The sequence below is a fragment of the Dendropsophus ebraccatus genome, chromosome 3 (assembly GCF_027789765.1).
Source record: "Dendropsophus ebraccatus isolate aDenEbr1 chromosome 3, aDenEbr1.pat, whole genome shotgun sequence".
Lineage (NCBI taxonomy): Eukaryota > Metazoa > Chordata > Amphibia > Anura > Hylidae > Dendropsophus > Dendropsophus ebraccatus.
Window position 1 is genome coordinate 31,057,401 of NC_091456.1, and position 121,428 is coordinate 31,178,828.

General features: G+C 42.5%; 2 protein-coding genes and 1 non-coding gene across 17 annotated transcripts; 2 read left to right on the forward strand and 1 right to left on the reverse strand.

The window, feature by feature from the left end:
* Positions 1 to 10,020: 10,020 nt before the first annotated feature.
* CRYBB1 (crystallin beta B1) lies at positions 10,021 to 97,904 on the forward strand. 5 transcript variants are annotated; one of them, XM_069961302.1, is made up of 7 exons: positions 34,816 to 34,876; positions 42,660 to 42,745; positions 89,534 to 89,688; positions 91,369 to 91,487; positions 94,854 to 94,986; positions 96,782 to 96,924; positions 97,555 to 97,904. In XM_069961302.1, the coding sequence occupies exons 3-7, from the start codon at positions 89,557 to 89,559 to the stop codon at positions 97,736 to 97,738; spliced, it is 711 nt and encodes a 236-aa protein (XP_069817403.1). In that variant the 5' UTR covers positions 34,816 to 34,876; positions 42,660 to 42,745; positions 89,534 to 89,556; the 3' UTR covers positions 97,739 to 97,904. The 5 variants fall into 5 exon arrangements, with proteins under 5 accessions (XP_069817405.1, XP_069817406.1, XP_069817403.1 ...); XM_069961301.1 differs by lacking the exon at positions 34,816 to 34,876 and adding an exon at positions 37,143 to 37,447; XM_069961304.1 differs by lacking the exons at positions 34,816 to 34,876; positions 42,660 to 42,745 and adding an exon at positions 10,021 to 10,077.
* On the reverse strand, positions 20,855 to 80,697 carry CRYBA4 (crystallin beta A4). Of its 11 annotated transcripts, none has more exons than XM_069961308.1 (8): positions 72,742 to 72,916; positions 45,010 to 45,193; positions 36,464 to 36,625; positions 29,577 to 29,627; positions 26,213 to 26,331; positions 23,618 to 23,759; positions 22,864 to 23,006; positions 20,855 to 21,063 (listed from the first exon to the last, which is right to left on the reverse strand). In XM_069961308.1, the coding sequence occupies exons 3-8, from the start codon at positions 36,548 to 36,550 to the stop codon at positions 20,916 to 20,918; spliced, it is 690 nt and encodes a 229-aa protein (XP_069817409.1). In that variant the 5' UTR covers positions 36,551 to 36,625; positions 45,010 to 45,193; positions 72,742 to 72,916; the 3' UTR covers positions 20,855 to 20,915. The 11 variants fall into 11 exon arrangements, with proteins under 11 accessions (XP_069817409.1, XP_069817407.1, XP_069817410.1 ...); XM_069961306.1 differs by having other exon boundaries at positions 36,464 to 36,643; XM_069961309.1 differs by lacking the exons at positions 45,010 to 45,193; positions 72,742 to 72,916 and adding an exon at positions 73,169 to 73,269 and having other exon boundaries at positions 36,464 to 36,643.
* Positions 67,221 to 67,411, forward strand: LOC138787643 (U2 spliceosomal RNA). The gene has a single exon (XR_011362408.1). It is a non-coding gene; the product is annotated as a U2 spliceosomal RNA (small nuclear RNA).
* Positions 97,905 to 121,428: the final 23,524 nt, after the last annotated feature.

Below are 121,428 nucleotides of genomic sequence, written 5' to 3' on the forward strand. Positions count from 1 at the left end.
CTTGACACTGTCCACCGATTAAATGAAACGATTTTACCACTAGGTACATCGCTTTGGGGTTTTTACGTGAATAGACCGGCGTGGGGATGCTGGTGGTGTGGTCCTATTCTCGAGCAGCGGCTCCCAGTGTGATGAAGCCCCTCCCCTCTCTGACACGGCTCCATTAGTGAAACTGTACCCAGTGCTTCATGCCAGACCAGTGCTCGGGAATAGACTGGCAATGTGCACGGGAACCAGGTGGTTCAAAAAAAGTGATGTACAGGTGCTACATTCGCTTTAAGCACTACAAGCATTGGGGGGATTTACTAAGACCAGCATCTCACACACTGGTAATGAGTAATCCCTCACCAGCTCATAGGACCGCTGGACTTATGTAGAGCGGCACATCTGTACATAACTCCAGGCACACGCGAGGCTGCCTGTGTCATTGACGTCTATTCCTTCCTTAAGCTGGCATAGATTTGGGCTATGACTGATTGTAGGCCTGAATTGTACTAAATATGGTACTAGGGGAGGCCAAACCCCTTCATGTCAAGCCACGCCCCATATCATAGGCTGTATCCATGTTTTCCAGGACTCCCTAGGGCTTCATCCAACTTCTTCAGCCACCGGTAATCGAAAGCCGCATGCTTGGATTCAGACGAGCCCGAGCGTGCTTGAGTTTTGCTCAACTCTACTCCTTACTGTACACAAAACAGTCTGTTCTGTGCATTCACTTCATGTCATGTGACTTATAAAAGACTAAAGGTGGGAAGGGGGCACCGCATGGTGCGTGTCCTCACCCTGCACAATATTTATCATAATTTACTCTGCTTTTTAGTGTAAATTATAGCTGTGCGGCAGAATCACAGAGCTGGTGTAGATTTCTTAGTCTGTCACCCAGTAGCCTCAGACGCACAGTATGACATGTGCCATTTCATAAATCTAGCGGGGGATATGAAATTAGTGCAGTGTTAAAACAGGGCTACATGAAAGCTGAAGTGACGCTGAGCTGCAGCATGCTCACCCCTTCCTTCGCACACCCTCCCTATCTTGACTGAGTCAGGTACAGGGCTGAGCCTCCAGCCCTGTACGTCAGTTAGTCAAGACAGGGGGGAGGAGACGTGCATGCTGTGGCTCAGCATGACTTCTGTGGCGCTTCAGCTTCCGTGGCCACCAGCAAAGACAAAGGCCTCATTTGTCTTATCTCTCTATCACCTATCTGCCTACTCCTCTGAACCCTGCATGGACACCATAACTAGTACTTTCAAACCTCAAGACTCAAGATAGGTTAGGTGGATGTTGGGGTGTAATCAGAGCCAGTTAAAAAGGGAATCCAGTTGTTAATATTTTCAATTGATTATATTGAAAATGAATCAGTGCTTCCTGTCCCCTTCATTTCCACTGAATTTACCATCTACGCCTCACGTTCCTACATACTTTGTCCACTATTTGCGCTACTGTATTTACCAGATTAAATCAGTTTTCCATGACTTTGTGGTTGATGGACTGTACTCATGATCAACCATCAATATATGAACGATGGGGTGTCTCCCCCCCATCTGGGCTACTGCACAGGAATGTACAGAGTGAGTCGAAGCAGAAGCACACAGCGCCATTCATTGTGTAGTGGCAGTACAAGGGTACTGCACCACAGCTTTCATTTAGTTCAATAGGAGTTGAGCTTCAGTAACCCAGATTGGAAAACTAGATTGTTCTTCCCATGAGGCACAGAGACTGGGGTGAGTGAATCCATTCTGCAGAATCTATCACCTCTATAGCAATGGAAGGTAAATAATTAGGCCCGTGCTTCTACACAGTAACAAGTACAATACCTTATGTAAATCCTTCCATCTGGGACATACATTTATAGAGTGTCTCTTGCAATCTGCAGAACAGATCCACAGCCGATATCTAAGAAGCGCTTCATATAATGCTTAGTCCATAGATTCCACAGCACCCATGTCTCTTATCCATCCCAGCTTTTATCATTATGTTAAGTAATACAATACAAGGCTGCAGATGTGCGAATAAAAAATTCACTGTTCTCGATATTCAAACATATATTAGCATATATTAGGACACAGAGGAATATTTAGAACTAGATCTTTAGAACTATGTAAAAAAAAGAAAACATCCTGAGTTTTTGGTTCTATATTTTATGTACTGCAGCAACGATAGATAGCGGGGGAGAATCTGAGCAAATTATCTGTTCATTTCTTCATAGTGTTTCATATTTAAATTGGGCCCAGAGGTACGGCAAAGCTTTATGCCAAGCAGCCTGAAAGTAGAAGTAAGGCTGTATACAAAGCAGAGTGTACTGCACTGTATACTAACCAGAGACTCATATATATATATATATATATATCTATCTTACAGCCTTGAGAAAAAGGGTGGTGACGGAGTGGTGAGGGATTATGTGCTGGGCTGAACCTTTGTGTATTTAAACTCCTGCAGTCTGATCCCTGCACTCAACTAAGGCTGGGTTCACACTATCTTTTTGCAATCCGTTTTTTGCAAAAAAACGGGTAAAAAACATGGAATTGTGTGCATTTGTTTTGATCCGTTTTTTTCATTGACTTCCATTATAAAAGAAACGGATGCCTTTTTGTAGCGGACACAAAAACATAGTCGACCTAATTTTTGTGTCTGTTAAAAAAAAAATGGCTCCGTTTTGATCCGTTTTTTTTAGAATGGAAGTCAATGAAAAAAACGATCAAAATGGATGCAGTTTTTCATCCGTTTTTTTGCAAAAAATTGATCGCAAAAATGTAGTGTGAACCCAGCAAGCTCTTGGTGCTAGTGAGTAGCATAAAGTTGCAGCCAGTGTTAAACATGTTCACCAGCACAACATTCAGTTATAGTGCCATGCTGGTAGAACACTTAGTAATCGTAACGTCCCAGCACAACATGCCTGACATGGGCACAATACACAACTCAACGCACTTTGCATACAGCTGTATATTGTAGTTTCCCTGTGATGGGCACACTGCACCCATTGAATCCCTGGGAGGGTTAATCTGAGGTGAATTGCTGATAAACTCACGGTGAGTGACCCAGCATTACAACAAAGTTACAATGTTACAGATAAAGCCAGTCAGGGACTTGTTCACATTAGAGATGATTGAACATCGGGAATTTTCAGGTTCGAACCTTCGGCTTTGATTCCCGCTGCCGTCCCGTTCTGTGGGGAAGGTGAAGACAGCCCGAGTATCGCCAGGAATACAGGAATACAGCCTAGGTAATAGGCTGTATCCCTGTTTTCCAGGCGGTACTTAGGCTGTCTCCACCTTTCCCACAGAACGGGACGGCATCGGGAATCAAAAGCCGAAGGTTCCAGTTCAAACGAACCTGAAAATTCCCGATGTTCGATCATCTCTAGTTCACATCAGCCATCTCAGAAGGGAGGAGAGGGAGACAGAGAAAGGCTCGCACACAGATTTTTGTGTCTTCAGCAAAAAGCATCAGATGAGAACTGGGGGAAGGAGACATAATAGATAATAACAAGTATAGAAGGAATTGTTAGTCTCACCATGGACAGCAACATATCAAGAGTTATGTTTGAATGGAGTACCCTTTTAACAGGTTAGGAGCTCCCGGCATCATAACGATACATGATGCCAGGAACTCTGTTCTGTTGCACATTGTATATACGGATGTAGCTGTAGAGGATGTGGATCCACTGGACCGCGGCAAGCAATTATTTTGTACTTTTCAAAGATTCACAGGACTAAAGTACATGACAGGGAAACTTTTCCCTTTGCCTAGAATAACTTACAATTTTATTTGATGTTGTTGTATCTTTAGCTGCACAAGATGAAACCTTGTGAATTGGTGGTTCGTACAAGTATTCAGCATGTGAGATAAGTAAAATGTGTTTAATAGAAAATCAGCAATCTCCAGCATCCTGATAGTGGTACATAGAAGCATTCGTCATCTCTCCTATCTGCTCGCTACTAATCTTCTCTGGCTGAAATTTCATTACATGGCTGTATATTGAAATGCATGACCTGCTTAGATTCTATTAACCCCTTCCCCAATATTCAAGCAGCATGTACCATAGGTCAGGGTATAGCAATAGGGGTGCGGGGATAGCAGTCAGCTCTGGAGTGTAAGGGGCTCTGTTAAAGATTGAGTATTGGGACGAGCAGCTTCAATTTACGCTTTATGGTAAGCAGGACTTAATCCCACTATATGTAATATATGTATATGTAATGGGGTTATACAGTAAAAATCTTTTTCTTTCAAATCAACTGGAGTTAGACAGTTATATGGAGTTGTAATTTACTTCTATTTAAAAATCTCAAGCTGCTGTATGTCCTGCAGGAAATGTTTTCTTTTCAGTCTGACACAGTGCTCTCTGCTGCCACCTCTGTCTGAGACAGGAACTCTCTAGAGCAGTGGAAAATCCCCATAGAAAACCTCTCCTGCTCTGGACAGTTCCTGTCTCCAACAGAGGTGGCAGCAGAGAGCACGATGCCAGACTGGAAAGAAAACATTTCCTGCAGGACATACAGCAGTTGATAAGTATGCGAAGACTTGACATTTTTAAATAGAAGTTAATTACAAATCTATATAACTTTCTAAAACCAGTTGATTTGAAAGAAAAAGCTTTTTCCTTGATAACCCCTTTAATGTGTTATTTTAACCACTGGTTCAGTAGAACCAGAGAGAACCTCCCCCTCCTAGTCTGTGATGAAGAAATCCCTTTGAAACAAGTAAAGATTTAATAGAGCAGAACAGCTCATTCAACTGTTATTTCACATTGACACACCGTACCACCCCAGGGAGTAACCATAACAGTAGGTTATCTGAACTTTTATGACTTCTTAAGATCAAATAGTATGATGATTATGCTTTATTCATACACCATAAGCATCTTAGGGCACCAAGGGCCCTATTACACAGGACGATTATCGTGCAAAAAATCTTTATATCGTTCGAATTTAAAAAATGTAAGGTGGAATCTGATTGGTTGCTAGGGGCAACTGAGACAGTTTCACGTTACACCATGTTTGGTAAATCTCCCCCCACGCTGAAGTTGGATGCAGCTCAAGAGAGTCTGGGAAAACTTGGATACAGGCTACGTATAAATTTGTAAACTACTTCTATTTTGAAAATATCAAATCTTCTCATACTTATCAGCTGCTGTATGTCCTGCAGGAAGTGGTGTGTTCTTTCCAGTCTGACACAGTGCTCTCTGCTGCCACCTCTGTCCGTGACAGGAACTGTCCAAAGCAAGAAAGGTTTTCTACTGGGATTTGCTCCTGTGTTGGACAGTTCCTGCCAAATACAGAGGTGGCAGCAGAGAGCACTGTGTCAGACTGGAGAGAATACACCACTTCCTGCAGGACATACAGCAGCCGATAAGTACAGGAAGACTGGAGATTTTTTAGATAGAAGTTAATTACAGATACTATATTATATACTATTATAGTATATATACTATTACTATAAATCTTTCTGATTTGAAAGAAAAGCAAGTTGCCGGAGTACCCCTTTAACCCAAATAATTCAGTGGTTCAATTTTATGAAAGTATATCGGACCTTACCTATTTATCAAAGTTACATATTCTGTTATACATATTTATCTGATGAACGCTAGATCCTCTAGTCAGTCCAGACATACACTGTGAATACTTGTTCACGTTTGGATATCTTTCTTTTGTGTTTACTGGACAGAAAATGTTTTATTACAATAAAAAAAAATCCTCTCCCCATGTTTATGAGCAGAGTCCAGTGGCTAATAATGGCTGCTGGAAGCGCTAGATACCTGTACTACATCAACTTTATTAATCACATGAAACGGCTCCGACCACACATCAGAGAGACACTGGGAGAATTTCATTACCGTAATTATTCTAAACAACCATTGCCAGCACTTTTATGGCCAAATAGCTCCCTGTGATCATGATATATTGTAATGGGCCCATAATAAAAAAAACAATAAAAAAAAAAACTTTGTGCTCTAGATACACTTGTTGAATGCTCGCTATGGATAAGCACTCCGTATGCAGTCAAAGCTAAGGAAACAAACTGATAGAATGTATTACTATAAGATGAGATCCAATGACTACTATTGGCCAAAGCTCTGGGGTAGACTGCACAAAGCAGAAGGCAGGTAAGCTCTCTTGGTATCCAATACAGGGGTTTCAGAGTGTTTTATAGTCTGGAGAAACGAAGAGAAAGGGGGAACATGATCGAAACCTTTAAAATCACTGTCGTATTTATATTTATAAATATTATTTATTTATTTTGCAAAAATCAATAGTCCAGGCAATTTTAAGAAACCTTGTTATTGGGTTTATTAGGCAAATATGCCATTATCTGCATTTAAAAAGCCTTTCCCCAGGTCGCCCCCCCCCCCCTCCTCTCTCTCATCCACTGCTCATTATCAGGAAATCTCAACTCTTTTACATCAGTCGAGCCCTGTCTGTTCTATGGAGGGGGGAGGGGGAGGAGGGAGATTGGTCACCGGCACAGAACAGAGGATTACACAGTGGGAGCTGCATGAAAGCCGGTATTCAGAGGTCAGAGAGGTCAGTGCTGACTTCAGAGAAGACAGCCCGGTGATGTCGCTGTAAATTAACTCTTTGTTGTCCTGGTTTGGTGCCTCAGCCCTGTGACGTAGCTGTAAATTAACTCTTTGTTGTCCTGGTTTGGTACCTCATCTCCCTCAACCCCTCCCCTCTCCATAAGAAAACCATGAAGACGGGGGAGAGCTTCAAACTGCCTTTTCATGATAAAAATGCATTTTATGGCTAATAAACCCAATTCCAAAATTTCTTAAAATCGCCTGGACTATTGATTTAAACAACAGTGACACTTTAAGTGTATTAATAAACTAAATAAGAGTCAGGGAAAGTGTTTTTAGAAAAAAAAAACTGAATTTAAGAACAAGAGGACACAGTGAGAGGTTAGTTGGGGAAAGAATAAGAAGCAACATCAGAAAATATTACTTTACTTAACCCTTAGAGGACCCGGCCAATTTCAATTTTTGCGTTTTAGTTTTTTCCTCCTTGTGCTTAAAAGGACTTAAAAGCACTTGCATTTTTTCACCTAGAAATCCACATGAGCCCTTATTTTTTGTGCCACTAATTGTACTTTGCAATGACAGGCTGAATTTTTTCATAAAGTACACTGCGAAACCAGAAAAAATGTCAATGTGTGGTGAAAACTGAAAAAAAAAAAACGCATTTCTTTTATTTGGCTGTTTTTTGTTTTTACGCCGCTCGCCCTGGGGTAAAACTGACTTGTTATATATGTTCCTCAAGTCGTTACGATTACACCGATATGTAACATGTATAACTTTTATTGTATCTGATGGCTTGTAAAAAATTCAAACCATTGTTAACAAATATACGTTCCTTAAAATCCCTCCATTCCCAGGCTTACAGCGCTTTTATTCTTTGGTCTATGGGGCTGTGTGAGGTTTCATTTCTTTGTGCCATGATCTTTACTTTCTATCGGTACCTTGAATGCGCATATATGACTTTTTGATCACTTTTTATTACAATTTTTTGGGATTTGATGCGACCAAAAATGCACAATTTTGCACTCCACTAGACACCAGGAATCGGCTGCAGTAAGTAATCGGATGCAGCTGTCAACTGTCAAATCCGATTACTTAATTAGCGGGCAAGGAGATCGGACCGTGCCCGCTAGTAGCCGCGGTCCCAGGATACGAGCGGCACCTGGGACTGTGGCAGTTCAGAGCGGGGACGCCGCGTGGCACCGCTTTGAACATCCCTAAGCAGGCCTGGATGTAAAGGTACACCCAGGGTCGTCTAGGGGTTAAAGAGTAGTAGATGCTTGGAACAAACTTCCAGCAGATGTGGTTGGTAAATCTACAGTAATTAAATTTAAACCTGCCTGGGATAAACAGATAAGAAAGGAAATACTAAAAGGGCAGACTAGTCTAGTAATGGCTAACCTTGACACTCCAGCTGTGGCAAAACTACAATTCCCATCATGCCTAAACAACAAAATATATGGATTTGGCTACCCAGGTATGATGGGAATTGTAGTTTTGCAACAGCTGGAGTGTCAAGGTTAGCCATCACTGGACTAGGTGGACCTGGTTGTCTTTTTCTGTCGACAGTCTTCTATTCTATGTTTTCCATCATTCTAAGTCCCTGAGGTAAAATAATGGCTGCTGAATGGTCAATAGCTAATAGCTGATGGATGGCGATCTGTCATACTCTTACAGCACTGGTTCTTTGTAGCTACAGGGAAACTGTCAACACTCCTCCCCTGTCTGTTTTAGCAAATACTTAAATAAAAATTCTGATGGATAGTGTCATATAGTGTATGGACATGCCCAATTGGTAACACCTAGTTGGTTATGGAGAAACAGAATAACAGAATTTCACCGAGATATAAAAATAGGTGATCCAGAATTGTTTCTTAATGTGCATTGCATGTGCTAAAACAGACAAGGCCATAAGTCGGTTTAAAGAGAACCAGTCAGCCCAATTGGGCTTATTTGGTTCCCTGGAGCACAGTAGAAAGCTGCTGTGCAGCTCGTGGTACATACCGGCGGCAGCCGCAGCTTTATGCCGGAGACAATTAAGTTTAATCCCTGGGCGCGCAGCAGGGAGAGGGGCGGGAGACCAGGGGATTAAACTTAATCTTCTCCGGCATAAAGCTGCGGCTGCCGCCGGTATGTACCACAAGCTGCACAGCAGCTTTCTACTGTGCTCAAGGGAACCAAATAAGCCCAATTGGGATGATTGATTCCCTTTAAAGCCAGCACCATACACATATGACGTGGGGACTGCAGGAGATATGGCTGTTCCATCCACAAGTCATTTACTCCCTTAATGGTGATAATCAGTGCAACAAGAAAGTGACCCAAAGAACACAAGTGTAACAGGCAGCGAGTACAGACCCACTGTGCTACTCAACCAGTTTGGCTTTGGGCCACACCAGGGAGCAGAGTCTAAGTGCCCTCTAGGCCTTCATCTTTTATCCCGCTGAAGGTTGTGAAAGCTGGACTTTTGCGGTTAGAGGACACTAGTTGCTGGACGAGTGTGGTCCTGATGTGAGCAGCAGATGGTTACCAACCCAAAACCTAGTGCTAGGATCCAGGGATTGGGCCGAGAATAGGTGGTCAGTAAGCCGGGTTATCAGCAGTACCAGGAATGAGATGGCTTTTGTAGTCAGACAGGTAAAGGATCAGGGCAGGCAGCTTAAGACGCAGGTCAGACAATCCGAGTGAGCAACTGGAGAGGCACACGGTACAGACAGGGGTCAGGCAATAATGCGTCAGAATTCACAGAGAGTCAGTGGAATAACACACCTTCACTTAGAATGCAAGTCCAATAACGCTCAGGCAGAACGGAAAAGGCTGAGCTGGTTTAAAGAGTCACTGTCGTATTTTTTTTTTTTGCAGAAATCAATAGTCCAGGCGATTTTAAGAAACTTTGTAATTGGGTTTATTAGCCAAATCTGCCATTATCTGCATGTAAAAAGCCTTTTCCCAGGTCCCCCCCTCCATCCTCTTTTTCATCCACTCTGAAAAATCTGAAAATTGTGACTTGTTGCAGGAGACGTCCCCTGTCTGCTCTAGGGAGAGGGGAGGGGGGAGGAGGAAGGAGGGAGTTAGCCGGCAGCAGAAAGCAGATAACAGAGGATTACAGGCACGGAGCTGGGTGACAGCTGTAATCCGAGCTCAGACAGGTCACTGGTGATGGTCAGAACAGATAACGGGTGAGGGATTTGTAGATTAACTCTTTGTTGTCCTGTTTTGGTCTTTTCTTTAGCTCTCTCCATAGGAGAACAATGAAGACAGGGGGGAGAGCTTCAAACTGCTTTTTCATGATAAAAATGCATTTTTCGGATAATAAACCCAATTACAAAGTTTCTTAAAATCGCCTGTACTATTGATTTCTGCAAAAAAAAAATTCACGACAGTGACACTTTAAATAAGTGCAGGTGGCTCTGGATTGGCAGATGGATCTATAAATCTAGAGCAGTTGACTGCATGCGCACCCTAGTGGCCACAGATATCACTGCAGCCGAAGGTGAAAGGCTGGAAGACAAACAGCCCCAGGACAAGCATGGAGTAGAAGAGCAAACAGGACGTCTCTGCTGCTGGTGAGTCTCATCCGGTAGTGTAAATCAACTAAAGAATGGTTGACAAAGAAGATTTGAGTTTTGGATTGGCCATGTCAGAGACCTGACCTTAAAGTGAATGTATCATCAGGTACATCGCTTTATGTTTTCTATATGAATAGACCAGCAGTGAGGCACCCAGTAAAGCTATTTAGAGATACACAGCACTGGTAATAGCCGAGCACTGTGCGGGTGCAGCTCTGTCATTCCCTGCTACTGCCCGCACATAGCCGAGTACAGGCAATAGCAGACTGTTCCTGTTGCTGTTCATCTCTAAATGGCTTTACTGTAGGTGTTAAGAAGTATATAGTTCAGCCTCAAACTCCACTTTAATACAGTAAATCAGCAGCTTACAACATAATCATTTACACTATACATTGTTTCTTTTACATAAAAGTTACCAAATACACTCAATAATGTTAGTGGATGTAATACTGACAGTCTGTAATTACGGCAGCTAGAATCCTATATTTCCCGTCTGTCCTATCACTTCACAAGCCGTCTCCTTTGCCAGATGTTCGTCCATGGTTGTATACTATAACAAATGTTCACCACAATATATAATTACGTCTGAGTGAAGTCATTTTATGCTGGCCACAGTTTCTATGAGTAGATGATTCTGCATCCGTTGGCTTTGGCGTTGGTGTCTTTTTGTCTTCTTTTATAATGGGTGGAATATTCTTCCGAAACTTCTTTAAACTTTAAAGAGCACCTGTCATTATAGGCTAAAAATGATCAAACATGCCAGATAGTAGTCCTAACCCTCCTCTATGGTTTCTGCTAATTTTTGCTGGATCCCGCACCTCCATTCCTCTGATATCTGTCCTGCTGGTTGGCTTCCCAGGTTCTCTGTTTACTGAGAACCGGTAGGGCGGGTACTCCTTCAGATGACGTGACAAATATGCTCTCAGTGTTTTTTTGTTTTTTTTCCAGCAGAAGACTAAAAAGAGGCCATAGAAAGACTGACCAGGAAATCCACGGTAATTGGCATAAGTGCAAAAAAATGCCAAATTGTTAATTTTTGGCCAATTCACATTCTAGAAAAATAAAATAAAAAGTCAGATATACACAAGTATGGTACCAAATAAAACTACAGATCATGGCACAACAAATGACACCTCACACAGCCCTAGAGACTAAAAAATAAAAGCGTTATAAGAGTCAAAATTCAATAATTTTAAACACTTTTCTTAATGTTTGCATTTTGTTAAAGTAGTAAAATAAAATAAAAGTTACATAAATCCAAGATCCATAAATCCAACCACTGATCATGAGAATAGGAAAAAAATTGTCTCGCCAATAAATGGTGTGCATGGCCAGCGGTCCATTCTATGGGCCACCTAACATTTCTGAGTTTAGCATTATGGGCAGGGAAATTAATTTTGATATAGGAATACCCCATTAACACCCTTCGTGATGCAGCAATTTTTGACAACAGAATTTTATTATTTTTCCACTGACATTATAATATGGAAACATTGTTTTTTGGGTTTCATTTATACACAGTATGGTATAAGTGATATGATAATGTCATTCTGCAGGTCCTAAAACACCAACCACGAGTGGGCACCACAAATATACCAAACAATAGACAAATAGGTGCACTAAAGAACCACAAGGCACACTCTTTTACTAAAAAAAACAGAAAAAGATGTGTACCTTAACAGAGGCTACTCTCAAAATAGACATGATACAATAAATCAATGTATTATGCATACAAAGAAAAGACCACCAACCACAAACATTCTGCAGGTCAATATATCATTACAGCAAGTTATCAATAAAGCTAAGCAAGTCCGAGCCCATAACCAAACATTTTGTCGGCTGAACAACCCCTTTAATAGACTGGAATCCTACCCTTTTTTCCTGTTCAATATTTTAGGTGTAATTTGCGAGTGAAATTTAATTTATGATTCGCAAATAAGTATAGGAGGCATGTAAATATTCTCTAGGGAAATTTATTTTGACATTCAAAACAGGTGCCCAACAGAGTCCAACCGACACTACTGGCTTTAATGGGGTCCATCAGCATGCAGCATGGTGCGTTATGTTGTCTTGGACGAAGGTGTAAACCGGTTTATTTACAATCATAACGCCTCCCTCCCTTACAAGCTTCTTGCTATTGTTGTTTTTTTTTTGCTCCTAAAGCGTTACTGTCATTTGTAATAATTTTTGATGTAATCAGACATTTCAAGTTACTGATCACAGCGGGTCTTACTGCCGAGATCCTCTGCAATCCTGAGATATAGCCAGGGAGAGATGGTGGCAGTGCACTCCACTGCCTGGCCCGTCGAAGATCTGATCTGATTTATTTCCTAGACTATAATGAAGAGAAGAAGCTGATTGGCTACATTGGTTGTCTGCCATGTGTAACAGTAACCATGCCCTTTAAAGTGCAAGTACAAATTCGTAAGAAAAAAAATGGTATGCTCACCTGTCCATGCTCACTCGCTGGCCGTGGCGCTGTCCCATGTCAGCCAATGATTGGCTGAGCAGGATTATGGGGGCTGCTGGGAAAACCAGAGTTAAGAGAAGGAGGACACCTAGGTAGCATGGACAGGTAACAGTGACGGGCTAACTTGCTGAACCTCAATAAAACAGCTAATCGCCTGCAATCGTTTGCCCGTTTTAGTGCGGTTTGTTTAAAGGTTCGGTTCAGACAAATTCCAACTTTGCATCAAACCGAACAGCATTTTGCCAGCTTGGTATGAATTTGTAATTGGCTTTCAATCACACTGATAACTACAAAGGGTTGATCATCCAGGATTACAAAAAACACAGCTACCTCCTTAAAAAAAACAGCACCAACCCTGTCCTTAGGTTGTGTATAGTATTACAATCCAGCTCCGTATACTTCAATGGAACTGTGCTGCAAAACCCACACCTAACCTGAGGACAAGAGTTGTGCTGCTTCTGGAAGAAAGCATCCCTGTTTTCTCTAAGGATCCTATCAGATGAAGCAATTTTTAACTATTAACAATAAACGATTGCAAACGAGATTATCGTTAACCTGAAATCATTCCCTATATTACACAGAACGATAGTCGTTACAATCGTTACTACGATCGTTTATCTGATCCCAGCAAAAGAAGTAACATTGTGCAATTACACTAAACAATAAGTAAACGATTAACGACACACAAGCGATTTTTCGTTTGTTGCCTGCAATTACATAGGACGATTATCGTTTAAATTCGAACAATATAACGATTTTCTGCATGTTACTCATCCTGTGTAATAGGGCGCTAAGCCTGCATAACCCCTTTGAGATGTACATTTTAAGGCCGGGTTCACACTATGTAAAACAGCGTCCGTTCTGTGACCCGGCCGTGTCACAGGACGACCGCTGTCAGTGATATTCATCCTGGCCAGTACTGCATGTGTTTTGATTTAGAATGCGGGTGCATTCGGGTATGCCTTCACTCCAAATTACCGTAGCCAACAATGTAAAGTGCAAGTGGACAATGTAAAGTGCGGACATGTCAGTTTTCGGTGAGGCCGCAAGGGATCCTGGCCGGAGTGTTTACAGAGTGTATATACTCCGGCCGGGATTCCATAGAAGTAAATGCAACGGGGGAGATTTATTAAACATGGTGTAAGGTGGAACTGGCTCAGGTACCCCTAGCAACCAATCAGATTCCACCTTTCATTTTCCAAGGAGTGTGTGAGGAATGAAAGGTGAAGCCAGTTTCACTTTACACCATGTTTGATAAATCTCCCACAATGTTATTTATTCAATTAATAACGGCCGATGTTGCAATCTGCAACAACGGTCATTATTAATTAAATAAATAGGTTGTGTGAACATAGCCTAAGTGTGGCAAATGACGAACGCAGCTCTTACACATCTAACCAACGTACCTCTATTGTGCAATGTGATTCATATGTGATAGGCCATAGATTCTCTAGATAACTTGATGATATGCTCACCCCTGAATTCTTCAGTATTCTATGGAATACAGATTAAGGGGACAATATACTGGCAGATCAAATTATGTAAAGGAGTAATGGGATATATACTGTAGGTGTAAAACTATTTAGACAAAAATTTTCCCAAATAATACACCCTTGTATTTTCCACCGTCATCACCTAAAGGCTGGGTTCACACTATGTATATTTGAGGCTGTATTTGTGAGGCTGTATAGCAACCAAAACAAGGAGTGGATTGAAAACACAGAAAGGCTATGTTCACATAATGTTGTAATTGAGTGGATGGCCGTCATTTAATGGCAAATATTTGCTGTTATTTTAAAACAACGTCTGTTATATTGAAATAATGGCCGTTATTTACCGTTATATGGCGGCCATCCACTCAATTTCAACATTGTGTCAACAGAGCCTTTCTGTGTTTTCAATCCACTCCTGGTTTTGGTTGCTATGAGGACCTGACTTGAGGACCAAATACTGCCTGAAATATACGTAGTGTGAACCCAGCCTAAATGCGTAAGCCGTGAACACTAGGTGTGACTGTTCTGGAACACTGGCCGGGGCACTAATAGCTCTGATTATACATTCCAAAAGGAAGCGGTTGTAAAATGCATTATCCATAATCACTCAGGTTATGTGTTGGTTGACATCTTCGTAGTTTATGTTTGGTAACCTAATGAAAAAGCCGTGTTTGTCGTACAGGAGAACAGTTTGTTTCTTGAATGGTAGATAGCACTCTCATTCCTACCTGCCTTCGGTGTTATTTATTGCACAATAATCTTTCCTCCTACCCTTTCCACTTGTTTCTCAAAGTGGTTTGCTGAGCCAGAAGCAGTGGAGCATCAATCAACGGAAGGCTGAGAATTACAGGTTAAGAACTGTTAAAAGGGCATCTCAAAGTCAATTGGGCCAGCTGCCACTTCAAGCAGGGACATATTGAACTTTGTCTCAACGATCCATAGGCCTTGTTTTTAATTTTAGTGGTTTTGCAAAGGGCAGGTAACTTGGAATAGAAATGAGCCGAGGACCTTGCCGTGACATTCCTGTCTAATCATGCTGAATATAATAAAACTCTTTGAAGATAAAACCTACTATCCAGAACTTCCTACATTTGTCGAATGGATTCTTTTGTGATCGAAGAACTTTTAGTAGAGTCATGTAAACATGACGTCTGTCATTTGAAATTATGGACACCTCCAGAGAGAAGGAGATGTAAGGTTCCTATCACTCCATGTAATAAAGACAATGATCAGCCAAAGAGCCAATCATCAGCCAATCGTTCTTTTTCAGCAAGGTTAAAAATCATTGGCTGCCAGCCGCTCATCTCTGTGTATAATAGTGGCTGATGGCATATAAAGAAAATAATAATATTATACTTACCTGTCCAGGCTCCCCGGGTGTCCTGCTGCTTTTTCCTTGTGTTCCCCACAAACCGCAACCACCCCTGAAGCTTCTGAAGTCGTCTCAAAAGTGACAGGTTGCTCAGCCAGTGATAGGCTGCGCGGCCTGTTACTTCCGAGACAGCTTCAGAAGCTTTAGCAGTCCCTGCAGTTAACAGGTACAAAGGAAAAAGGCAGTAGAACACCAGGGGAGCCTGGACAGGTAAGTATAATGTTTATTATTTACTATTTAAAGCAAGAGCTGCATGGACATCTAACAATGCCCTGCTAAATTAAGGCAACTGAGCCGAGCATCAGGTGACCCAGGCCTATAAAGACCCAGGTCACGTGGCTATGGCATAAAAGGATGTGCCAGGCCTTCCCCACATGTCTCTTGGCTTGGTCGAGCATGGAGAAGTGCTGAGCAGCCCGATGTTCGACTGAGCGCTATGCTAAATAGACCATGCTTGCTCAACACTAATTACAATGCAATGAATGGCTTCTAGCATAAATTTGTGCTAAAACCCACAACGATATCTGCATATGGGACGTGTATATTTCATCGCTGTAGTTCATAGCATAATATTTTACTGTGTGTAGGAATCTAGCCTAAAGGAGCCACTTAGCAGTTATTTGATGTCAATGTCACCTTTGATATCTCTGCTTGTACAATCAACCATGAAGACTTCTTAGCGCTTCTGGTTAGATTTGCTGAAAGCAAACCAAGACAGTGGCGGAAATTATGTAACCTGTGAATTTTTCCTTAAAGAAGCAAACTCTTCACACCCGTGATGTTCTTCATCTTAACTCTTCTTTAAAGGGGTATTCCAGGGAAAATCAATAATTTAGCAAAGGAAAGGGTTAACCAAGGTTAACACTTTCCTAATATACTTACCTGTTGTTTTTTGGCCCCCCAAGGAGATCTCCGGTCCGGTCACGTGATCTTGCAGCTTGTGGCTCGGATCCTCTTCTCCTTCCGGTTCGGTGACGTCACCCGGCCGGCGTCGCTCTCCGTCTCATTAGCAGCAGAGCACTGAACCCTGACTGGCTTGGTAGCGTGCAGCCAATCAGGGTTCAGTGCTCTGCATCCCCACACGCTTCAGAGTGGGGGTCCCCTGAGGCTGCAGTAAATTATCAGGGGTCGTCGGGCTCAGTGCCGGTCACCAGTTACATGGGCCAGCACTGCACTACAGCAGGTAAATGCGGGGTCTGGCGTCAATCATCACTCCGCAGAACCCCCCCCCCCCCCCACCTTGTCAGCGATGCCGACCGAGTCCCGGGAGGGGATGCGGCGGGCGGCATTACTTCATTCATAGCTACCAGACACCCGGCTGCCCGCCGCATCCCTTCCCCCCAGGGACTCAGGGTCGGCATCGGTGGGGAAGTAATGTGTATCGGCTGCTGATCCCCCCGGCCCCCCCTCCCTGTGTCCCTGTCAGAGATCGCTCACCCCCGGAGCGGAGCGTGCTGCTGGCCCCGATCTCGGCACTGGTCTGAAGCACCTGTACTCAGCTAACAGGCTCTGTGTACGGGGCAAGAAATCTCTCCTGACTCACTCACACAGCGCCTGTCAGCTGAGTACAGGTGCCTGAGACCAGTGCAGAGATCGGGGCCAGCAGCACGCTCCGGGGGTGAGCGATCTCTGACAGGGACACAGGGAGGAGGGGGGGAAGTCCTGCAAAGTAATATGTATTTGCTGCTGATCCCCCCGGCCCCCCTCCCTGTGTCCCTGTCAGAGTTCACTCACCCCCACCCCCGGAGCGTGCTGCTGGCCCCGATCTCTGCACTGGTCTCAGGCACCTGTACTCAGCTGACAGGCGCTGTGTGAGTGAGTCAGGAGAGATTTCTTGCCCCGTACACAGAGCCTGTCAGCTGAGTACAGGTGCTTCAGACCAGTGCCGAGATCGGGGCCAGCAGCACGCTCCGCTCCGGGGGTGAGCGATCTCTGACAGGGACACAGGGAGGGGGGGCCGGGGGGGATCAGCAGCCGATACACATTACTTCCCCACCGATGCCGACCCTGAGTCCCTGGGGGGAAGGGATGCGGCGGGCAGCCGGGTGTCTGGTAGCTATGAATGAAGTAATGCCGCCCGCCGCATCCCCTCCCGGGACTCGGTCGGCATCGCTGACAAGGTGGGGGGGGGGGGTTCTGCGGAGTGATGATTGACGCCAGACCCCGTATTCACCTGCTGTAGTGCAGTGCTGGCCCATGTAACTGGTGACCGGCACTGAGCCCGACGACCCCTGATAAATTACTGCAGCCTCAGGGGACCCCCACTCTGAAGCGTGTGGGGATGCAGAGCACTGAACCCTGATTGGCTGCACGCTACCAAGCCAGTCAGGGTTCAGTGCTCTGCTGCTAATGAGACGGAGAGCGACGCCGGCCGGGTGACGTCACCGAACCGGAAGGAGAAGAGGATCCGAGCCACAAGCTGCAAGATCACGTGACCGGACCGGAGATCTCCTTGGGGGGCCAAAAAACAACAGGTAAGTATATTAGGAAAGGGTTAACCTTGGTTAACCCTTTCCTTTGCTAAATTATTGATTTTCCCTGGAATACCCCTTTAACTTAATAGATGTTTCTACATTATAAGGCTCTGTCCACACTGTTTAAGAATAACGGCCACTGTTCTACATGTTCACCTGGCCGATACTGCAGGATGAACAACATTTTATTTTAGTTGGAATGTGGGCAGGTTTGGGTGTGCCGGGAGCTGTACTTTACGCTGTGTGCACAGACTATTTTCTAGAAAATAATCAATTTTCTGCAGCCGTAGTGTATACAGTGTGTTGTCCTATTCACTGCCATTCCATGAAGAAGCACTTTTTTTGTGCCACACAAAAGCAAGGTAGACTACTCTTACTGCAAAAAAGTATATGTTTGGCAAATGGACTGAACATGCTCACTAACAGGCCACCACGTGTATGCCTTGTCATTCATGTATCCTGACAATGTAAAGAAAAAATTGGGAGTGATTGGGACCTTAGCTTGGCAATCTAAGCCACGGCTGTTTTTACGAATATTGGGGGAGATTTATCAAACATGCTGTAAAGTGAAACTGTCTCAGTTGCCCCTAGCAACCAATCAGATTTCACCTTTCATTTCTCACAGACTCTTTAGAAAATGAAAGGTGGAATCTGATTGGTTGCTAGGGGCAACTGGGCCAGTTTCACTTTACACCATGTTTGATAAATCTCCCTCATAGTGAAACCTTGGATTACAAGCATACTTCATTCCAGGAACGTGCTTGTTATCCCTATCACTTGCATATCAAAGCAAATTTTCCCATAGGAAATTATTGAAACACAGATGATTCGTTCCACAAGCCACAAATAAGACAGGTAAGGTGTTCGGTATTAAGAACACTGCATCAGTAAAGAAGGGGTTAATCAGTTATCTCTCCCTCCGCACACACAACTCCCCTGCTACTAGTTTCTCAAGCATCGGTAAAGCGGTTAATTCAGGGGTTAGAGGTAAGCAGCGGTCATACACCAATCAGCACCACATGTATGTAAGATGGCAGCGACATGTGTTTGGCAATAGCGGGAATGTCCGAATGAGGCCCTGGGGAGCTGAAGCCCTCACTGCTTTGGTTACATCTATGCATGCAAGATGTAGGCTGCCTGAACCCTGTAGTAGGATGGGACTGCAGCCTTACTCAAAGTCAGCCCTCTGGCAGCAGGGAGAGGGAATGGCTGCTTGCTTCCTCAGGAGGATCTCCGCAGTTTTACAGGGTCCCTAACCAGTGGCGTAGCTACCATAGAGGCAGGATAGGCAGTTGCTATGGGGCCTGTGCAGGAGGGGGGCCTGGGGGAGAAGGTAGGAGTGTGTTCTGCTTAAATCCTTATGTACTGCAGTGTGTAAGTGACCCAATGTTTACTTACATGCTGCAAAACAAAAAAGGATTAACAAGCAGAAGACAGAGATCTCTGCTTCACTGCTATGATAACCTCTGACCTCTGTTCTCCAGCTGGCAATCAAGTAGGAAAGGAAAATGTGCAGAGCTCCGTGCAGCGGTCAGGGGTTATCAGTGCACCAGCAGTAAAGCATATACAGTATATGCGCAGTGCTTTGTGTTGTCCGTAGGGGGGCCCTTACAAATTTTTGCTATGGGGCCCCGTGAATCCTAGCTACGCCCCTGTCCCTGACAAGGACAGGCACAGGAGAAGAGTTGGAAGGCATCTGATCACTGACAGAGTTCATCAGGTAGCAGTGGGTTAAAATGAGAGGGCTTTCTACCCAGTACAATATCGGGATGGGAACACTGGTGTGCTTGTCTGGCTCATTTACCGAGTTCCATTTTTAAAAATTGTTAGCTTGTCTTACAAAACGCTCTCAGAGTAAGTTACTTGTAATCCAAGGTCTCACTGATCTTGTTGTGTCCTATACTGTTTTGTTATACTTTGTATTCATGCATAGACATGGATCATCTCCATCGGGTTACACCCAATTGTCACAAACCATTCATTCTTAAGCCCCTATTACACGGGGCTCCCCTCTTTTGTTTGTTCGCTTGAGAGGAGCAAACGAGCGTTATCAGCGCTCACTTACTCCTCGTTCCCCTCCCGCCGCTGGTACTATTACACGCATCGGCAGCGAGCGGATGATTACAGAGGGGGCCGAGGGGAGCTGCGCGGGGGGGGGGGGGGGGCAGCAGCCCGGGTGATCGCTTGATCGTCCGGGCAACCCATAGCAGATAGTAGCGGTCTGCTGCTGCCACTCGTATTCCACGGAGAGACGGCAGCAGATTGTTGCTCTATTTGTCATGTTGGAAGACAAACAACAGTAACGATCAGCTGACATTGTTCATAATGGCTGATCGTAGTCTTCTAATACGGCCAATAATCATTTCTTGTAATAGGGCCTTTAGTCCTTATCTCATCACCCACATGCACACAAGGGCCCTGGTTCCATGTGAATTTCTGCACCACCTGCCCCTTATAGCTATCCCACCGCATTGCAGTCATTGGCAAGTTAAAAGTCTGACAACAATAGAACTTGTTTTTGCTGGAATTAACCAGAAGAATTGAAGAATTCCTGCTCATCAAGAACATTTTGGCCAGAGCTAAATCTCCATTTAAATTCCAATTTTATGTATTGTGTTAATTTGGAAAATGATCTGAAATGTTGCTGTTCTCGTCCATGGTGCCAAACAACTTCATTCCACTCAGGTTGGCCATTTTATCTGTAGCCAAATGACACTGTCAGACCATCAGGAGAGGAACGCGTCTGGCATCCGAATTATTTCTATTATTGTTACTTTGCTAATTGGAACGCTACTATAAGCCAAGTGCTCCTTCTAATGCACTTCACACATTCACTATACCCCCCCCCCCTTAGATGGACTCTTGACTTCCAATGTTCCCACGTTAGTTCCCTAAATATCCCACTATATATGAAGTCCCCAATGAAAAGCCATGAGTATGTCTAGTGATAAACAAAAATCTTTATTCTCTTTAAACCTCATTTCGTTAGTCTCAGGATAAAATACGTGGTTCCATGTAAAAGGTGTTTACTGCTGGATTCTGCGGATGGATTGGATCTGGAAGGTCTGTGCATGGGATCCCCACTCTCTCCAGTGTTTGTACTCTCCTGAGTGACGGTCACATTCCAGGATGTACTGGAAGCCACGATAACCGGGATACTGGTAGCACACCCAGCTGTTGATACAATAGACAAAAAGGTATATCCACTTGTAATTGCTACCTACCTAGAATTGTTTCGATAGGTATTTAAAGGGGTTGGCCACTTTATAGTAAAATTGTTTTGTGTGTAGTATAGGAAAGTGTACTCACTGTATATACTGACAGCAGCTCTCTGTACCTTACAAAGCTAAAATCAGACTCCCCTCCTCCAGGCTGTGCTGCCCTGCTCTGTGGTGAGTCTGTCCATAAGATGGCCAACATGGAGGAGCATGTGACCATGCCCCGCCTTCTGTGTCCTCTATAGACATATACAGGTTCAGTGGTGGACACTGGGGGTGGGGCATGGTCACATGCTCTTCTATGTCAGCCATCTTATGGACAGACTCACCACAGAGCAGGGTAGCACAGCTTGGAGGAGGGGAGTCTGATTTTAGCTCTGTGAGGTACACAGGGAGCTGCTGTCAGTATATACAATGAGTACACCTATTAATACTGTACACTGAACAATTTTACTATTAAGTGGCCAACCCCTTTAATATATGTCTGCAATAAATGTCACCTTAAAGGCTGGCTTGCAAAAAGCATACTGGTACATCAATACATTACATGAACTGGGCACAGGTTAGTCTTTCAGTTCTGCTGAGGAGGTGTTTGAGGGAGGTTGAACACTTGTTGCTAGGTTCAGCTAGGTTCGCACACAGTAAAAACTCGTCTCTTTCCAGCGGCCCCATAGAGAATGAATAGAGCCGCCGGAGATAGATAGGTCGCGAGCCCGCAGCTGTATTTAAAACAAAGGAGCTGAGGGTCAATCTGGAGATCACCAGGGGGCATAGAGTTTGGATCCCCTGTGATCTCTTACTTGTCCCCATCCACAGTAAGTTTTAATCGGAAAACCTTTTAAAATTCAAAATACGTCCATGTTTTATAACTATTTTACTGTCGTATTTTGCTTTTATTTTACTGTGTGTGAATATCAGGGATTCCAGCAGGAGGACATCATGCGTTCATTTTTTTTGTTTTGTTTTTTTAAGGGGTAGGGTGTGTCCTTTTGACTGTTCTTCATCCTTCTGTAGGATATAGACTGTTTTCTGTAGCTATGGCCTATGTCCAGTAAGCACTCAGGCAACCACAGAATGTTCATGGGTTGATGGGGTGATGTAAATAAGGCGGCATGCATACATCCGGGATATACTGTCCGCAAACTATATACCATGGACTGCACTCTTGACCTCTTCCAGGATTCTTAGTATCAAGATTTATTATAATGTCGGGAGTTCTGAAACAGCTAAAGCTCTGTGCTCCTGTACTGACACAGCCTTGTCAGTTAAGCAGCATAGAACTTTAGCTGTTTCGGAGCTCCCAGCATTAAAATAAATCATGATGCCGAGAGTTCCAGAAGAGGTCAAGAGTGCAGTCCATGGTATACAGTCAGCTCGTGGACAGTATATCACAGACGTGTGCATGCAGCCTAAGGCTTAATCACTGTATATTAAAATTGATTTGGAACTCAGATATAAATTCCTATTGTACATTTAATAATAATTGAGTGAAATAGAATAAAAAGATAGATAGATAGATAGATAGATAGATAGATAGATAGATAGATAGATAAATAATAGATACATAGATAGATAATGGATGGATAGATAGATAGATAGATAGATAGGAGATAGATAGATAGATAGATAGATAGATAGATAGATAATAGATAGATAGATAGATAGATAATAGATAGATAGATAGATAGATAGATAGGAGATAGATAGATAGATAGATAGATAGATAGATAGATAGATAGATAGATAGATCACTTACGCTCCAGATTGGACACGGAAAGAGCCAACTTCATTGTTACACCAGCCCATGGCCTGAAGAGAGGGGTAATCATCACTCAGCTCTCCTTTCCTTCCAAGGAAGTTTTCCCTCTCAAAGATGGTCATCTTACAGTCACGGTGGTTCTGTAGAAAGGACACTCAAATGTCAGCCATCTTGTTTTTAAGTTTTAGTTATTTAACCCCTTCCTATTCTCTGACATATCACTGCAACCATGGAAACTGTGCAGTTCCTGTACACTGACGTAGTAGCACATTATAGTAATGACACATGCACAGAAGACATAACCGGGCCATCACTTACGTATGTGTATCAGCTGTATTTTTTTTTTTAGTTTAGTCCTAGCTGCTGAATATATGGAGTATATATACTTATGCATAAGTATACACATTTGCTCAAAATTCTTTCTTGGCCAAAATTAAACCAGCCCCAGCCTGTCATCCTAAACTCTAAGGTAACATACAATTCATATACAGGTTCCTAGGGCTTTTCTGCATTAGTTTACATTTTATTGATTTTGTATGCCTGTGTTATCTATTACTTCGTTCCGTCTATATCTATAGGAAGAAAGCAATTAGATCCTAGAGTTCCTAAGGTTAAGGTCAACATTTCTATCAGTGTCCTTTAAATGTAATGTAATTCATAGCCCATTATAATGGGTGATCCGAACAGCAATCTTGTAAGTGAAAACAATTATCACTGTCTCCCTGCGGACGGCTGTGTAATGTATACTTACAGCACAGGCAATTGGTCGAAAGGAGGTCATCCTCTCCACGTGGTAAGCATTGCTGCCACTCCAGGCCTCCCAGCGGGGGTACTCTCCTCTCTCCAGTACAAACTGCTGACCTTGGAATCCTAAGTGCTCGTATCCAACCCAGCTGTGGGAATAGATCAAACACTTCAGCTTTACTGCTTAAAATTTAAAGGAAATTGAATGGCAGTGAAAAAGATGTGACATCCAAGAAACACCTTATTTTATCACTGCTCATAGTTTTATATATTGCTATGTCTTGATGGAACATGCATTCATTATTGCTTGTCTAGATTAAGGGTAATGTGGCATTTAAAGGGCTTTGAACATCCAATTTTTTTAAGAATTCTTAAAATGTGTGCAAATCGGTATTCCGGAGGGGGGGGGGTGTATTTCAATCAACTGGTTTGTAAATTACTTCTATTTAAAAATCTTCCAGTACTTATGAGCTGCTTTAAGTCCTGCAGGAAGTGGGGTATTCTTTCCAGTCTGACACAGTGTTCTCTGCTGCCACCTCTGTCCATGGCAGGAATTTTCCAGAGCAGGAGAGGTTTTCTATGGGGATTTGCTATTGCTCTGGACAGTTCCTGACATGGACAGAGGTGGCAGAAGAGAGCACTGTGTCAGGCTGGAAAGAATACACCACTTCCTGCAGGACAAACAGAAGCTGATAAGTACTGGAAGACTTGAGATTTTTAAACAGAAGTAAGTTACAAACATTTTAAGGGTTAAAATTTCCATTTTACAATAGACTTTTCTCCCATTGAATTACATTTTATGGCCTTTATTTTACCAGCCATAAAAATAAATATATAGGGGGAGATTTATCAAGACTTGTTAAAGTAGGAAGGTTCTTTTTTTATTGTACTATATCAAAGAACATTCTTACTGTAAGACCACATTCAGACATCTGATGTCTAGCCTATAGTTGCGGCCGATCACAGCCTATTTTCATTAAAGACCGGCTTGCCTGTATTTTTTGCAGCACGTATTCTGGTCCTACCACATATCCGCAATACATACAGATGTTTGTACGGGGACCCTAGAAATGAATGGGTCTGCATATGTCTGGGTTTATGGATCCACAAATGCAGACAGATTTAGCAGATGTGTGAAAGGGGAATAAGACTGCTTGATAAATCTCCATAGTTTTTGTTTCAGGACTTTTTATGTCAGAGAAACATCTGTTTTATTGCCCATAAATACTTCAAAATACTTAAAAATTGTAAGCAAAGACCCATAAAACACCTATAAAAGAGTAAGGAAAAAAGCTGCATAGAACATTTAATCATTCTAAAACACAACAAACAAAAAAACTAAAAAATTTAACACTTAAAGGGGTTATCCAGCGCTACAAAAATATGGCCACTTTCTTTCAGAAACAGCCCCACTCTTGTCTCCAGCTTGGGCGGGGTTTAGCTGCTCAGTTCCATTAAAGTGAATGGAGCTTAATTGCAAACCGCACCTGAACTGGAGACAAGAGTCGTGTTGTCTCTGAAAGAAAGTGGCCATGTTTTTGTAGCACTGGATAACCCCTTTAAGGCTTGTTATGCAATTCATTTGATGCTGAAATACAGCAGAACTGAAGCTGAAATTAGGCAGGTTTTGGAGTGGAATGACAAACTCCCATAGATTTCTAAGGATATTTGCAAGCAGATCCCATCCAAACAATTGGCCTTTTACTAGCTAGCCAACACCCTGCTCTGCACTGAAGAAGGGCAAAGACCCCGAAACGGCTGTCTGAGGATAAGAAGGCTTTCCTTTTGGAGAGATTGTTTGGCTTGGCATAGATCCTCAGTCAATGTTCTAAGTCTCCTAGATCGAGTGAGACACTGACTTGAAGGATCTCCACTTTGCCAAGAGGTGTGAGAGCTATTTTGCATATCACGTCTTTACAAAATTTCCAATGAAGTAGGTATTGCCTTCAAGTCTCCACACATCTGGAAGCTGCTATAGAAATCACTGATGTTCTCTGGGATCACATTTTCTTTGGAGCCTGGATCTATTAATGGCTGGATGGATGCCCCCCCCCCCTTCCTTATAGAACTTTTTCATTTTATGCAAATCTACAGTACTAACTAAGCGAACGGCTTTGTTAGCTTGGCCATCTGCTCATCAGCCTTCTGCCTTTGAAATCCATGCCGCTCTGACCCAGGTGCCTGAAAAAGCTGGATCCAGTCCTGGGAGAAGTTTTCCAGGACTGAATCCAACTTTTTCAGGCACCTGGAGTAGAGCAGCATGGAGCGTCACGGACTTCAAAAGCAGCAGGCTGATAAGCAGATTGCCGAGCTACAGTAAGTAACAAATCCGCTTAGTTAGTACTATAAATATGCTCATCTCTACTTCTGAAATACACATGAAATCATGCAATAATTTTTTCTTTCTAGACCTCCAACTTTATGGGCTAATACATATCTGTTTCTTTAAAGAGGCAATGCTACCAATAAACATGCTTACTTCCGGCTCTGTTTAACATTTGATGCTTTTTGTTATAAGACTTTTCTATAAAGACAGTAACATGGTGGCTCCTTACAATGGCTGAGGTCATGGCCATGTACCCCCATCATTGTTGATACTTACGCCCCACTCTCTATTTTAAAGGAGCGGACAGTTTCAAATCCATATTCCATGATATTATAACACTCAGATGTATACTCGTGTCTGCGACCCTGGAAACATTCTTCGTCCCAGACAATAATCTGAAAGTAAAGGAAAGTTAAGGACTTGATAAAGCAAGGACATGGATACAAGCGTTAATACAGCCAGATAAATGACATTGAGGAAGGTACAGAAGATTTCCCCATGGATTCTCTAAATGGCAGAAGAGAAAACATATCTGTCCGGCTGATGACACCAGTCACTACTTTACAGTGTCCATGTCCAATTACGCCTCATGTCTTCATAGGTCCGGAGGGTAATTTGGGCTATCATCTCCTTTCTATGGATCGCAGGACATTTATTGAGCAGAACATGATGCTTTTAGAGGTATAAATCTGACGCCAACCTCTGGGAATAGATGTCCGCATAAAAGGATGGTTTACAGCCGGCTACTTATCACCATCTTGGTGAGTATGAATTATGGATTATGCTTGTTGACCTACTTTATAGTCTATGAAATTTCATGGTCATATCAGAAAGACAATCAGGAGGGATGCTGGATACATATTCATCTGCAATCAGGACGGTCGTACTCTCTGTTATTTCTATTAGAAATATGTATTAAATAATATACCGTACTTGTCTGCCGCCTCAAGTCTATGTAGTCATTGTACATATATATATATATATATATATATATATATATATATATGTATGTATAGATAGATAGATAGATATAGATATATACACTGTATATATCTTTGTAAATACATGATTTGTCTCAGTATATTGTATATTTCCAGAGATGACTTTTCTATTCTGGTTTCTTCTACTCATGTCATTCTCCATTTTAGTAAGAGACATAGGGGGGGAGATTTATCAAACTTGGTGTAAAGTGAAACTGGCTCAGTTGCCCCTAGCAACCAATCAGATTCCACCTTTCATTCCTCACAGACTCTTTGGAAAATGAAAGGTGGAATCTGATTGGTTGCTAGGGGCGACTGAGCCAGTTTCACTTTACACCATGTTTGATAAATCTCCCCGTGCCTATGCAATGCATCCAGGGAGAGTTATTGTATTTCTCATAATATTACAGCACAGTGCCTATCCACTGTAGATACAAATCCAGACCAGGGTCTATAGAGACAGTAAAGGTCCTATTACACGAAAGCATTACCATTCAATAGGAGCGGCGACAGCATACCGCCACTGACTTCAATGGGCAGCCCAAACAATCCTCCCCGCTTGCTGGCTGTGCGTGTTATAGCACAGGCAGTGAGTGGGGAACATGGAGGAAAAGAGCAGTTAGTTAGCTGACAAGTCGGCGCTCTCTTCCCCTAGAAGAGTGGGCTGTGTAATACGGCCTTAAAAAGAACCTATCATCTAAATCTAACTGTCCCTATTATTAAAGTGCACCTTTCCCTAAGTCTATTTATAAAGATACAGACTGCCTTTGTAGTCACTATCTAATACTTTATCTAATTCTCTGTACCGGTGCTGTAAAGCCAGATGCCGCCATCTTGATGACATCACTTGCATTCCAGCAGTGCGTTCCAGTGCTGATATGCAGTGACGACACCAAGATGGCAGATCCCGATCTTATAGCACCGCTCATGGGAGCCCATCCCGTCGCTCTGCATGCTGGGAGGTTCTGGCCTCACGCCAACACCTTGGAAAAGAGTGCTAGATAAAATGTTATAGAAAGAGTGAAAGTGTAAATAATATAATTAGTAATTAAATAAAATTATATATATATATATATATATATATATATATATCCATTCCCCTTGATTGGTTTTCCTTAGCTTTGAGTTAGAGGCAAATAAATGTAACATACTGTATGCTACCCACTTGGATCCTGCATAATCTATATACTCCTTAAAAGCTGGGTTCACTTCTGGATTATTTATTCCATTGTTCTGCTCTGTCTCTGGAGAAGAATATAAAAACAAAACAGAGCCAGCTGGTCCGTTGCACAATGGACCCCAATGGCACCCAATGGAACCCATTGTCTTTAATAGGGTCTATTGAGTCACTGGCATGGCATACAGAATTTCACTAGATAAAATAGCTCAGCATTCTGTGCCAGTTTTCCGATGTTTTGGACAGAACCGGAGGCACTGAGTGGAGGTGCAAATCCAACCTTAGTATTTAATGTGTGCTGTCCGCACATTACACAGGGTCTTGCATTGCATACTATATATATCATAAAGTCTTGAGGGTGGTCTATGGGTGCATGCAGCACTGTCACTCTATCCAAGTTAAAGGAGAAGTCCGGCAAAATTAAGAAATCTGGTACAGGCAGAGGCAGGGGGAATATAATAAAGAACGTACAGTATACTTACCTGTCCTAGTGCCTTTGGAGTGCTGCATCACTACTCCTGGATCCACCACCGGGAGTCATTTTCCTCCAGCTTCCTGATATATCACAACTCAGGTGAAAGTACCTAAGCAAGCTGATGGATTGCTGATGGAGTCCTGTCCCAGTGACTGACTGAGCAGGCAATCTAACAGCCAGGTTGTGACATTGCAGGAGGGATAGCTGGTGGGGGTCTGGGAGCTGTAATATGGCACTGCAGGAGCACAGAGATGGGTAGGTATATTTTCTTTATTATGCCCCTCTGCCCCTGCCAGGACCAGACTTTTATTTTCACCAGACTTCTTCTTTAATATAGGTGAATCCATGGGCAGATTATGGAGAGGGCAATCTGGGCTACCAGCCGGGGCCCTTGGCTGCAGGGGGGCCCAGGGACATTGTCTACATTATAACCCCACCTGTCCCGCTGCATAAGTCCTGGGTTCAAATATGACCAAGGACAACATCTGCACCTCTAAAAGTTTGTACGTTCCCTCCATGTTTGCATGGGGGCAGGGCTAGAAGGAGCATGGTTAGCAGGGGGCCCAAAATTTCTGAAAAGCCCGGGGCCCATGGTACCCTTAATCCGCCCCTGGGTGAATTACTAGTCAAAGTCCTGCAGTCTTAGATACTTAGGGGGAGATTTATTAAACTGGTGTAAAGTAGAATTGTCTTAGTTGCCCCTAGCAACCAATCAGATTCCACCTTTCATTCCTCACAGATTCTGGTTGGTTGCCGGGGGCAACTGAGCCAATTCTACTTTACACCAGTTTGATAAATCTCCCTTTAAGTTTTTTTCAGAGTATTTATTCCAAAAGTAATAAGTAATTTATATACCTTGAGTATTTAAGTAGTGATAGTGATCCTATATTGCAACACCCATGTATGGTATCTGTATATTCCATTTACAGGGCACCCCTTTAAGTTCAGCCTTTACCATTGGATAGGGCACACAGGTTTGGACACAGCGATTATAGAAAAACTCATTACCTTCCAATGTCCGGCAAATTTAGTACAGTGTTGAGTCATGTTGGCTCTGTCCTGTTGGGATAGATAGAGAACATTTAGAGTTTGATCATGTTTATGATCCAGGGTCATCTAAAACATGTTCCACAGAAGGCTATGATGACAGATGGCGCTATCGTATGATAGAACTAACGGATTGTATCCCACAAATAATGATGTTCTCTCTTGGTTCTAAATCAGTTCTACAAATTAATGAATAAGAGGCTTTTGTTTGCTTATTGTCTTTGGAGAGTGTTCAGTTAATGTTGCTTGTATTGGACAGCGTTCAGAGGGTATCCCGGATGGCTGCACTTAGAAGCTTGCTTGGTATGCCAGCCATTGCATTAAATAATCAATCTGGCATCACTCTTCCTTCTTGTATCTCTGGAGACATTTATTCTCAACATAAGAATTTTACAGGGACAGGAGGTTCACACTCGTTTTACAGCGTATTAGCGGATAGATAGCTGTACTTTGTGTCCACTAAGTAGTTAAAGAACCACAAAAAACAATTTTGCAAGGGTTTTCTATTTTTTGTACTGTATATAAAGCATAGTCACTATATAATAATTAAAAAAAAACATGAAGGAAAATAAAATTGAAAAACATATATAAATTGTTACACTACATTTTCTAAAACACATTGAAAGTAAGGGCTTAAAGGGGTACTCCAGAGGAAAAAAAAAGTTTTTAAATCAACTGGTGTCAGAAAGTTATACAGATTTGTAAATCACTTTTATAAAAAAAAATAAAAATCTCAAGCCTTCCAATACTTATCAGTTGCTATATGTCCTGCAGGAAGTGGTGTATTCTGTCCAGTCTGACACATTGCTCTCTACTGCCACCTCTGTCCTTGACAAGAACTGTTCAAAGCAGGAGAGGTTTTCTATGAGGACAGTTCCTGACATGGACAGAGGTGGCAGCAGAGAGCACTGTGTCAAACTGGAAAGAATACACCACTTCCTGCAGGACATACAGCAGCTGATAAGTGCTGGAAAAATTGAGATTTTTTTTTTTTTTATTAGAAGTAATTTTAAATCTGTATAACTTTCTGACATCAGTTTATTTAAACACAATTTTGTTTCTCCAGAATGCCCCTCTAATAGGAAGAATGATACAATGTGTTGTAAGTGTAGAGTATACTGTGATTTCCACTCTGTAAATAACTACATAATTTCACTTTTTTGTTCTTTTTGTGCATCAGGTGATTTATACAGGGGTTAAAATGTCATGTGAGTATGATAGCAGGACCGGTGTTCCTATGTAGGTTCTTTCCTCTCTAGGTAGAGATGGATAACCTTTACCATAAGCAGCCTGTCTGTGATATCCATTTGCTGTATGTTTTAGGAAATCTCAAAGCACATATAGAAAACCTAACCATAGACCCCGATCACCATAAAAGGAAAAAAGCCAGGAGTATGTTATTTTGACTTCTATTTGGGTGTTTTCTGGCAGGGTTGCCAAATGCAACAAGAAGAAAACCGGGGCAATCCCCGTTTGTTGTGACTTCTTTATTGTAAAAACACACTGCAGTATCCATGCGGACTAGCGTGCACTAGCAGATGGGAACGCCCTACACCTCACAGAACATGTGTCAGCTGTTTCACACGTCAGAGCGTGCTTCACTAGTCCAGGTGCATCCTGGTCTGGTGAAGCACGTTCTGATGTGCGAAACAGCTGTCATGTCTTCTGTGAGGTGTATGGCACCCCCACCTGCTAGTGCAAGTTAGTCCGGATGGATACTGCACTGTTTTATACAATAAAAATGGTGAGTGTCTGGTTTTCTTCCTGTTTTGGATGTTATATAGAACTATCTGCACGTTCCCCTGGTAGCACCCATACAGCGATTGTCTCGTCATACTCTCCGCACCTATCACTATCTGAGATTACCATATGCAATAGTGATGGTACTGTGTATTGGTGGAGGAAAATGCTAAGCATATTAATTTTAAAAAAAGGAAACATTTTATTTTGTGTCACTTTCATTTCTTCTTCTTTCTTTTTTTTCAAAAATCAATAGTACAGGTGATTTTAAGAAACTTTGTTATTGGGTTTATTAGGCAAATATGCCATTATCTGCATTCAAAAAGACTTTCCCCAGGCCCCCCCCCCCTCCCTCCTCTCTCTCATTCACTGCTCATTATCAGGAAATCTCGACTTTTACATCAGTCGAGCCCTGTCTGTTCTATGGAGAGGGGAGGGGGGAGGAGGGAGATTAGTTGGCAGCAGAGAGCAGAAAACAAAGGATTACACAGTGGGAGCTGTGTGAAAGCAGATATTCAGGGGTCAGTGCTGACTTCAGAGGAGATAGCCTTGTGATGTAGCTGTAAATTAACTCTTTGTTGTCCTGTTTTGGTGCCTCATCTCCTTCCACCCCTCCCCTCTCCATAAGAGAACAATGAAGACAGGGGGAGAGCTTCAAATTGCTTTTTCAAGATAAAAATGCATTTTTCGGCTATTAAACCCAATTACAAAGTTTTCTAAAATCGACTGTACTATTGATTTGTGCAAAAAGTTAAACGACAGTGACACTTTAAAGTAGTATACTGTATCATTAAAAATATAAACTACACAAATTGGGTGTTGTAATCGTACTAGATATTATTCTATGGAAAAATGAAAAACTTCATTACAAAGTAAAATTGGTCCCACGAAAAACAGAGTTTAAATAAGAAATATGGCTTTTAGAAGGTGAAGGGGAAAGAACAAAAACCCCCAAACTAAAATTAGCATTGTCCTTAAGGGGTTAAGATACTGCTTCTTATGACGCACCGCACATGTATCTAAACAAACAAGAGATCTGTGCGTATCGCCGAAGCTTTGTTTATGGGACGGATGGTGGAGCTTCTCACAGAAAATACAAAAGCTGATTGCTTTAGGAAATGAAGCGGCAATGTACCAGGGCTAAAGCTGCTTGTAAACCGTCATCATTTCCATCATTGTTTGGATTATATTGTGTATTCTGTTCAGGTCCCTGTTATAGAAACATAATGGGAATGGGGGGGGGACTCCTGTGCATTTTTCATTCTAGATTTCTTTACTTTTATACATTTTTACAATATTTATAATTAAAAAAATATATATTTACATTTTTAAATGACCAATAAATTTGACACCTTTTTTCTCACTAAAACAGCTGTAGTCTTTTTCAATAATTTATTAATCCTGTAGAGCAGGAGTGTCAAACCCAGGTCCGCCAGCTGTTACAAAACTATATATCCCATCATGCCTGGACAGCCAAAAATTTAGCTTTGGCTTTCCACACATGATGGGAATTGTAGTTTTGTATCAGCTGGAGGGCCTGAGTTTGACACCTGTGCTGTAGACTGTGTTCACATTGCAGTACGATATTGCAGTATCGTAGCAGTACTGCATATTTTCGGTGCAATAACGCAACAACACTACATTGAAACTGGAACGTGTGAACACAGCCTTAGGAAACTATTGCTTTTTGTATTCACTTTTATATCTAGATAATGTGCAATGTTAAATAACTCACAGAGGCAGACCAGGCAGCTACTATGGAACCCATAGAGAAGGATGCCTTAGCCCAGAATTACCACCGTATACTTTCCAATGGATGATGTGAAATTAAGCAAAGACTACCTCGCCATGGGAACTGCAATGCTAACAAAGATAATGAAAAGGACCAGCTAGAAGGGGACACGACCTTATGGAAGGTATAAAGTGGGGCCCCACTATTGAACACACACCTCCAAGGGTCAACTTTTTTTTTTTTATTTCTTTACATCCGTCTCTGGTGACAGATTGGAAAAACCATTTGAACCACTGACATAAAACATTTACTTATGTCCTTCTCCCTGCCATTATGACAATCTATGCTACATTTCTCCAGACTTTTATGGGTTGGGGTCCTGTGTTTAGAAGGCAAAGCATAGCCCATGACAGGCTGTAATAGGGACAACTGTAGGTCGCCCCAGCTATTTCCCTTGAGTTGCTCACCTCCTCAAACAGTATGTTCTTACATGCAGTATGACCCAATGTACTTGAAGAGTTAGGTTGTGTTCCCACTACGTTTTTGCAATCCATTTTTTTCATCCGTTTTTTCTTAACGGACACAAAAATGAGGTAGACTACGTTTTTGTGTACGTTAAAAAAAAAATCATCCTTTTATTATAATGGAAGTCAATAGAAAAATGGAGCAAATCGGATTGCATCTGTTTTTCCATCCCATTTTTGCAAAAACGGATAGCAAAAACGTAGTGTGAACCCAGCCTTATGTGACAACTATCGTATATTTCCCATTTTCCCACATGATTGAATCAAAGCTCTAATGGATTGTATAGAATAGGTTCCTGGGTGCCCTTATAATGATAGGTAAACAGAAGAAGTTCCCGGCACTCACTCGTCTTCTGCAAAAGTGATTTATTTCCAAATAATTATTTATATATATATATATATATATATATATATATATATAATTTTTTGGAAATCACTCGCCTTCTGCAAAGTGATTTATTTCCAAATATATATATATATATATATATATATATATATATATATATATATATAATAAATTGGAAATCACTCGCCTTCTGCAGAAGACGAGTGAGTGCCGGGAACTTCTGTTTACTATTGGGCCTATTCCCTGGCACCGCCATCAGCCGGAGTATTGACCATTTGTTCTTACTTATAATGATAGGTGTCCTGCATATGTTTGGCAGGGTGCAGTACTTGACAGGATGGAGTAAAAACAACTGCAGGTCTCCCAAATCTATTTCCTGGTTTCATGTGTTTGCCAATGTTGATAAATAAATGTTTTAGGAATTTTTAACGTCTTGCATCATTTTGCATCCGCGTATGGACTCGCTGTTCATTATCGGTATCTATTTGCACAGTTCGAGACCTAATCACAGTATTGCAAGTAAGAAACGTGTCTGTATAGTTACCACAAGGGGAAAAAGTTGCTATATAGTACATACATCCCATTTCTCAGTTAACCCTTTTGCTATGCCCTACTAGGAAGGTAAGGGGGTCAGGATAGTAGTTGCTATGATAGTAAATAACAACGTTTGGTTAGTACATAATATACACAAACTATAAATATTGGTGGCCTTGTTGTAGATCAAATCAATGTTTTTCCACCATAACGACTATCGCCTTATCATTCATCAGTGTCGATCATCGCAGATTAGATTCCAGATTACCCAGCACTTTGAAATGTTACGTGAGTCCTTGATGTCGAAGTGTCCCGTATATCCTGACCGAAGCTATAAAATCACAGAGAAACCCATATATTCCGAGCAGATGACAGATCCCTTGCCGTAAGTACATGCTGTCATCTGTACTTTAGGAAATTTGGCTATTCCTCACGTCAAAATGTTTGCCTGAGCTCGGTAATTTGACAACGTGATTGATCTACCGATGCATCTGCCTTAAAGAGCTGACTTCTAACGGAGACAACTGAAAACATTGCCCGACGACAGTTTCATCTGCTCTATGTCATTTTACCAAAACGCTTTGCGCATTTTTACCACTATAGATAATTTAGGGCGGTTTGTCAATGAAAGTCTTACAGGTTGAAGGGTACAGGTATGGATTATATAGACGGGAGCACAAAACTGGTATGTTTTTGTTTTAGCCATTACTCTTTCCAACTGATAATAGTATTTTTTTTTTTTTATTAAGTGTTTTGTACTATTGTTTCCTGTCTATAGACAGATTTAAACTCAGGCAGGTATTGTATGTAGCACTTTACATTTACTATTATTAAGCAATGTATATTTCTTATTGGATATTGCTATAGGACAACAGCTGGCACAAATGGAACAGTCCAGTATAGTGTGTTCTCTGTGGTGAATTTCTGGGTCTGATTATCCAGTTTTCTCACCATGATAGATAGATAGATAGATAGATAGATAGATAGATAGATAGATAGATAGATAGATAGATGATAGGAGATAGATAAATAGATAGATAGATAGATAGATAGATAGATAGATAGATAGATAGATAGATAGATAGGAGATAGATAGGAGATAGATAGGAGATAGATAGATAGATAGATAGATAGATAGATAGATAGATAGATAGATAGATAGATAGATAGGAGATAGATAGGAGATAGATAGGAGATAGATGATAGATAGGAGATAGATAGATAGATAGATAGATAGATAGATAGATAGATAGATAGGGGATAGATAGATAGATAGATAGATAGATAGATAGATAGATAGATAGCAGGAAATCCCACGGCACTCCGATACTTCAAGTAAACCAAAGTGAATTTATTGTGGTTATATATCACAGCTATCCATGTGCGCAACGTTTCGACAGCTTCTCGCCGTCACTTTCAAGCGTGAGAATGACGGCGAGAAGCTGTCGAAACGTCGCGCACATAGAATGCTGTGATCGGAGTGCCCTAGGATTTCCTGCTATATACTAACCAAGTCTCACCTGCTGTCACCCACCATTGTTTGGTGCTGCTCCTTTTCCTTGTATTAGATAGATAGATAGATAGATAGATAGATAGATAGATAGATAGATAGATAGATAGATAGAGGAGATAGATAGATAATAGATAGATAGATAATAGATAGATAGATAGATAGATAGATAGATAGATAGATAATAGATAGAGAGATAGATAGATAGATAGATAGATAGATAGATAGATAGATAGATAGATAGATATAGATAGAGATAGATAGATAGATAGATAGATAGATTTGACTATGTTATGCTAAATATTGTAAACCTAAGAATATTTGCATCAACTCTTGAAAAATTATATACATTATTTTTTTTATTAGACTGAATAAAAGAGATGATGAGCTACTGCCGGTCCAGGCAACAATAATCTTGGAGCGACTAAGTCTGTCTTATGATTATGAGTAGATAGGCCTTACCTTGCGCGATCGAGCAGCTGAGAGTCTGAAGGCAACGTGCCGGGTGGTATATCTGCTAGGGTTTATATAGCCTGCTGAGTGAGCCATAGACAGATAGAGGCAGCTTTGCTGGAATTCCTCCGTCAGCAGATGCAGGGAGGCCTAATTCAGGAGTTTTGTGGCCTGAACAATGAATATAATCTATAGAGGAGATGGTAATGTATAGAAATGCTAGCACATCAGGATTTACGTTAACAGCACCTATATACTTCTGAAACAACATAACTGGATATACTTCCCATATATGTAATATAAATAGGGCAATGAATAAAATATCTGACCAGGCACCTTAGTACAAACAAAGTATGGACAGTCATGTATTGTAGTCAAAGTTATATCAGCACTTCAACAAATGGAAACAACTTATTTTTTAGATGAAAGTCTATGGGGGAGATTTATCAAACATGGTGTAAAGTGAAACTGGCTCAGTTGCCCCTAGCAACCAATCAGATTCCACCTTTCATTTTCCAAAGAGTCTGTGAGGAATGAAAGGTGGAATCTGATTGGTTGCTAGGGGCAACTGAACCAGTTTCACTTGACACCATGTTTGATAAATCTCCCCCATATAAGTCTATGCTATACATGCTGATACCTTGATTGGTATTGGATGCCAACAAGCATGCACATGTACTCACCTGCTGCGAGTATGACCCTATGTGTAGCTCTCTACCTGCCGGAGATCCAACAGGGGTTCAGTCACTGTATCAGAATTAGGCGAGGTTCACACTATGTAAAAACAATGGCCGGTTTTGTGGAAACAACGGCCATTATTTGTGAAATAACGACCGTTGATTGCACAACACTGGCCATTGTTATGAAATACGGCCGTTATTTTTACATAGTGTGAACCTGGCCTAAAGAAGTTTTGTTATTTTTTATTCAAACAAGTGTAAGGTGACCGTCAGGACAGCGCAGACCGTGCGCTCTGAACCTCCAATTTTAAAGGTATCTTTTATGATAAATGTAATTTTTACATGCAGAAATGATGATGATTAGAGATGAGCGGACCTGCCGAGGTTCGGGTTTGTATGAACCTGAATTCTTGGCGTCTGATTCCCGCTGTCTGCCCGCTCTGTGGAGAGGGTGGATACAGCCTGAGGACCGCCTGGAAAACTGGGATACAGCCATAGCCATAGGCTGTATCCCAGTTTTCCAGGCGGTCCTCAGGCTGTATCCACCCGCTCCACGGAGTGGGCAGACAGCGGGAATCAGAAGCCGATAGTTCAGGTTCATACGAACCCGAACCTCAGCAGGTTCGCTCATCTCTAATGATGATCCACAGCATTTATGACTCCTGTGAAAGTACCCCTAATTGATATTGTATAGAAATACAGGTACCAAAGGCAAAGCTTAAAGGGGTTATCCAGCTAAAATCTTTTTCTTTCAAATCAACTAACTAATATTTACTGCACTATTTGACCACAGTATTTCTTTACAAAAAAAAAAAAAAATAAATACATTTGTTGGTTCCACTATCTCTACCACTTGGTCATATTCCAGGATTGTTGTATTGCAGTGGATTATGCCTGCCATTGTTCTGCTGATAGGCAGCATATTAAAGGGGTAAGCCAGTGAAAATCTTTTTCTTTCAAATCAACTGGTTTCAGAAAGTTATATAGATTTGTAATTTACTTCTATTAAAAAATCTCTAGTCTTCCAGTACTTATCAGCTGCTGTATGTCCTGCAGGAAATGGTGTTTTGACTCCAGTCTGACACAGTGCTCTCTGCTGACATCTCCGAGACAGGAACTGTCCAGAGCACAAAAGGTTTTCTATAGGGATTTGCTACTACAGCAGAGAGCTCAGTGTCAGACTGAAAAGAAAACACCATTTCCTGCAGGACATACAGCAGCTGATAAGTACTAAAAGACTTGATATTTTTAAATAGACGTAAATTACAAATCTGTATAAGTTTATGAAACCAGTTGATTTGAAAGAAAACGATTTTAGATGGCTAACCCCTTTAATATGCTGCCTATCAGCAGAAAAATGGCAGGCATAATCCACTGCAATACAACGGTGCTGCTATATGATCAAGTGTTAGAGGTAGTGGGACCAAAAAACATATTTTCTATTTTTTTTTTTGTGGTCAAATAGTACACTTGTCACAGTAACCGGGAGTGGTATGCATGCACCCCTGGGTATACCAACACACACCTTTGCAATACAACAGTCTGTAGGGCAGGTGGAGATGTAAGTAACCAGAGATTCCCAGGTAGACTTAAACGAGGTGTAAACTTTACTTAACATCTTCTTAAAGGAATAATACACGCTGTAACAGTTCTCTTTGGCAGCAGTGGAATACAGTAAATCACTTGGCTCCCTTTGGTGAGATGGGTTCTTGTTATAATCTCTGCTTAGCACAGGTATACTGTAGAATAGACTGATGATATGTTTGAGAATACAAGGACAAAGTCATTGGGTACTTTAGTTAACTTGACTTTAGTTGGCAGTGAGCTACTTGATGGAAAGGGACCTATTCCAGACCCTTGGGTTCTCAACTTTGGGCACTGACCACCTTTTTGTGTGTAGCTTTGATAACAGTACCTGCATCTATGGGTTTGACTGTCCGCCTTTTGCTGTCTGTGGGGACCGAGTGACATGAGCTCAGGAACTCAGGTTCCACTTCTAGGTAAGTTAGCCGTTGGGGTAACCCCTTAAGGAACCTAGCGCTTGCAGCAGAGTTCTTGGCTACATTTAGACTTATCTGAATGCTGACTCTTGTAGTACTTCTGCAGACTCCTGGCAGGGGTTAATAGAGAACAATCTGATAGCCCCTCAGTGTGGAATAGTTTTTCTCCTATCTCTTTTCTATGAGGATTCCCATAGAAAGCGCTCCTGCTCTGGACAGTTCCTGTCTCGGCCAGAGATGTCAGCAGAGAGCGCTGTGTCAGACTGAAAATACAACATTTCCTGCAGGACACATAGGAGCTAATAAGTATGGGAAGACTGGAGATTTTTTTAATATAAGTAAATCACAAATCTATATAACTTTCTGACACCAGCCGATTTGAAAGAAAAAGATTTTCGCTGGACAACCCCTTTAATTGTACTTTATCTACAAGCTATGATTTTACATAAAAATACATGATTTTTATTCCAGTTCTTTATTTAAAGGGGTTGTAAAATGATTTTTTTTTCTTTCAAATCAACTGGAGTCAGAAAGTTATATAGATTTGTAATTTACTTCTATTTAAAAGTCTTCCCATACTTATCAGCCGCTGTATGCCCTAAAGAAAATGTTTTATTAACATTCAGAAACAGTGCTCTCTACTGACATTTCTGGCTGAGTCTGGAACTGTCCAGAGCAGTAGCAAATCCCCACAGAAAACCTCTCCTGCTCAGGACAGTTCCTGACTCGGCCAGAGATGTCAGCAGAGAGCACTGTGTCTGAATGTAAATAAACAACACTTCCTGCAGGATATACAGCAGCTACGTAAGAGAAGACTTGAGATTTTTAAATTGAAGTAAATTACAAACCTATCTAACTTTCTGACACCAGTTGATGTGAAAGAATTTTTTTCCCGCTGGACAACCCCTTTAAGGATTTTTTTTTTTACACAATATACAACACAAAGATGGAAACCACTTCAAAGGGATGAAAGAATATATGGACTACCTTATGCAGGGGGGAGGATACACATTTATTACTATTCAGAGGGGAAAGAGCAAAGATACAACAAGCAACAAGTAAACACAGACATAGGCGTTTCTTCATTGAGGGGCAGAGAGGGGGTGGAGGTAGAGGTAGGCGAATTCCATACTGTGCCACAACTGATTTGTATTGAAAATTCAATGGAATCCTGAAAAATAGTCCAGTAAACCCACATGCATCGGTGATGAGAGTTATATTGGGTCTTCTATTGCTGCGTTTACACGAAACGATAATTGGCCCGATCGTACAATTAACGATGTCGGAGTAACGTTTTTTTTTTCATAACGATCAGCGTTTAGACGGTACGATATATCGTACGGAAAATTCGTTTTGCGATCGCTAAAGCCTATCTCACACATTGGTTAAATCGGCGAACGACTGTTTACACGGAACGATCTGAGAATTTTTTGCGAACAATCAACGACGATTTGAGAACATGTTTAAAGATCAAAATGAACGATTTCTCGCTCGTCGTTTGATCGCTCGCTGCGTTTACACGTACGATTATCGTTCGGATTCGCAGAATCTCTACAAAGGGCTGCTATGCAAGATTTGGCAGCGGTAACTAGATGTTGGATTAGGTCTTCAAAAGTGTTTCATTATGGTGTAATAGGAAAAATGGGGCAAGAGGCAGCTAGAATTGGACATGTTAATATGGATTTGTGCCAAGGCAGAGGAGTTTAAAATTATTCTTGGTAGAGAGGTAGAGAGGCTATGGAGGTGGTAGGAAGTAATGACACACACCAGACGCCTATTGAAGTACTGAGGATAAGGTGGGCAACTCGCCAATCATAATGAAAATCTGACTTTTCTGTTAGGTACCAACAATTAAATGTAGGATTGGACATGCCAGGTGGGAAGGAAGGGTTTCTGATAATCAGATAGAGAGTTGTGAGACATGAAGACAAATTGGGGTGAGTAAAAGTTGAGCCACAAATTCATGCGGCAGAAGTTAGGGGGTTAAGAAAGTGTCGATTCTATGGTTAACCACAGTTTAGTTAAATCATATGTATGTCAATCTATTACCCTGGCAAGATGAGCAGCTTCATAATTGGCATGGATTTTAGGATGACCTATACCTCCATAGCTTTAGTCCTGTATAGGATGGATTTCTAGGTGACATGTGGAACAAAATAAATCTGGTAAGAAGAGAATCTGTGAACAAAGGTAAATTCCCAGAAAGTTGTCAGGCCCATAAGACCAGAGAGATCAGGCAGGGAAGACACAACAGTGAGCCCTACAACTAGGCTTCCTAAAACTCTCCCTGCCTTGTTGCCTGCCTGACCTTTTTTTTTTAAATTTCAAAAAAATTATTATTATAAGCAACTTACAAACTAAAAAAACAAATAAGCGATTATGACTAAATACCTTATTGATACGTTATCACATATCCATTAGGTGGGGCGCATCCCCTCCATTCATTCCCCCCTTTCTGTAACATATTAATTCTTAGTAAACCTTTAACTTTACCTCATAATTCTTGTCAAATCGGACAGAGCTGAACCCAGGCCACTCAGCCAGGCCACTCAGGTCACCAAGTCCGCCAATCCGTGTACAGCACCGTCGGTTCCACAGACCATATGCCTTTATCTTATATAATGATTAGTGATGAGCGAATAGTAAAATATTCGAATATTCGATATTCGTATGAATATCCCGCGAATATTCGATCGAATATTCGATCCCATTAAAGTCTATGGGAACAAGTATTCGATTAGTGAAAAACATCTATTTGACCATTTGGAGGGTGAAACCGGAAGCTGGGGGATTTGAACGCTTATCGAATATTTGTCGCATCGAATATTTGTCGAATATCGAATATTCGAATATCTCACTATTCGAACAAATATCTATTCGATTGAACAGTATTCGCTCATCACTAATAATGATTCTACACTACATTCCACCTCCTACTTTTATTACGACGTTATATATAACCTGCAAAACCTGCAACACCATCTGTCACACTCATCCAGGTCCCCCCTCCAGGAGATGCTACCCCGCCGGGTCTCCACCTCCCACTTTGAGGGTCCCCAATCTTTCTTTCTAACGGCTCAGACTGCATATATTATGCCACCCTTTACCGTCTTACTGGAGCCCCTGCACCTGACCTAACCTCCCCGGTTAAAGGGAATCCCACCCAAATAGGAGGCCCAGTTTCTTTCAATGCAGGCTTTTCTACTCACTTTCCTCTTTATTCTACGCATCTCTATCTTTATCAATTGATTTTTTTTGTTTTTAATATATCACAAAAGAAAAAAAACAAACCTTTCTTTGTCTGTGTCTCCCACCACATCTGTACCAAGGCTGGAGTTGGACCCGCCTGACCCAGGGCAGCCTCCAAGCCCCCGGGTCCACTCACGACCACCTAACTTCCTCTCCATCCTTCCGTTAACAAAAGACATTGAATATAGCATCTAAAATAGTCTAACTTACATTCATAATATCTTTCTCCTTATTTTTCTTGATAGTAGGTAACTTTACCCCCTCGGTCTTTCTCAGGACTACCGTGACAAGAGCCCAAGGAACCCACTACAACCCGGCAGGTCACCGACCATTTGGGGAACACAGCCAGCCACATAAAGAAGGTACTAACATCAACCACCTACAACCTGTTAACTGCAAAAACATCATGCCAGTACACTGTGCTCTTTCTCCATGATGTGTCCTCTACCTTGGACATAGTAGATCATTCCCTCCTCCTACAAAAACTCTAATTTCTTGGCATCACAGTCTTGGCCCTCTCTTAGATCTTATCATACCTTAGATCTCATTATACCTAATAGCACATTCAGTGTCTTCCACTCTCACACCATCTCCTCACCTCACCCCATCACTGTTGGTGTCCTCCATCACTCCTTCCATAGACCTCTACTCTTCTTCATCTATGCGTTTGACCTGAGACAGAAGTTTCAGCTATATCTTCCTGTATTCGCCCCCCCCCCCATTTATTTTGTCAGTTATAGTCAATGGCTGCATTCTGCCTTGCGCAACAAGACTACTGCCTTTAGGTTACCTTTGAATATGCACATCAAGCCCCTTACTATCTCATGCTGTCTGCACCTTAAAGCGGCTCTGTGTCCACCAGCCCACCCCACCAAACAGCTAGTACCATCCATTAGATGAGAGTAAATCCTTACTGGTGGTGTATTTTACAATGTGGCCGGTGCCTTGGTTCCTAATTATGAGGAGGGAGGGGAGGAAGAATGAAGAGGCATTGCAGATCTGGGGCAAAGACATTCTAGGCCACGCCAGTATGACATAGTGCTGCAAGTTTAAAAGATAATTTTTTGCTTTAATCAGTGACAGTCCCTTAACCACTGCCCCCCCACCCCGCCAGGCAGAGCATACATTACCTGCTCCATGCTCTGGCTTGCTTAAGGGTCTACCGGACACTGATTGGCTGAGTAGGACGTCCAGATGCGGGGAGCCCCCGAAACAAGCCAGAGTGTGGAGCAGGTAATGTATACTCCGGCCAGTGGGGGGTTAAGGGGGCTGTCACCTACATACTGGCAGTGGGATGTTAATACTGCTGCAAGTATGTATTATCATTCAAAATGACCGACAAGGGATCCGCAGTGGATTTCACTGCGTGAAATCTGCTGCGAATCCGTTACGCGTGAAACTGGCATAAAGAGTATTCCACCCATGGCCTTCTGAAAAAAGTTCCAAAGCGCCCTTGTTTTAATCTCTGCCCCCCCCCCCCACTCCCCAAGTTCTTTCATACATCTTCTGCACTCCTCAGTGCCTCAGTTTATCGTATTAAGTTTTTATCTAGCCGGGATTAAACTGAAGATGGCACCAAGCAGGAAACTACATTTCCCAGAGTGCTGTGCACCGCTGTAAAGTGGCTGTATGTGCTCTGCACTAGAGACTGCTTGTCCGCTGTTGGAGGTGTCGGATGCCGTGAGTCCCCAAGTCTGTTGGTACTGGATTTCTGCTGGTGTCTGCTGGAGGGGGCTGCCCCGAGGAGATGGCCACCTGCCAGCGCATTTTGTAAGGAACTCAGCTACTAGGATGGATCAGGGATGGGGGGAACAGGTTTAAGTAAAATATTACTAAAACTTAATTAAAAATTGTCTTTAAATTAACAGGAACTTTATAAAACGTGTCACTCGGGCAATAAGGAGGTGGAATAGCCAGGTTCAAATAGAGACACCTGCTCAGCCATTGACTGAGCATATAACTATTTGGGTTGCTCTGTAAATTCAATACAACATGCACAAGAACAACTTTAAATTGAACAAATGAATTACAACTATAATAAATTTACTATAACTCATTGTAAATATAGATGGTGGCATCAAATGAATGAATTCTTCTTTGGAGTGTTGATTTTATACATTCCAAGCCGTTACTCTAACAGACATAATCAGGCTTTACAGTGGTTTGCTGGGAACAATATGAAACCAAATAAATGTCCAGAGAGTCCTCTGCCGAATACCTCGTACTTAGGAATCCAGAAGTAATGTGCTGTGTTGACAACAATTAGCAAAGTATGGTAAAAGTTCTAGAAGCAATCAACCCCAGATTACACTGCCCACATGCCACCACATATAAGGTCTTGGGAATGCCATCTGCAGCCTACCCTAAGGGTAGATTTATATTGAGTAAATGGCACTTTTCCAAAGGAATTAATTCTTGTCAAAATTCTCCATTAATTCCTTGTCAATTTGATATTGGATTTTCAATTGAAATAAATGAGGGTTGGATTCCAAGTGTTTTTTAAAGTGTGACTGTCGTTATAACTTTCAAAATCTAAATCAACAGCACATGTGACATAAAGCAAGTCTGCAATATACATTCATTAATTTTTTTTTGTTATCATGCTGTAAAACAAAGCTGAACTTACCAGAAATCCAGGTCCAGTCTCCTGCAAGCAGATTTTCTGGTTGAAAAAAACAGAGTAAACACAGGAATTCCAGCCAGTACAGAGAGTCACGGCTCAATGTGTCTGACAATCACATGACTGCCTTCTCTCTGTGAGCACTCAGATGGCCTGGGGTACACAGGAGGTCCTGTTTTCTGACTGTTTCCTGTTTTTTTGAGGGGGAAAAAAAAGAGTCAGAAAACAGGAAGTGCTGTGTTTTCCATGATAACTAAAAAATAAATAATGAATGTAAATTGCAAACTTGCTTTATATCACATCTACTGTTGATTTAGAGTTTGAAAGTTATAACAACAGTGACACTTTAATGTGAACATACTCTAAAAACTGACATGACCTTTTCTGATGTCATACATGTTTCTATAGCTGCGTGTATAGTTACATATAACATGGTATTTTCATTTCACACAACATTTGACATGGCATGGAGACATGTGAAATAGTTTCAGTTGGTTGAGGTCTGGGTGTTCGGACCCCCATGATCACTAGAACTAGCTGCTCTCCCTGTCTCGCTGCAGGAGACAAGCTCCATAGTCTTAGGCCTCATTCAGAGATTCAGTAGATTTTCAGGACAATACATTATGGGGGAGATTTATCAAACTGGGGTAAAGTGAAACTGGCTCAGTTGCCCCTAGCAACCAATCAGATTCCACCTTTCATTCCTTACAGGCTCTTTTGAAAATGAAAAGTAAAATCTGATTGGTTGCTAGGGGCAACTGGGCCGATTTAACTTTACCCCATGTTTGATAAATCTCCCCCTATGTCCGCAATCATAATCTGCAATACGCAAAAAGTTTGTCCGTAATGCATTCGTAATCTGTAATTTTTTACGGAGCAGGAAGCTGTGCAATGGACTTGCAGCTCTCCTGGAGTCATGTATCAATATGATGGTAAGTGTTTAAATCTTAATGGGACTTTACTTATACAGCTGTTTGAAGATTTAAGCACCTACAGCTCTCCTGGCATCATATTAATACATGACGCCAGGACGGCTGCGAGTTCACTGTGCAGCTTAACGCTCCTTAACCTGGGGATTATGGAGCATGAGAAAAAGCCCTCACTCCATAGAACAGTGAGCTGCAGAGTGAAGAACTCAACTGAACGCTTCTCCCAGCTGGTTCTATCAACTGGTGAGGGTCTGAACACCCAGACAACAACCAATGAAAGTTCAAATATTTCATAAAATAATACTAACACTTTAAGGTTGATGGAAGGACCTGGGCAATAAATACAGGGGGAGCTCACCTCAGGAACCCCACATATATAGGGGAGGTAGCCGTGCATACATGTGGTTTTTCAGCAAAGTTATCATATCCCCCCACCCCACCCCAAAGAGCTGTTATTATACTTACCAGCTTTCATTCCTGTTATCACATCACCATTCATACCTCAGCAGGCTGGTGAAGTGCCTGGAGCACATACCATGTGTACACCCTCTATAACCCATACATTAAGACTATTCCAAGGCTGTAAGACTGGGGGCTGTGTTTTGTAACACTCTTTGTAGAGTAAATGAAGTGAATCTAAGCATCACAACGATCTAGTGTACTGTATTCATAATTTCATTTTTACTCATTGAGCCTGAAATTCATTAGATTCTCTTTTCGAAATGCCCCTTTGACAAATAAAATTTGAAGAAAAGTTTGCCTTAGATATAATGTGAAGTCTAAGGAGCAGTATTCTTGATGGTCAGTATTCATTACTTATCAGCACCTTCCTGCTGTCTGAAGCGTTGGCCTGCCCCTACAGCCATTAGGGAACAGAGGCACAAAGGCTAGGTGAGTACTGTATTTTTCCCTAACTATAAGATGCACCCCTGGCTTAGACAACTGGGGGGGTGGGATAAGGCATTTCTCAGACTGTATTTTGGACTATGGTCTCATCCTGACCACAGGTCTAACCACCTGAACTGACAGCACTGCAGATCCTATCATAAATGTCCATAATGCTGTCAGTTCAGGTCATCAGACCCGCAATCATGCCGAGGACTTGTAGCTACAATATAGACATAGATATGCCCCAGTATTGCACATGTGAAAAACTGCCCATATGTCACTGTCATTAAAAAAAAAAAACTTTTGACATGTCATTTTGATCTGTTGGAGAGCTGAGATCCCCAGAGATCACTTAAACAAGAATGGGAGAAGTGTGCGACTGAGCTCTTCTCTCCATATTTTAATGAATTTGACAGTACTGCACCCCCACACATACATGGCTCCCCACAGCATGCACATTACACACAGCTCTGCTAGATATGCACACACACACATGGCTGTCATCTGTGATACTCATGTATACTACATGTACACTAACTCAGCACCACTACATACAGTAGTAACTCATCACATACCTATGAAGTCATGGAAACATAGAAGATTGTTGGCAGAAATATACCACCTGGTCCATCTTGTCTATCCTTATAATATTTCCTTTATTATTGTGTTAGGATAGATATATGTTTATCCCAGGCAGGTTTACATTCACTTACTGTGGATTTACCTACCACATCGGCTGAAAGTTTGTTACAAGAATATACTACTCTTTCAGTAAAGTAATATTTTCTCATGTAGCTTCTGATGTTTCCTCTAACTAACCTCAAATTGTGTCCCTTTTTTCTTGTGTTCAGTTTCTTATTAAAACATTTCCCTCCTGAACCTTATTTAGGTCTTAATTATGAAGTTGTAGAAGATCCTGCAGCTTTACAGCACCTGAAACGTGGGGCCAGGAATATCATTCCTGGGTGCCTTCTGCGATAAGCTGGATTTGATATGCACATTGTATCCAGCTTCCTATCCTTCCAGACACTGATATCACAGATAGGTGTCTGGCAGGAGAAGGGAGAGAACTGTGCTGCTGTGAATGGTTACAGAGTTCTCTCAGCACTGTGCCTGATCGTCAGGGAAGCCATTACGGACAGTCTAACACTGTTGGGCTGCCCTAACTGTGGACTATAAGACACAGGCACTTTTTAGCAAGATGCTCTCTTGCTAGAAGTGCATCTTAAAGTTAAACAAAATTATTTAATCTATTATTTATTTGTACCTCACCAGATGTAGATCCACTTAGGACTAAGGGAAATGTATTTTTGTCTTCAAGGCAATCCATTGTAACAACCCAAGCAACCTGGTAAAGCAAGATGTCCAAGGTGTTAAACAAGGCCAAGCTTTTTTCATATGGTCCCCAAGATGCTCAGTAAGCTTGACATCTGGGGATTGTGCAAGATACAGAAGAAAAGTAAACTTGTCACATTCCTGGAACCATTCCATGGTGACACAACTTTTGTAGCATGTAGAATGTCCTCTTCAAGTATCAATCCCAGTCCTTGATGGCACAGTCTATGATCTCTCTTAGAAAGTGGCTTAACATTTTCTCATCTTCACTCAGTCAGTACTGATGCTTAAATCAACAGTCCCTAAAATGACTTCAAATACATTTACCAGTACCATTTACGTCTGTCAGTAGGTTTAGGCTGTCCTATCTCAGGATGGCATAAACTAGTGAGAGAGAAGCTGAACAGAATGATGTATCACATTGTTCTGTGCAGCTGATCCAGAAATCTCCTCCTGAATAACATGGACAATAAGTAGTCCTCTCCATTATGTGCATAGGCCCAGTGGTCCTAGATATTCACGAGAAGCAGAAAACTCCACCCACCAGCTGCTGATTGGCAGTTATCTATCCATGGTGTGTATAGGCAGTCACCTGTCAATCAGCAGCTAGAGGGCAGGGGGAGGGGGGTGGCAAGAATCCTATTCTCCTGCATATTAGGAGAACGACTGAACAGAAAGTAATACACCGATCTGTTCAGCATTTCTGTCACTAGTTTATGCTGCCCTCATTTAAGGCAGAATAAACCTAGTGACAGATTCCCTTTAATTCAGATTCACAATGTTTACCTGCCTTAACTTGGATGCAGCATATTAGATGCAAGGTTACCTTAGTGCAAGATTAAACCATAGAGGCTTCAAGGGCTTAAGCATTAATGTTCTTTAACCCCTAGATGACCCAGGGCGTAAATGTACGTCCTGGCGTCGCTAGGGGAGTTCAGAGGGTAGCTGCGCAGCAACCCTGCTCTGAACTGCCGCATTCCCGGCTGCTACAAGGAGCCTGGGACTGTGGCAGTCTGCGGGAATGGTCTGATCGACCGACGTGATGCGATTGTGGAAAAGCAGGGGGACTTTCAGTTAGTGTGTAAAAAAAAATGAAATTAGTTTTTTTATAAAATAAAAACCCTTCCTTAATAAAAGTTTGAATCACTCCCCTTTTTCCATTTTATAAATTCTTTAAAAAAGAAATAAATGAATAAAATATTTTGAATTGCCACGTGTATAATGGCCTCACATTTCTGATGTCGCACAGTAAACAGTGTATGCGCAAAAAAATTCCAAAGTTGCAAAATTGCCCATTTTTGGTCGTATCAAATCCAAAAAATTGTAATCAAAAGTGATCAAAAAGTTGCATATAAGCAAACAAGGTATCGATAGAAAGTACAGATCATGGTGCAAAAAATTACCCATCATATAGCCCCATAGACTAAAGGATAAAAGTGTTATAAGGCTATGTTCACACTACGTAAAACTACGGCCACTGTGGGCTATGGGGAGCTCTGATGCGGGCGAGCGCTGATGCACCCGCATCAGAGCTCCGCGGCTGGAAAGATCACCCAAGATGATCTGGCCACAGACCGGCCGTTCCGTGACCCGGCCGGGGTCACAGAACAGCCGGTCTCTTACCTAGTGGGAACATAGCCTAAGGCTGGGAATAGAGCAATTTTAAGGAACTTTTTTTTAAAGGTTTTAATTTTTTAAAAGCCGTCAAATAAAAAGTTATACAAGTTACATATCGTTGTAATCCTACTGACTTTAGGAACATAGATAATATGTCAGTTTTACCCTAGGGTGAACGGTGTAAACACAAAACCCCCCCAAATAAAAAAAATGCGTTGTTCAATTTCACCACGCATATCATTTTTTTCTGGTTTCGCAGCATATTTTAAGCAAAAATTAAGTAATTAATGTCATTACAGAGTACAATCAGTGGCGCAAAAAATAAGGGCTCATTTGGGTCTCTAGGTAGAAAAAGGCAAGTGCTATAGCCTTTTAAGCACAAGGAGGAAAAAATGAAAGCACAAAAATGAAAATTGGCCTGGTCTTCAAGAGTTTAATGGGTTTTCTCACTATGTAGCATTGGTACAATCAGATGCATACTGCATAAGTAATGTAAAGAAATACAAATGTGCTGGAAAAATAACTTACAACACTGTACTGTCCTTATCCCTTATCAACCTGATCACTTCCTGGTGTCTATTCTCAACTGTGGCTATGTGTTTTTTACAACATTGCACATGCTTTCCCATAGTTCCCCTAAGGCAGTGGAAACTAAAGGTCCTATTCCACGGGCCGATGGGGGCCCGATCAATAATCTAAACGAGTGCCAATCCACTAGATCGGCGCTAGTTTACTGGGCCTATTCCACGACCCGATAATCGTTTAGCGAGGGCTGCAGGGACATCATTACCAATGTCCTTGCAGCCCTTGTTTAAATACCATACTTTACCTAAACATGTTGCAGGGCTTCTCCTGCGCTCCTTCTTCCTCCCGATCCCGCGCGCAGCAGCAGCTTCGGTGCGGCCTGTCTGAGCTGACAAGACCGCTCAGCCAATCACTGGCCGAGGTGGTCCTGGCCAGTGATTGGCTGAGCGGTCTGTCAGCTAAGACAGGCCGCACTGAAGCTGCTGCTGCTGCGTGCGGGATCAGGAGGAAGAAGGAGCACAGGAGAAGACCTGCAACATGCTTAAAGGGGTATTCCAGGGAAAATCAATAATTTAGCAAAGGAAAGGGTTAACCAAGGTTAACACTTTCCTAATATACTTACCTTACCGGCCGGCCGTTCACGGCGATCGGGCCGGTGGCACGGCGATCAGAGTCCACAAAAATAGTAAATACCTGCTCTGGACCCCTCAGCTAGGTAGCTGAGGGGTCCAGAGCAGGTATTTGTACATTACTCACCTGTCCCGGGGTCCTGATTGGCGTCTTCCGGGTTCGCAGCGTCCTCCGTCTTTCCATCGGGTCTTCGGCTATTTCCGGCGGTCCCCATCGGCTTTTTTCGGCTCCAGCCTCGTCTTTTTCCGGATTTTGCGCTCTGCTGCCCTCTAGCGGCTGATATGTGTAATACACTTATCAGCAGCTACAGGGATGTTCAGAATGTAGAAAAAGGTTGTTGTTTTTTTTCAATTTTTTTTTCTTTCTATTTTCCGCACCCTATCGCCGCTGAGTGTTGATCAGCATCGCACGAAAGTGCGCTGCTAATCAGCAACTCCTCCTTTTTGGCGTAGGGTGTTTTTTTCTATATCCTACTGCCACAGTCTGCTGATAAGTGCCGCACATAAGTGCGGCATTTATCAGCAACTCCTTTGTTGGCGTAGTTTTTTTTTTTATACTTACTGTAAAAAAACACGGAAAAAACACTACATTACACCACACTACATTGAATAAAGTTTGACACTACACCACTACATACCCCATATACCAATCCCCGAATAAAGATCGCCCTCAGGGTGTTTTCGTTGTCGGACGCATACGCTATTATTGCCTCCGACACCGAAACAGCCAGTGAGGATGAATGGGGGGATCCTTCTTTCCTCCATTCATCCTCATCATCCAGTGACGTGTCTGGGGGTAGCGTAGCGTACGCTGCCTCCCAGACACGTCTTTTCCGCCAGTACCGTCCCAATAAGAGATGACGGTATGAAATTCTACAAACTCTGTGAGAGTACCTCAGGGTACACTTACAGATTTAGGGAACGTGCACACTGCGGAATGGCGAAGGATAACCCTTCGTGCATTCCGCAGCTGGCACCCGCCGGCGGACTAATGCGGGCGCGTGTCTCCACCCGTGTCATAGACTCCAATCTATGCATGGGCGGATTCCATCGTCCATCCAAAGAATGAATACGTTGGACGGAGAGCGGAATCCGCCCGTGCATAGAATGGAGTCTATGACACGGATGGAGACGTGCGCCTGCCTCACTCCGCCGGCGGGTGCCAGCTGCGGAATGCATGAAGTGTGCACGTGTATGTAGGAAGGGACACCCGAATCCAGCCCCCAGATGCCCCCCCCCCCCATCCTCGGAACAAGTGGGAAGATCATCCGGGAACTGATCTTCCCACTGCTGGATAAAGGTTACCACCTGTACGGAGATAACTTTTATACCAGCACCCCCTCTTCCTGTCCCTCGCTGCCCGAGCTACTGTAGCTTGCGGCACGATCCGAAAATATCAGAAGCAGTAATAGAGCCCTAATATTTAGCAGCAATAGAGCGGACCCAGCGCTTCTGGATATAAAGGACCCCGTATCGCACCAGGACAACATTTTCCAGGTGACGTCCCCCACACTGGAGAACAGGAGACCCCAGAAGAAGTGCAGAGTGTGGCGTAACAGGGGGATCAGGAAGGACACCATTTTCCAGTGTGACACATGTCCTGATCCCCCCGGCCTCTGCATACTGGATCGCTTCAAGGCGTACCACACGTCATTGGAGTTCTACATTATCTAAATTCTGTCCCTTATTCCTAATTCAGGGGTCACGTTGATCCAGGGATTATTCTGATCGCCATTATCGAGTCGGGAAGGAATTTTTTCCCTGTGATGAGGCTACTGTCGTCTGCCTTACGAGGGTTTTTTGCCTTCCTCTGGATCAACACAGATTGAGTTTGATGGACACCTGTCATTTTCAACCTTATAAACCAATAATTGGCCTAATACCCCCAAATAAATTAGAATTGTCCCTTTTCCCCAGCTAAATAGGTATGGCCGCCATTCCCATTAGAGACTTGCCATGATGCAATTACAAAGCCTCTGTGCGGCCAGGACAGTAGAAACCCCCCACAAGTGACCCCATTCTGGAAACTACACCCCATAAGGAATCTAACAAGGGGGGCAGCGGGGATATGGCCCCCTGGTGACGGCCACATTTGGGACGTGAAAATGAAAAAAATGGTATTTTTTATTTTCTCGGCACATGTTCTACGTAAGTGCCCGTCACCAGTGGGGTCCATATGCTCACTGCACCCCTTGTTATATTCCTTATGGGGTGTAGTTTCCAGAATGGGGTCACTTGTCGGGGGTTTCTACTGTCCTGGCAGCACAGGAGCTTTGTAATTGCGACATGGCCTCCATCCTCCATTCCAGCCTCTAAATGGCACTCTGTCCCTTTGGTGGCTTGCCCTGTGCCCATATAGCACATTATGCCCACATGTGGGGTATTTTCGTACTCAGGGGAATCTACCCTACATGTTTTGTGTTCATTTTCATTTTTATCCCCTTGTGGAAATGGAAAAAATCAAGGCTAGACCAACATTTAGTGTAATTTTTGTAAAGTTTTTACTCTAAATCATTAATCTTGTCATGATTTTTTCATTTTCACAAGGGGCTAAAAGATAAAAAAAAAAACACTAAATGTGTAGCGCAATTTCCCCCGAGTACGGAAATACCCCACATGTGGACATAAAGCGCCATGCGGGTGCAGGGTAAGCCTCCGAAGGGAAGGAGCGCCATTTGGTTTTTGGAGGCTGGATTTAGATGGAATGGATTTCGAGGGGCCATGTTGCATTCAAAAGGCCCCTGTGTTTCCAAGACAGTTGAAACCCCCGACAAGTCACCCCATTATGGAAACTACACCCCTCAAGGAATGTAACAAGGGGTGTAGTGAGCATATGGACCCCACTGGTGACGGGCACAAATGTTTAACAATGTGGCGTGAAAATGAAATATTACATTTTTTACACTATAATGTTGGTTTAGCCTTGAATTTATCATTTTCACAAGGGGTTAAAAAAGGGGGAAAAAAACAAAATGTGTAGAGCAATTCCCCCTGTGTCCGTAAATACCCCACATGTGGACATAAAGCGCCATGTGGGCGCAGGGCAAGCCTCCAAAAGGAAGGAGCGCCATTTGGATTTTGGAGGTTGGATTTGGCTAGAATGGATGATGAACGCCATGTCGCATTTACAGAGCCCTCGTGCTGCCAAAACACTGGAAACCCCCCACAAGTGACCCCATTCTGGAAACTACACCCCTCAAGGAATCTAACAAGGGGTGCAGTGAGGATATTGACCCCTTGATGACGGGCACATTTGTGCCATGAAAGTGAAAAAATGAAAATATTCCCTTTCACGTCACATTGTTCCACATTTGTGCCCGTCACCAGTGGGGTCCATATGCTCACTGAACCCCTTGTTAGATTCCTTGAGGGGTGTAGTTTCCAGAATGGGGTCACTTGTGGGGGGTTTCCAGTGTCTTGGCAGCACGAGGGCTCTGTAAATGCGACATGGCCCTTGAAATCCTTTCCAGTGAAATTCAGCTTTCAAAAGCCAATTGGCGCTTCTTCCCTTTGGAGGCTCGTCCTGCGCCCGCTTGGCACTTTATGTCCACATGTGGGGTATTTCCGTACTTGGGAGAAACTGCTCTACACAATTTGTGTCTTTTTTTTCCTCTTATCCCTTTAAGAAAATGAAAAATTGAAGGCTAGAACAACGTTTTAGTGTAAAAAAATTTTTTTTTTCTTTTTTCACGCCATATTGTTCGGAAAATCTGTGAAGCACCTGTGGGGTCCAGATGGTCACCGCACCCCTTGTTACATTCCTTGAGGGGGGTAGTTTTCTAAATGGTGTCCCTTTAGGGGTGTTTTTAATGTTTTGGCACCCCAGAGCCTCTGCCAACCTGAAGTGGTACGGTCAAAAATGACCAAATATAACGGAGGCGTTGAAATTCACTAGGCACTCCTTTATATCTGAGGCTTGTGGTTGCGTCAAATAGCGCAATAGGGCCACATATGGAGTATTTCTATAAACTGCAGAAACGGAGCAATCAATATTGGGGTGCATTTCTCTGCTAATAGGTTTATAATTATGAAAAATATTGGATTACAATAAAATCTCTGCACAGAAAATTAAAATTTTCAAATTTCTTACACACTTAGCTTTTATTTCTGTGACTCCCCTAAAGGGTTAAAAAACTTTCTGGATATGCTTTTGCAGAGTGTGGGGGGTGCAGTTTCTGAAATGGGGTGCTTTGTGGGGCTTTCTAACATACAGGCCCCTCAAATACACTTTAAACCTGAACAGGTCCCTAAAAATATCTGATTTTGAAATTTTACCGAAAATTTGGAAATTTGCTGCTAATGTTTTAAGCTTCCTATTGTCTAAAAAAATGAAAGATCGTTTAATAAATGCCGCCAACATAAAGTAGACATGTTGCTAATGCTATTTAATATATAATTTATGTGGTATAACCACTTTCTGTATAAGCAAAAAAGTTTCAAAGTTGGAAAAATGCATTTTTTCAAATTTTTTCACGTTATTTGGGTTTTTTTCATAAAGATTCGTTATGAGTATCGACTCCAATTTTCCAGAAATGTAAAGAACAATATGTCACGAGAAAACAATCTCAGAATCAGCCAGATAGGTAAAAGCATCCCGAAGTTATTAATGAATAAAGTGACACAGGTCATATTCATAAAATTTGTCTCTGTCATTAAGGCCATTTCAGGCTCTGTCCTTTAGGTTAAACCTAAACACGATCATCGGCTGATCATTGTCTCTATTCCACGGAGCGATAATCGGACCAATCAGGCCGATTCGGCTGATTATCACTCCAAGGAATAGGACCCTAACTGCCAATACTTCTGGGACCTAGAACTTGGCGTGTGATAATCTTATTGTATTCTATAAGCTGCTCGTAACCAAGAGCAGCAGGCACATTGGGGATTAATAAGTGTATATCTCTTAACAGAACATTATTAAAAATGCTGGAATTTTTAAAATACCTCATGGTCAGGCACTAGAGATGCGCAAATCTGGAGCACGCTTGGGCTGCATCCAACTTCTTCAGCCACCGGTAATCCAATGCAGAGCGATCGGGTCTAGACAAACCCAAACATGCGCGAGATTTGCTCATCTCCATCAGGCATGCAATATTTTATCACATACAGCTGATAAAAAGAATTTCCAGTGTGTACAAAGCTGTCACTAAATCGAAAAGGGTCTACTTTAAAGTACCATATTTTCCAGCGTATAAGACGACCCCTGACTTTTAAGAAGATTGTCAGGGGTTCGCCTAATACGCAGGAAAATGTTAACCACTGCCTGACCGCAGCAGGGTTTACTAGCTCGAGCCCTGCTGCAGTCAGGCAGGGGTTAACTGCAGCTAAAGGAAAAAAAACAACTCACCTGTGACCGTTGCCAGCAGCCGCACATCTCCTGTCCCATTCTCGGAGCAGGTAGTGTGATGTACACTGCATGTGTCGGAGGTCCCTGAAGTTCTTCTGGGCAGCCAAGCAGCTGCTCGGTGAAGCTCGGAGATGATCGGCTGCCGGGAGAGCTTCGGGAGACTGACAGAGGCTTCGGGGACCTCCGGCACAGGCAGTGTCACACTGCCTGCACCAGGAACGGGACTGGAGATAGGGCGCGCGATGGCCCCGCTCTGAACCGCCGCGAATCCAGGTGCTTTATGCAGCCCGGGACCGCAGCTATTAGCAGGCACGGTCCGATTGCAGTGCCCACTAATTAGCTTTCTAAATGCAGCTGTCAAAGTTTACAGCTGCATTTAAAAAGCAGCTTTTGCCCATCCCTGGAGTCTAGTGGGGGGGAGCGATCCCCGCATCTCATACCGGCCGGGGTCTGCGCTTTAATGGGGCTGATCCCGGCTCGGCATTCTATTGTTTTAGGCTGCAGCAGCCCAAAGCAATAGAATGCAATACTAGAATACTATACTACATAGATCTCTATGAGAGATCAGTGTACTTATACTAGAAGTCCCCCAGGGGGGCTTCTAGTATATGTGTAAAAAAAAAAAAAAAAAAAAAAGTTTTATGGTTAATAAACAACCCGCCTTCCCTAATAAAAGTTTGAATCACCCCCCTTTTCCCATTTTATAAATAAAAATAAATAAATAAACATGTTTAGTATCGCCGCGTGCGTAATTGCCCAAACTACTAACTTATTTCATTCCTTATCTCGCACTGTAAAGGGCGTAAGCGCAAAAAATTCCAAAATGCAAAATTGCACATTTTTGGAAAAATTGTAATCAAAAGCGTTCAAAAAGTCGCATATGCGCAATCAAGGTACCGATAGAAAGTACAGATCATGGCGCAAAAAATGACACCCCCAGCCCCCCAGACTAAAGGATAACAGCGCTATAAGCATGGCAATAGAGCGATTTTAAAGAACATATATTTTTTTTAAAATGGTTTGAATTTTTTAAAAGCCATCAAATAAAATAAAAGTTATATAAGTTACATATCGTTGTAATCGTAACAACTTGAGGAACATATATAACAAGAGTTTTACCCCAGGATGAAAGGCGTAACCTCCCCCCCCCCCAAATAAAAAAAAAAATGTGTTTTGTTGTTTTGTTTACAATTTCACCACACATTTAATTTTTTTCTGGTTTCGCAGTGTATGCTTTATGCTAAAATTCAGCCTACCATTGCAAAGTACAATTAGTGGCAAAAAAATAAGGGCTCATGTGGGTTTCTAGGCGAAAAATGCAACTGCTATGGCCTTTTAAGCACAAGGAGGAAAAAACAAAAACACAAAAATTTAAATTGGCCGGGTCCTCTAAGGGTTAAACAGCCTTTATGTCTTGACCATGGTGGAGAGTTTGGAGTCTGATTGAGTTTTTGGACAGGCTGTTTTTTAGTGTGTTCGAACAGATTAATTAATACAGATAATGAGTAAAAGAAGCTTCTTAAATAAAAAATAACAGGTCTGTCAAAGCCAGAATTCCTGCTGATTGGTAGATGATCAAATACTTATTTCATGCAGAAAAAATGCTAATTAATTTTAAAAAATCATACAATGTGATTTTCTGGAATTTTTGTATAGATTCTGTCTCTCAAAGTTGAAGTGTACCTAAATTAAAGACCTCTCTATTTTTTGTAGGTGGGAAAACTTGCAAAATCGGCAGTGTATATAAAAATTTCCCATATGCAAGTGCTGAATCTACACAAATGTAGACTTCTGCAAATTCTCCGAAGTGTTAAGCAGACTGAAGTGTGTTTAGTGTGCGGCGGCTGAAGACATAAATATAACTAATTAGGATTCTGAAACCAGATTTGCTTTATTTATGAGAATAATTGAAGTTTATTGCCGTGTTGGAGCTACATTTTACACCAGATATTGAGATTTATTAGCAATTCCCTAACATACTTTTATTAGATAAAAGGCTTCTTTACAGAAACGGAGCTACAGCGAGATGAAAAACTATTTGCCTTATTTTATCTATTTTGCATATGTGTCTCATTTAATTGTTTCAGATCTTCAAATAAAATAACAGTGAAAAAAGATAAAGTAACCTGGGTAATTCATGGAATAGAAACAGGTTGTCCAACACCGGGATGTTGTGTAGACCCTAAAACAGCAAAATCCTCCTATGCCACCACATTACCCCTATCCTCTACATAACACCAGTGACTGTTGTCTCAGATATCTTGCTATCCAAAATGAAGGCTGAGGCTACTGAGCTTTTCCCGGCCACACGACCAGGAACTGCCCCTGGTTTCTGCCTGGTTGTGTGTCCCTTTCAACCATACAAGTGAATGGAGGTAGCATTGCTACAGCAAGGTCACGGTTGCCACAGCCTGGGAGTCGCAGTGCGTCCCCCCCCCTTCGCATGTATGAGTGAAAGGGTCACATGACTAGGCACATGGTTCCGGGCGATGTGAATCACAGTGTAGCCTCGGCCTAAATCTTTTTAAAACGTAACTTCTTGCATTTCCTCCATCGACTAAAGCCCCTATTACACTGGCCGATCAGGAGGAGCAAGCTAGCGCCAACCCGTCAGATCAGTGTTTGCTTGCTCCTCCTTCCCTGCTCGCTGCAGGCGCTATTTCACACACCAACAGCAAGCATGTAAGAGCGGAGGGGGCTGTGGGGAGGTGCGGCAGGGGCGTAATAAGGGGTTATCCAGTGCTACAAAAACATGGCAACTTTCTTTCAGAGACAGCATGACTCTTGTCTCCAGTTCAGGTGCAGTTTGCAATTAAGCTCCATTCACTTCAATGGAACTGAGCAACAAAACCTGCACCCAAGCTGGAGACAAGAGCGGTGCTGTCTCTGGAAGAAAGTGGCCATGTTTTTGTAGCGCTGGATAACCCCTTTAATCTTTTGGTGTTATAGGGCCTTGAGGGTCCCTTTGACAGATTTTTGAAACCAAAACCAGGAACAGACTATAAACAGAGAACAGGTCATAAAGGAAAGACTGAGATTTCTCCTTGTTTCAAATCCATTCCTGGCTTTGGCTTCAGAAATCTGCCTCATAAATCTCTCTGTATAAGGGCACCCTAACCTACCAGAATGTGATATTTCCATCCATTTCCTGAAGGTATCTGCCTTCTATGCAGGACACTAAAATCTGGTCATTTAACATACCTTGGCCTCCTTCATTGCAATGACGGCCACTAGTACATCGTTTAAGTTGAGGTTGAATGACGGCCGTGTTCAAACCCTTTCGGGTGTGGCTATTTTTAATTGTCCATTGAATGTTGTTAACAAGACAGTGAAAGGATGGGGAAAAAAATCTTAAATTAACGTCCGCTGGACGCTAAATAATGGCTGCCAATAAATGTCCTGAATTTTGTTGTTTCTATAGATTTCAAAAAAATTATCTGAAAATAACGTTGGTTATTTTATTAGAAAAGACAGTGTGTGAACATGGCCAAAATCTGCTTATCGGCCCATCCATCGCGCTAACTATACACACTCATTGGCTATGTTCCATTGCTCTTATTTGCCCTTATTTTTACATTGTGGGAATATAGCCTTATTTTTTTTCCTTCCAGTTAATAGCATTTTATTCTCCCATAGTGTTTTTTTCTGTTCAGAAGCATGTTGAAATGTGTGAAGCATTTTTTGTTGACTTTATGGGGGAAATTTTTTTTACATTCTTTGTATGAAATCCTTGAATCATTCAATCCAAAAATAACAGGACTTGTAACAGGAAGTAAGCAACACATTTATGAAAACACAAGATTTTGTGGAAAATGCTATAAAACGACATAAATATTATGTAGGAAGGAAAAAATGCTGCAGTTTTTGAGTCTTTTTCAGGCCATGTTCATGTTAAAGTGAAACTGTCACCCCCTTTTTGCATTTTGACTGCTCTGCACAGGTGTAAAGGGTAAATGTTACAGCTTTCATTACTTATTTTATATCACACCTCATGGTGCTTGTTCTGGTAAAAAGTCGTTTTTATCACCTGTGGATTGGTATATGTGGATGGGGCCTAGCAGCCTATGTGCCCCATCGCTCCGCCCCTAGCGCCACTTAGCCCCGCCCCATCCGTGACGTCATCACCATATAGGCCCCGCCCCCTCAACAGCCATTGGAAGGGCCAGCCTAAAGCTCCAGGCCCCACCCCTCTAGATTGTCTCACACCAATGGCCGCTGAGGAGGCGGGGCCTATGCGGCGATGAAATCACGGATGGGACGGGGCTAAGTAGCACTAGGGGCGGAGCGATGTGGCACATATGTGGCATATTAATCACGGCCGTTGTTGCCGATTTGCAACACGACAGTGATTAATACTTAATTAACATTGTGCTGCAGCGACAGGGAATCCCGGCTGGAGTGTATACACATAGTATACACTCCGGACGGGATCGCTAGCGGCCACGCAAAAAACAGACATGTCAGTTTTCTGAGCAGAGAACCTGTCAGTACACACAATGGAGCGTGCAGCTCCGGCTGCACACTCTATTGTGTGCAACAGGGAATTCGGATGCGGGCACACGCGGGTACTGCAGTAGTGGCGAGGATGATCTTCACTAACACCAGCCGTTCTGTGATCCGTCCGGGTCACAGAACGGCCGGTGTTATACATAGTGTGCACATGGCCTCAAGCCAAAAAAAGAAAAAGCGTGTGTGAAGCGGAAGCATTTACATGTGGCTGTCATGCTGTTCTTCCACTTGTGACTCTATTCTTGAGATTTTGGGAATTCCGAACAGTCAGACTTCCCATGATTATAACCTTATCACTGAAAAAAAAAAAAAACTTTAATAACGCATTCAGTCATGCAGTGAAAGTAAATATTCCAGAAATACAAAATAGCTAAAGGCACAAGTGGAAAGCAATTTATTCCCTTCCTGGTTGCCCGACTTTCGATTACCGTGTAGTGGCCGTAACATTTTATTTTCCCACTGATGTCATATGAGGGCTTATTTATTTGCAAGTTGTATTTTTTACTGGCACTCTTTATTTTAATATATAATGTATGATGAATCCCAAAAAAATGATTGGTAGGGCAAAGTTAAAAATAAATTTTGTGGGGAAATACATTTTTAACTAATATTGTGGTGTCCTACTATGGGTTTCTAATTCTTATACACCCAGGTAAAAGCAGTTCTCTCAGGTGTCACAGCTGAAGTATGTAGTTTGCTGTGCACTACTCCAACCAGTAGGTGTCACACTTCCCCAGGAAACAACTGCAGTTATATATGAAGTTTGGCCTACACACACTTTCTCTTACAACCTTTAGTTCCTGTAAGCTCGGGACTTCCTGGTTGGTTCAGTCGGGGAGTCTAATCCCTGCCTGCAGGGCAGAGGGCAGGGCCTAGCTCCACAGAGAGATCAGACCTGTTTTCAGTACCACAGACAACCACACACATACTCACCTGGCTCTTAGGCAGTCCACAGCCGTCTCCTCTTCCTTCTCATTCTGCAGCAGCACAAGTGAGCACTGTGGGAAAGAGCAGCCTCTTATAAGAGACAGACACCAGCCAGATGGTAGCCTAGACAAAGGCCTGTCAACAAAAGCAGGGAAAGAGTGGCATATCAGGAAAAGGAGGCTGAAACTTCATAAGTGGGATTTAGCCTGCTCAGCCAATCAGCAATTGCAGTGGTGTCCTGTCCCAGTCACTGACTGGCTGAGCGGGGTATCCTTCAGCCGGGTCTTGACCGAGCCAGAGGGGAGTTGAGAAGAAACCCGACTGGGGTCCAGGATTGGGACGCGGTGCCGCGTGGGTGCCGGGACAGTGAATATTGCATCTTTTCTTATGTCCCCCCAACCCTGGCCTGAAATAATTATTTTGCATCCCCTCAGAGTTCTCCTTTAAGGTGATGACTTAACCTATATATGTAGTTTAAGCAACTATTGCAGTCACATTCTTTCTTATAAACTGCTGACATTTATGTAGGGGCAAGGTGATTTACTATTATTTACACCTAAAAACAGGTATAAATCATAGTGGAAACTCAGACTGGCATAGATACTGTAGAAGAGGCTGCCGCACAGGGGTGAGGATTTAGTTAAGAAAAGCATATAGACACACCAGTCTTAATATAACGTCTCCATTGTGTCATTTGTAAATAATTTGTAAATGCCAGTTTAGTTACAAAGGTTAAAATGCTAATAGACTTACTAGTGGACTGAAAGACTACTTACCTACTTACTGTATATAAGGGTGCTATGTACTTATGCTCAATTTGGATGAATGAATAATTGTGGTAAACATGTTTCCCATGTTTACTAGGATTCCTATAAGATCGCAACCAAAGACAGAAGAGGCATTGCTGTGAGGTTTCAGTGTGAACATAGGCATATGCCAATCCCAACTAGTATAAATGTCATGATAGATTTATCCTGCTATTACCTGCTCCTATTCTGCTTGATGCTTCCTACTCAAAGCTTATGTCTCCTGCAATTGACTTTGATTTTTCTTCAACTCATTTTTAGATTTAATCCTTTTTACCTTCCTTCGGTCTTTTATGATCATATGATCCGTTTTCATTTGGAGTCAGTTTTATTCAATGATTGTATTAGTAGTGAGTACAAAAGTCTTTTTACAGCTATATTACTAAATATATCCATTCTTGAATGAACTGCTACAGGTGGATAACCATATATTCCGCACAGGTGAAATCCTGGCAGTATATAACTGATATCACACAACATCATGTAGTTCACAAAAGATATTTATACAGATTTCAAAAATAGTTTCTATAATACTACAGCAAAAAATTGCAAAAATTTTCTCAACCCTGACTCAACAAAACTGCTGGTACATGCTCTCATTATTGACCTCTTGGTCTACATAGAAACATAGAAGATTGTCGGCAGAAAAACACCACTGGGTCCATCTAGTCCGCCCTTTTAGTATTTTCTTTCTTATTATCTTAGGATAGATATGTATGTGTATCCCAGGCGTGTTTAAATTCTGTTATTGTAGATTTACCAACTACATCTGCTGGAAGTTTGTTCCAGGTATCAACTACTCTTTCAGTAAAATAATATTTTCTTACATTGCTTCTGATCTTTCACCCAACTAACCTCACACTGTGTCCTCTTGTTCTTGAGCTTAGTTTTTTTTTTTACCAAAAACACTTCCCTCCTGAACCTTTAGTCCTTTAACATACTTAAAGGTTCCAATCATGTCCCCCCTTTCCCTTCTTTCCTCCAGACTATACAGATTCAAATCCTGAAGTCTTTCCTGATATGGTTTATGCCTCACACCCTCCACCATTTTTGTAGCCCGTCTTTGGACCCGTTCTATTTTATCAATGTCCTCTTTTAGCTGAGGTCTCCAGAACTGGACACAGTATTCCAGATGTGGTATCACCAAAGCTCTATACAGCAGGATCACAGTCTCCCTCTTCCTACTGGTTATACAGTACCTCTAGCTATACAGCCCAGCATACCATTATACATACAGCCCAGCATACCATTATATATACAGCCCAGCATACCATTATATATACAGCCCAGCATACCATTATATATACAGCTCAGCATACCATTACATATACAGCCCAGCATACCATTATATATAGAGCCCAGCATACCATTATATATACAGCCCAGCATACCATTATATATACAGCTCAGCATACCATTACATATACAGCCCAGCATACCATTATATATAGAGCCCAGCATACCATTATATATACAGCCCAGCATACCATTATATATACAGCTCAGCATACCATTACATATACAGCCCAGCATACCATTATATATAGAGCCCAGCATACCATTATACATACAGCCCAGCATACCATTACATATTACAGCCCAGCATACCATTACATATACAGCCCAGCATACCATTACATATACAGCCCAGCATACCATTATATATATAGAGCCCAGCATACCATTATATATAGAGCCCAGCATACCATTATATATAGAGCCCAGCATACCATTATATATATGCAGCTCAGCATATCATTACATATACAGCCCAGCATACCATTATATATAGAGCCCAGCATACCATTATACATACAGCCCAGCATACCATTACATATTACAGCCCAGCATACCATTACATATACAGCCCAGCATACCATTACATATACAGCCCAGCATACCATTACATATACAGCCCAGCATACCATTATATATATAGAGCCCAGCATACCATTATATATAGAGCCCAGCATACCATTATATATAGAGCCCAGCATACCATTATATATAGAGCCCAGCATACCATTATATATATGCAGCTCAGCATATCATTACATATACAGCCCAGCATACCATTATATATACAGCCCAGCATACCATTATACATACAGCCCAGCATACCATTACATATACAGCCCAGCATACCATTATATATATACAGCCCAGCATACCATTATATATAGAGACCAGCATATCATTATATATACAGCCCAGCATACGATTTGCTTTCCCCACCGCCTGGTTGTACTGGTGACTCATTTTAAGGCTGTCACTACTGTAACATGTTCCCCTCTGGTCTTCCATCTAACACCCTTGCTCACCTCCAGTCTATCCTTAACACCCAGTGTACCATCAAAGTATATCTGTCATGACGGCCCACTAGCGGATCAGCGACGAGTTCCTCTCTTCATCTGGAAGTTCGGGTCCCCATGGATATGAATACATAATGAGGGTGCCTTCACATGTACCGTATCGCTGCGTATTTATCGCTGTGTGTTTGGTGCGATTCAAAATGTGAAAATCAAAACTCGCATGTAAAAATCGCACCAAACACACAGCGATAAATATGCAGCGATACGGTACATGTGAAGCTACCCTGAGACTGTAATGTGCTTGACCCTCATTCTGATCTAATGGGGTTAGCGCGCATTACAATAACATTGCATGAAGACCAGCATGACCAAGATCCGGCAGTTCAGTTCAACCGTCCAGTGTAGCCTAATAAAAACACTATTGCCATGAATTAGCACAAGTGAGTAGAACAATTAACTGTTATCGGGGAGTTCTCATTTCAGAAATAGAGGATTGATGGGAGTCAGACTGATGCAACCTCCACCAATCCAGAGAAATCAGGAAAATTGTGGCTCATAAGAACGAAGTGCATCCCGCATGTACGACAGTGCTCCATTCCTTCCTTATGGGGCTTCCATACATTGCCAGCTATTAGCTTAGTGATGTTTGAAAGCCCCATAGAGAATACATAGTGCCATGCACACTGCTGCTCCGTTCATTCAAAGGATGTTTGTTGTTTTCTTTTCCAGTGAGAATACCCCTTTATAGGGGCATAGCTAGGATTCACAGGGCCCCACAGCAAAACATTTTAGGGGCACCCTCCCCTATGCACAACAGAAAGCACTGTATATATATATATATATATATATATATATATATATATATATATATACACACACACACACAGTATATGCTCTATGATGTGGCCAAAAAATTAAATCTCTTGTGGCCAGAGGCATGAGCAGACTACCTTCTGCTTAACCCCTTATGTGCTGCAGTGTGTAAGTGACTCAATGTTCAAAAGACAAGGATATATCTGCTTTACTGCTGGTGCACTGATAACCCCTGACCTCTGCACGGAGCCCTGAACATTTCCTACTTGATGCCACAGCTAGAGAACAGAGGTCAAAGGTTATCAGAGGAGATCTCTTTGTCTTCCACTTGTTAACCTTTTTTTGTGTTGCAGCATGTAAGTAAACACTGGGTCACTTACACACTGCAGTACATAAGGGGTTAAGCAAAGGACAGAGAATCTTACCTTCTCCCCTGGGCCCCCCTCCTGCACGGGCCCCATAGCAACTGCCTACTCTGCCTCTATGGTAGCTATGCCACTGCCCCTTAAATAAGAATACCCCTTTAGCAAACAATTGATTATTTAATTGAGTGTTAGAAAATGTAGAAAATGATGTTGGAACCACAAACCTTCAGGTAGCAGAAGAATCCATGCTTACAACTGCAGCAATTGTTGTGGTCGGTATGGAATTATCTCTTCCATTTAATGTGGCGCGGAGTTATAGCCACAAAGCCATAATGATTGTAACCACATTTGTATAGGTGTAAGGCACAAGCACTTTATGTTACATTATATGGGTCACGGTCAGAGCCGGAGTATAGAGCAATAAAACATTCTGTGGTTAAGGAAACTCACCTTTGTAGTTTCCTTCTAAAGAAGTCTAACTTTGTTCTCTATTAGTCTATGACTGGACAGGATGAATCAAGAATGTACCATAAGGAAAGCATAGTGGTTTAGGTATAACTGATGACAAAAATACACAAATATATGTGTAATGCATTGTGTATACAGGGAAGCATACCTGTGCTACCAGCCTTGGAGTTATGACTGGTCTAATACTGTATTTCTTTGTAAATCTTAGGCTTTGTTTAGACAATCATTGGACAATCATTGGTGCTCACATGAAACTAAGGGGGACAATTATAAACATTCTGGCAGGGGTGTACGCCAGGGAGAAGGCCCAGATTTGCCCCTTCTCCCTGGCGTACGCCTGCTATATCCCCCAGACGCCCGATGGGTGGGCAGGAGGAACTCCTGGAGGGGGGGTCACGGGAAGCGGGGGTCCCAGGAGGCGGGGCGGTCATGGGAAGGAGGCGTGGCTTCCTCCTGCGCCTCATTTGTCACAATTTACACCCACTTACAGTCGTAAATCATGATCCAAATCTACTCCTACGAGTACGGCGGTCTTGATAAATCCTCCCCCCCCCTTATGGGCTAAAATGCACATGGTACAATATCAATGATAAAAGTTTGGCATCAAAACTAAGTAAAAACTAAATTCCAAATGTCTCTCACTAATTATGAAAATATGACATCTTTATATAAGTATTAGCTGGTAGAATAGTAAAACAGAATAAATAAATAACATTTAAATAATAAATAAAAATATTCAAAATGAAAATCGCTTCTCGGCCTTTTGGCTCAGATCAAGTGTAGTATCTGTTCTTATCGGTGTAATATCTGATACGTCCCCTATCTGGGGACTATATATTAAATAGATTTTTAGAACAGGGAGATGGAAAAAGAGCTTGCTCTGTCCTCTCCAGGCATTGATCTGGTATTGCAGTGCCACCAAAAAAAAAAAAAAAAAAAAAAAAAAGGGTTTCTTTTAGGGATGGTCCGAACCCGCTGAGGTTCGGGTTCGGCTGAACCCGAACGCTCGGCATCGGATTCCCGCTGTCTGCCCGCTCCATGCAGCGGGCGGATACAGCGGGAGGAACGCCTGGAAAACTGGGATACAGCCTATGGCTATGGCTGTATCCCAGTTTTCCAGGCGTTCCTCCCGCTGGATCCGCCCGCTGCACGAAGCGGGCAGACATCGGGAATCATTGCGGAGGGTTCGGGTTCGTACGAACCCCGTACGAACCAGGTTCCGACCATCCCTAGTTTCTATTATGATAACAATCCCTATCCATATGCATCCACTTGGGACATACTTATATGAGCTTTTAAAGTTGGTAGGTTACTACGTCACTGAAGGGGGGGACAATGCACTAGTGAGTACACCACTGCCCCATGTTTTGCCATGTAAAAATGTAAATTCCTGAAAACTCCAACAGTAGTTTTTCTGTCACTAGGTTTATGCTACCTTAAATGTGTGCAGCATAAACTAGTGACAGAAATGCTGAATAGGTCGGAGTATTACTTACATCATTTTGTTCAGCCGTTCTTCTAATATGCAGGAGAATAGTATTCTAGCCACACCCCTCCCCCTACCCTTCATCTGATGATTGACAGTTGACTGCCTATACACAGCATTGATAAATAACTGCCAATCAGCAGCTGGTGGGTGGAGTTTTCTGCTTCTCATGAATATCCAGGACTACTGGGCTCATGCACATAATGGAGAGGGCTACTTATTGTCCATGTTATTCAGGATGATATCTCTGTATCAGCTGCAGAGAAAAATGATACATCAATCTGTTTAGCTTCTCTGTCACTAGTTTATGCCACCCTTAGATAGGACAGCTTAAACCTACTGACAGTCTCTGTAAGTTACCTTGAAAAAAGGAATACTCAGAGGAACTGACACTATATATTCTATAGGGTACTGTGTATATAACTTTCAAAGCTGGAACTGGACACATACACTGCATGATCATTAGAAAACATAATGATGTTCATTTTATTTATATATCGCCAACATATTCCATGGCATTTTAGAATTCTGGGGGTACATATATAGACAAAATCAGGCACATCATCGCAGAATCATTACAGAGAAACTCTGTCAGATAATCTGTTGGTGTAATAGGGCCCTAAGTGCTCGGTGTTTAGTTGAATGGTGACAGTGTTAATGGTCAAATTGGGGAACCTGATAAGTCTGCTTAAAGCGAATGTACCATCATTACATTTTCTGTTTTGCCCATGGATAGGCCGGTGCTGGCGTGGGAAGGTGGTGCCACTGTCCATTTCTTGAACTGCGGACCAGTTTCCGTGTATAGTGCCGTTCTATTCACAGGCACCGGCCGGGGTTGAAGCACTGGAGGTGGGCCGCATCACAGAGGGGTGGGGTTTCCTCCCACTGGGGGCGAGCTGGCCCGCCTCCAGCCTTCACCCCGACCGTTGTCCGTGAATAGAATGGTGCTGTACGAGGGAATCGGGACGCAGTTCAGAAAAAGGACCGAGGCGCCGGCTTCCCCTGTGCTGGCACCATTCTATGCATGGGCAAAACCTGTACCTGATGGTACAATTGTTTTAATCTCTTCAGTACTGGTCCAGAAAGTGCCTTAAAGGGAAGCGTCAGCATATAGGAGCCAACAGTGTCACACAGGGGTCTTGCCTAAATGCCGACGCTCCCAGGGAGGCATAAGTGCCGCCAAGACTTCCCGCCAGCCATGACTGCTTAGGAGCTCTGGACCATCCATATGACTAGGTGGGTGAGTTTTACAAAGTGGTTTATCAGGACATACTGTATAAGTAACGATCACACCATTTACTTATATGTCTAGAAACAGAACTGGGGGGAATATATGGACTTTATCTGCTTAAAGCACTGTGATGCTATAACTTATCCTAGTGATTCTGTGTTGTTGTTGTTTTTTTTATAATTTTTACTTTATTTTACAGTCCCACCATGGAGACTGATTGCCTGACGACAGGCATAAATTATTGCAGTGCTGATCTGCATTGTAATGTAATGTGCCATAAGCATCGCTGATCAGCCTCATCAGCCACTGTAGCTATGACACTGGAGGCCTTACACCTCAGGGTACCCCGATGGTCAACAGAGGGGGAATTCTCCCTCTATTCTGCCCTATAGAAGCTGTGATTACACTGATCAGAGCATCTATAGGGTTAACAGCTGCGGCTTGGGTCTCGGCAGTTGCAGAGGATGACCGTCTGTCACTGACACTGCGGTTGGAGCAGGCACAGCTTCTGCATCCATTTCATCCATGTATTCCAGACAACTGATGCAGCTCAAGTAAAGTCCTGGAGATGGGAGTGACAGGTGCAGATTATGGAGGATGTTAGTCATAAGTAGGGTGGTAGACAGGGATGAGGTAGGAAATATAGCACTATGCAGCACTATGGAGAGCTTTGTGGTTGAGCAAGAGAAGTTTATATTGTACTCTGTACTGAATGGGCAAGCAGTGTAGGGACTGGCACAGAGGGGAGGCATCAGTGTAGTGACTGTCACAGAGGGGAGGCATCAGTGTAGTGACTGTCACAGAGGGGAGGCATCAGTGTAGTGACTGGCACAGAGGGGAGGCATCAGTGTAGTGACTGTCAGAGGGGAGGCATCAGTGTAGTGACTGTCACAGAGGGGAGGCATCAGTGTAGTGACTGTCAGAGGGGAGGCATCAGTGTAGTGACTGTCACAGAGGGGAGGCATCAGTGTAGTGACTGGCACAAGGGGAGGCATCGGTGTAGTGACTGTCACAGAGGGAAGCCATCGGTGTACGGACTGGCACAGAGGGGAGGAGAGAGTGTAGTGAATGGCACAGTGGGGAGGCATCACTGTAGTGACTGGCACAGGGGGAGGCATCAGTGTAATGACTGGCACAGAGGGGAGGCATCAGTGTAGTGACTGTCACAGAGGGGAGGCATCAGTGTGGTCACTGGCACAGGGGGAGGCATCAGTGTAATGACTGGCACAGAGGGGAGGCATCAGTGTAGTGACATGGCCACATTCTTCCAGAGACAGCCCCACTCTTATCTCCAGCTTGGGCAGGGTTTTGCTGCTAAGTTCCATTGAAGTGAATGGAGCTTAATTGCAAACTGCACCTGAACTGGAGACAAGAGTCGTGTTGTCTTTGAAAGAAAGTGGCCATGTTTTTGTAGCACTGTATAGCCCCTTTAAGTGATTAAACCATATAGGGCTGGTTCATGCCCACTATGTATAACAATACCAAGAACTGTGCATGGAATATGGACCAAGCTGGACTGTAATACAAACTAAGAGTTCCCTTCCCTTCCTGTTTTAATTTCGGAGAGATAGAGTATAGACTAGTGAAGTTTCAATAAGTAAGTTATCTAGTATCTGGCTAGAACAAATTTAGGGGCATGAAAGAGATAGGGGATAACCTTATCACCACGAAAGGGCTATTGTAGGAGTAAATAAGGGGTTTTGTCTTTAAAGGGGTTATCCAGTGCTACAAAAACATGGCCACTTCTGCACCACACTTGTCTCCAGATTGGTTGGGGTTTGAAACTCGGTACCATTGAAGTAAATGGAGCTTAATTACAAACCCCACCTGAACTGGAGACCAGAGAGGGGCAAAAGTGGCCATGTTTTTGTAGCACTGGATAACCCCTTTAAGTCGAGCCAACAGTTAGCTAAGTGCACTACTCAAGCCGACTCTACTTCAAGTCGCTAGTATTCCATAACCCCTAGTTGGCAAGCAGCTGCCATACTCTGGAGTTTTCTATGGGGCACTTGTCACAGTGGCCAGGAGTGATGTTACCCACCCCCTAACACACTGGCACTGGGTAGAACAACATGTTTGTGCGGGTGCAGGTATGACGGAAAAATGTAATGTGGTTATTGTTCAATCACTACACATGTATCACTCAGTATACAGGCCAAAGACAAATTTGGTCAGCTCTCCTACAACACCATTCACACTAGGCAGGAGCACATTGCCAAGGCTGAAATTGCAAACACACAAAAACACTAAAATCGCTAAAAGCGCCGTGTTTCCTCAGTGTGAACTGGCCCTAAATGCATGAAGCAGCTGAAATGTCTCTTTCTAATCTTTCTGACAGAATAAAACACAGTTTTTTTTTACTAACATAGAGAGAGAGAGAGAGAGAGAGAGAGAGAGAAGAAATGCTAAGAAATAACCAAAGTAGTACAGTTTTCTTTAGAAGTAATCATTAAGTAAAAATCAATATGAAGTACTCTCCAAAATGTCACTTCAATCAATTCAGAACAATCATGCCAGTCTTTTTATAGGATCCAGTACATTAAAGAAACACTTCACTGATAACACGGATGCCATTGACTTTAGTAGTGATATTGCATGCGCAGTGAGGCCATGTTTACATGGCGTAAGACATCAGCCATTCTGTGACCCAGCCGATGCCAGGGAAGATCATCCCACTGCAGTACCGGCCAAATGATCTTCATTTCTGATGAATGGGGATATGGGAGCATCCATGTGCGCCCGCATTCCAATTCGCCACTGCACACAATGGAGCGTGCAGCTGGAGCCGCATGCTCCATTGTGTGAACTGACATGTCTTGTGCGTCCGCTATTCAATGAATAGCGGCCGCAGAAAACTGACATGTCAGTTTTTCGTGCGGCCAGATGGAATCCCAGGCGGAGCGTATACTATTTGTATATGCTCTAGCCAGAATTCCATTAATTCAAATGCAACATATGTTTTGCATAAATCACGCCCGTCATTGCAAATTGCTGATTTATGTAAAACATACATTGTGTGAACATAGCCTGAAAATGTAAATGCTTGGATATGCATCATGGTCAATAATGTGCATATCTAGACAGCCTGTGTAGCTGCAATGGAGGCCAAAGGATTGGGCATATCACAGTCTTTTTCTAATTTTTCTAAGGCGCTTATAAACCTTCAGAGTTAAACTCTTCACAGTCCCAACAATGAGGGTTAAAATTAAAGATGTGAAAGATGAGCGGCACTCACCAACTTCTGTGAGGTCTTTATTTGTGCATAAGCAATACACTGAAGACAGCGGGATATAACAGTATCAGTGGTACCACAGTATCACTAGTGGAACAGCACCCGCTGATACTGTTATATTCTGCTGTCTTCAGTGTATTGTTTACGCACAAATAAAGACCTCACAGAAGTTGGTGAGTGCCGCTGATCTTTCATGCTTTTTTGCGAATATTGATTGATATCTATGCTACAGCAGAGCACCATTAAAGGAGCACTCCAGCAATTGTTTTTCTTTCAAATCAACTGGTTTCAGAAAGCTATATTGATTTTTTTCAATTACTTCTATTTAAAAATCTCCAGTCTTGCAGTACTTATCAGCTGCTGTATGTTCTGCAGGAAGTGGTGGGTTCTTTCCAGTCTGACACAGTGCTCTCTGCTGACATCTCCGTCCGAGACAGGTACTGCCCAGAGCAGTAGCAAAACCCCACAGAAAACCTTGCCTTCTGTGGACAGTCCCTTTCTCCGTTCAACCGATGGACTTTAGGACTTTCTCTGTTTTGGCAGGTGCCTGTGATTATTTGGTGTATGGACTTAACTAGGGTTGTTTTGTTTCTGTCTTCCTGATCTCTGACCCTCTGTTTGGCTTTTGGATTACTATTATCTGCTGATTCCTGTGCTGCATGACCTCCTGGCTATTTGACCCTTGGAATGCACCAGGTTATTCTCTGTTTGCTGATTCTGTAACTGTGTGACCTCCAGTTACTGACCTGACTCACGGACCTCACTAGCTCTTTCAGTTCTACCTGTCATTTAGCATAGGAAGGTACCATCTGTAACATCTTCATGGTTATGGGTGCTCCACAAGGCAGGAACAGGGACTATGGGGGAGATTTATCAAACATGGTGTAAAGTGAAACTGGCTCAGTTGCCCCTAGCAACCAATCAGATTCCACCTTTCATTTTCCAAAGAGTCTGTGAGGAATGAAAGGTGGAATCTGATTGGTTGCTAGGGGCAACTGAGCCAGTTTCACTTTATACTATGTTTGATAAATCTTCACCTATAGCTTTAGATATCTCCCCATTATTGATTTATGGTATGCCAGGTGACTCAAATTTATATTTTAATAGTTTAGACAGCTACCATTTGCAAATATGTTTATTTTGTATACTTTAATTGAGGTGTTTAAAATGTTTTAATATGGGGATTTTTTTATACTTACACTGTGATTGCTTGATCACTTGTAGTGTACTAATGTATTGCTATGTACTGTCAAATTCCTGACCTTGGCCGATTACCAACTATTCAGGCTGATAATCGTTTAGTGTAACAGCACATGTTGAAAGATCACAATTTGTGCAGCCACGGTCTGCTGTGCATCGCTCCATGTAATAGGAGAGGTGGCAGCCAACCGCTGCTGACTTCAATGGGCCTCCTGAACGATACAGAATTGTTCTGGTGGCCCCTCCTTCTACTCCCCGCTCACTGTACGTGCTTGTAAAAGACAGCAAGGAACGAGGGGGAAGCAAGCTCTGACCTGACAAATCTGCGCTTACTTGCCTCAGATTATCAGGCCGTATAATACAGCCTTTACACCCTACCAGTAATCATTAATGCGCCTATGCAGATGGGAAGTTGAGGCAGCTGCCTGTGACCATGCTTTCTGAACAACTCCTAAACTCCTCTGTATGGGGCCTACCTGGGACTCCATATTTGTAGGATTGGTTGGACACAATTTAGCATTAATAAAATTATTTATTCACTCTATGGCACTTTTGGTATTGTCCTACTTTATTATTGGGCTTGGGTTTATTTGGTACTTAGATTTAGAGCAGTTGCTATGAACTCCTTTGATTCGAATATACTAGTGCTATACTATACTAGAATATAAAGTGCCAGGACTATGGTATGTAGACATTGGATAGAAAAAAAAGTGCATTGGTGTATTTTGACCTTTAAGAAACCTGAGACAGCGAGCACACAACACCCAGGTGAAGAAGACCAGAGGTGAGAGGGAGCCAGGACCGAAGAGTGGCAGGGCGAGCAGGGCATAAGACCCCTCTAATGCCAGTGTGACAGTATTCCCCCATAACTGACATAACAGACGGCTCCACTGACCTTGTGGCAAGTCATGAAATGTCATTTCCTACTAAAACATTACATACTTAATCATACTCCAACTATTAGTTTGCCGAATCGATTTTGTATATTTGCCAGCGTTGTTTTTCTGGATTACAAAATCCACTTATGGTTTTTATATTGTAGGGCTATTGCCACTCTGGGACATATGATTAGATCACAGATTTACTCTGCTCAAATTTCCCACACAATATAGATTGCTTCTAACAGCTGGGCAGGCTCAGTGAGCAAAAGTGCAAAGACATTGACTGCTAATAAAGATCATCACAGTCTTTGAAAGTTGTTCTGCACATAAACCATAGAGAGAGAATTCTATGAGAATCCTGGGCGGACTGGTAGTATAGCAAATGTGCTATATCAGTGTGCACAACCCTTTGGGGCCTAATTTGGTCCATGCTACTATGCTGTGCAGCCACCAACTCTCAGGACAGTGGCAAGCATGCCTGTTATGTTAGACACCGTGTGGCTGCCGTGTGGTGGCACTGAGTGGTTGGCATTATTATAGATGCCCTTCTTTTGGTAAAAAGACAGCAGTAAACAATAAATGTTTTTTGCTGCCATCTTTTGCTGTCAAAATGACAGCAATCCAGAGAGACGGATACAAAATGACAGTACCCCCTGGCTCCTCATCCCTTCACCAGCACACACCCCCAGTCCCCTTGCTTATCCCTTCACTAGTAACCTTTCCCCACCCCATTTGCCCTGTATACTCACCAACTTGCTGAAACAGGTCCGGTCACCACATCGTCCCATGTTGCTGTAGGATGGATGCGCAGAAGTGTGGCACTGTTGCACCACAGCGTGGTGCCGTTACGCATCCAATCAGAGGAGAGTGCTGGGTTCACATGGAGCACGCATCGGGTGGGGGTGCGGCTGGGTATGTGGGGCGGGCCACGCCTGGGAGCATTGCCAGACTCTGGCAACTATAATTTCGGCACCACCGGGGCTGTGGAGACTTCTGTGAAGTCCTTCTTGGCACCCGGCCGCATACTTCTCTGTCTCGCCATCACGGATCAATAGGAATGACAGCAATAGCCAGGCACTGTACTATCTCCATGCTCAATAAGCAGCAGCTGCACACAATATTTCCTGTAGTATGCTACAATTCTGTTCTACGCTGTATAGCTCACAGAGCATTACCTAGACTAAATACAATTATACCTACATCTTTGTTGGAAACAGGACTAATTTACAACCTGTTAAAGAGGGCCTTTCACCCCTGCACCTGGGGCAGAGCCCGCCCGACCCCCTGCACAGACCGTCAGGTGGAAATTTCTCTGCGGCGGGATCGGCTTCTGGAGAGGGACTTGCAGGACGGGGTATCTGGGGCTCTACCAGGGGGGTCGGGCGGGCTCTGCCCAGGGTGCCGAGGTGAAAGTTTTTATAATTTTCTTTTTCTCATTCTGGTTTCACACATGGCAGTTTTTTTCCCCACGGATACATTTTTCCCAATGTAGGGGGATGGGTTTACCAGATCGGCAGCATGTGATAAGAGCATATTATTTATTTTATTTCCCCCCCTCCCCAGCACTTGCTATAAAAAATTGGTCTGCTTGGACTTCTCCTTTAAATGTCTAGTTTAGAATTCTGATGGCTATTCCAAAATCCTCTCTGAGTGAAGCAAGGTACTGCACCTATCTGGTACACTGGGCATATAACCACAGCTAGTTCAGTTATATTCAAATTGTCCTTGGTCCACAATAGATCAAGGTGACACCCTTGTTATGATCTGGAGTTTTCTGCATCTTGAGGCTAAGTTCACACAGCGTATAATTTCATTAAACATATTTAATGAAACTACCGATCACATTAAAGTCTTTACATAGTATACACTCCGGCCGGGATTCCAAGCGGCCGCAGAAAAAACTGACATGTCAGTTTTGTGCAGCCTCTATTCATTGACTGGCGGCGCACAACACTGACAGTTCAGACAATGTAAAGTGCGGCTCCAGCCAGACTTTACATTGTCTGCTATGGTGCTTTGAAATGTGGTCACACCGGAATGTGCCCGCATTCCAAATCTAAAGAAATAAAGTTCATCCAGCCAGTAGTGTAGTACCAGGATGAACTTCACTGACACCGGCCGTTCTGTGACACGGCCGGGTCACAGAGCGGCCAATGTCTTACATAGTGTGAACCTGGCCTTACCAGTTGCGGATTATAATACGCCCTTTTCGAGCGGTAGCCTGGGGTCCTGAGCTCCTTGGAGGGCCCATGGCCACCCAAAAAGACTTATACTTTCAGTGGTGTATTGTCTCCTGGCTACATTTCTGCCATGATTTGCAAAAAAAAATGAAGTCACCATGCACACAGTGACAAAAACAGACGCTCTTCAGTCTAGACCCAAAAAATAAAATAGCGGTCTTTCTCAAGACTTTGTATATAGTGTGCATAATACTTTTCTCATAGATGCATATAAAATTGTGGAGGTATTCTCTCTTCAAAAACATATCTTCTAGGGGAGGATACAATGCCTTATGTATTATGCACCATATATTGTCAAATGGAGAGGCTATAGCTCTACAAAACAGAAACACTCAGAAACTGTATTCTGCTGAACAGACTGTATACGTGAGGCCTATAGCTATTAAGCAAATATTTATAAGGGAGTAACGGGTGAATATTGGGGATTATTTATTAAAGGGAACCAGTCATCAGTTTCATGATGTCCAAACCACGGACAGCATGAAACAGGGACAGGTGTTGCATAATACATTGTGAAACACAGTAGTGTTTCTGAGAAATCATAACTATAGACTGTGTCGGACTGGGGTATCTGGGGCCCACCAGAGAAAATGATCCTGAGGGCCCACCAATAAAGAACCAGTGAGAAATTACATGTCAGTCAGTGTTAGTGCAGGTTCTAAAGCTGGGGCCCACCGTAGGATCATCCGCTCCTCTAGTGGGCCAATCCAGTCTGACACTGACTATAACACCAGCTATAAATGGAGCTCCAAATTGCAGAGCCTGTCCCTGTTGGCTTCTCGCGGCCCACTGGACTTATTGATTGAGTTATTAATTAAGGGCAACCGGGGGAAGTGGAGAGGGCAACCAGGGAATGCCCTGTGACACAAAGTTTTATAACTACAATTCCTCAGACGGACTACAGTATTTCAGGGTGAATGATATGCCAATAAAATAAGGGAGAATGTCTCTTTTTTATGTTGTTCATAGTTTAAAACGAACGTACCATTTTGGGTGGTCAAAATAGATTTTTACACTGCCTGGTCGGCACCGATGTGTACGTGATGTGGTGCAGTCAACTTTTGAAAACGTCACCCAGTCTTGAGATCTGCGTCAGCTTATTTATCTCCACTTCGGCCCGCTCTATGCACTGGAGGCGCCCCCTGTGTACCATTATCCCCTTCCCTAGGTGACGGGCCTCCATTGGAATCAAGTCTGGCCGCATCACTTAGGGGAGGAGATATAGGAACACTGTTGGCACCAGGCCTGTCTCCAGTCTATAGAGCGGGCTGAAGTGCCCATAAAAAAAGCCAGCGGAGATTGCAGGAACCAGGCGGTGTTAAAAAATTGAACACACCACCGTGATGTAAGCGCCGGCACCAACCAGGTAGTTTAAAAACATTTTTGGAGTAAGCGAAGAAGTACTGTTCATTCACTTTAAGTAGCATAAAAATGATGACAAGTGCCCTTTAAACTCTAAAAATTTAGCCAAATCTCCCTCCCATTTATATATTAACTTTATCAGACTAGTTTTTTTCTAATGTACACAGCTTGAAAAGTTTGGTTAAAATATCTACACAGATCCAAAGCCGATGCCGCAGCTATAAATGGATAAGATGTGCATTTACATACTGAGCCTGATGCAAAATTAATGAGCCATTTAAATAATAAATCTATGTGGTGAAAGGAGGGAAGGCTTGGAGAGAATCCTCTGCACACCAGATGACTGCAGGGATCTTTGCTCTAACATTACACTTCACGTAATTAACCAGATTTCACAAGGGACATATTTTCCTGTCTGGCGTTGCCCCTCCCTTGTGGTTTCTAATGCAATCTTCATTTTAAAGCGTGCATTAACTTTGAACTTACTCTTCAGAATACATACAATGAAGCTTAACTAGCAATTCCCTATAATGTTATTAGGGAGATTAGTTGTGTGAGCGACCTGATAATTACCTGCAGGACGCCAATAGAATATTCATGTGATCTATAACAAAGTTCTAATACATATTACAAGTATAATAAGTATAACGGGCATGAAGTTACTGCATTGCATTGAGGCTATGAGAGTGTGAGTATGGGAATATGGCTGTAATTGTTCAATGCATATTTAATTATTTACTATTTTTTAAAGGACAACTCCCGCGGGACCCCCCCAAAAAAAAAAAACACAGACACACACAGACACCATACTCACCATCTCTCCGGTGACGATCGCCACTCGATTCGCCCGCCGTCCGCCTCTCCGTCGCCGCCGTCCGCCATCCAGCGATGTCTCCAACTTCCGGGTCCAGGGGATGGAAAAGGCTGCCAATGCGCTTGCGCACCGGCAGCCTTTTCATTGGCTGGAGCGCATCACATGGCTTCCAGCAAGCTCAGCCAATCAGGGCTGAGCAAGCTGGAAGCCATGTGATGCGCTCCAGCCAATGAAAAGGCTGCTGGTGCGCATGTGCACCAGCAGCCTTTTCATCCCCATTCACTTTGCATGAAGACGCCGAGGAGGAAGAAGACCCGGACCGCCCCTCGGCTCTGACGTCGTCGTCACCAGATGCCGCCCCGGAGAAGAGGACCGTGACGATCGTAATAGGTAATGTATACATTCCTTAACTTCCGGGGTGGGGGGTCGGGGGTCCGAAAGTGGGGGAAGGGGGCCAGGCCGGGTATTTAACCACATTACAAAGTTATATAACTTTGTAATGTGTGTTAAATGAGCAAAAAAAAATTTTTGTGGGAGTTGTCCTTTAATTGGTAAATCGAAAAAAAAAAATCAATTCACAAGAGTTCAGAGTACATTACAGGAACATACATCTGATTAACTCAATAAATTATGAATTAATGATAAACAAAGGTTGAAAATGAAAAAAATATGTAATTTTCTTTTCCTTCTTGAAAAGAAAAAAAAAAAATGTCAAGTATAGTTTTGCTAGATGCAGTAAAATTGTTCCTGGCTTTTATTTTATTAGTGTTGAGCTGGTTACATGTGGTTGATTCCTTTGATAAATTTGACATCGCCAGTGGTTTTCCAAATTATTTTCAGTATCATATATATTGCATATTAGGGTATGTTCACACTGAGCACAACAGGCGGAAAATCAGAGCGGAGTCCACGGCGCGAAATACTGCCTGCCTCACTGTCTCAATGTGATGTCTCCACTCCACTGCACTTTGGGGGAGACGTCAAAGACATTACATTGAGACAGTGGGGCAGGCAGGATTTTGAGCGGAGTCCGCAGCACTGGCACCGCTTAGAATTTCCGCCTGTTTTGCTCAGTGTGAACGGGCCCCTTACTGTAGCTTTTAAAAAACAATTATTTAAAGTAAGAGTACTTTCAAAATAGAAGCACAACAAAGTGCAGATGTGAAACACGGGCGTGATTATTACACAATCTATGTGCAGTGCAGTTAGAGGGAATCCCAGCCGGAGTGTATAACACATAGGGGGAGATTTATCAAACTGGTGTAAAGTGAAACTGGCTCAGTTGCCCCTAGCAACCAATCAGATCCCACCTTTCATTTTCCAAAGAGTCTGTGAGGAATGAAAGGTGGAATCTGATTGGTTGCTAGGGGCAACTGAGCCAGTTTCACTTTACACCATGTTTGATAAATCCCCCCCATAGTATACACTCTGGCCAGGATCGCTAGCGACACCGCAAAAAAAACTGACATGTCAATGAATAGCGGCCGCAGAGAACCTGTCAGTTCACACAATGGAGCTTCCCCACCTGGACTTACCTTTTCTGTACACTGTTACCTAGTAGAGGGCACTATTTACTTGCAGAGGACACAGAGTTGGCACTAATAACTTGTAGGTGACACAGAGCGGGCACTAATACATCCTGGGGTGCACAGAGAAGGCATGTTTACCACGTTGGGGACATAGATGGAGCAAGTTGGGGACAAGGAGGAGAGCAGTACTATTAGCTTGTTGGGCACTTAGGTTATAGTGGACTTACCTATCCTGGCTCCCATTACACGGCTCCTCTAGCTGCAGGATACGCCCAGCACTGGATGTGTGTGATGACATCACTACGTTACCTCATGATTTACTTCTAGGCTTAAAACTGCCCACGGCCTAGAGGATTATAATATGGGCAGTCCAGGCGGCCATCCGGACCACCCATTTTATAATCTGCTGCTGCTGTGTCTTGCGGGCCAGCTTGAGAAAATCTTACCCATGAGCCAGAGTTTGACATGCCTGCTCTAGCTGTATGAATAATCAATTGTACTAAACAGGCAATGATCATCATTTTGTTATGTAGGTTGAAACACAGCAACTTAGTGAAACAGAAACAGCTGTGTAGGAGGCTTAAAACTTGCTAACCAAGCTACAAATGTTAGGCCTTAGGGGATATGGTCCGCAAGCTAACTGTATACCATGGACTGCACTCTTGACCTCTTATGGAACTCTCTGCATCATAATTCAGCCGTGTCAGTTCAGAAGCAAAGAAGTTTAGCTGTTTCAGAGGTCTTGGCATCATAATAAATTATGATGTTGAGAGCTCCATAAGAGGTCAAGAGTGCAGTTTGTGGTATATGTCAGCTTGCAGACTGTATATCATGGACAAGTGCAGTGCATGCTGCTTCATTCCCACATTCCATACACGCCATACATACGGATGGTGTGCAGTGGAATGGATTATCGGAACTCCCGGCATCATCTATCATTATGTTTAAGGCCGGGTTCACACTACGTATAACACCGACCGATCTGTGACCCGTCTGGGTTATAGAGCGGACAGTACTGCAGTACTGGCCGGATGATCTTCATCTCTGGTGAATTTAGATGCGGGCGCATCCGTGTGCACATGCATCCCAATTTACCACTGCACACAATGGCCTGAACCGCACACCCCATTGTGTGAACTGACATGTTCTGTGTGTCCGCTTTTGAAAAACTGACATGTCAGTTTTTCCTATGGCCAGATGGAATCCCAGCCGGAGCGTATACTATGTGTATACGCTCCGGCCGGGATTCCATTCATTCACATACAACTTATGTTTTTTTATAAATTACGGCCATTGTTGCAAATTGCAACAACGGCTGTGATTTATGCAAAACATACATTGTCTGAACATAGCCTAAATCTTCATGGTACTGTACTGACACATCGCGTGGCATCATAATGATACATGATGCCAGGAGTTCCAATGATCCATTCCTTTGATTCTAATGAAGCCACGTCATAGAGGGGCTGGGTTTTCCTCCCTCTGTGCCCACCTCCAGTGCTTCCCCCCCGGCTGATGCCCGGGAATACACCGGCGCCATATGCAGGAACTAGGCCACGGTTCAAAAAAAGGATTTTGGCACGGGCTTCCCTGAGCGGTGCTGTTCTATCCATGTGAAGATCTTAAAGCAAATGTACTGATGGTACGTTCGCTCTAAGCACTATAAGGATTTTTCTAGGATTATAAAAACATAGATGCTTTCTTCCAAAACAGCACGACACCTGTGCCGAGGTTGTGAGTGGTATTACAACTCTATTCACTTTGATGGAACTGAACTGTAAAACCACATACAAACGAGAAAGATGCTAATACAAAGCGTCTCTGTATTTCTAATTATGCATAAAACTTCTTTGGCTTTTTACATGCAATGCATAGACATGGTTTGTTAGCTTACTGCGCAGAAATTAAGCTGAATAAAGGCTAAAAATCTGCATCTTTTTATCAACGGATGGTGGGGGAGGGAGGGGGTCTCATGGTTACAGATTCATGGTTACAGATCAAAAACACTCATGCACAGGCTAATTTCATAGATAAATTACCAATCACTATGCTCTTTGTAGTATTGAAGGAAACCGCAGTAAAAGAAAACTCTGCATATAAAAAACTCCTACTCCGCATATAGAAAAAGATAAAGTGTTCCCTTCTTGATTTTAAAAGCAATGGTTCCCAGAGCATACAGTGGTCTACACATTATAGTTTCCACCAATGAATCACATAGATTGTCATTGTATGCTCTGGTAACCATTGCTTTTAAACTCACCCGCAATCTGACCCCCACCCAAACCACTTGTACCTTCGGATAGCTGCTTTTAATCCAAGATCTGTCCTGTGGTCCGTTCAGCAGGTGATGCAGTTATTGGTTATTGTCCTAAAAAACAACTTTTAAAATTGAAGCCCCGTGTCAAACAGGAGTATCTGTGCCCTAACTTTGCACCAACCCTCCATCCCTCCTCCCCACCCTCCTCATCATTAGAAATGCTCCAGGAAGATTGCCTTCTATTCCCCACCTGTGTCAGCCCGGCACATGAGCTGAATCCTTAAGCCCCTGTGTAGTGTTCAGCATCCAGAAAATGTTCCAGTGGCATTCCTAATGATGAAGAGGGTGGGGAGGAGGGACGGAGGTGAGATGCAAAGTTAGGGCACAGATACTCCCGTTTGGCACAGGGCTGCAATTTTAAAAGTTGTTTTTTAGGACAATAACTGCATCACCTGCCGAACAGACCCCAGGACAGATCCTGGATTAAAAGCAGCTATCCAAAGCTACAAGTGGTTTTGGGGGTCAGATTGTGGGTACAGAGTCGCTTTAAACTCTCATGTTTCAATAACCTAATGTTTTTTATCTTTTTCTAAGGGCCGTATTACACAGCCCGATATTGAGTAGCAAGTGAGCGCCTCCTGTCAGGTCAGCACTCCCTTCTCCTCTTTCCCTACACACACAGAAAGAGAGGTGAAAAGTGAGGAGGGCAGAAGGAGCAGCGGGGGGGGGGGGGGGGGGGGGGGGGATTGCACGGATGATCCTTAGATCGTCTAGGTGGCCCATAGAAGAGAGCGTCGATCTGCTATTGCCGCCCCTATTACATTGGGTGATGGTCAGCAGACCATTGCTATCATTATCTATTTTTATAGGCTGTGTTTAAAGACATTGTGCATATTGGCTGATCGGTTCCTTTATACATGACCTATTACACCACATGACCAGAATGGCCCTTATTCGGAAAAGTACAGACAATAATCGTTTGGTGTAATAGTGGGAGAGGAAATTTTCTCTACTGGACTTTACCACTTCTAACGTGGTTTTGCACCATTATCAATATAAACACAGGAGATGAACACGTGGGGACATGGCAGCAACAGGACAGGGTGAGCTGACCTCTCCTACCTAGATCATACAAACTCCTTGGATATTTTTTAGTTACAAGCACCTTCAATAACTGTTGGTTGAGTATACAGTATTAGTAACTGTACTCACTGTATACATGGATAGCAGCTCCCTGTGTACTTCATACTAAACTCAGACTGCTCCAGATTTGACTGCCTTGCTCTGTGGAGAGTCTGTCCATAAGATGGCCGACATGGAGGAGCATGTGACCATGCCCTGCCTCCAGTGTCCACCACTAAGCCTGTATATGCCTATGGTGGACACTGAGGGGCCGGGGCATGGTCACATGCTTCTCCATGTCGGCCATCTTATGGAAAGACTCGCTACAGAGCAGGACAGCACAGACTGGAGGAGGGGAGTCTGATTTTAGCTCTATGAGGTACACAGGAAGCTGCTGTCAGTATATAGAATGAGTACACTTACTAATACTGTACACTGAGCAATTTTACTATAAAGTGGCCAACCCCCAAGTTTTCTATGTTTAAATAAGCGTTATACATATGAGCAAACTGGGCCATATTGATATTTGGTCGCTTCTCAGTTTGAAAATAAGAGACCAAACGCAGGAAGTCACAATACTTTTGCGGGTTGATGCAAGGAAAGACACCCGTTCATCATGCAGGTCGTACATCAACTAAGGACAAATAACTTAGGCTTTATTATAATATTGAAAAATAAAAATAGTAAGCTCAACCTTGAGGTATGTGGATCAATTGGTATATATATTGTAAGAGAGGCATGGTTTGGGAGCACAGATATCTGCCACTGAAGTGGTTAAACTGTGTCTGGTAAGCCCTGGGTGTGTCTCTGGTAACCAAGGGGTTAACCCAGACACAGGTAAAGCAGGATTGATAGCCTGGTTGTCTGTGTTGGCCATAGCTAACATAGACTGATTGTTAAAATACGTACTGGGACCTGCTTTTTCTGGAGTGAGTGAGGTTGGTAGTGGGACGCTCACTCCACCCGGACTTCGGTCCTGGGCTTCCATAGCCCACAGCTGGGGGTCTTCAGGGCCTTAAAAAGAAGCTCACTGCAGTGCTGAGTGTGGCCAGACCTGGAGAACTGTCTGCTGGAATACTGAAGGTATTGCATGGGCCACACCATTCTTTGTTATTTGTGCCCGTGGGCTGGATAGCTGGTCCCACGTATAGTCAGGGATCGGTTATGTACTAGTAAGTGCTCAGCCGAGCAGGGTTTTATTTGTGTTTAAGCCTTTGTTTTGTGTTTTGACGCTAAGTGTGAAATAAAAACACTTACGTTGGACGTTACCCTGTCTGTGTCCCTGCTTACTGCACCGCTACCTAGGATCGACCAGAGCTATTCCCCACAATATATATATATATATATATATATATATAATTTCTTCGAGCGCACTACCTAGTTCTGCACCTGATAGAACCAGTCAATAATGTGATTGTAGTATTAATAATAATGGTAGACTCTCCAGAAGTTATATATTTTGTTTATATGATATTAAAAATACAGAAAAAATACAGGTGGTGTCTCTATTATTTGGACCAAGTCCTATTAGTAAGTGATAAAACAGATGATACATGTCCTCATAGTATAATGTGGTTATTATATGGTGGACGACCACTGCTCACCGCTCCTGTAGTCCCCCCAGGATGTGGGAGGTCGTGGACACTGTAGTAAATGCTGGAGCTGGCCTTGTCACTGCATCCGTAGATGTTGGCTATGTGTGGCAGAATCACGCGCTGTCAGGTAGCGTTCACCTTGCAAGTGTGTGGCGTCCATGTAGGCTGATCAGCACTTTACAGGGCTCTCCCCCTTTCACAGTCTGGTAAGGTTGAATCCGGCACAAGTGCTGTGATGTTGTATTAATTGTTTTAATTGTTTCTGGATAGCGGCATATATACCAGAATACAAATAGCTTATGTTTTAACCCTGCAACTTCTTTATTATAATATTACCCTTTGCTAATTATATTATCAGCTCCGCAGCTTACCAGAAGATAATGCTCTTTGTTATGCAGCAATTTAGTCAGTATAATGTCAATGTATGGTTACAGTGGTTTTGGTGCTGTGTGACAGGAGAGACGACCATACAATGCAAGCACCTCCAGGATTCTCTGCTACTGAATGTGTACACATGCACAGCGAAGGAAACTGCTTGGGTTGGCAACCCCTGATGATTTCTTAAGTAAAAACGTTTGCAATAGTGAGATGAATACAATGTTAACATTTGTACAATAGAATCCTTTTCCTTTGTTCTACACATATGGAATAGCGAACTCCTAGTTTACATTATTGTTAACCCGCAAATTGGACTTAATATATTCACCGTTACATTATTTCAAAAGTCTAACGCTGCCACAAATGATCATCCGTAGGTGAACCGAGCTCTTCTCTCTCTGCGTGGTTTAATATTTATTTAGAACAGAAATGAGCAGAGAAGGAAGGCTTTCTACCTTCTTAGAGATGGCCAAGATAAACCACTCAATTAATGGGCACTGGACGGTCGGAGGTGCACTTTGTTCTATATTGATTGCATTAAGAAATACAATACACAGATGTCTTACTCTGTAATATCCAGAAAGCAAGCGGTTCAATAGTGTTTGGAAGCACAAAGGCAAAATCACGGCCACAATAAATTGAATTCATAATCTAGATGGATTGGCTTGTTTAGCAAAGATGTACCGGTTAGATTTCTTTACAAAGGACACATTAAAGCGTCGGTAATGCATAAAAAGCAACATTTATATCAGAAGGAAAAGCAGGAAAAATGCAAATACCTACCTAAAAGTGAGTCCGCCTTTATGGCAGCGATGTATAAGCCGAGGAACACACAAACCTATCCAGGCTTTTTGTACAGATAAATAGACATAAAACAGATGCAGTAAAAGGGTAAAATGTCTTTTTTTAAAAAAAAATTTTTTATTCGTTACATTGAAATATACAGTTATATGCAACCATTTAGAAAGATATCCAGAAGGATTGCAGAGGCCACTACCAGAGGCTGCTGCAACTCCTTTAATAGCATTGCTATCTAATAGAATTATTGCTTGTGTGTAAGCTTGCCGTATTGGACAATAAGTTTATATTGCATTTGGCCAATTTTTTTTTTCTCTTTAGCAAAATGTTTTATAGACTCTTATTAAACTGGTATATGATCGTATAAAAATAAGCTAAGCTTCTTTCACAGGTATGGTTACTGTTCTTGAAAAAGATCTGTATCCCTTAAAGGGGTCATCCAGGATTAGGGCCGTATTACACAGCACGATTAAAGGCGGTATTACATGTGGCGATTATCGTTCAAAGATTCAAAATAACGATCATTCGTTAGCGATAACTAGCGATTTTGTAGCAATCGATTTTGAGGTTATTGCATTAACTGATTACTGTTATAAACGTTCGTTTTTACGTCGTTAGGGTATGTTCGCACTGAGTAAAAGAGGCGGAATTCCGTGGCGGTATTTTCCGCCCCGGAATCCCACCTGTCTCAGTGTCCCATGGCCTGTCTATGGGAAAGCACGCGCACACCCGTTGCCGCCGCTCTCCGCTCAAAGAAGTGACATGTCACTTCTTTGAGCGGAGATCGGCAGCTGCGGAGGAGCACACGCTCTCCCATAGACAGGCCATGGGACACTGAGACAGGCAGATAGTTCCGCCGCGGAATTCCGCCTGTTTTACTCAGTGTGAACATACCCTTATATGGTCATTAAATGTTCCTAAGGACAGCCCTTATAACATGTTTTATCGGCGAACGACTTATTAAACGAACAAATATGCGAACCATCTGGGAACTACCAAAGATAATTTTTCAACATGTTGAAAGATAAAAATGAACGATTTTTCATTCGTCGTTTGATCGTTGGGTGTTACTACACGGATTGTTTTAGCAAATTTTTTAACAATTTTCGTTCCATGTAATAGGGCCTTAAGAGAAGGAAGTAAACACCGACCTGTCGGTTCACTGTCTGTGCTATTGCAAACACCAATGGAATTTGGGACAAAAATTTTAAAGGGTACCTGTATAATCAATAAACACCTACAATTAATGGTACCCCCAAAAAGGAAATTTTAAATCAAATATTGTTAAAAAATATATTTTATTTCATTTCAATCACATGTAAAAGCTAGTGTAAGGAGGAAAGAAGACAAAACCACCTCAGCAGAGCAAAGCCAACACTCCTGCATAAGTATATAGAATATCAAAAAAGACACTAAACATAAACAACATTATGACATTTAACAAGGAGTGTGGCTCACAGAAAGCACCCCAACGTACGTTTTGGAAAGACCCTTCGTGCTTTTACACGTACAGACAGCGAGTGGGAGGGGGGATGGCAGGGAGCTGTCGGAGGGGCTGCCCGGACAATCCCTAGATCGTCCGGGCGGCCCATTGAAGAGAGTGGTGGTCTTCTGCTGCCGCTCCTATTACACAGAGCAACATAGCCACATGCAGCAGACTGTCGCTATTGATTAAACATGTTGAAAGACGAGGATCAGCTGACATCATGCCTTTTAACGTAATTGTCCAAGTACAGCCGATAATCGTTTGGTGTAATAGGGCCCTTAGAAAAACATAGCCGCTTTTTCCACAAACAGCACTACTCTTATCTCCAGTTTGGGTGCAGGTTTTGCAACCCAGTTCCATTAAAGTAAATGGAGCTTAGTTGCAAACCACATCTGACCTGGAGACAAGAGTCGTACGGCTTCACTTGGGCTGTCCAGGCTTGATGGGAATTGTAGTTTTGCAACAGCTGGAGGGCCAAGGGTCCCCCATCCCTGCCTAAGGGTCATGTCCCCAAATGGTAACACCCAGTTGGTTATCAAGTCCTACATTACCAGTAAGAATAACAGAGGAATGACACAACATAGATCTATAGAAAAATATGTTCCAGGATTATCTTTCTGCCCAATTTTTTATTTTATTTACTAAAACAGTGAGGTCAGTGGAGGCCATAGTTGGTGGTGGTTCTAATCATGGTGGTTCTAATCATTCTGATCCTCATATTTGGGTCGGTGCAGTTTTTATTGGGGTCCGATGTTTTTTAAAGAGTAGAACAGCAACTCCAGACTACACGTTGCCCGCTGTCAAAAACAACGGAACCCAAACAGAACTGAAAACAACCCCTCCAAGTATCTTAGCCTAAAATAGCAAAGTAGACTATTTCCCTCCGGTCTCACTGCGTAGGCCTTGTAATATTCACTACATACTTAGTTTCAAAGGTTAAAAAAAAAAAACTCTACAGAACCCAAAATATCATGTCAGGGATTTCGGCTATACATATTTAGCACACTTCTGGCCAACAATGTAAACTGCTTGGTTCAGCGGCAGTAAATGGTGGTTGTTTCCAGATGACCGCTTACATTGAAATATGTGATGACTAGCCGCTTCCTAAGCAGACACTGATGAGCCATGAGTTCTATTGTCCTCCACTATTTTGAGGCTGCCTTTGCCAGGGTATAAATTCTGGGACCTGCAGTACCTCCAGCAACAAGCCTTGTAGCTCCAGCAAGGACCACCTCCTTCAGGTAAGAACTAGTTAGTACTAAGCACGTGACAAAAATGGGGGAACACATGGCATTCCATAAAGATTCTATATTTCCATCATGCATGGATAGAATAGATTAGAATGAACATATCACATAACAGATTCGGAGATTGTTGGGGCCTAGTGATGGACTACATTACTAATGGACGTGTCACTTGCATCTGTACTTACACTCTCATTTTATTCAGGTTTTTAGAACTACAGCTTCAAAATGTCTCAGACCGCTAAAGCTTCCGCTGCCGCCAGCCAGGGCACCGATGCCAAGGAAAAGGGTATCCCTGCTCCAATTTCCGTTCCTCTCAAGCCCATTAAAACTGGAGAACCTGGCCTGGGAACCTTCAAGGTAAAACTAATGAGAAATTATAATATTTATTATAAATTCATACAATATATTCCGCAACACTATACATTTCTAAAAGAAAAAAAATCAGACATTAAATAATAATAATAATAATAATAAAACAACAAGAGGAGCCAGGGCCCTGATCACAAGAGCTTACAATCTATGAAAATATAGAGATGAAATAGATTTCGGTTCATCACAAGCCACATGTATTATAGTAGTGTCAGATACTACTTGGCTGATGCTGCTATATTGTTATTTTGTTATTGCACCTTATCTAGCATAGGTTTTATACACACTAGTACCATACTTGGTGTTACTGGAGCCATCATATATAGAACAGGTGATGATGGGTCCTGTTAATTTACATATCCATTAAAAAATAAAAAAAGGAAAGAATAGCTCCCTGCAACTGTGAATACAGCCTGTGAATTTACATGGCAAATTTCCCTTGATGAGCTCACTATGGCCTATCCAGTGATTTGTTTACATAGCCTTCCAATTATATTTACTTTATGATACATTGCTGCATAAGCCATATTACATCTAGAATGATGCATATAGGGGGAGATTTATCAAACATGGTGTAAAGTGAAACTGGCTCAGTTGCCCCTAGCAACCAATGAGATTCTACCTTTCATTCCTTACAGACTCTTTGGAAAATGAAAGGTGGAATCTGATTGGTTGCTAGGGGAAACTGAGCCAGTCTCACTTTACACCATGTTTGATAAATCTCCCCCCATAGAGTCTACACTTTTTTATTAAAAAAAAAACCAAAAACAGTTAAGCAATAGTAATGGAAAAGCTGTTCAGTTGTAATTACCCCAAAACATTACTTTCCCAATAGTTTAATTTACTGCGCAGTCTTTGACTTTAGGAAGTAGTCAAAAAGCTGTATGTAAACCTGTACCTGTTACCTGTCCCTGTACCAGCAGTGTCCAACATTATTATTGTTATTTTAATTATATATTTTTAATGGGATTATCCAGCACTACAAAAACATGGCCACTTTCTTCCAGAGGCCGTCTTGTCTCCAGGTTGGGTGCAGGTTTTGCAACTCAGTTCCATTGAAGTGAATGGAGCTTAATTGCAAACCACACCTGAACTGGAGACAAGAGTGGAGCTGTCTCTGGAAGAAAGTGGCTGTGTTTTTGTAGCGCTGGAAACCCCTTTAAGGGTGCGTTCACACGTACAGGATCTGCAGCAGATTTGATGGCCCATATATGATTTGCTTTGAATCTGCAACTTCAAATCTGCACCATCGAATCTGCTGCACATCCGGTATGTGTGAACGCACCCCAAACCTTGATTCCAGAATGATAAGGGTTAACAAACAGAATATTAAAAAATCAAAACTATAAGGTAATTGGCAGACTGGTATATAGGGATAAAGGACCCTGCCCACGGAGCTTACAATCTACAAGGTATCCTTAAACTACTGTACAAGATACATTATAAATATCATTGGATCAATATGTATTCAAAATAATAGAACAAACCTGACATAAAAAAAGTTATAATGAAAATCAGATGGGTACAAGGGTTAGTTACATTGGAAATCCCCCGAGCAGTATTTCTGAAATCATCAAATTTTATTCAACTTTTTTTTTATTAATACATCTCAAACCATGTAACCAGAATGTTGTCCTTGCTCAATTGAATAATTTCTCTCTTCCATAGGTGATCATCTTTGAGCAAGAGAACTTCCAAGGCAGACACATGGAGCTTCTGAACGAGTGTGGAAACCTTGGGGAGCGAGGCTTCGACAGAGTACGCAGTGTTATTGTCGACTCTGGACCGTAAGTGATAAAAGCTCCATCTGAGATTTTCACTTCCTCATTGAATGATATTAGAGATAAGTGTCAGCCATTAGTGGTTCTTACATCCTTAAATAACCAGGGAAATCGTGAGCAATGAAAATGATACACAGAGACATAAATACATAGTAAAGTTATCTAACACGTAAAGAGCCTTGTTTATCAAAACTAATAGAAAAAAATGCTTGTGTTCTCTACAGCAACCAATCACAATGCAGCCTTCATTTCTTATACTGGTCAGGGAACCATGAAAGCTGCATTGTGATTGGTTCTTATGGACAATGTGGAGTCCATAAAGTTTCAAAAGTTGGATTGTGCACCAGATACTCCATTGTATCTGTATTGCCATGTCTTCTTATTTCTAAGATATTACATGTGGGCAAGCCTCAGATCTGCAGGAACCACAATAACCTATGAATCATTAACTTTCTAAGTACTGTATTAGAAAGTCTATGTGCTGCAATCACTTACACTTTCTTCCCCCTGTGCCCCCTGCAGCACTCATATAAGAAGACATTGCCCCCTGCTGTGCCGTCCCGCTCACCGCTCTGGATGGTTATCTAGTCCATAATATGGCTGAGCAACGAGGAGCATGGTCACGCCTTGGCGTCCTTCATAGCCATATATTGGCTCAGTGGAGGACGCCAAGAGAGTAGTGTAATAACATCCTCCTCCACACTCGGCCATATTGTAGAGGGGATCGCCATCCAGAATGCTAAGCATGACGACACAGCATGGGGGGAGTGTCTTCTTATAGGAGCACTGCAGGGCACCAAGTTTAAGGGCCATATTACACGGCCTGACCCCTAACAGTAAGTGAGCACCGATAATCTAGATTGGTGTTCGCTTATTAAGCCTATTACATGGCTCAACAATCGTGCACCAAGGACTGAGCGGATATTCTTAGCGATGTCCGTGCAGACCTTGCTGCATATATAGAAAATAAAATAAAGCAATACTTTACCTCCTCACACTCCCCGGCTTCCTTCCATCCTTCCGGCTTCTCCCTCCGTTCCCTACACCCACCGCTGGCACTTCTGAGACATCTCTCTGAAGTGACAAGATGCTCAGCCAATCATTGGCCAAGACAGGAAAGAGCCGCGGTCAATGATTGGCTGAGCGGCCTGTCACTGCAGAGACCGCTTCAGTGGCGGCTGTGGTGAGCCGGGAGAGGCCTGAAGAACACCGGGGAGCGTGCAGAGGTGAAGTATAGCTTTATTATTTTCTCTAAAGTTTCACTGGCCGCCAAGCTCGCACCTTCTATTACACTGAGCCTTGCGCGATGATTTTTAAACCTGTTGAAAGACAACGATCAGCCAATGACTGGCTCTTCAGCTGATCGTTGTCTATATTACACAGGGCAATATCGGCCCCATTGGGCAGATAATCCCACCGTCTAATAGGGCCCTTAGTGATTACAGCACATAGGGGGAGATTTATCAAACATGGTGTAAAGTGAAACTGGCTCAGTTGCGTCGAGCAACCAATCAGATTCCACCTTTCATTTTCCAAAGAGTCTGTGAGGAATTAAAAGGGGAATCTGATTGGTTGCTAGGGGCACCTGAGCCAGTTTCACTTTACACCATGTTTGATAAATCTCCCTCGTAGACTTTCTAAAACAGTACAATGACAATAAAGTGACCAAGGCCTATAACAAAGATGAAGTTATACAGTAGTTTAATGTCAAGATTAGATTGTAAAGGAAGGAAATGTATACAGGAAATCGACTTCTCTCTTTAAAAAAAAAAAAATCTTCTAGTAATTTTGCTTTCAAAACTGCATAAAAACATTTAAAGAGAAAGCACCCTCGCATAAGAAACTGGGAGAAAAGTATAAATCTTAAAAAAAGGTACTGTACACACATTATTATTAGTCCAAAGTATTGGCACCCTACAATACATTACATTAGCCTCTCTTGGTGTCGAGAAGAATTATTACCGGCCGGAATTAGATCCCATTTTGTGAGTGACTAAGATGAATATATCTCACTCTCCCGGTGATCTTAAGTTATTATTCCCATCTTGAGTTCAATGGTAACAAGTTGAAAATATTAGAGGTACCTTATAGAAATTTCATAGCTTGCGCCAGAGGCTAATGCTCTGCTTAGAGAAAATTGGAAGAGACGGTGCCAGCGCGGGATGTCCTCTGCTGATTTATGAGTAGCGGCCCGCTCCATGAATATGACACTTGGAAATAAGTGAAAAATGTAGGTAGCAATAAACTCCCACATCTTCTCACACAAGAATGATTACACTGGCTTGTTTATACACAGTAAAATATATTGAAATGTATATAGAGTATATATGATTTATTAGCCGGAGAGGATGATTCATCAAAGCATGCTAGGCCTGTGCTCTATATACCATGCACCTGGATAAATAGTTCTTATGGTGAACTGGATTTTATATTAGCAACATTCACATGGAATACATGGGAAGTAATGAGAATATTCAAATTAAAGGGACTTATAGCAGGAAAGTTTACTATATAATTGGTTTAGGAATATTTCAATAGACGTGGATGATGGCTACCGATATGTAATGAAAAGAGGCATGGTTCGGAGGGATGAATAATTTGCTGTAACAAGTTAGACGAGCGAGTTAAATAGCTTCTGTCTTCGCTGTGTTCTATTTTAGAAATTGGTGAGAACACACATATTGCTAGATATAGCCTTTGGATATATCCCTCCGCAATGATTTGCTCAAGGAAGACTTAACCCTTCCAGGTTTTATGCCGCTGGAATGAATGGAAGTGTTAAAACTGTTAAAATGTTTTAAAATCATGAATGTACTATTTAAAGGGGTTATGTAGAATTAGAAAAACATGGCCCCTTTCTTCTAGAGACAACACAACTCTTGTCTCCAGCTCAGGTGTGGTTTGCAAATTAGCTCCATTCACTTCAATGGCAAAACCTGCACCCAAACTGGAGACAAGGGTGGTGCTGTCTCTGAAAGAAAGTGACAATGATTTTCTTTTGATGGATAACCCCTTTAATTGATATATTAGTTCTGTAGATACAGTAAAGCAGGAATGAAAAACCTACGGCCCTCCAGTTGTTGGAAAACTGCAATTCCCATCATGCCTAGACACACAAAGCTTTGGGTTTGTCTGTCTAGGCATGATTAGAATTGTAGTTTTGCAACAGCTGGAGGGCCGTAGGTTCCTCTTTCCTGCAATAGAGCATGACACTTAGTTTTCTAAAATTTTCCATAGGCCTTGTAATATATTCTCATTATTTTCACTTCTCTCTTCCGATGTTGTCATTGTGTATGTGCGTTGTGGTGACCTTTGATGTTGTACACGTTTTTTTTAATGTGAAATGTGGACACGGCGTACACATCTTACCAGCTGGGTTGCTTATGAGCAGTCCAACTTCCGTGGCGAGATGTTTATCTTGGAGAAGGGCGAGTATCCTCGTTGGGATACCTGGTCTAGCAGCTATAGGAGCGACTGCTTCGTGTCCCTACGCCCCATCCGAATGGTAAGTTTCAGACCTTTGCAGATCCCCTTCAGCCCTTTCGAAAAGAAAGATTATGCTTAGAATTGGGTCAGCCTCTTCGGCTGCTATGGGGCCTTTAGGCCTGTAGAAAATGGGCTTCAGTTTAAGTTCGCCTATCGCTTTACAAAAGAGCATTGTAACTAGAATAGACCCAAGAAGTAGTGAATAAGAGATGGAACTAATTGTTATGTCTTTTTTTCATACACCAAATGAGAAAGAGGTGGGATGAGCAAAAGCCAAGCCGCCTATAGGAGAGAGGTCCTATTAGAATGAATGAACCATTATAACTACTCAATTAAGATTTCCATATCACCTGATCGGCACCGCAGCTTATACTGTTACGATGCCATCAGTTCCTCCCATTGCCGGCCACTTCCTGAGATCTTATCCGGTTTGTACTTATGCAAATGTCTGGTTTGGTGCACTGGAGGTGGAACCAATGCACCCAGTGCACTGATATCTCCTCCCCTCAGTGACGCATGGTCAGACTTGATTCTGAAGACGGTTAGTCACTGAGGGAAAAAGATATTGGTGCACGGGGGGTGCTGGTCCCACCCCCAGTGCACCAAACCAGACATTTGCAAAAGTACATGCCGGAGAAGATCTCAGTAAATGGCCGGCAATGGGAGGAACGGATGGCACTGCGACAATGTGTGCAGCAGCGATATGAAAATCTTAATTAAGTAGTTATAGTGGTATATTTGCTTTAAAGAAGAAGCTAATGAATACAGAATATAAAGAAACTAAAACTTCATGATAGAAAGATAATAGATAGGAGATAGATAGATAGATAGATAGATAGATAGGAGTATTCCGATCAGTGGAAGACATTACCACTACTGAAGATGTCCTGTATCACTTAGTATATACTCATGTACTTAAAAAGTTGAAATTCTTTACACTTCAAAAATATTTCAACATCGAGTAGGTTTTACAGAAGCGTGTCTCAATCTCTTTATAAACCAAGTAGTCAAATTCTAGTATTGAAGCCAAGAATAGTATTGGAGTGTTAAGCAACATCTTTGTGGTATTTACATACAGCCTAAAGTCTGATAATAATTATTTTCTTGCCAGATTTAAGACTCGCATCTGCATTTTCTGAGCATTCCCATTTATTTTCAGCTGCTACCTTTATTTCCAATGTTATTGTGTTAAAGATAAAAGACTATATTCTGGAAACGGTTCAATTTGAACTCAGAAAAAGCAAGTTTATTCTGTGGCGTGTTTTTGTCTACAGTTGTTTTTGCAGCCTTTTGTTGGCCAATAGCCCAGCCTTTAAATCCAGCTGCCCATTCACCAGTTCATGAGAGTAAGTCTATGTTCAGAGTCATACGCCTGTGAAATCTTAGGATCGGTGCCAAAACAATGGCCAAGCGATTGGTGTCAAATTCCGAGCAAAATCGAATTTATATGAAAAACAAAATTTGACTTGTAAATTTGAAAAAAAAAAAAAAAAAGAAAAAAGAAAGCAAAAGCTTTGTACAATGATTATTAAGGTTGTTTCCGCTACGGTTGACGGAGGAGTAGAAAATATATTTCCAAGAAAACACGTTCAATAGAAAATATAACAAATTAGACATGACCGATGTTTGTTGTAGAGGAAAAAGACAAACGCAACAATGAAAAGGTGATAAAAACGCTTTAGCCTTGATGATTTTTTTTTTATATACTTATTTTCCTGGAACTAGAATATAATATAATAACCATGAAGAAAATGTCACTGGTAAAGAGGTGAAAATCCAATAAATGATAGTATGTTTCTTTCGTACACCCACAGGATAGCCAAGAACATAAAATCGCCCTGTTCGAATCCGCTGACTTCAAGGGCAACAAGATGGAAATCATTGAGGATGACGTGCCCAGCCTGTGGGCCTATGGATTCTGTGACCGTGTGGGAAGCGTGAAAGTTCCCAGTGGAACGTAAGTCGCATACGTAGCTTTAGCGGTCCATATAATGACTAATAGTGATACCAGGTTCATCAAAATGGACTTTCTTATTTCCTGATTTTTGTGTTTTTGGGTATGTAGACAATTTAGCCATTACAGAAGGAGTTAAGCTGGAAGTAGCTAGAACACTATACTTAGAAAGACATCTCATAGCCCAACACTGGCAATGGTCAACTACCTTTCCTCCTACTAGGGGTGAACTCATAAAATTAAATGGTTAATATCAATGGAACAAAAATATTTATATTAAATGAAGGGGCTTCGAAAAAGTTTTTAAAAATTTGGGCAACTTGTATTGAATCGTATTTCCTGATTGGTAGTATAGAAGTAACAGTTGAGACACCACCCCCTCAGCTAGATGGCGATGTCTACACATGCTGCTACTGTCTGACGCTGATGTAACGCGGACATATTTTTGCAACCCCTAACACTGTGTACAGTAATATGAGTTCCATACATCACCATTGTCTACCAAGTTTTTTTTTTAAAGGCAAGCTATCTACATAACATAAAAGACTAAAGTTAGGGCTTATAGGATTTTTACAATGTTACGCAAAATATTACCTAAATCTAACAACACTCTTTGGTTTTCCCTTTATACAGTTGGGTCGGATATCAGTATCCCGGATACAGAGGCTACCAATACCTGTTTGAAACCTGCGACTATAAACATTGGAACGAATGGAGTGCTTTCCAGCCCCAGATCCAGTCCATCCGTCGTATCAGAGATATGCAATGGCATCAGAAGGGATGTTTTCTTATCCCTTCCAGTGCCGCCACCAAGTGAACACACCAGATGTCCCCAGCTTGACAGAGAGCCTTTAGGAATCCTTCTTGCAAATTGACCTCATCACCATTTTTTTTAAATGACTCTGTCAATCAATTTGTTGTATATTGCACATTTAATGGATGTACTTTACTTTATGATGCAAATAAAAACAGTTTCTGAGGTATACCGTCTGGTCGTCAAATGAAAGAAAACCATATTTAAAATGAAGACACCTTTAGACCCACAACTCCATAGAGAATCATATAGTTAGAGGGTACTTTCCATTCCAAGTCACTTTATAGAATAAGCTGTCCTATGCGTGTACATGAGGAGCAGCACTCCATCTGGTCATTATTTATCTTATGTAGAATTTTTCAGCAGATTTCTGCTCTTCAAGCTAATTGGTAATTTTTAGTTCTCCCAGAAATATTTGCACTTCTTACAAGTTGTTTTTGATCTGTAATTTGTGCATTTCCAAACCTTATAAATTAGGAAGTGACAGATATATAATCCTGAAGCTATTTCAATAATTTACTAAAATGAGTAAAAAAAAAGTCTGTTACAGGGAAATTTCTAGAAGCATTGTTGATAGACAGCAAAAAAAAAAAAAAAATATTCTGATAAATGCCAGCCTTGTGGATTCTAAAAGGATACTTTTTACCCAAGGTAGACTTTAGACTAAGTGTGGCCCGGGGCAAAATAAAAGAATTGGGGCCCCAAATGGCAGAAGTGCCTTGGTAATGTCATGATACGCTGTGCATGGCACCATTACAGCCAATCACTGATTCCCGCAGTCACATGCAACAAGTACACATGAGCAAGGAGGCCAGTGATTGGCTCCAGCAGTCTCGTGTACAGTGTATGGTGACGCCACTAGAGCACTTCAGCTGGCGACTCTGGAGCAGCAGTGGTATTAGACAGGAGTAAGTGTAAGGGTTAGTGTAAGTTTTTTTTTATTATTATTATTATTATTATTAATCCTCCCAGTCCCTGATCCTGTAAACTTTAAATTTAAAGCGACTCTGTACCCACAATCCCCCCCTCCCCTCCAAACCACTTGTACCTCCCGATAGCTGCTTTTAATCCAAGATCTGTCCTGGGGTACGTTCGGCAGATGATGCAGTTATTGTCCTAAAAAACAACTTTTAAACTTGCAGCCCTGTGTCAAATTGGTGTAGCCTATAGTGTCTATGCCCTAGGCTTGCACTGCCTCTCCGTCCCTCCTTCCGGCCCTCTTAACCATAAGAAACGACTCTGTGTAGGATTTCTCCTAATCATCACCTGAACACTGCACATGTGCCGGATTTTTAAGGCCTATGAGTGGTGTTTAGACAGGTGATGCACAGGAGAAATGCTGCTTGGGGCATTCCTAATGGTGAAGAGGGCGGGGAGGAGGGACGGAGAGGCGGTGAAGGCCTAGGGCATAGACACTCTAGGCCACACTAATTTGACACAGAGATGCAAGTTTAAAAGTAGGAATGGTCCCAACCGAGTTCGGTTCGGGTTCGTACGAACCCGAAACCTCGGTAATGATTCCCACTGTCTGCTCGCTCCGTGGAGCGGGCGGATCCAGCGGGAGGACCGCCTGGAAAACTGGGATACAGCCACAGCCATAGGCTGTATCCCAGTTTTCCAGGCGGTCCTCCCGCTGTATCTGCCCGCTCCACGGAGCGGGCAGACAGTGGGAATCTGCTGCTGAGCGTTCGGGTTCATACGAACCCGAACCTCGGCAGGTTCGGACCATCCCTATTTAAATGTTGTTTTTTAGGACAACGTTCACGTTGAATGAAAGGGTCAGTGTAATACATAAGGGTCAGGCAGAGGCAACATCAGGCACTAGGTGTCAGGAGCTGGCTGGCTCCTCGTGTCGCTGGAGCATCCGCCTGGCCCCTTCCCATCTGTCTTAACTTTGTTCCATGTTCACTTTTATAAGATAAGGGACTATCGACCAGTTGTCCGCTGCCGTTAGGGCTTTTGAGTCAACTAGGCAGGGACAGTGGGGTGGGTGCCAGCATCAGGGCTAAACCTGACCTTTGTTGTCCTGGTCCCTTATCCTGACAGTAGATCAAATCCAGGAGAAACACACCTTTGCTATGAAAGAAGCATAATATGGCTCAGGCACAGGGAGTGTGGAGTAGTCTTAACTGCGTAATGCCAGGCTCGGATAGGTGGAGGATGAACAACACATTTCAGATGCATCAACCAGTCCTATGAGTTGCAGCCTGACCCCCTATAGAGTATACCATCTGCTGTAGGGTCCTGACCACTGGCGGTACAACCCGTTTCGTTCCAACATTTCCATCTTACATTTACAGACTAGAAAAACATCTCCTTAGTATACACTTTACATTCACCAAGTAAGCCGGCTGCGCTAGTAAGCTCATATACAATGGTGCCTTGTAGCTAGATTTACAGTACTAATGAGTCTCCAAACTGCTTTCAAGCTTCATGTCACAATAAGGAATAAACAGATGTGTGTATGCGGTAATTGATATCACAGTGACAGCTGTCATCAATCAGCATTATGATAGATGGAGCCTCAGAAGGTTCCACAGGAGTAAAGTACAGTGGTTTCATATAATCCTCATAAGCATCCTAAAAGCAGGACAAGTCAGAGGTTAGAGATGATTTATTCTGAGCATGTCTCCTTGTGATGCAGGGCTGCAGGCAATCACTATGATGCATAATAGCAATATATCAGAGAGCGCTTCACAGATCCTTCACAATGAATTCTGATTGATGGAGAGCACCATGCAAAGTGGAAAATATAGACAAATGTCAATCCTTATTTGCACAGGGCTAGCCATAGCTTGTAATGTTAACTGAAAGAAAAAAAAAAGTAAACTCTGATGCAGGAACCCAGGAAGATGTTACCAGAGATATGCTGAAACCAATAGCAATGGATCGTGGACAACCCACCCACTCGCTGAAACTGAAAAAGTAACTATCTGTACCATCTGTAGTGTAGCTTCCTGATAAGTGCGGATATGTAAAGCTTTGTACAACACACAAAATGACATGTAAAAGCGCCTAGTAAATGTTAATTTTAAAACTATATTACACACCGGGAACTACTGTATATTTTTACTATTTTTCCGCCACAAGTATATAAAGATTTAGTATAATAGATGGGGTTCTACTAGGGTTACAGAATTTAAAGTAGCTACTAGACATATAATGTAAAAAAAAAAACAAAAAAAAAAAAAAAACAATATCAAGGGGTGGATTAAAGGAGAACTCCAGGTTGGGGTGATTTTTTTGGCAGAGTGCTGGGAAGGGGAAGGATGAAAGAAGTAACATGCTCTCACCTCTTCCACTCCAGCGCTGGTGTTAGTATCCCGCAGCTCCGGTCCTGGCCACTTCTGGACCTGAGTGGGAACCCGGGTTATGATGTATTAAGCCCGCTCAGCCAGTCAGCGGCCAAGGCGGGACCCGGCTGCGGCCACTGACTGGCTAAGTGGGCCTGGCACGTCATGTCCCAGGTCCCCACTCAGACCCAGAAGCGCCTGGGACCGGAGCTGCGGGATACTAACGCCAGCGCTGGAGTGGTGGTGGTAAGAGCATGTTACTTCTTTCATCCTTCCTCTTCCCAGCACTATGCCAAAAATTACCCCAGACAGGAGCTATCCTTTAAATGTATCCTGGGCTGCACCCCACAGTGTCATGCTCGGTAGAATCCACATATAAAGGATAGCCCCCTGCATCAGTCCCGCTATAGTAGATGGCCCCCTGTGTTGTCCCCCTATAGTAAATACCCCTCTGTGTAGCGCCTCTATAGTAGATGTCCTCCTGTGTACGTTCTCCTAGAGTAGATGGCTCCCTGTGTAGACCCCCTATAGAAGATGACCCCCAGTGTAGACTCTCCTAAAGCAGATGATCCCCAGTGTAGTCCCCTCTTGAGTAGATGGCTCCCTGTGTAGACCCCCTATAGAAGATGACCCCCAGTGTAGACTCTCCTAAAGCAGATGACCCCCTGTGTAGTCCTCGTATAGTAGATTTCCCCTTTGCAAAGCCCCCTTTAGTAGATGGCCCCCAGTGTAATCCTCCTCGGTAGTTGCCCCTTTGGTACGTGGTCTGCTCCTCTGTAGTTCCCCTTTTAGAACATGGACCACCACTCTTTAGTTTCCCCTTTGGTAAATGACCCCTTCCCCGGTAGTTCCCCCTTTGGTAGAATATATAATAAATAAATAAACTCACCTCCCACATGCTCCCTGTTGCTGCAGCTTTCCTCTTCTGTCTTCCAGCACAGGCAGCGTGGGTTGCAGACACTGCCTCCGCCAGAAGTCATGGCTACCTGTCAGCGCTCAGTAAACTGTAAACAATTGAATAGTGCGCTCAACCCAGATGGCCCTGCAGCTGCATGGCCCCTTCCCATTTCTCTTGATTATCCTTGAGCTGTTTCTACAGCTTGATTAAAGTCACCTGTGGTAAATTCAGTTGACTGGCCATGATTTGGAAAGACGCAGCCCTGCCTATATAAGGTCTCACAGCTGACAATGTATATCAGAGCAAAAGCCATACCATGAGGGGGGAAGAACTGCCTGTAGAGCTCAGAGGCAGGAGTGTGGGGAGGCACAGATCTGGAGAAGGGTGCAAATAATTTCTCCTACACTGAAAGCTCCCAAGAGCACAGTGGCCGCCATCATTTACAAATGGAAGAAGCTTGGACAACCAGGACTGTCTCTACAGCTGGCTGCTCCACCTAAGTTATTAAAGGATATAGGTATTGGTAAGAGTGGTGACCAAGAAGCTAATGGGCACTCCCGATGAAACTTCCTGAAGATCAGCACTCACAATTTGAGCTAATGGTCAGAAAGAAACCTTTCCTTTGATCCTTATGTTAGCTAAAAAGCATCTAAAAGACTCTAAAAGACTGAGAAACAAGATTCTATGGTCTGATGAAACCAAGATTGAACCTAAACATGTCTCAAAGAAACCAGGCACTGCCCATCGCCTGCCCAATACAGTCCCCATCCAACCTAATAGACCATAGGAGAATCTACCGTAATCAATGACAGAAAATCCCCAAATCCAGGCGTGCGCATCTTGTGGGATTATACCCAAGAAGACTGAACCACCGCCCAAGTCCGGAATACTTATGTCAGGTCAACATTTTGGTCAACAAAATGTGAAAGGGTCTCAAGACCTTCCAAATGCATTGTAACATGGGAGGTTTTTTTTTTTTTTTTTTTACATTTCCTGCAGCTTGCTTCAAGGGAAACTGTAATCAAGGATATATATAGATAGTTACCTTTGGTGCTGCTCTGCTCCTCGTGTGAGTCGGCTGTCAATCATTTTGGAGGAGGCAGTGACAGCCAGAAGACAAAGTGGTGGCCAGAGAGTGGTGCAGGCACAGACAGTGTCTCACCTCTGTGACGCTGTCAGCCCAAAGATGCCAGATCACAGAACAGCGCTAAAGGTGACTATGCGATGCACGTGTTATATATGCATATCCGTGCTGTCAGGTTACCTATAAAGTGTCACTGTTGTTAAAAAATTTTCAGAAATCAATTGTACAGGCGATTTTAAGAAACTTTGTAATTGGGTTTATTAGCCAAAAAATGAATTTTTAAAATGAAAAAGCAGTTTGAAGATCTCCCCCCTGTCTTCATTGTTCTCCTATGGAGAGAGAGAGTAGAGGCACCAAAACAGGACAACAAGGAGTTAATTTACATTCACATCATGGGCTCTCTCCTCTGCAGTCACCACTGACCTCTCTGACCTCTGAATAGCACTCTGAATAGCTCCCCTGCTGTGCAATCCTTTGTTCTAGGCTCACAGCTGCCAGCTAATCTCGCTCCTCCCCCCTCCCCTCTCCATAGCACAGACAGGGTCCAACTGATGAAAAAAACTGTCGAGATTTCCTGATTCTGAGGAGTGGATGACAAAAAGGAGAGGAGGGGGGGACCTGGGAAAAGGCTTTTTAAATGCAGATAATGGCACATTTGTCTAATAAACCCAATTACAAATTTTCTTAAAATCGCCTGGACTATTGATTTCTGCAAAACAACAGTGACTCTTTAATGTCTTCCAGACAGCTTAATATGAGGCTGTTGATTAGATCCATTTGGAACAATAAGTGAGTGTCTTGGTATGAGTCACATAATCCTGTTGTGAAATAGTTTAATATTCTCTTCAGTGACTTCTGAAATGCTAGATTTGCAAAAGACAACTATTGTCAGTAATTTCTAGAATTATATGGTACATTTGCATTGTTACATCTTCCCTGTTCCCATTCCTGCACTGCTCTGTGCTCACGTAACAATCTAAGGTCTAAATTTCTGCAAGTAAGTTCATGATGTCAGACATAGTGTATGAGGACTGCCGTGGTTTTTTCAGGGGATGCTCCAAAAGGACATTTCCTCTGCAGTAATTGGGTTTACAGAAGGTCCATTCAAGTGATAAATCTTTCCAATTCCTAAATGGGGCTAGTAACTTCTTAAGGCCCTATTACAAGGAACAATTATCGTCCGTATTTGGCCGATATTGGTCGTTACGGCCGATAATCGTCCATGTAATAGAAGGCAACGATCAGCCCGCTGATCGTTGCTGTTGTTTGTCTTTCAACATGCTGTCATCGCTCTGTTGCTGGGGGGTGGCGACACAAGACCGCCACTATCCTCTATAGGCTGCCCAGATGATCTAGAGATCACCTGGGCAGCCCCCCCCCCCCCCACAGCTCCCCAAGGCCCGCGCTGCACTCACCCTCTCACTGCTGCCGTGGGGAATGAGGAGCTGACAGCGCTCGTTTGCTCCTCCAGTCGGCCTGTGTTATAGGGGCTTTACCCTTTGGCTAATAGACAGAGGTATAGAGCAAGTGATCCTCATCTATGATAAGGCCCTATTACACAAAACCATTATCAGGTGAGTGGGGAACGAAGAGCAAGTGAGCACTGACATGGCTCGTTTGCTCCTCTGCATTGCCCTGTGTAATAGGGGCTTTAGTCATACAGCCCAACAGAGCTATTGGAAAGGGAGTTGTCCACAATTATTGGGGAATCTGGGACGTTGGGGGTCAACAGCTAGCCACTAAAGTTCCATATTTTTAGTACGTTCACACTGCTAACAAAAAAGTTACAGAGATTAGAAAATGTCGAATTAAATATTCTTTTCTTTTTAAGAAATCATTTAAAAGTAATAAAAGTAAAAGCCTCTTTCCTTGACATTTGTGCAGCTTATCTAGAGCTGAGGACCATTTAGCAGAAAGCACAGAGACCAACTGTGCCCCCCCCCCCCCCCCCCCCCGCCGGTTGTCTCACCTCATAAAAATCCTAATAAACAGCTATGGTATCTCTATCTGCTAGATAGAAGAGCAGTGTTTATAATCGGGGATGGCACTGGAAGACATGGATCACCCGATACGCAAAAATATTTTCATTTAAGCACTGATTTCGATGCTCATTTTTAATACAAAAGATTTGTGAAAGGAAAATTAACTACTAGGAACATTGACCCTTAAGGCTGCGTTCACACTACGTATATTTCAGTCAGTATATGTATATTTCAGTCAGTATATTTCAGTCAGTATTGTCGTCCTCATATTGCAACCAAAACCAGGAGGGGATTAAAAACACAGAAAGGATCTGTTCACACAATGTTGATATTGAGTGGATGACCGCCATTTAATGGCAAATATTTGCTGTTATTTTAGAACAACGGCTGTTATATTGAAATAATGGCCGTTATTTACTGTTATATGGCGGCCATCCACTCAATTTCAACATTGTGTGAACAGATCCTTTCTGTGTTTTTAATCCACTCCTGGTTTTGGTTGCAATACTGACTGAAATATACGTAGTGTGAACGCAGCCTAAAGGGGTACTCTGTTTTGTTTTGTTTTTTTTTATCAGCGCCAATCATAAATATAGTTTTCCCACTTACCATCCCTCCTAAATCTGTCTCCGTTTAAATTTCCTGCTGTTTGCAGGTCCCTAAAGCTCCAGTTGGTGGCTTCATTTTTACTTTTACTTGCTGGTTTGGGCTTTCCCATGATGCACTTTGTCTCCTGTGATGTCTAACTGACTCTGTAAAACTGTTAGATGGCTTACATCAGAGCTGAGCAACCTGTGTCATCTGACAAAGGGAGGCTGGCTTTGGAGAACATGGCACTTCCTGTTTTCTGACTGTTTATTCCTGAAAGAATCAGAAAACAGGAAGTCCTGTATATCCCGGGCCATCTGAGCGCTCACAGAGAAGGCAGTCGTGGACACATTGAGCCGTGACTCTCTGTACTGGCCGCAATTGCTGTGTTTAGTCTGTTTTTTGAAACAAGTCAGAAAATCTGCCTTCCGGAGACTGCACCTGGATTTCTGGTAAGTTCAGCTTTGTTTTACAGCATGATAACAACAAAGAGAATTATGAATGTATACTGAAAAATCTAAATTCTAAAATCTAAACTTGCTTTGTATCACTGTTATATCTACTGGTATACTGTTATATCTACTGTTGATTTAGATTTTGAAAGTTATAACGACGTGACACTTTGAAATAAATACAGACCCTGGCTAAGTTCACACTATGTAAATATGGCGTCCATTTTTCATAACGGCCATCATTGAGCAAATATCGTCCATTATTTTTGAAATAACCAACGTCTTTTTTACATAGTTTGAACATAGCATATATAATGGCCTGAAATGTGAACATCATAGGAAAAACAGAAACTGTCTGATTTGCCCATCGCAACAAATGTCAGCTCGGCTTTCATTTTTCATATTGATTTTGTAAAATAAAAGCCAAACAGACAAACATACGATTGTAAGAAGAAATGGTGGATCTCTAAGTTTCTAGGGTATGTTCACACTGAGTAATAGCGGTGGAGCTCTCCCATAGAGACACTGAGGCAGGCAAGATTCCGTGGCGGCGAGCTCTGTGAACATACCCTTACCCTTATTGCAATGTATATGCATTTTCAGCTTACTGTTCCTTTCTGAACATAATACTAGGAAATTGCTAAATAATATATTTCTAAGCCGCTCTCATACGCAGCCTAGGTTTCAATCTCTCTTTTAGATCAAAGATCAATTTGAAGTATCACTTGCGAGTGGACAGCTGAGGAGCTAAGAAGCCTTGACTGAAGCGAATGAGTTAAATACGGCATGGACAATAGCTTGGCGCATTTCTTTAGGATGCCACTCTGTATGCATGGATCAAATTCTGCAACTCTAGACGTTTTATTTTTATATGAGCTTTGTCAGCAAGCCTGTCTGTCTGATATCTATCAAACACAAATACGACTTACTGAAGAAGCCTACAGACTCGCTCTGTCCACATTCTGTCAAGCCCCAAACACAAATACATGCAATCCTGAAAAAAGAGCATTCTCTTCTATATACTGGGGGTTTGACGGCCATTTATTTAGTAGTTTATATTCAAAAAACTAAACCGGACGGATGTTACATGCAGAACAACGGAGAACGGAGTTTATGGGAAATGTAACATTAATGTTCCACTGTATGTTAGTGCATTGTGACTGTCTCCTGCCTCTGCTTTGTTTTTAAAGCGACTCTGTACCCACAATCTGGCCCCCAAACCACTTGTACCTTCTGATAGCTGCTTTTAATCCAAGATCTGTCCTGGGGTCCGTTTGACAGGTGATGCAGTTATTGTCATAAAAACAACTTTTAATCCGGCAGCGCTGTGTCTAACGGTGGGGGCTTACATTTGTATATGCATTAGGCTGGCACAACCTCTCTGTCCTTCCTCCCCACCCTCCTCATTATTAGGAATGCTCCAGGCAGATTGCTTCCTATTCCCCACCTGTGAGAGGACGGCACATGGGCTGGATCGTTAAGACACCTGTGCAAAGCTCAAACAGCAGTAAATGTTCCTGGATCATTCCTAATAAAGGGGAGGAAGGACGGAGAGGTGGTGCCAGCCTAATGCATATACAAATGTAAACCCCGGCCGTTAGACACAGCGCTGCAGGATTAAAAGTTGTTTTTATGACAATAACTGCATCCCCTGCTAAACGGACCCCAGGACAGATCTTGGATTAAAAGCAGCTATCCGAAGGTACAAGTGGTGTGGGGGGGACAGATTGTGGGTAGAGTCGCTTTAAAGTGAATCTGTCAGCTGCAATTCACATTACAAATAGCTGACACTGTTAGATAGCTGTTAGGTCAAGGTGACACAGGGTATTAGCAGTTTTCTTTGTTATGGAAGCACCGACAGATGTAGGAAAAGTACAAAAGTATGTGTCTTCTTGACCTAACAGCAATCTAATAGTGTCAGCTATTTAAAATGTGAATTGCAGCTGACAGGTTCGCCTTAAAAACAAAGCAGAGGCAGAAGACAATGCACTAACATACAGTGGAACGAGAGTTTGCTTTGTTTTTTTTTTTTGCTAACTGCATAAATTGCATTGTAACATCTTCCTCTTCGGCGGTGTTCACATATTATATTTACACATACAGCCAAAACTAAACCCCATGCAGTCACCTATGGCTATGCAATGCTGACGGGATTTATCAAGCAGCTATTGGCGACCACATCGGCAACAGCTTTATAATATCTGTATAGCATTGGGAGTAAAATTCCTCTTTCTTTTCAACTTGTCGATAACCTTGCATTGTAGACAGTAGGAGACACTTTTATAAAGCTTATGGGTGTGCGCCAGGGAGAAGGCGCAGACTCGCCTTCTCCCTGGCGTACGTCTGCCAAATCCCCACTCGATTGATGGGCGGGAAGGAGGGGGGGGCGCGGCAAGGTGGGGAGGAGGCAGCGCATCATTTATCATGATATATGCCTGCTCGCAAAAATAAATCATGATTCTGATCTACACCTGCTGAAAGGTGTACATTTTGTACACCAGCCGCAGGGTCAGACGCAGAGCTGGCCGGATTCAAGAGACGTGCACCTCTTAGTGAAAAGGAGGGCGGGCCCTAATATAAGACTGTCGTACTCGTATGCCGGTCTTGATAAATCCCCCCCAAGTAGTCTCTTCCTACATAATATTGTAACTTTATGGCATGATCTAGAATTATTTGCCACACCATCTTTTAAGTGTACATGTGGTATGAACACGGGCAAATAAAAAATGGTCAGCACTCCTACGCCACTATTCACATTATGCAGGTGCACGCTGCCATGGCTGAAATACAGACACAAAAACAGAGAAGTGTACCAGCACACTGTAAACACCAAGACACATGGCCAATATAGATATTTTAAGAAAAAATTGAAAAAAAAAAGAGGCTCCTGGAATAACGTGGTGGGACGGTACACACTATTTGATCAAATGTTCTGCCAAGAGCCTCATTTTTTCAGCGTGCTATTGTCCTTCTCAGTTCTTGTGTTTCAGCCTTAGCAGCGAGCACCTGCATAATGTGAATAGTGATACAGAATTGCTAACCATTTTTTGTTTGTCTGTGATGCATGTGGGGGGACTGGCTGCCTTTCTTTTGTTCGTGCACTCCACTCATCCCACCCCAAGGGTGATTTAAAGTGACTCTGTACCCACAATCTGACTCCCCAAACCACTTGTACCTTCGGATAGCTGCTTTTAATCCAAGATCTGTCCTGGGGTCCATTCGGCAGGTGATGCAGTTATTGTCATAAAAAAATACTTTTAAAATTGCAGTTCCGTGCCCTACGGGCATATCTGTGCCCTAACTTTGCACCACCCCTCCATCCCTCTTCCCCACCCTCCTCATCATTAGGAATGCTCCAGGCAGATTGCCTATTATTCACCACCTGTGTTACCACAGCACATGGGCTGGATCATTAAGGCACCTGTGCAATGTTCAAAGAGAAGTAAATGTTCCAGTGGCATTCCTAATGATGAGGAGGGTGGGGAGGAGGGATGGAGGGGGTGGTGCAAAGTTAGGGCACAGATACGCCCGTAGGGCACGGGGCTGCAATTTTAAAATTACTTTTATATGACAATAACTGCATCACCTGCCGAACGGACCCTAGGACAGATCTTGGATTAAAAGCAGCTATCAGAAAGTACAAGAGGTTTGGGGGGACAGATTGTGGGTACAGTACAGACTCGCTTTAAGCAGATATTAGCTGGATCCTGCATGCCCAGTGTGTAGGCTTAAAGGGGTTGTCTAGCGAAAATCTTTTTCTTTCAAATCAACTGGTTTCAGAAAGTTATATAAATTTGTAATTTACTTTTATTAAAAAATCTCCAGTCTTCCTATACTTATTAGCTGCTGTATGTTCTGCAGGAAGTGTTTTATTTTCAGTCTGACACAGCGCTCTCTGCTGACATCTCTGGCCGAGACAGGAACTGTCCAGAGCAGGAGAGGTTTTCTATGGGGATTCATAGAAAACCAAGACAGAGTTCCTGTCTCGGCCAGAGATGTCAGCAGAGAGCACTGTGTCAGACTGAAAGTAAAACATTTTCTGCAGGACATACAGCAGCTAATAAGTATGGGAAGACTTGAGATTTTTTAATAGACGTAAATTACAAATCTATATAATGTTTTGATATCAATTAATTTGAAAGAAAAATATTTTCGCTGGATAATCCCTTTAATAATAGCCCAGGAGAGGCCAGTGTACAGTGTAGGTCCATCCCATATCTGAGGTCACCCTAGTGTGGTTAGATGGTATATGCTATTTTTTTTCTATCTTTTCTATAGCTATTTTGCAATTCTAAATATCTATATTGGCCAGGTGTCTTGGCATTTGCAGCATGCTATTGCACTTCTCTGTTTTAGTGTGGTGTGAACATATCGTGGCTGTTCTTAAAATAACTTGCATTCTAAGACCAATGATTTCTGTTATAGTTCAAAGACTGTGATATATGAAACAAATAATTGTAAAAAAACAAAACAAAAAAAAAACAACAAACACCTCTTTCCACATGAAAGTATCTTTAGAATTCTTTTAAACTTAAACTTACAAGTGGGGGCGGGTTAGAATTTGGGAAGAGGGGGAGGAGGGGGTTGTTTAGATATTGTGGAAATTTTTCTGTTTTGTACTTTGTATTTTGATTGAGGATAAAATAAAAGAATAATTAAAAAAAAAAACTTAAACTTACAAGTAATATCTGACAGGAAACACTGCTGCTCCATCTGTTTATTCTAGAAATAGTGTTTCAACACTATATATATATATATATATATATATATATATATATATATATATATATCTGAATTCAGCGAATAAAAAAAACTGTTAGTGTGTTTATCTCATTAAATAAACCGGTTTTCCTCTACAATATCCCTTTTTTATGTTAGGCAGCTGCTGGTTCCTGTATAATATTTAACCTCCTAAGGGCCCTATTCCACCGGACGATTATCGTTTGCATAATTGTTAACGATTTCAAACGACCGCTATTGCGAAAGACGTGAAAACGTTCACTCATTTCCATGGAGCGATAATCGTTACTTATGATCGTAATTGCGATTGGTTTTTTTTGCTATTTATTCGCTATTGTGTTCGTATCTATTGCGACCGACCGAACGATGTCTTATTCAATGCGAATGATTTGCGAACGTTTTGCAAGCGATAAAAATAGGTCCACGTCTTATAAAGCGATCAATGATTTCTCGTTCGGTCGTTAATCGTTAACTGCATTTCAACCGAACGATTATCGTTTAGATTCGAACGATTTAACGATAATCTGAACGATAATCTGAACGATAATTGATCCATCTGTAATGATGAACCAATCACATCAATCCCTGAGCAAGAGTAGTGTTGATCGTTCCAGTTGCAGATGTCAGTTTAAAATAAACTAACACCCCCTCTGCTGCAACCAATGGCTGTTTTGGGAACAACAGGGCTGCACAAGCCCTAGTCCTGACACAATTACAGTGAATTAGAATAGGGAGCGATCACTATCAATCATTGCTTACTTTACTGTAGGCTGCTGCGCCTGCGGAACTAGTATCACAGTATAAAGGTCCACATAATAAGGCGCAAAGGGCAATACAAAAAAAAACAATGATATAATACCAAGTTGAATATAACCAATAGTGTAAGGGTAGAAGGATGAGGGTTAGAGTTCCTGGTTCCCCACATTCTGATCTGTTTTTTTGTTGTTGTTGTTTTTTTAAAGAAGTCATTGGAAAAACTGGATCCTATCTGATGGCACCCAAATCAAAATAACAAGGAAAGAGTATTGCGGCACATTTACAGACAATATGGCACTACACAAAAATATCTGTTTCGCTACATATAAGCTAGTACTAAAGCCATGTCATATCGGCACATGGTTACATCTGATCGTAAGGTCTGCAGAAAGAATCATATTTACCCATTATCTGTGGAACTGGTATTGTGCAACAATGGTACTAACCTGTATTATTTGCATAAATAAAAAAGAAAACGTATTTGTAGTGCAAACACATCGTTATGACACTGTACTCAACTCATTGTCTCAGAAATCAATGAAGGAGAATGGTAAGTCTATAGTAACAGAAAGATAACTATGAGAGTATAAAATGACCGACATAATAAAACATACAGTAATTAGTCATATACTATAGTATGTCAAAGCCTGCACTTATCTAATCTTCAGACGTAAATGAGATGGACAAAGCTTAAAGGTTGTAATACATGGTCCAAAATTCTGTGTAAGCTAGATCTGCTAGATTGGTGCTCGCTTACAGAGCCTATTACACGTCTCAACAATCGTTCAGCAAGGGCTGTATATATATATATATATATATATATATATATATATATATATATCACGGCTAAGGTAGTGTGCATGCAGGCACTCCAGTCTCTCCAGTGCAAACACGGGCCCAGCACTAAGAACCAGCAGTTCATCACATCATAGGGGTTGCTCTGCTGTAGTCACAAACGGTAAGTCCAAAAAATGGAAGTCAGTAGCGGCACTCACCCACTTGATTCAAGATTTTATTCCAAAAGGCAGGTGACAGACAAATTACAGTGCAATCCACAAAACAAAGCTACGATCGTTTCACGCTACACACGCTTCAACGGGCTCATCAAGCCTCTGAACCTGTTAAAGCGCATGTAGCGTGAAACGATCGTAGCTGTTTTGTGGATTGCACTGTAATTTGTCTGTCACCTGCCTTTTGGAATAAAACGTCTTGAATCAACTGGGTGAGTGCCGCTACTGACTTCTATTTTTTGGCTGTATATATATCTCTGCTGTATATGTAGAAAATAATAAAGCTATACTTTACCTCTCCGCGCTCCCAGGCTTCTCCCTACAGCCACCACTGCCATGAGTGGCCTGTCACTGCACAAATGGCTTCAGAAAACCAGGTAAATGGAAACAGAGAAAATGGAAACGGGTACACTTATCACGCTTATAGAAAGACTAATAGACAGCAAAGAAAAGGAGACAGGGGCCCAGTCCAGAACATGATTGGACCAGCTCCCTGCTCCTCACATCAACACCTGAGAAGAGGATTGACAGAAAGACCTGGCAGTCACAGCTGGTGATGTGAACCCTCAGCGCCCTAGGTTACTAGAGACGCCATCACGTATCTGTGATGTCACCCGGCCATAAGTGCCATACAGAAGACCCGGAACGCGTCTACATTTCGCCCATCGTGAAGCTGCTGAAGTGCACTCCTGGAGGTCCATGGCAGCGCCAAAGTGGAGGACACTGGAGCAAGGCCAGGTAAGGGTCTGATACCAAGAGGGAGATCAAACTAGTGTAAAGTAGAATTGTCTTAGTTGCCCCTAGCAACCAATCAGATTCCGCATTTCATTTGTCAAAGAATCTGTGAGGAATGAAAGGTGGAATCTGATTGGTTGCTAGGGGCAACTGAGCCAGTTCTACTTTACACCAGTTTGATAAATCTCCCCCTATGTTTTTAAAGTCTGTACATGAAAATATTTTGCTGACAGCACGTTCAAGGAAACAAGTGGTTCCTTTTTCTAGTTTCAGCTTTTTACTTTAAACAGTATTTTCACATGCACGGATAAAAGCACGAAGGAATTGTGGCTGCAGTTGCTGACACAATGTTGCATCTTTATGAGTGATAAAGGAAATAAATGGAGTACTCGGGTGCTTACCAGTTTATTATTTGCCAGGGTCTGAGTGTTCGGCCCGTGACCGATCAGAACGGCAGCATAATGTAAGTCTAAGGGGCTGTCTCGCTTATATAGACGGTAACAGAGGTGCACAGAGATTTATCAGACATGGTGTAAAGTGAAACTGGCTCAGTTGCCCCTAGCAACCAATCAGATTCCACCTTTCATTCCTCACAGACTCTTTGGAAAATGAAAGGTGGAATCTGATTGGTTGCTAGGGGCAAAAAGAAAAATCTTTCAAATCAAATCAGAACATTACATAAATTTGTAATTTACTTCTATTTAACAATCTCCATTCTTCCAGTACTTATCAGCTGCTGTATGTCCTGCAGGAAGTGGTGTATTCCTTCCAGTGTGACACAGTGCTCTCTGCTGCCACCTCTGTCTGTGACAGGAACGGACCAGAGCAGTAGCAAATCCCCATAGAAAACCCCCTATGATGTGGACACACTGAAATAAAAAAAATACACCACTTCCTGCAGGGCTTACAGCAGCTGATAAGTACACGAAGTCCGAAGAATTTTAAATAGAAGTAAATTACAAATCTGTTTAACTTTCTGAAACCAACCGATTTAAAAGAGAAAAAAATATCGCCAGAGTAAACCTTTAAGAACTCTCTTAAAGCAAGAGAAATGATTCGAAGACGAGACGGTTTTGCTCATAGAAAATATTGCAGCATTCAAAAAAAGAGGATCAAAACAGATCATGAGATCATGGAGGAGAAGCCGCAGCAGCATCTAGTCACACTGCCCCAATCCACTCTGAATTGATTGATACTCTGAGTGCCAGGAAATTTATGCAAAGCCTGCCACTCTGGATGTCAATCAACTGTGAGTAGGTGAGACGGGTACTTAAGTATCCCCAGTGGTCACATGGACGAACCACCCCTCTACTCTCATGGAAGACCTAGGTCCCAATTCACGTCTTACGAGCGAAGTCCATGCAGCGTTTTCCCTCTAAATTCTGGCTTTCCTTTCTCTCTAGAATGCCTTCACATGTAACGGATCCGCAGCAGATTTCTCGCTGCAAATTCGCATGGAGACCCGCTGCGGATCCCTGCCCAGTACACTCTATGGGCAGACAACCTCGCAGCAGGATGGACATCCCGCTGGGAGTTTGTCAGCGGCCCGCCCGTTAACCCCCTGGCTGTCGGAGCGCATTCATCACCTTCCTCACGCTCCGGCTTGTTTCGGGGCTCCCAGCATGTCCCGTCCCCTGCCACAGCTCACTGATTGGCTAAGCGGGGTGTGAGTACTAACTGAATAGTATAATTATAGCATACAGCTCTTTTATTACTGGGTACTGTATGATGATATAATAATAAATTACTCTTTAATTACAGGGTGCTGTATTATGATATTATAGCTCTTTTATTGGAGGATTCTGTATGATGATATAATGGTAACTTACTCTTTTATTACATGGTACTTTATGGTGATAACATGGTATGTAGCTCTTTTATTACAAGGTATTGTTTAGTGGCATTACAGTATATAATCTTATGTTAATGAATATTATGATACATAGCTATTTGTATTGTATGGTAATATGACAGGATCTGCCCTCCCAAACCGCTTGTACTGTCAGATAGCTGCTTTTAACCCTTTAAGGACCAGGCCAATTTGCATTTTTGCCCTTCCGTTTTTTTCCTCCTTGTGCTTAAAAGGCCATAGCACTTGCATTTTTTAACCTAGAGACCCACATGAGCCCTTATTTTTTGCGCCACTGATTGTACTTTGCAATGACAGGCTGAATTTTTTCATAACATACACTGCAAAACCCCCCAAAAATTCAATGTGTGGTGAAATTGTAAAAAAAAAAAATGATTTTTTTTTTATTTGGGGGTATTTGTTTTTACACCGTTCACCCTGGGGTAAAATTGTCTTGTTACATATTTTCCTCAAATCGTTACGATTACAACGATATGTAACATGTACAACTTTTATGTTATTTGATGGCTTGTAAAAAATTCAAACCATTGTTAACAAATATACGTTCCTTAACCCCTTAAAGACAGAGCCAATTTCGTGTTCGTTTTTTCCTCCCTGTACTTAAAAGGCCATAGCACTTGCATTTTTCCACCTAGAAACACATGAGCCCTTATTTTTTGCGTCACTAATTGTACTTTGCAATGACAGGCTGAATTTTTTCATAAAGTACACTGCGAAACCAGGAAAAAATTCAAAGTGTGGTGAAATTGAAAAAAAAAAACACATTTTGTTTATTTGGGGGAAATGTGTTTTTACGCCATTGGCCCTGGGGTAAAACTGACTTGTTAGGCATGTTCCTCAAGTCGTCGTTAAAACGATATATAACATGTATAACTTATATTGTATCTGATGGCCTGTAAAAAATTCAAACCATTGTCAACCATTATATGTCACTTAAAACTGCTCCATTCCCAGGCTTATAACGCTTTTATCCTTTGGTCTATGGGGCTGTGCGAGGTGTCATTTTTTGCGCCATGATGTTTACTTTCTATCGGTACCTTGATTGCGCATATACGACTTTTTGATCGCTTTTTATTACAATTTTTCTGGATTTGATGCAACCAAAAATGCACAATTTTGCACTTTGGGATTTTTTGCACTGACGCCGAGATCAGGAATGTGATTAATTAATAGTTCGGGCGATTACGCACGCGGCGATACCAAACATGTTTATTTATTTATTTACTTTTGTTTATAACCTGGGAAAAGGGATGTGATTCAGACTTTTATTAGGGGAGGGGGCTTTTTACTATTAACAACACTTTTTTTTTTTTTTTTTACACATATACTAGAAGCCCCCCTGGGAGACTTGCGGCACAATCTGAACATATCAGAAGCAGTAATAAAGCCCTAGTATTTAGCAGCCATGGAGCGGACCCAGCGCTTCTGGATATGAAGGACCCCGTATCGCCCCCGGGCAACATTTTCTAGGTGACGTCCCCCACACTGGAAAACAGGAGACCCCAGAAGAAGTGCAGAGTGTGGCGTAACAGGGGGATTAGGAAGGACACCATTTTCCAGTGTGACACCTGTCCTGATCACCCCGGCCTCTGCATACTGGATCGCTTCAAGGTGTACCACATGTTATTGGGGTTCTACATTATCTAAATTCTGTCCCTTATTCCTATTTCAGGGGTCACATTAATCCAGGGATTATTCTGATCGCCATTATGGAGTCAGGAAGGAATTTTTCCCCTGTGATGAGGCTACTGTCGTCTGCCTCACAAGGTTTTTTTTTTTGCCTTCCTCTGGATCAACACAGGTTGAATTTGATGGACACCTGTCATTTTAAACCTTATAAACTAATAATTGGCCTAATACCCCCATATAAATTAAAATTGTCCATTTTCCCCAACTAAATAGGTATGGCCGCCATTCCCATTAGAGGATGCCAAGATGCAATTACAAAGCCTCTGTGTGGCCAGGACAGTAGAAACACCCCACAAGTGACCCCATTCTGGAAACTACACCCCATAAGGAATCTAACAAGGGGGGCAGCGGGGATATGGCCCCATGGTGACGGGCACATTTGTGCCATGAAAATGATAAAAAAAATATTTTTTATTTTTACATATGTGCCAGTAACCAGTGGAGTCCATATGCTCACTGCACCCCTTGTTAGATTCCTTATGGGGTGTAGTTTCCAGAATAGGGTCAATTGTGGGGGGCTTCTACTGTCCTGGCAGCACAGGAGCTTTTTAAATGCGACATGGCCTCCATCCTCCATTCCAGCCTCTAAATGGAGCTCTGTCCCTTTGGTGGCTTGCCCTGTGCCCATATGGCACATTATGCCCACATGTGGGGTATTTTCGTACTCAGGAGAAATTACTCTACACGTTTTGTGTTCATTTTCTTTTTTAACCCTTTGTGGAAATGGAAAAAATCAAGGCTAGACCAACATTTAATGTAAAAAAAATTTAATTTTTACACTAAATGATTGATCTTGTCTTGATTTTTTCATTTTCACAAGGGGTTAAAAGATTTAAAAAAAACACAAAATGTGTAGAGCAATTTCCCCTGAGTTCAGAAATACCCCACATGTGGACACAAAGCGGCATGCGGGTGCAAGGTAAGCCTCCGAAGGGAAGGAGCGCCATTTACCTTTTGGAGGCTGGAATGGATTTCGAGGGCCATGTTGCATGTAAAAGGCCTCTGTGTTGCCAAGACAGTTGAAACCCCCAAAAAGTGACCCCATTATGGAAACTACACCCCTCAGGGAATGTAACAAGGGGTTTAGTGAGCATATGGACCCCACTGGTGACTGGCACAAATGTGGAACAATGTGGCGTGAAAATGAAATATAACATTTTTTACACTATAATATTGGTTTAGCCTTGATTTTTTCATTTTCACAAGGGGTTAAAAGAGAAAAAAACACACAAAATGTGTAGAGCAATTTCCCCTGAGTCCGTAAATACCCCACATGTGGACATAAAGCGCCATGTGAACGCAAGGCAAGCCTCCGAAGGGAAGGAGCGCCATTTGGATTTTGGAGGCTGGATTTGGCTAGAATGGATGATGAACGCCATGTCGCATTTACAGAGCCGTCGTGCTGCCAAAACACTGGAAACCCCCCACAAGTGACCCCATTCTGGAAACTACACCCCTCAAGGAATCTAACAAGGCGTGCAGTGAGGATATAGACTCCTTGATGACGGGCACATTTGTGCCGTGAAAGTGAAAAAATTAAATTTTTCACTTTCACGTCACATTGTTCCACATTTCTGCCCGTCACCAGTGGGGTCCATATGCTCACTGCACCCCTTGTTAGATTCCTTGAGGGGTGTAGTTTCCAGAATGGGGTCACTTGTGGGGGGTTTCCAGTGTCTTGGCAGCACGAGGGCTCTGTAAATGCGACATGGCCCTTGAAATCCTTTCCAGTGAAATCCAGCTTCCAAAAGCCAATTGGCGCTCCTTCCCTTTGGAGGCTCGTCCTGCGCCCGCTTGGCACTTTATGTCCACATGTGGGGTATTTCCGTACTCGGGAGAAACTGCGCTACACGGCTTTTGGGTTTTTATTCCTTCATCCCTTTGTGAAAATGAAAAATTGAAGGCTAGAACGTTTTAGTGTAAAAATAAATTTTTCTTTTTTCACGCCACATTGTTCTGAAAATCTGTGAAGCACCTGTGGGGTCCAGATGCTCACCGCACCCCTTGTTACATTCCTTGAGGGGTGCAGTTTTCTAAATGGTGTCCCTTTAGGGGTGTTTTTTATGTTTTGGTACTCCAGAGCCTCTGCCAACCTGAAGTGGTACGGTCAAAAATGACCAAATATAACAGAGGCATTGAAATTCACTAGGCGCTCCTTTATATCTGAGGCTTGTGGTTGCGTCAAATAACGCAATAGGGCCACATATGGGGTAATTCTATAAACTGCAGAAACGGGGCAATCAATATTGGGGTGCATTTCTCTGGTAATAGGTTTATAATTATGAAAGATATTGGATTACAATAAAATTTCTTATACACTTATTTCTGTGACTCTCCTAAAGGGTTAAAAAAACTTTCTGGATGTGCTTTTGCAGAGTTTGTGGGGTGCAGTTTCTGAAATGGGGTGCTTTGTGGGGCTTTCTAACATACAGTCCCCTCAAATACACTTTAAACCTGAACAGGTCCCTAAAAAAATCTGATTTTGAAATTTTACTGAAAATTTGGAAATTTGCTGCTGTTTTAAGCTTCCTATTGTCTAAAAAAAAAAGAAAAATAGTTTAATAAATGCTGCCAACACAAAGTAGACATGTTGCTAATGCTATTTAATATATAATTTATGTGGCATAACCATTTTCTGTATAAGCAGAAAAGTTTCAAAGTTGGAAAAATGCAATTTTTTAAATTTTTAACGTTATTTTCAATTTTTCCATAAAGATTCTTTATAAGTATCAACTCCATTTTACCAGAAATGTAAAGTACAATATGTCACGAGAAAACAGTCTCAGAATCAGCCGGATAGGTAAAAGCATCCCGAAGTTATTAATGAATAAAATGACACAGGTCATATTCATAAAATTTGCCTCGGTCCTTAAGGCCATTTTAGGCCCGGTCCTTAAGGGGTTAAGTAGCAGCATGTGGTGATTTTCTCATCTCAAACAAATTATTGAATCGAAAGGCAACACCAATTGTGGGTATAAACCCCAACAAAAATTGGCTGTGTCCCAAAAACTTGTCATGTGCCCTTGAACACAAATTTCAGCTTGACGTCTCATGCTGTTATTGTCTGCTGAGGCATGGTGTCTCACTCTTCTTGAAGGGCAGCCCTCAGGTCATTGAGGTTCAGAGTACAGTTACCAGCCTCTTCGCGGTGACTCAGCTGATCCCATAGGTTTTCTATGAGCTTCAGGTCTGGAGAAAGTGCAAGCCACTCCATGTGAGGTCCCCCAGTCTACAGCAGCAGCTGTTCCGTAATGATGCAACCTCGATGAACTGGAGCATCGTTGTCCATGAGGATGAAGTTAGGCCTGGGATGTTCAGGAAGAGGCACAATGACTGGGTTGTTGAAAGACTAGAAAGAAAAACAAGTCTCTTGCTTATCACTAATCTGTTCGATGCAACATTAGAGACAGACCATGGCACTGGTTCTGGGGAAAAAAATAAATAAAAAATAAGCTAATACTGGATAAGGCTATGTTCACACAACGCAAGTTCTGTGGGAGTCACGTCCGTTGTTAGTTTTCTGCTGCCATTATTCATTCTGCCCAGCCTTAAATTTCACACACAAACCAAATATCCCTATCTTTTTCTGAGTAGTGTCTATAGCTTTTGTATTACCGAGTATCGGGACAGTATATAACTTTTAGGTTATGTTCACGCCATCAAAATGATCCAAATTATCCAAATAACGTCCGTTCTTTCCCATTAAATGATGTCCATCCAATAAAAATGGCCCTCATTTAGACACTGTGTGAACATGACGTTATTAATTATAGTATGGTGATATTATGGTACATATATAGGGTGGACACTGGAATCGCAGTGGATTTTTCAATCTGCTGCGCGTATGTAAACCCTGTCCCCCTTAACCCTCCGTGGCCCGGTACTTTACCAATCTGCGCTTCGGCCTGTTTCTGTGGCTCCCTTACGAAATGCGACTGGGCTGCGGCAGGACTATGGACTGATTGGCTGAGCGGGACGTCAGGGAACCGGGAACCCCAGAAGCAGGCCGGGGCACGAATGGGTAACGTATAGGGGACAGTGTTTACATACCCGCTGCAAGCACATACACCAATAGAAACTGACAGTACTAGGAATCACAGCGGATTTCACTGTGGACGCACATTGTAAACCCTGCTGCGAGTAAACGGCAGCCCCCTTTATCCCCCGCGGCCTGGCTGTATACATGACCAGCCCACAACCCGGCTTACTTCGGGGGTTCCCCGCGTCTAGACATCCTGCTCAGCCAATCAGTGACTGCGGTGTGACAGCGCACCGATTGGCTGAGCAGGACGCCCAAACGGCAGGAACCTGTCTGAAGCAACAGATGTACTGGGCCACAGGGGGTTAAAGTGGGCCGTCTCATTGACAGTGAAGAGATCGGTAGCGGATACGTTATGTGTGACCCCACTATTATATAACAATATTATAACTTTTATGGCCTTGTACCGTGTGGTGATATTATAACATACAGATTTCCTGGCTCACATACACACCACAGAATAACGGCCGTAGCTGATTACGTCCAGTACGGAGCATGCAAATTATTCAGCACCTGCTTTACCTGCCACACGGTATAATGTTGGTATAGTGTGTTCT

Excerpts from the sequence above, each read along its gene's own strand:
- CRYBA4 (XM_069961309.1), bottom strand. The coding sequence starts at position 36,550 with ATGGCTCACTCAGCAGGCTATATAAACCCTAGCAGATATACCACCCGG. Across the intron at positions 29,628-36,463 it reads CAGCTGCTCGATCGCGCAAG|GACAGAGCCAACATGACTCA; the intron begins GTAAGGCCTATC and ends CTATCCCAACAG. Across the intron at positions 21,064-22,863 it reads TTCCGTGTCCAATCTGGAGC|CTGGGTGTGCTACCAGTATC; the intron begins GTAAGTGATCTA and ends TTGTATCAACAG.
- CRYBB1 (XM_069961304.1), top strand. The coding sequence starts at position 89,557 with ATGTCTCAGACCGCTAAAGCTTCCGCTGCCGCCAGCCAGGGCACCGAT. Across the intron at positions 89,689-91,368 it reads CTGGCCTGGGAACCTTCAAG|GTGATCATCTTTGAGCAAGA; the intron begins GTAAAACTAATG and ends TCTCTTCCATAG. Across the intron at positions 91,488-94,853 it reads GTTATTGTCGACTCTGGACC|CTGGGTTGCTTATGAGCAGT; the intron begins GTAAGTGATAAA and ends ACATCTTACCAG.